Raw genomic sequence first — 101271 nt, forward strand, 5'->3', positions numbered from 1 at the left:
AATACACTTAAAAATGAAGGCTAGAACCTTTCAGGAATATTAATAAAAATAATCAGTGGGACAGTTAGCCGCCTCCCCCCCATTTAGAATGATAGCACAGCACAGACAATTTGCACCACGCGTTATAGCCCTCCCCCCCCCCCCTAAAATGCCCGCAGACTCAGTGTAGGTAGCCAGGTATAGGTGCCCCCAGTATAGGATCTCATGTGTAGTGCCCTCAATATAGGTTGCCAAGCATAGGTGCCCCCAGTATAGGAAGTCAGTTGAAGGTCTCTACCCCCCCCCCCCCCCCCACAGGTAGCCAGGCGTAGGCGCCTCCAGTATAGGTAGCCAGGTGTTGGTGCCCTGAGTAAAGGTAGCCAGCTATAGGTACCCAATGTATAGGAAATCAGGTGTAGGTGCCCTCAGTATAGGATCTCTTGTGAAGGTTCCCAACTTAGGTGCCCCCAGTATAGGAAGTCAGTTGAAGGTCTCCATCCCCCCACAGGTAGCCAGGCGTAGGCGCCTCCAGTATAGGTAGCCAGGTGTTGGTGCCTCCAGTATAGGTAGCCAGGTGTTGGAACCCTCAGTAAAGGTAGCCAGCTATAGGTGCCCTCAGTATAGGAAATCAGGTGTAGGTGCCCTCTGCATAGGCAACCAGCTACAGGCACCCCCTTGGAAGCTGGCGCCCTGAGCGACTGCTCCGGTCACTCATATCAAAGGCCGGCTATGGCGGCGACCAGGTATCAGCATGTGTCTAACCCATAATCTATGTAAATACAGCCTATAAATTCCGCACGTCTGATTACACGCAGCAGTATGCAGGGTTAATCTTTCAGCTATGGTTTCACTCAGTTGTCATGGAAACGTTTCTCCATCTGTCAGACCAGCACCATCTCCTGACTAGGCCTCATCTACACACAGGGCTGTATTCTCGCTATTCGGATTCTGCTGAGAGAGAGATTTTCCCATTTCTTTGAATATCTGTTCAGTAAAGGTGCCCATAAACGACACAATTTGAACGATCAAATCTATTTGGAAGGCAATTATCAATTGCTACCATTAACAGCACGATTAACTACCTAGCGACCACCCCACGCAGATGGGCGTGGCTGCGGCGGCAGCCCCAGTACTGCCTAACGCCAATTGGCATCAGGTCCTGGGGCCGGCTACTGCCGGAGATCGGGCGCAGGCTGCGCGCGCATCTCTTGCGTGAGGGGCGGAGCTCCGCCCCGCCTTCAGTCTCCGAGCGGTGGTTTCGCCGCTCGGTAGACTATTAGATAGAGAATCCGCCGTCTTCAGTTCGTACAGCGCTGCTGCTAATCGCAGCCTAATCCTGGGACATTAGAGAGCAATCGGCTCTCATAGGCAGAAGGCTATGACAGCCTATCGCCAGGATTGGCCGGCTGAAGGGAGGGAGGGGTTTTAGAAAAAACAAAAACAGCAACATTTATTAATAAAAATATAATGTAAATATTTTTTTTTAAATATAAACACTGTGGGGGGGATCAGACCCCACCAACACAAAGCTCTGTTGGTGGGGAGAAAAGGGGGTGGGGGATCACTTGTGTGCTGAGTTGTTGTGCGACCCTGCAGCTAGGCCTTAAAGCTGCAGCGGTCAATTATGTAAAAATTGGCCTGGTCTTTAGGGGGGGTTTAACACTGCGGTCTTCAAGTGGTTAAGAAGGTTTTACATTCCGATTAAATAGAAAATCTAACTTTTGGATCAATATTTTTTCCTTTTCCAATCGACCAAAGAATAATTTCTCATCGATTTGCAACACACATTGCAAAGTTTTGTATACAATTCGTTCATTAAAATTGCGTCAAAAAATCGAATACAATTTTTCCTGCAGATTTGATCTTTCGTCACGTTATAACGATCAAAACTAATTGCAAGGCAATTATTGATTGATCCCATTAACGGAGCGATTTAAGAAGATTTTACATTCTGATTCAATCATAAAATCTACCTTTCAGATCTATATTTTATCCTTCTCCGATCGTCCAAAGAATCATTTCACATCGATTTGCGCCATACGTGGCACAGTTTCGATACAATTGATAAAAACTGCGCCAAAAGCTCGAATCTGAAGGAAAAAATTGTACCGTTAAGGGACACCTTTAGGAAGAGCGCCATCACTGGTCAAAATATCGTGACATTTTCAGCCTGTGGTAATGACGGCGATTGTACAATCTTACCATTACTAATATCAGGGACAACGGAAAGTCTCCATTCAAAGTGTATTCACTCAGTTTACCCTTCTGCCACACTGAGTTGGTAAGATTGTACAATCAAGATTGTATCATTAGTGGGCAGCTTTACAACTGATGGACGCTGTCAGTAATTGATCGTGTGTACATAGCTTTATCTATAATGCACTGAAGCGAGACAATAATTTTGTTATAGCCTGCAGTCGTGTTTCTCTTTTCTCGTATCTTGCTTCCAAAGCAAACATTTACCTTGCCCGTGACCTCTTTGCAGTCATATTGTTTATACGTATCTTTTGATTGGTGTTATAAAAATCAACAGCTCAAAATGACGAGCTGCAGCTTGTAAATAATACGCTTTCACGCCTGCGCGCCGCACCGCTGCCCTGCAGTAACGGTGAAAACGTCACTTCCGTCCAATCGTGCCGTATCGCGGTAGCATGAAAGTCCCCACAGATTTCATTGCCCTGCGCTGCTATAAAATTACTGCACTGCCCCAGTGTGAAACCACCCTGAAGGTTTTTCACTTATTTTAAGTCGGATTTAGAAGTCAAGATAAGTGTACAGACCTCAGACTGACAACCAAATCAATCACAAACCACAAAAGCAGTCTGGACCTGTTCTGTACTTGGAGAGTGATGATATCATTCTAATAAAACGTATTTTACAGGACTGCAAGTCTGTTTACATGTCATATTTTACAGGAGTGACATCACAGCTCTCTAGATATGTTATAATTTACAGGAGTGATATCACTGCTCTCTAGATATGTTATAATTTACAGGAGTGACATCACTGCTCTCCAGATATGTTCTATTTTACAGGTGGGACATCACTGCTCTTCAAATATGTTATATTTTACAGGAGTGACATCACAGCTCCCCAGATATGTTATATTTTACAGGAGTGACATCACTGCTCTCCGTATATGTTATATTTTACAAGAGTGACATCACTGCTCTCCGTATATGTTATATGTTACAGGAGTGACATCACTGCTCTCCGTATATGTTATATGTTACAGGAGTGACATCACTGCTCTCCGTATATGTTATATTTTACAGGAGTGACATCACTGCTCGCCAAATATGTTATATTTTACAGGAATTACATCACTGCTCTCCAGATATGTTATATTTTACAGGAGTGACATCACTGCTCTCCAGATATGTTATATTTTAAAGGAGGGACATCATTGCTCCCCAGATATGTTATATTTTACAGGAGTGACATCACTGCTCCCCAGATATGTTATAATTTACAGGAGTGACATCGCCGCCACTCTCCAGATATGTTATATTTTACAGGAGTGACATCACTGCTTGCCAAATATGTTATATTTTACAGGAGTGACATCACTGATCTCCAGATATAATATATTTTACAGGAGTGACAGCACTGATCTCGAGATATGTTATATATTACAGGAGTGACATCACCACTCTCCAGATATAATATATTTTACAGCAGTGACATCACTGATCTCCAGTTTTATTTTACAGAAATGCAGGGTAAGTTCATTTGTTATCATACCTATGTTTGTGCGATTATTATTTATTATTTTTTATTTATATAGCGCCAACATATTCCAAAGGCTTTAAAATACCACAGCGGTTAAAATACCTTAAAATGAGGCTTTGAATAAACTTGCATTAGGCTTCCTTCACAGTGTTGCGTTACAGTGCGGCATACTGGCCTCTTTCTAACCAACTTGCCGCGCAGCAATGCACCACCTATGCGATGTTTACAGTGCGACGGGTGCGTTGCGGTATGACGGAGTGCGTTACTGCAAAACAAGTGTGTTAACAGTGACAGTGAAGCTCACTTTTCATTGGCTGTATGCTTCACTGCGTGCGATGCAACGGATAAGATGCGGCGCCACTTTCCCTATCCATTGCGTTCCTGCTGTCACACGGAACGCAACGCAACTCTCACTGTGAACTCGGCCGCACCAATGTCACCTTCAGTGTCTGCAGTAAATACTGACTCCTGGTGTGTGACGATATCGACTGTCACATTGGATCAGATCTTTAAAATCCCCGACGACTCCCACGCAAAGTGCTGTGAGCGTTTGAACTCTCGTTTTGCGCCCCCGCCGTGTTTTTCCGAGCTCAGGAAGATGGTTTGGGGAACGCTTGTTGTAGGGGGACGTCACTGTGATCTATCTTCCTGCGTCTTCAGGCGATTATTTAGCTTTCCACTATCATAGGCAGAACGACGAGTCCGCATCATCTGTCTCGTGGTGCTGATGCTCATTACTGCTTAAATGGCTTGCTTGTCTTATGCTAGCTTGTGAACCCGTCTCTATATAATTGGCTTCACACAAGGCATCCAGCGTATCTTTTCTCTGTGCATTGTCTTCATCCGTAAAGCTTTCTTTGGTTGTTCGCTGCACATGTGACAGAGGTCAGCCTCGTATACACATAGGCTTATCACCGGGTCTGATAAGTGGCCTATCGATTCTCGAGGAAACATTTCAGGCACAGATGTGCTTTTATCGCCGCTGACGGATCTCTGGTTTAACTACAAACACAGAACCTGACAAGTCAAACAGAATAACCAGAAATTCAGGTTAAGAGTGTCACTTACATGGGGCTTCTGCCAGCCCCCTGCAGCCAACCTGTGCCCACGCCGTCCTAGACCGATCCTCCGTTCCCCCCGCTGTGGCTTACTTTTTTTCACATAATGGAGGTCGACTTGTAAGTTGACCTCCATTGCTCTCTGGCCACGTGTATCCTAGTACGCACTCCTGTAGCCAGAAGCGCCCTGCGCAGGCGCAGTACGATAAGATCTCTACTCTGCCTGCGCAGTACGCCGCTGGCTACGGGAGCATGAACGAGAGGGCGCGCGGCCAGGGCCACGCAGGCGCAGTGCACTAGAACTGCGCAAAGTGAAGGTGAGCCGCGACATGGGACCAGAGCATTGGTGAGTTACTAATTTTAAAATGTTAATATGAAGGAAAATGAACCAGGATAGAAAGGACCAGTGTGGTTTGAATGATAAAACAACATATTTTGAATGATAAAACAACATATTTTTCTTATGAATCTTTATGGTATGCGTGACCAGGGGTGTGATGGGGCGTGATCAGGGGTGTGGCAGGGGCGTGGCTTAGGTGTCCCTCTTTCTCATCTCAAAAAGTTGGGAGGCATGGCAATAGGGGTTGCAGAGGTTGCGACCGCATCGGGGCTCGGTAGGGCCCTCCCTCAACCACAGTATTAGCACTTTATTAGTCCTGTGCTCATGATAATCGCTTCTACAGATACTTTGAATAGTGGTAATCATTAACAAACTGTTCCCCATCCCCTTCTTGCTCCTCTGACACTGTAGTTGCCATTGGAAGGTCTTGGTGCGCTGTATCAATTGTTATGTATAGAGTGCTTGGGGGGGCCCCATGTAAAACTTGCATCAGGGTCCACAGCTCCTTAGCTATGCCAATGATCATTGGGTGACAAGTGACAAGACAATATACTCTGTACAGTGCTGCGTAATATGTAATATGTCAGCACTATGTAAATGACAGGCCCGGATTCCAAAAGGCTGCTGCTGCGTGCTCCCATGCCGCTGCCCGTTAGCCCAGAGATCATTGAATGGGGACATAGTTCCCATTCATTGATCTAAGTCCCCGGTAGAAAGACCGACAGCTTTTTTGAGAAGTCGCGATCTTTCTGAAGAAAAAAAGTTTCCCGTCCTCCATGTACTTCCTGGAAGCGGGATTCCAGGACTAAAAAAAAATAAATTTGACTGTGGCCATCTTGTCGCCAAATAGTAAAACTATATCCCAAATAACATTTTTAATTTAAAAAAAAAAAATTACAACTAAAAAAAACATCAAAAAAATAGTTACCTAAGGGTCTGAACATTTTTAATATGCATATGAAGAGGGTATATTACTAATATTTTTTAAATTATAAGTTTGTAAATAGTGATGGATGCAAAAATTAAAACATGCACCTTTATTTCCAAATAAAATATTGTCACCATACATTGTGATAGGGACATAATTTAAATGGTGTAATAACCGGGACAAATGGGCAAATAAAATACATAGGTTTTAATTATGGTAGCATGTATTATTTTAAAGCTATAATGGCTGAAAACTGAGAAATAATGAATTTTTTAAAATTTCTTCTTAACATTCCAGTTTAAAATGCATTTAGAAAATAATAATTCTTAGCAAAATGTACCACCCAAAGAAAGCCTAATTGGTGGTGGAAAAAAACAAGATATAGATCAATTCATTGTGATAAGTAGTGATAAAGTTATTAGCGAATGAATGGGAGGTGAAAATTAATTGCTTGGATGCAGAAGGTGAAAAATGGCTGAAGTGGTTAATACATTGACAATCTAACACACACCACGCAATATTTAGAAAAACTGAAGAAAAATTTCCAGCATTCCGGATCGATAAAAATCGAAAAAAAAAAACGTATTTTTCAGTCAAATGAAAAAAAAAAGCTGTGGAGTGTCAGACACACAAAAAAAACCACAGGAGACCGATGTGCTAGCTAGAAATTCAGTTCCAGGTCAAAGAGTTCACTTCCTGATTGTCTGCAGAAAAAACAAGCAAATCGCCAAACAAAAGTGCTTATAAAAATTGCAAATTACTCAAACGCCTGGAGAATCACTTTAAAAAGCGCTCACAAAAGCGATCAGCGCTTGCGCTTTATTATGTGAACAAAGCCTTTAAGTGTACCAGAGATCAAAATAACTAAAGAATCGATACTTACCCAGCCCCGGTAACTGGCTCAGTCGGGTCCACTCTGGGTCTACTGCGCATGTGTGGACCTCCTGTGCATGCGCAGTAGACCCGGACTGACGCGACTGAGCCAGTTACCGAGGCTGATCGCGGCTGAACGGCAGTCCGCGGGAGGACGGTGAGACACTCACACATCCATGGGGCTGGAGGAAGCCCACTGTAAGTATCGATTCTTTAGTTCTTTTGATCTCTGGTACACTTTAAAGTGAATGCTGAGGCCGCAATAGCAGCATAGGGGGCGATATACAGGCTGGGAACGCGAACAATCACTCGCGTTCCCATGCCTGTCGGCCGGTGACGGCCAAACCGGAAGTGCTCGCCGGCGGGTCCTGGGACATCGGAGCGGAGCTGCGAGGGCACCGATCGACTGCTGGGGGCTGAGGGAAGCCCCAGGTGAGTAAATCGCATTTTTTACATTTGACTTAAGGTTCACTTTAAAGTGTACCAGAGATCAAAAGAACTAAAGAAACTAAAGGTGAGTAAATCGCATTTTTTACATTTGACTTAAGGATCACTTTAAGGTAAAAATCCAGGAGTGTGGAGTGGTTATAAGCAACACCAGTGGATATACTCGCAATTTCATCTTCCTGGCGTTTGGTTTTCACCCGAACGAGGTAAAGAGGCAGAGATCTCTGACTGTCTGCTTGCATAATATTATTGTAATCCATCCCTGATCGATCGGCTTGTCATATATTCCTGCCGTCCATTAGCAAGAGACGGTCAGACTGTGACATATGAAGATAGATCACTAGTGGAGATTTATCGAGCTGCACCTCAGTCTCACGCTCAGCCCACACAGATGAATTTGCGGCCTATTCAGACGATTCTTATGGTCTTCGGTGCTTTTGCACCACGTTTGCATTTATCACCACTTCTAGGGCCGGTTCTCTCATGAAGCAAGGTGAAACATTTGCATCAGGCGCAGATTACAGGGACAGGGGCAGCATTTTTGTACTGTGTGTACCTTCCTGAGGAGGAATGGAGTGGCTGAGGGTGAGCAGCTTGTTTGTCACAGACTCACAGCCAGCCAGTGTGCTGTTGTGTTGAGCTGCAGCATGTCATGTGAGAACATTAAATCAAGTAAATTGTCTGCTGCTGTGTGATCATTTCAAACAGGGGGGGGGGGGGTGTAAGGGGGGGCGCATCCTCACACGTTTCCCTCGGACAGTAAAAAGTCTGGAACCGACCGTGACCTCATCAGTCTCAAAGAGGAACCCACACAAATCTAATGCCTGGTACGCACCATACAATTTCCAAATCAGATCGCCATGTTGAATCGATATAATATCTGACCGGTGTAACCTGATTTCTGATCGTCTTCCAGATCGATCTTTCCTATCACTTCAGTTCAAAATCGATCATATAAACGATCAGAAATCAGATTGGGCCTGTCGGAAATGATCAATTCAACCCATCGATCTCATGGGAAATTGCATGGTGCCCGGTGCACACAATGCAATTTTCCATCAGATTGACGGGCGAATCGATTATTTCCGACAGGTCCGATCGGATTTCCGCTGGTTTTTCTGATCGATTTTGTGATCACGTCTATACAAATTCAATCAGAAAAACAAATGGAAATCACATCAAACCCTTCAGAAATAATGGATTCGACTGTCAATCTGACAGAAAAAAATTGCATCATGTGTACTAGTAATAAAATGCGGAGAGTGGCAAATGTACCTGCAGGCAACGGCGTGTGACTCTCACCGCCTCTGTCCCTCGCAGCATCGCAAAATTATGAAACGCTGCTTAACTCGCTGAACCGGTTTCCTGCCACCCCCCAAATAATCAGCTGTGGAAACTCGGAAATGCTTTAGGCTAGTTTCACAATGTCAAACCAGGATTGCAGCAGAAGATAGAAGAAAAGTTGAATTGTATGTATACATGTGGGATGCCACTGTGAAGCATATGGTACGTAAAAATGTAAAAAAAAGTATGCTTCACTACAACCATACCGCCCAACTTTTTTAAATGTTGTTTTTTAATTCAAACCACACTGGTTCTCTTTATCCTGGTTAATTTTTTCTATAAACATTTTAAAATTAGTAATATATCAATTTAAAGGGTGGGAATAAAGTTTAGAGTCAAACACATTTTTTAGTAGAGAAATATATATATACTAGCCAACCCGCGTCGTAGCATACGCCGCATCTATCTAAGGCCTAGTGCACACCGAGTGGTTTTTGGAGCGATCCGCCGGCCGCATCCGCCTGTAAAAACGCTTGGCTAATGTATTGCAATGGGATGGTGCACACCGGCGGTTTGAGGTTTTTGCCCAGCCGCAAACGTGCCTCCTGCTGCACGCTTGCGGTTTCTGAAGCGTTTCGTCCTCAATGTAAAGTATAGGAAAAAGGCAAACCGCTCTGAAAAACGCTACTTCAGAGCGGTTTGCCAGGCGTTTTTGTTACAGAAGCTGTTCAGTAACAGCTTTTACTGTAACAATATGTGTAATCTGCTACACAAAAACGCACCCAAAACCGCTAGGTATGTTTAGAAAACCTCTCTAAACATGCTTAGAATCGCTCTGAAATCAGCTCCCAAAACCGCTAGCATATTGCGGATCTGCTAGCGGTTTTGGTGTGCACTGGGCCTAATAGAGTACGTGCCTCAACCTTGAAGCAAGAAGAAGTAGGCTTTCCATGAGAAAATATATGCGTGCTCAAACACCAAGTTTAACCCTAGCAAGTCTGGCTTTGCAAATCCGGCCTAATTGGCTATTCATGAGGCAATGCTCATGCAAATATGCATTTGCTTTCGTATGCCAAACTAAGCAGGGCCCAAAAACCAATACCGCAAAGCGATCGCCCTGCGGGAATTAGTTCATGCTACATTAGCACTATCCAGGAGCGCCACGGGGAGGATTCCCAATGCCCCCATACAACCGGGGGGACCGCGGGGTCCCAGGCTCTCTCACAGGTCACGCAGCCGACCCCCCCCCCCAAAGTGTGGTCAGCACCGGGAAGAGCCGTCCGTACCCACCTCCCAATATTAAAAACAGGCACTTACCTTAACGTCCATTGCGCTCTGCTACATGCACACTAACTTGGGGACACCACATTAGAAAGGAGTGAAACATGGGTCACCCCAAGCTTTAGAGCTCAGGGCTGGCTCAAATACATACAACACTCCAGAGTGGGGGGGGGGGGGGGAGGACAAGCGCAGACAACTCACTCCAGGGCTCACACCACCAGAGCAAGCCATCCACCACCTGCCTCCAAAGGATACAACTGCAAAAAATTATGCGTGCTCAAACACCAAGTTTAACCCTAGCAAGTCTGGCTTTCCAAATCTGGCCTAATTGGCTATTCATGAGGCAATGCTCATGCAAATATGCATTTGCTTTCGCATGCCAAACTATGCAGGGTCAAAAAACCATTACCGCAAAGCGGTCGCCCTGCGCGAATTAGTTCACGCTACATTAGCACTATCCAGGAGCGCCACGGGGAGGATTCCCAATGCCCCCTTTTTATACAACCGGGGGGACCGCAGGGTCCCAGGCTCCCTCGCTGCCTGGGAACCACAGCGGCACCCCGGAGGGGGAGGCTGGGTGGCGCAGCCGCCCCCCCCCCCCCCTCAAGCGTGGCCAGCGCCGGGGAGAGCCGTCCGCACCCACCTCCTAATATTAAAAACTGCGCATTAATTTTCTCATGGAAAGCATTTTGTGCAGTTTGTATCCTTTGGAGGCAGGTGGTGGATGGCTTGCTCCGGCGGTGTGAGCCCTGGAGTTGGTTGTCTGTGCTTGGCCTCCCCCCCCCCTCCCCCGGGAGTGTTGTATGTGAGCCAGCCCTGAGCTCTAAAGCTCGGGGTAACCCATGCTTCTCTCCTTTCTCATGTGGTGCCCCCAAGTTAATGCGAATGTAGCAGAACGCAATGGACGTTAAGGTAAGTGCCTGTTTTTAATATTGGGAGGTGGGTGTGGACGGCTCTCCCCGGCGCTGGCCACACTTGGGGGGGTCGTCTGCGCCACCCAGCCTCCTCCTCCGGGGTGCCGCTGTGGTTCCCAGGCAGTGAGAGAGCCCAGGACCCTGCGGTCCCCTCGGTTGTATAAAAAGGGGGCATTGGGAATCCTCCCCGTGGCGCTCCTGGTCTGGATAGTGCTCATGTAGCATGTAGCAGGGTGACCGCTTTGCGGTATTGGTTTGTGCATGCATTTGCATGAGCATTGCCTCATGAATAGCCAATTAGGCCAGATTTGCAAAGCCAGACTTGCTAGGGTAAGGCCTCTTTTCCATGGACAGTTGATAGGCAGTGAAATGCCTCTTAAACTCTCACAACTGCTCACTGCTGCCTGGTAACTGCTTGTTGCTGCCTGGTATCTGCTCACTGCTGCCTGGTAACTGCTTGCTGAGCACACAGCTCAACAGTCCGTGGAAAAGAGGCCTTATACTTGGTGTTTGAGCACGCATAAATTTTCTCATGCAAAGTACTTCTTCTTCTTGCTTGAAGGTTGAGGCACTTACTCTATTATATATATAGATTTACATAGAAAGTGGGACAAATGAAGAGGAAAGAGGGGCAGGGCTCCCAAAGAGGGACTGCACACCTCCCCAACATTTTGAGATGAGAAAGAGGGACACTTAAGCCATGCCCCTGATCACACCCCTGATCACGCCCCTAGTCACGCATACCATAAAGATTTCATAAGAAAAATATGTTGTTTTATAATTCAAACCACACTGGTCCTTTCTATCCTGGTTCATTTTCCTTCATATTAACATTTTAAAATGAGTAATATATCAATTTAAAGGATGAGAATAAAGTTTAAAGTTAAACACATTTTTTTAGTAGAGAAATACATATATTTACATAGAAAGAGAGACAAAGTCCTGAAAGAGGGACAAATGAGGAGGAAAGAGGGACAGGGCTCCCAAAGAGGGACTGTCCCTCCAAAAGAGGGACAGTTGGAAGCTATGCTACAAATGTTAGCATGCACATTGTCTGGCACCGCACAGCACGCTGGGGCTTTTCTTAGACCTGGACAAGGGGGCGGATGCAAACAGGCGTCTTCGGACTATAGAGTAAGGCCTTACATTACAAATCGCCAGGGCTATCGCAAGTGCTGGCGATTTGGTGAGTGCTTTACAGAGTGCTTTTCCCTGCTCTTTTATCTTAGAAAATCGCTTTTCTAGCGCTTTTGACCAGTGATTTATTTTTTCACTACCTGACGCAAGTCAGGAAGTGAACTCTTTGACCCGGAAATGAATAAATACAATGTATTTATTCATTAAAGCACTCGGGAAATCAGTCACTATACAAATTGCTTTTTCCAGCAAGTTGCGATTTCCCTATACTTTCTATTGAACACAAACACTCAGAAAATAGTGCAGGAGCTGCGTTTTCGATTGGATAGAAAGCTCATCGCTTATGTGAGAACACTCACATAAGCAACCATTTCACTAGCGCTTTGAGGGTCCATTCACACTAGAATCGCTTTTCTGAACGTTTTGCGATTGATTAGCGTTTTTTAAAATCCCTCCCATTCACTTACATTAAAATCACGGTAAAAATCATAGAAAAATTGCCACGATTTCGTACACGAAAATCGTGGCAATTTTTCTGCGATTTTTAAAAACGCGAATCAATCGCAAAACGACCAGAAAAGCGCTTCTAATGTGAATGGGCCCAAAATCACCAGCGCTTAAAAAAAGAGCGAAATCGTTTTTAGGCCAGAAACCCTGTAGGAGCGCTTTTCTGAGCGCTTTGCAATTTGAAAAGCTCTTGCTAATGTATTGCTATGGGTGTGATCCCACTGGAGAGATGTGATTTTATAAAAATCCCCCATAGCATTGCATTAGCAAGAGCTTTTTCAGATCACTAGCGCTTAGAAAAGGCTGCTAGTGGGTTTCTGGCCTCAGTGTGAAGAAGCCCCACCCCTCACTGATAAGGAATTACAGCCATAAAACACTTTCCTGTCAGTAAATGGCTGCTAAGAGCAGGTAAGAGATAAATAATCCATGGATTTGAGCTCTGGCATATTTAAATGAAGGGGTTATTGAGCAGAGACAATGAAACAGTACAAACATAAAAACTAGTTTCAAATATAAATGAAAACTGTGGGATATGTAAAAAAAATTTTTTTAGGAGGAGGACAGATACAATTGTTTAGCTCATCAGTTTGTTTTCACCTCGGACGTCCTTTAAACATCAGCCCTGGGTAAGTAGAAAATAAATGTAAAATTGCACACATTGCAAATCCAATCCATGTCCTTTCCTCCGCTGTAACAGACGTGGGGGAGCGCCGCGCCCGGTGTCGCCATGGAAGGGGTGATTTCTGGGCAGAAGTGAATGAGGCAACCGCTGGCGGGGCCGATTTGGGTTGAGCAGCACGGTGGCGTAGTGGATAGAACTCATTCCCTGCAGCAGTGGTTTGAATCCCAGCCACTATCTGCATGGAGTTTGTATGTTCTTCCTGTGTCTTCCTCCGGGCACTCCAGTTTCCTCCCTTATACCAAAAACATACAGATAAGTTACCGTAATTGGCCCTACACTCAGACTGATACATACACTACACCATACATACATAGACACATGACTATGGTAGGGATTAGATTGTGAGCCCCTCTGAGTTCCTCTTGGCTCACATTAATCACAGGGCCAGGAGCCAATGAAATCTGCTCCTTACCGGCTCACAGAGCTCTGCTGTCATAGCGACGGCAGAGTGAGTGGGCTTCAGCAACAGGAGAACGGCACAAACGTCAAGAGTGACGAGGTCTGTGCAGCCCCGTTGGAGAGCCCCGTTTTTGTACCAGAAAAATATCTGGTCCTTAAAATCAGGTCCGGTCCGCCCCTTGATGCCAAGTGAGGGCGACTTCCTCAGGGGGTAGAAGTCTGAGGGTGGCACCAGGCAGAAACAGGAAGTGAAGAGAGTGCCTAGCCAATGCAACTGTACCTGACTAACCTATACTGGGGCAACTGTACCTGACTAACCAATACTGGGGCAACTGTACCCAGCTACCAACACTGGGGGCACCTATAACTGGTTACCTACCTATGCTGAGGGTGTTTGTGGGGGGCTCACCGCAGCTATAACTGACGGTGCAAATTGTCGGGTGCTGTGCCATCATTCCAATTCGGGGGGCCTTATCCTCACAAGTTTGCTTCAGGCGGCAAAAAGTCTAGAACCGGCCCTGCTTAAAGTGTACCAGAGCCAAGTAAAATACAGAGCCGAGTACATACTTACCCGGGGCTTCCTCCCGCCCCATAAGCACGTCTGAGTCCCTCGCTGTCCTCCCGCGGTCTGCCGTTCAACAGCGATCTGCCTCAGTTATCCTGCTCAGTGGCGTCAGTCGTGGTCTTCTGCGCATGTGCGGAGCTCCCGTGCAAATGCAGAAGAGCACGACTGATGTGACTGAGCAGGATTACCGGGGCTGATCGTGGCTGAATGGCCGACCACAGGAGGACGGCGAAGGATTCACACGTGTTTATGGGGCGGGAGGAAGCCGCGGGTAAGTATCGATTCTTGCATTTTACTCAGCTCTGGTACACTTTAAGTGGGTAAAGACATTTTTTTATTGTAATAAACCAGGTAAACATCAACTTGTAGCTCACCAATCAGGAGATCCCTACAGATTGTATTAAAGTGGTTTATCTGTTGATAAGATCGGTATGTGTATGATGAAGATAGAAGTTGCGTTGCCAGGTATAAATAGCGCCAATCTTTCCTGTGAATCTTTATGCTAGGTATACACCATACCAATTTCTGTTGGATTTTCTGTTATGCTGGGATTTCGTTTTTACGGCAGAATCGTTCCGATAGATAAAATTCTGTCATGTCCAATTCTCCGCTCGATCCTTTCGTCGCTTGATTTCTCATAGAAATGAAAGGAAACAAGATAAGAAAAACGAGTGGAAGAAAAGAGACTCGAGCAGAGAATCAAATGGTTAATAGATCGAGTGGAGAATCGACCGCAAAACAAATATCGTGTGTTCTCAGCATTAAATTTACCTGCCAACATGTTGGAAATTATCTATCTAAACTTCTATCTGCCCAGCAATTAAAGGATACCTGAGGTGACATGTGACATGATGAGATAGACATGTGGATGTACAGTGCCTAGCACACAAATAACTATGCTGTGTTCCTTTTTTTCTTTCTCTGCCTGAAAGAGTTAAATATCAGGTATGTAAGCGGCTGACTCAGTCCTGACAGGAAGTGACTACAGTGTGACCCTCACTGATAAGAAATTCCAAGTATAAAAACACTTTCCTAGCAGAAAATGGCTTCTGAGTGCAGGAAAGAGATACAAAGGGAAAATTTCTTATCAGTGAGGGTCACACTGTAGTCACTTCCTGTCTGAGTCAGGACTGAGTCAGCCACTTACATACCTGATATTTACCTCTTTCAGGCAGAGAAAGAAAAAAAGGAACACAGCCTAGTTATTTGTGTGCTAGGCACTGTACATACACATGTCTATCTCATCATGTCACGTCACTTCGGGTATCCTTTAAAGAGACGAGCAATTTTTTTTTGCTACATTTACCTTTCCATTCGCTTCAGAAGTCTCACCAGCACTAAACCGCCACATCCCCGCCAAAAAAGTGCACTGTAGACCCCCCAAATGCCCGGGCAAACATCCACAACCAATTTGGTCATGGATTGTGCTGCCCTGAGAGGCTGAGCTATTCACTGTAGCTCCGCCTCTCCTGCTGTCGATCGCTGCGTGGATCGCCGCCTCTCCCCGCCCCTCTTTGTGAAGAAAGGGTGAGAGGGGCAGGGAGAGGCGGCGATGCGCGGCGATTGACGGCAGGAAAGGCAGAGAGCTCTGCCCCTTCCAGGAAGCGCCGTCCTTAATGTCCCATCTCCCCCCCCCCCCCCCCCCCGGGATTTGGGGGGTCATCAGCCCTCGTTTTTCGCCGGGTATGCGGCGGTTCAGCGCTGGAGAGAGTACTGAAGCAAATGGAAAGGTAAATTTAGCAATATATTTTCTACTCAGCAGGAGATAACCAGAAGACAATGCACCAGAGATAATGACCAGTCTCTACCAGCACTTTATGCTGGGAATACACAATGAGATTTTTACAGTCGATTTACTGTCCGATCTTATTTCCGATCAATTTTCCGATCGTTTTTCTGATCGATTTTCTTATCTTTTCTTATCAATTTTAATTCACTTCTATGAGAAATCGATCAAAAATAAGATCGGACTTGTCGGAAATTATCTATCGAACCATCTATCTGCTGAAAAAACTTATGGTGTATTCCCACAGAAAATAATCTAACAGAAAATCTTAACAGAAAAATCTAACAGATAATTGTATGGTGTGTACTGGGCCTAATGCTGGGAATACACAATTCGTTTTTGAGCCATTTAGATGTCTCGATAGATAATTTTCGTCATGTCCAATCACCGTTCTATCGTTTTCGAGCGGCAAAAACGATTAGGCGCAGAGTCGAGCACCAGAAACGACCCACGTATTCCCAGCATTAGAAAACAAACATGACATTCAATTAGGAAAAAAAAAAAAACGAATCAAACATGGACAAATTGTTTTGGAAAAAGTAATCTTTGGGCTACCACTACATACACACTGAAAGAACGATTGTGTGAATTGGTCGATGAAAGATCATTCCGTGATCTATCTTTCAAGACATTCACATGATCTGATGTGAACAATTACAGACGATACGCTACACAATCGAGTGGTTAAACAATATGGAACGCGCGACAAGCGCAATAGACTTCACAGAAACATAGTATAATAATCGTTCATAGCTCTGTACACACTGCTGACTATGAACGATTATCTGCCATTTGAAACCGTTCCGTTGATTCTCTTTCGACTGCCCGATATCTGAACGATGCGTCATTCATTCATTTTGGGTGATTTTTGACCAATCGTGTGTACAAACCTGAAAAGGTGCCCATTAACGGTACAATTTTATCACATGTGATCTTTTGACGCACTTTTTACTATCAAAACTAATCGGAAGGCAATACTCGATTGTGCCCATAAGCAAGTCGATTAGGGCATTTTGTCTCTTCAGATACGATCCTAAATTCTACCTTTCGGATCATAACATAAGAATCTTCAGTTCCAATCGGACAAATAATCGTTTCACACTGATTTTCACCAAACACTGCGCTGCTTTCTGTACAATGCAATCGTAAATATTGCGTCAAAAGATCAAATCTGATGAAAATTTTGTACTGTTAATGGGAGCCTTAAAGGGCAACCGAAGTGGGAGGTATTTGGAGGCTGCCATGCTTGTTTTCCTGTTAAACAATACCAGTTACCTGGCAGCCCTGCTGATCTATTTGGCTGCAGTAGTGTCTGAATCAAACCAGAAACAAGCATGCAGCAAGTCTTGTCAGATCTGACAATGTCAGAAACACCTGATCTGCTGCATGCTTGTTCAGGGTCTATGGCTAATAGTATTAGAGGCAGAGGATCAGCAGAGCAGCCAGGCAACTGGTATTGCTTAAAAGCAAATTCACTACCGAAAAAGAGTACTGGTAATGTAATACTGCCACACGTTGCCCAATGGGCCTCACCAAAATGTACAATAACGGTTCGAATAAAACCTCTCCTTTACTTGTCAGAGGGAATGTCAATACATTTATTACACTAGGACATTTAGGAAATAAAACCATAGGCTGGACTGATCTAAAATCAGGTGAAGGGTCAACGAACGAGTTCTCTGGGTGACCAAGCGGCAGGTGCCAGACCGGGGGTCTTTGCTTATCCCCCTCGTATCACTGTATATAAGAGGTGTAGCTATCCCGTCTGACAACTAGCCTGTAGTCAGTGCTGGTCACCCAGGGTTTTCCCATAAACCAGCACTGATAAATATCACACATATAAAAGGTATATTAATATACACCTAAACACACCTCTACACAAATAGATAGCGAGGTTACTGATTATCCACCAACCGAGTCAGTCGTTTGAACAGGTGTGTGTAACCATTCGCCTTATATCTGACGCCATAGGGGTCAATGATGGGTGTGTGTGTCATCACAGAAGGCAGCTGAGGTATAGAAACAACAGAGGGTGTACAAGTGCAAAATAGGAATAGGGTGCCACTCAACAAATGTTTCATACCTTATTGGGGCATCGTCAGGAGCTATATAGTGCACATAACAATATTTACAAAGTACCACAATCCCCCCACCAAGTATCAAAGTTTCCCTTGCTGGGGGAAACCCCGCTGTCTATTTGTGTAGAGGTGTGTTTAGGTGTATATTAATATACAGTAGGATGCGAAAGTTTGGGCAACCTTGTTGATTGTCATGATTTTCCTGTATAAATCGTTGCTTGTTACGATAAAAAATGTCAGTTAAATATATCATATAGGAGACACACACAGTGATATTTGAGAAGTGAAATTAAGTTTATTGGATTTTAATGTTCTCTGAAGAGTAGCAACATGAGGGTCACAAAAACAACTCTCAAATGACCTGAAGACAAAGATTGTTCCCCATCATAGTTTAGGGGAAGGATACAGAAAGCTGTCTCAGAGATTTCAGCTGTCTGTTTCCACAGTCAGGAACATGTTGAGGAAATAGAGGACCACAGGCTCAGTTCAATTTAAGGCTCGAAGTGGCAGACCAAGAAAAATCTCGGAAAAACAGAAGCGACAAATGGTGAGAACAGTCAGAGTCAACCCACAGACCAGCACCAAAGACCTACAACATCATTTTGCTGCAGATGGAGTCACTGTTCATTGTTCAACCATTCAGCGCACTTTACACAACGAGATGTTGTATGTGAGAGTGATGCAGAGGAAGCCTTTTCTCCGCCCACAGCACAAACAGAGCCACTTGAGGTATGCTAAAGTACATTTGGACAAGTCAACTTCATTTTGGAATAAGGTGCTGTGGGCTGATGAAACTAAAATTGAGTTATTTGGGCATAACAAGGGGCGTTATGCATGGAGGAAAAAGAACACAGCATTCCAAGAAAAACACCTGCTACCTACAGTAAAATATGGTGGTGGTTCCATCATGCTGTGGGGCTGTGTGGCCAGTGCAGGGACTGGGGATCTTCTCAAAGTTGAGGGATGCGTGGATTCCACTCAGTATCAGCAGATTCTGGAGACCAATGTCCATGAATCAGTGGCAAAGCTGAAGCTGCGCCGGGGCTGGATCTTTCAACAAGACAACGACCCTAAACACTGCTCAAAATCCACTAAGGCATTCATGCAGAGGAACAAGTAGAACGTTCTGGAATGGCCATCTCAGTCCCCAGCCCTGAATATAATAGAAAATCTGTGGTGAGCCGCACAGTGAGCGGGCCCCAGAGCGGCCCGGGCCCCCCTGCGGCTGATGGGGTCGCATCCCCGGTAGGTACGCCGGTGGGTGAGAGGTGTCCATGATCGGAAGCCATCAAACCTGAATGAACTAGAGATGTTTTGTAAAGAGGAATGGTCCAAAATACCTTCAACCAGAAACCAGACTCTCATTGGAACCTACAGGAAGCGTTTAGAGGCTGTTATTTCTGCAAAAGGAGGATCTACTAAATACTGATTTCATTTTTTTTTGTGGTGCCCAAATTTATGCACCTGCTTAATTTTATTTAAACAATTATTGTGCACTTTCTGGTAATCCAATAAACTTTATTTCACTTCTCAAATATCACTGTGTGGGTCTCCTATATGATATATTTCACTGACATTTTTTATTGTAACAACCAACGATTTATGCAGGGTAATCATGACGATTAACAAGGTTGCCCAAACTTTCGCATCCCACTGTACCTTTTATACGTGTGATATTTATCAGTGCTGGTTTATGGGGAAAACCCTGCGTGACCAACACTGACTACAGGCTAGTTGTCAGACGGGATAGCTACACCTCGTATATGTTACGGCCAGAACCCGAAGTTTGGCCACTTCTCGTTCTGGCCGGCCAATGTGCGAAGTGGCCGCTGCGCAGCGTCCAATGTGAGAACTGTAACATTAATGTATCTTCTGGGCGTCTCGCTGCGGCCAAATTTATCAAAACTCAGTTAATTTAATGAAATTAAGCCGGCGGCAATGTCACAGATGAAGCCGCTGGCTTTTGCTCCGCCTCTCTCCCCCCCCCCCCCCCCCCCGCCTCTCTCTCCTTCTCTTATGGGCAGCCAGAGTCGTTCGTGGCGCCAGGAGAGCAGAGCGGGGAGGCTGCAGACATTGTTTCTGCCAGCACCCGCTCTGCAAGAACGGCAGGATTACCTGCTGCGACAAACGACTCTGGAGGGCACACGCGTGTCCCCACCGGCTGCCCATAGGAGAGAGAGAGAGAGAGAGGCCGGGGGTGGGGGGGGGGGGGGGGGGTGGAGGAGAGAAAAAGCCGGCGGCTTCATCTGTTACATTGCCGCCGGCTTCATTTGGTTAAATTAACTAAGTTTTGATCAATTTGGCCGCAGCGAGACGGCCAGAAGATACATTAATGTTACAGAAATCATTACATTTCTCACATTGGCCGCAGCGCAGAACCCTAAGTGGCCAGCCAGAACGCGAAGTGGCCAAAATTCGGGTTCTGGCCGTAACATATATGGGGCTTGATTCACAAAGCGGTGCTAACTGTTAGCACGCCTGTGAAAAGCCCACTAGCACGTCTAAATGAGCTTTTCGCACGCAAAACTTTACGATCTGATTGAGAAAACCGGTGCTAACCTACTAGCACCCTGGTTAGCGCGCCTAAAGACTTTAGACGTGCTAAGTAGGTTAGCAACGCATAGTGAATCAAGCCCCTACAGTGATATGAGGGGGATAAGCAAAGACCCCCAGTCTGGCACCTGCCGCTTGGTCACCCAGAGAACTCGTTCGTTGACCCTTCACCTGATTTTAGATCAGTCCAGCCTATGGTTTTATTTCCTAAATGTCCTAGTGTAATAAATGTATAAATTCCCTCTGACAAGTAAAGGAGAGGTTTTATTCGAACAGTTATTGTACATTTTGGCCCATAGGGCAACGTATGGCAGTATTAAAAGGCAATAAATATGGCAGCCTCCATATCCCTCTCCTTACAGTTGTTCTTTAAGGTGCTCATCAATGGTACAATTTTTTCATCAGATGCGATCTTTCAACACACTTTTTAGGATCATAAGTGATTGGAGGGTAATTAGCGATTGTTCCCATAAACGGGTCAATTACGGCATTTTCTCTCTTCACATAGGATCGTAAATTCCTACTTTTGGATCAATTACATTTTCTCTTCCAATCGACCATAGAATCGGTTTACATTGATACATTTTCACCACACACTGCGCAGTTTTCTGTACAATTCGACTGTACGTGGAAAGATCACATCTGATGAAAGAAATTGTACCGTTAAGTGGTGAACCAATGCCGGGCGATTCTGATTTCCACCTGTTTAAAAACAGACCTCTGCGGGTTTTCAAATTTGGACAGGTGGCCGCTGAAAGACGACTAGTTCACCTTTCACATACCTCACAACTTTTTGAGGTGAGAAAGAGGGACACTTAATGAGAACCAGAGATGAAGCACCCTCATGTATTTTACTTTATAAATCAGTGGGAACATGACAGTAAACACCTAATCTGCTCTTTGTTTCATTGTTCTCTGTTTAATCTGACTGTTATCACCTCTGATAAGAATCCCTGACTGAGCACTCAGTCTAGCTTTGAAAGATTATAGCTGAGTCTGTCTTCTCTGGTGTCTTTTCAAGCCCAAGCCTGCCCACTTGTGGCTCTGCTATAATGAATCAGGTATAATTATTCCCTGCAAAGCCAGACTGAATTCTCAGTCCGGGATTCTTATCACAGCTGATAACTTTTAGCAGTGAGGATGAAACAGAGAGCAGGGTAGGTGATTTCTCTAATGTTCTTACTGATATACAGTATATGGTAAAATACACAAGGGTTCTTCGTCTCTGGTTCCCTTTAACCACACCCCTAATCACTTCCCCGTGTCACCCCTACTCAGGCATACCGTTAAGATTTCATAAGAAAAATATGTTGTTTTCAGGGGCGTAGCAATAGGGGGTGCAGAGGTTGCAACCGCATCAGGGCCCTTGGGCCAGAGGGGACCCAAAGGGCCCTCACTCAACTACAGTATTCCCTCCTTATTGGTCCTGTGCTGATAATATTCACTTCTATAGATGCTTTGAATAGTAGTGATCATAAATACACTGTTTCCCATGCCCCTTTTGCACTTCTGACACTGTGGTTGTCCTTGATTGGTTTTGGTGCGCCAGGGGGGGGGGGGGGGGGCAGGGGAGCCTCTAGCCATTTTGTCACTCCAGGCGAGAAAACCCGTGGTGCACCCACCCCAGGGGCGTCGCTAGACCTATTTTGGGGGGGCACGTGCCCCCAATCTGTCCTGGGGTGCCACGGATCTCTTCGCGCCGCCACCCCCTCTGTCAGCGGCTCCCTCCAGCCGCCGCCGCCGCGTCACTCAGACCTCAGGATCAGGCGGCGAGCCGGCGACCAATCGTGCGGGCACTAGGACCCTGCGCCCGCACTGATATGCGGAAGTGACATCACTTCCGCATATAGAGCGGGTGCGTCCGGCGCCCGCTCGTACTACTGGTCGGGTCGCCGCTGATCCTGAGGTCTGACTACACTGCCAGGTGAGGGGGGAGCGGCGGCGGCTAGAGGTGGGCCTCCCTGTCACTCACTCACTACCTAAAGGGGCTCCCTGTCACTCACTCACTACCTAAAGGGGCTCCCTGTCACTCACTCACTACCTAAAGGGGCTCCCTGTCACTCACTCACTACCTAAAGGGCCTCCCTGTCACTCACTCACTACCTAAAGGGCCTCCCTGTCACTCACTCACTACCTAAAGGGCCTCCCTGTCACTCACTCACTACCTAAAGGGGCTCCCTGTCACTCACTCACTCCCTAATGGGGCTCCCTGTCACTCACTCACTACCTAAAGGGCCTCCCTGTCACTCACTCACTACCTAAAGGGGCTCCCTGTCACTCACTCACTACCTAAAGGGGCTCCCTGTCACTCACTCACTACCTAAAGGGGCTCCCTGTCACTCACTCACTACCTAAAGGGGCTCCCTGTCACTCACTCACTACCTAAAGGGCCTCCCTGTCACTCACTCACCACCTAAAGGGGCTCCCTGTCACTTACTCACTACCTAAAGGGGCTCCCTGTCACTCACTCACTACCTAAAGGGCCTCCCTGTCACTCACTCACCACCTAAAGGGGCTCCCTGTCACTTACTCACTACCTAAAGGGGCTCCCTGTCACTCACTCACTGCCTGAAGGGGTTCCCTGTCACTCACTCACTACCTAATGGGACTCCCTGTCACTCACTCACTGCCTAAAGGGGCTCCCTGTCACTCACTCACTACCTAAAGGGGCTCACTGGCACTCACTCACTACCTAAAGGGGCTCACTGGCACTCACTCACTACCTAAAGGGGCTCCCTGGCACTCACTCACTACCTAAAGGGCCTCCCTGTCACTCACTCACTGCCTAAAGGAGCTCCCTGGCACTCACTCACTGCCTGAATGGGCTCCATGGCACTCACTCACTGCCTGAAGGGGCTCCCTGGCACTCACTCACTGCCTGAAGGGGCTCCCTGGCACTCACTCACTGCCTGAAGGGGCTCCCTGGCACTCACTCACTGCCTGAAGGGGCTCCCTGGCACTCACTCACTACCTAAAGGGGCTCCCTGGCACTCACTCACTACCTAAAGTAGCTCCCTGGCACTCACTCACTACCTAAAGGGGCTCCCTGTAACTCACTATCGGGGTCCCTGTCACTCACTACCTAACTTGAGGCGCCTGTCACTCACTAGCTAACCTGGGGGTCCCTGTCACTCACTACCTAACTTGGGGGGCTACCATATTAAGGGGGCATTGTGCCTATTTATGTGAAATGCTGTCTATTTATGTACCTCATGACTGCTGAATTTGTCTTGTTGGGAGCCTTATGATTTGTTGGGGGCCTCAAGATTGCTGACTTTGTCTTGTTGGGGGCCTCATGATTTGTTGGGAACCTCATGATTGCTGAATTTGTCTTGTTGGGGGCCTCATGATTTGTTGGAGGCCTCATGATTGCTGAATTTGTCTTGTTGGGGGCCTCATGATTTGTTGGGGGCCTCATGATTGCTGAATTTGTCTTGTTGGGGGTCACATGATTGCTAGCTGCGAGACTATGGGAAAAGCTGAATCCTTATCATATGAGACAATAGCATTAAACTTACTTTTTTAGCTTTTTAAAACAGAAAATAAAACTGGGAGGTTCTAAAAAATTGAATACATTTTTCAGGAGTAGGATGGATGATATTGTTTATCTTCACAGTTTATTTTCAACTTGGATTTTCAACTTGGATTTTCCATAATGTTAATGTATGAGTTAAAACGTTTGTACAGTATTTAGTTTTTGCTGTTGCCACTTTGCGATAGATAAGTGACTTTTGGGTTGCAGTTTGGGCACTCGGCCTCCAAAAGGTTCGCCACCACTGTCATAATATAATGTCCCACCATTGCTAGGTTCATGTAAATTTGTCTCCACCCGTTACCACACCTATATTCTGGTCCATGGCCTACCCATTTTTCGGTGCGGCGCGATAAGCACGCTGCACAACGTGATCGTCATATTTTTGGCACGCTAGCTGCAGTGTGCTGAATTCTGCTGCCTACAGTATGTACAGTATACGCTGTTCTCTAGTGTCTGCACTGTGTGCTGATTTACCTCCAGTGTGTACAGTGTAAGGTGTTACTCTGTGTCTTTACTGATTGTAAACCAGCTATATTGTATGCTGATCCCTGCTACTTTCAGTATGTACAGTATTAGCTTTAAAGCCTGGTACACACATACAATTTTGATTAGCCAATTTTAGCTCTGTTCATAAAATTCATTGTCTGTTGGCCCACTTACTGCACGGGGGTGGTAAAATTGGGGGTCAGTGATTGACCAATCAAAATTGTATGTGCGTATACATCTTTGATCTATGCCTATACTGATTGTAAATTATCTAAATAAAAGACAGGGGGCTCCATCCAATATTTCGATGGTCAGGCCCGTTATCTGTAGCTTACACCGCTGCTAAGTTCATGTACATTTGGCCCCACCCATGGCCACGCCCACTCACCTCATGACCACGCCCATTTTTTGCCGCGACACGCTGTACCTCCCCACCTGGTGCCCACAGGTGCCCCCGATCTCCAAGGACCCTAGAAACGCCGCTGACCCACCCCATGGCACCCCCCCATGAAAATAATCCTGGCAGCGTTTTACTAGAAAATAATTGTAATATAGCAGCGTTCCACCAGAATATAATGCGGCTATATTTCACCAGAAAATAATCGTAATGGAGCAGTGTTTCACCAGAAAGTACACTTATTGCGGCAGCGTTTTTCACCAGAAAATACATGCAAATGCAGCAGTGTTTCACCAGAAAATATGCAATGAGGGCAGCGGTTCACCAAAAAATCCACATAGGCAGGGCTCCTCTCTCCCCCCCCCCCCCCTCTTCCCATTAGTTTCCCTAATAGCCTTGATACACAAGAAGACAGAAGACAGAAGAAGGCACAAAGAGGGAAAGAAGGATGCACAAGGCACAGAGGTGGCAGCTGCCTGCAACTTACGCTAAGTAGATGCAGCAAAAGCAAGTAATAGAACACCCATAGGGTGGGGCTTAGTCTGGGTGGGGCTTAATTTGGGGGCATGGCTTAATCCAACAACATGGCACCCCCCAGGACCAATAGCACTCCAGGCAATGGCCTGTACTGCCTATCCCTAGAGGCTCCCCTGGGGGGGGGGGGGCAATCTAAACCTTGCACTGGGGCCCACAGCTTCATAGCTATTATGCCACTGGTTTATTTTCCTTCATATTAACATTTTAAAATTAGTAATATATCAATTTAAAGGAGAGGAATAAAGTTTAGAGTCAATCAAACACATTTTTAAGTAGGGAAATATATACCGTATATTTACATAGAAAGAGGGACAAATGAGAACGAAAGAGGGACAGGGCTCCCAAAGAGGGACTGTCCCTCCAAAAGAGGGACAGCTGGGAGCTATGCTTTCATTGAGAAGTGGCCGCAGGAGCAGGCGGGGGAAAAAAAAAACAAAGAGAGAGAGAGGAGGTTAAAAATAGCTGTAGAAAAGGCAGCATAATGCATGTGTGCTCTGACTGTGACAACACAGAGGAGGGAAGAGGAGGAACAATATGGAGGAGGAGGTGGGCCTGAGATCAGCCTGCACAGAGGAAGGGAGGGGAGATCTGGAGCCATGACACAGAAGGCTTGATCTCACACAGCACTGATCAGGAATCACCCCAGCACCACTCCATCCAATACTAAGGTGAGCTGGGCTATCCTGGGGCCTGGGGGGTCTTATGTTTGCTGAACCTTTCTCTGTATAGACACCCCTCTGTGGGCCAACCTGCCCTCCCTACCTCTCCCTCCATCCATCCCTGCCTGCAGAATTGTATAATCACCCATTGCTACAGGCATGCATCTGCAGCAGCGGTGAGAAGATTGCTAGCTCTGCAGCTCACGGTCGTGAGCGTTTCCAGATTGTGGCCAGAGGCAGGCACCTCTGCTTTACTGAGACTATCCATCATCCCTGGGATGCCTACCTAGTACCTATGCTAATGAAGGGGTAGATTGCTAGCTCTGCTGCTCATTTTTGTGGTTGTAGCCAGATGGAACACCTCTGCTTTACTGAGACTATCCATCATCCCTGGGATGCCTACCTGGGCTGCTGGAGGGGTAGATTGCTAGCTCTGCAGCTCATTGTTGTGGTTGTAGCCAGATTGAACACCTCTGCTTTACTGAGACTATCCATCATCCCTGGGATGCCTACCTGGGCTGCTGGAGGGGTAGATTGCTAGCTCTGCAGCTCATTGTCGTGACTGTTGCCATATTGTGGCCAGAGGCAGACACCTCTGCTTTGCTGAGAATATCCGTCATCCCTGGGCTGACGAAGGGATGGATTGCTAGTTCTGCTGCTCAGGAGCGATCGGGCCAATCGTAGGCAGAGTAGCAAAGGATTAATAGCCTTAAAATTTGAGGTTGAAGTTGCTACACTCTTAGGCCTGCAACCCACTACAAATCGCAAATCGCTAGTACAATCGCTAGCATTTTTAATAAGCGATTTCATGAGCGTTTTCTGGCGCTTTTGGGATCAATTTTAAAAAGTGTAAGCTTTTTGCCAGCGATTGTGTAGTGATTTTAATTCTGATTGGTCCTTTCAATGTATGATCATTTTATTTACAGTTTGCAATCGCACTCAAATCGCTATGTGTAGCGATTCATGAACGATTTGCCAGCGCTTCAGTACATTACATTGAAGCGCAAACGCTTTGAAAATGCTGCATGTCCTGCGATTGCGATTTTACTAATCGCAATCGCTACTGTGTAATTTGTTACATTTATTTACATTGGCAGAGCGTTTAGGGAAAGCGCTAGCGATTCAAAGCGCTCCCCAAACGCTCAAAAAAATCGCTCTAGTGGGTTCCAGCCCTCATAGTTGTCTTACCTGGGAAAATATTCAGTTGTGCTGGTCTCAGGCCATCCTGTGACTTTCACGGGGATTAGACTGCGAGCTCTTCAGCTTAGAGGCGGCGTATCCGTCGTAACCATCAGATTTGCCTTTGGGATGGCAGCTTATTAGATGTTGTGAACATTTTTCAGTTTTTCTGGTTTTATTCCATAACTGGCGGGTCAAATGAGGCTTCTCAGTGACCGGAATGAGCAGAGGCTGAACCGGAACTCTGCACGGGGAGCTAATCAGATTCGGAAAGAATCTTTGCCCCGCGAAATTGGATTATCCCCACGCAAAATTCGAATTTAGCCGCTAGCGAGTTCCAGTTCCTGAAGATAAAAAGTGCAGGGAAGTCATGATTAATGTGCTCATCTGTTGATCTACAGTGTGGCTGTATGCAGAAGAGATTAGATTGCCAGCTCTGTGGCTCAAAGCCCGGCCATAGGTCGTAAGCAGCATTGTTTGGAAGTTATCAGGCAGGATGGGGTTAAAGGGAAGTGAGAGGGATATGGAGGCTGCCATATTTATTTCCTTTTAAGCAATACCAGTTGCCTGGCTGGCCTGCTGATCCTCTGCCTCTGATACTATTAGCCATAGCCCCTGAACAACAGGACTGTGGAGTCAGAGTCGAGGAGTCGGAGAAATTTTGGATACCTGGAGTCAGAGTCGGAGGTTTCATAAACTGAGGAGCCGGATGAGTTTTGTACCGACTGCACAGCCCTGCTGAACAAGCATGCAGAGCAGATATTGGCGCTAGTCTAGTTTAGGGGACCCAGGGAAATTCAGCTAACGTGATTGGCTGAACGGCACCTTCTCCAACTGCTAGGTTTCCAATCGGTTGTAGTAATCTGGGCAGCATGGTGGCTTAGTGGATAGCACTCTTGCTTTGCTGGGTCCCCGGTTCGAATCCCAGGCAGGACACTATCTGCATGGAGTTTGTATGGTCTCCCTGTGTCTGTGTGGGTTTCCTCTGGGCACTCCAGTTTCCTCCCACATCCCGAAAACATACAGATAAGTTAATTGGCTTCCCCCTTAAATTGGCCCTAGACTACGATACATAACCTGCATTATACATCCATAGACACAGGACTATGGTAGGGATTAGATTGTGAGCTCCTCTGGGGATAGTTAAGTGACAAGACAATATACTCTGTACAGCGCTGCGGAAGATGTCGGCGCTATATAAATACTAAATAATAATCTAAACCTACACTGTTTGGCCAATCAGGGTGCAGTGACTGGACAACTGTTCCCTATGAGGTTTCCTGCTGGGTCCCCTAATGTAGACTTTCATTTTGCAAGCAAATGTAAAGGCCCATAAAGTTGGTCCCCTCAGTTTTAGTTTGACCATTGAGATGCGTTGCTTTGTACAACATTGAGCGATAAAGAATTGCGCAGAATGTTGTGCAGCAGATCGATTAAATGACACCTGAGGTGAGAGACATATGGAGGTTGCCATGTTTATTTCCTATTAAAGTGGACCTGAACTCTTGCAGAGGACAAAGGGATAACCAAGAGAAATGCACCCTGTATGTATTTAGAGAGTTTAGTCCGTTTAATTCAATTTATTTATTAATGACCTAGTAGATGCAGTAGTGAGCAATGTTGCTATTTTTGCAGATGATACAAAATTGTGCAGAATCATCAACTCTCAGGAAGATAGTGTCATATTGCAACAGGATCTGGATAGGATGGCTATATGGGCACATACATGGCAGATGACATTCAATGTTGACAAATGTAAAGTCATGCATTTTGGTCGTACCAATGGTCTAGCACCATACAAAATAAATGGGATACAGTTGGGGACATCAAACTTGGAGAAGGGCTTAGGAGTACTCATCGACAACAAGTTAAATAATCGTACTCAATGCCAAGCCGCTGCAGCTAAAGCTTATAACATTTTGGGATGCATTAAAAGGGAAATAAAAACTCGAGATGCAAGCATAATATTGCCCCTGTTTAACTCTCTAGTAAGGCCACATCTGGAATATGGAATTCAGTTCTGGGCACCACATTACAAAAAAGATATTGCAGTTTTAGAGCAGGTGCAGAGACGAGCAACAAAACTGATACGAGGGATGGAAGGTCTCGCTTACCAAGAAAGGTTAGATAAACTGGGTTTATTTAGTCTAGAGTCTAGGTTCTCAACGTGTGGTACGCATACCCCAGGGGGTACTTCTGATGGTTCCAGGGGGTACTCGGACTGAATATACTTAACCAAGAATAACACATTTTATAGTTTTAGAAAATGATAAATCTTATTTAAACAATACTAAATTAGTATTTTAGCTAATGAAAAGCAATAGCAAATGCTTGGAAATTGTTTAGAAGCAATTATCATCTATCTACTACTATTAAATATATATTTGTCAAGGGGTACTTGTGATAATGTTTACTATGCTAGGGGGTACTTGGAGAGTACAGGGTTTTTAAAAGGGGTACATACCAATAAAATGTTGAGAAACACTGGTCTAGAGAACAGACACCTTAGAGGGGATCTAATTAACATGTATAAATACATCAGAGGGCAATATAATAGCTTGGCGGATGAGCTTTTTGTCCCTAGGCCTTCTCTAAGGACTAGAGGACATGATCTGCGCTTGGAGGAAAAACGTTTTAACCATTTATTTAGGAAAGGGTTCTTTACAGTAAGAGTGATTAAGCTGTGGAATGCATTGCCACAGGAAGTCGTTATGGCAAATTCTATACCTGCATTTAAAGGGAGCTTAGATGCTTTCCTTGCGTTGAAAGACATCCATGGCTACAATTACTAGGTAATGCCTAATGATGATCCAGGGATTTTATCTGATTGCCATCTGGAGTCGGGAAGGAATTTTTCCCTTTAGGGGCTAATTGGACCATGCCTTGTAAGGGTTTTTTCGCCTTCCTCTGGATCAATAGGGGTATGTGAGGGAGCAGGCTGGTGTTGTACTTTATACTGGTTGAACTCGATGGACGTATGTCTTTTTTCAACCAAAATAACTATGTAACTATGTAACTGTTTCAAGCAGAGAAAGAAAAAAAGGAACACAGCATAGGTATTTGTGTGCTTGGCACTGTACATACCCATATCTATCTCATCATGTTACATGTCACTTTGGGTATCCTTTAGGCCTGGAACCCACTGAAAACAGCAAACGCAAAACGCAACCGCTAGCGTTTTTGTCTGAGCGGTTTGCAAGCGGATTTATGCGCGTTTTTGGTCGTGTTTTGCAACATTGTGTTTTTTTGCCCAGCGGGTGCCTAGCGTTTTGCGTTTTGTGCTTTTTATCATGATTGGTCCTGTGAATTATTTTTCATTTTGTTACAGTGTGCTGAACCGCAAAACGCTAGCAAAACCGCTCAGTTTAGGTTTTGCTGAGCGTTTCCGCTAGCGGTTCAATACTTTACATTGAAGCGCTAACGCTCCCAAAATGCTGCACGTCCTGCGTTTGCGTTTCTAAGAAACGCAAACGCTCCTGTGGAAGTTGCCCCATCCATTAACATTAGCACAGCGTTTTGGCAAAGTGCTAGCGTATCGCAGCGCTGCCAAAACGCTGCCAAAAGCGCTCCTGTGGGTTCCAGCCCTCAAAGTATACCTGATCTGCGAGTCATATGGAGGCCTGGCAGTCCTGCTGAGCCTCTGTTTCTAATACTCCTTGCAATAGACCCTGATCAGATGTTTTTGACTGGATTAGCTGCATGCTGGTTTCAGGTGTATGACTCATACACTACTGCAGCCAGAGAGATTAACAGGGCTGCCAGGTAACTGAAGCAACTGGTATTGTTTAAACTTTAAAGGAATACTGTAGGGGGGTCAGGGGAAAATTAGTTGAATTTACCAGGGGCTTCTAATGGTCCCCCGCAGATATCCTGTGTCCGCGCAGCCGCTCACCGATGCTCCGGCCCCGCCTCCCGGGTCACTTCTGGAATTTCAGACTTTAAAGTCTGAAATTCCAGCTGTGCCTGCGTTGCCGTGTCCTAGCTCCCGCTGATGTCACCAGGAGCGTACTGCACAGGCCCAGTATGGTCTGGACCTGCGCAGTACGCTCCTGGTGACATCAGCGGGAGCGAGGACACGGCAACGCAGGCACAGCTGGAATTTCAGACTTTAAAGTCTGAAATTCCAGAAGTGAGGCGGAGCCGGAGCATCGGTGGGAGGCTGCGCAGGCACAGGATGTCTGCGGGGGACCATTAAAAGCCCCGGGTAAGTTCAACTCATTTTCCCCTGCCCCCCCCCCCCCTTTACAGTATCCCTTTAAAAGGAAATAAATATGCCAGTCTCCATATCTCTCTCACTTCAGGTGTCCTTTAAAGGGAACTAAAGGTAGTCATACACTGGTCGATTTTCCATCAGATCGACCAACAGATAGATCCCTCTCTGATGGAATCTGATCAGAGAGGGATGGTATGGCCACCTTTACTGCAAACAGATTGTGAATCGATTTCAGCATGAAACCGATCACAATCTGTGGATCTGCCGCTGCAGGTGTTCCCCCCCCCCCCCCCCTTCCCCCCCGCATACATTACCCGATCCGGCCGGCGCGACTCCCCCGGTCTCCGCTGTCTTCTTCTCCGCGCTGGCCTCCGGTTCGGCTGGCTTCACTGAACTTCCTGTCCGGGGGAAGTTTAAACAGTAGAGGGCGCTCTACAGTTTAAACTTCCTGGTGGGACAGGAAGTTCAGTGAAGCCAGCCGGACCGGAGCCCAGCGCAGAGACGGAGCAGCGGTGACCAGGGGACACGCGCCGGCGGATCAGGTAATGTATTGCAGCTAGCGTCGGTCGTCGGGCATTTGAACGCCGCTATCGACGCACTCCGACCCACCGGCAATCGAGCAAAATCTTCCGCACGGACGAATCGACGGGAACAATTGATTTCGGATGGAAATCGATCATTCTGTCAGCGTTTGCGCAACGATTTTTACAGCAGAGATTCGATCACTGTGCTGTATATCGGCGGGAAAATCGTTAGGTGTATGGGCCCCTTAAGACCCTTTCTTTCACTGGGATTTCTCCTGGCATAGAAGCTTCCATATTCCCCCTCCCCTTTTCACAGTCCTTATTTACAGAAGTCAGAGATGCCATCTTGACACATTCACTCTAGATAATGGCCTCAATTCACTAAGCTTAACTCCTGTCTTTAATAACTCTTCTGAGCTGTTTTACAGTTATCACAATTATATCACCATGGTGATAACTGTAAAACAGCTCAGAAGAGTTATTAAAGACAGGAGTTAAGCTTAGTGAATTGAGGCCAGTCTTTGAAGAAACTGTCCTAATTACCCCCCCCCCCCCCCCCCCCTCTGTTGATGAAAAGGCATTGTTTACTTTCTTGGTAATGACTACAATAAAACAATTAGCTTCTGCAGTGGAGGGACAGATGGGCAGGCCTGTTGAAGTAGGCTAATAAAACTTTATTGCTAAACTTTGAATGTAAAGTGGAAGTTTATTTCAATAATGAGACATATTGTTGTCATGTACATATCATGTGCTATTGAGATGCCTTAGGTGCTAAAAATAGGGCTTGGTTCACTTTAATGGACAAAAAAATGTAGATACTTGGTGCTTTGGACACTTACTTTATGACATTGATGGAACTATCCCCAGACTTTCTCACATTAGAAGATGAGAGAAAAGCATATATCTTACTGGGAGAAGAGGAATCCACAGTGACAATCGCTGCACGCTATGTCACAGCATGCCACAGACTGAGAGGAGGAATCCACAGTGACAATCGCTGCACGCTATGTCACAGCATGCCACAGACTGAGAGGAGGAATCCACAGTGACAATCGCTGCACGCTATGTCACAGCATGCCACAGACTGGGAGGAGGAATCCACAGTGACAATCGCTTCGCTGCACACTATGTCACAGGATGCCACAGACTGAAAGGAGGAATCCACAGTGACAATCGCTTCGCTGCACACTATGTCACAGCATGCCTCAGACTGAGAGGAGGAATCCACAGTGACAATCGCTGCACACTGTCACAGGATGCCTCAGACTGAGATGAGCATAATGGAGCTGCAAACCAAAAAATGCCCACAGACTCCTTAGCCATTGTCCCTCTACCCCACCCTCTTCCATGTCCCCCTTTTCACCCTGCTTTGGCAATACCGGTATGAATCTTGGTCATGCCAATAAAGCTATCTTTGATTTGATTTACTTGCCATGGTAGAGGGAAGTTTTTGGAAGCTTTAGAGCAGTGCTGTGCAACTTCATGGGCAGGAGGTGTGTCTAGCACCATATTTTTCAGCAGGAGGGGGCAGAGGATCAATGTCCTGGCTTGGTGGGTGGAGCCAAGACCAAACAAAAGGTATGCCTGCCAGAGGACACACACCACACACACACCTGTAAAGTCACAGAGAAGAATTTTTAGCCCCAGGGTCTCAATAGCACATAAAAAATGCTAACTATGTGGCTCATTACTAAACATTTGATCACTATGATAGATTCTCCCAAAATGTCTGTTCGCATTGTGATAGAGTTTGAGAACTCAATGGAAAGTATCAATTTGACTGTTAAAAAAAAAATAGGTTGATTGGGGTGGGACTGGGAGTGGAGGTGAGTGTATGACTGCATTTGTTCTGAATTGATTCGGATCAGAGAGGAACCGATCATTTTTCCACATTGGGTGGCAATCTATAAAGCCTCGTTCCCATTGCGTTCCGATAGTGTGTCCGTTTGCATTGGCAGTTTTTTGAGGCATTTTTTTTCCTTTCCCGGGTCTTGGGTGGACGATGCTTTTTTGTTAAAACCACTTTTCTAAGCGCTTTTCCAGAGTGTTTTTTTAATTCACTCTTTTGATCCAGAAAATAATAAATACAATGTATTTATTTTCAAAAAGCGCGAACGCAATCACTACACAAATCGATTTTGTGAGCGTTTTGCGGTTTTCCAATACCTTTTATTGAGGCAGAATCGCTTAAAAAATGGTCCATGCAGCGCTTGGCTTCACTGAACTTCCTGCCGGGGAAGTTTAAACAGTAGAGGGTGCTCTACTGTTTAAACTTCCTGCCGGGACAGGAAGTTCAGTGAAGCCAAGTCAGCCGGACCAGGAAGGCAGCGGAGACCGGGGGAGTCGCACCGGCCGGAGCAGGTAATGTATTGCAGCTAGCGTCAGTCATTGGGCATTCGAACGCCGCTATCGACGCACTCCCGACCCGCCGGCGATTGAGCAAAATCTTCCGCACGGACGGATCGACGGGAATTGACGGGAACGATTGATTTCAGACGGAAATCGATCGTTCTGTCAGTGTTTGTGCAACGATTTCACAGCAGATTCGATCACAGTGATCGAATCTGCTGTATATCGGCAGGAAAATCGTTAGGTGTATGGGCCCCTCTACAGTACCCCCTATTATAATGTGCTCTGTTAAACTACCACAAACGATGGGGGAAATGACAGGGAACCCCTGCAGAGTCCTCCAGGAACCCTGGTTGAGAAAGTCTGATCTACCTGGTATTGATCAGTTCCCGGCTTGTCACCTTTACCGCTTGATATCAGATCAGATCTCAGTGGGAATCGGTTATTGATATCACTGCTGCCAACGCTAATTTTGCGCTGCTCAGTGTAATAAGGTAACGCAGTTGTCGTTTGTCTAGCACTCTGCTCGAGACGCCATCAGATAAAGAACGGTCTTTGTCCCGATCAATGTCCAATAACGTAAACAACAGAGCATCGATCTGGAGGGACGCCACTTTCATAGATTTTTAGATTTATGTATTTATTTATTTTTTATATATTTTACATCTAATGTCTAATCCAGTACAAATATCAAGCAGATGTGCAGATCATGCAGATATAAGCTAGTGTTGCAAATGTTGGGAACCAACAGCCTCTGGTACTTTTAGCCATAGACCCTGAAAGGGAACCTAAACTGAGGGATATGGATTTCTCCTTTTAAAATAATACCAGTTGCCTGACTCTCCTGCTGTTCCTGTGTCTTTTAATACTTTTAGCCAGAGCCCCTGAACAAGCATGCAGATCAGGTGCTCTAACTGAAGTCAGACTGGATTAGCTGCATGCTTGTTTCAGGAGTGTGATTCAGCCACTACTGCAGCGAAAGAGATCCGCAGGACTGCCAAGCAACTGGTATTGTTTAACTACTCTAAGACCGCCCCACGCCGATGGGTGTGGCAGCCCCAGGACCGATTAACGCCAATTGGCGTTAGGTCCTGGAGCCGGCTACTGAAGGAGATCGCACGCAGGGTGCGAGCGCATCTCCTTCTCGGGGGGCGGAGCTCTGTCCCGTCTTCAGTCTTCTGCTAGACGGCGTGATCGCCGTCTATTTACACAGTGCAGCGCTGCGATCAGCAGCAGCGCTGCACTGGGGACTGCTGTGTTACACGGCTGTCCCACTGGGGGACAAGAGTGATCGGCTCTCATAGGCAGAAGCCTATGACAGCCGATCGCCTGATTGGCCGGCTGGGGGGAGGGAGGGGTTTTCTAAAAAAAATAAAAAATCAAGAAATAGTAAAAAATATTTAAAAAACCCGAACATAAATATTGATTAAAAAAACAAACAAACAACTGGGGGCGATCAGACCCCACCAACAGAGAGCTCTGTTGGTGGGGGGAAAAGGGGGGGAATCACTCGTGTGTTGTGCGGCCCTGCAGCTTGGCCTTAAAGCTGCAGTGACCATTTTCGTAATAATTAGCCTGGTCTTTAGGGGGGTTTACCACTGTGGTCATCAAGTGGTTAAAAGGAAACCTCTATATCCCTCTGGACCTGAACTCAGACCTCCTCTCCTCTAAAAGATACACAACAGCATAATAAATAACCTTTAGGTCGCATTCACAGTGGGACATTATGGTCGCACGTTATTAAGTCTTATAACGCAGCTTACCGCACTGCAATGCTAATCCTATGGGCCGTTCACAGTGCGACCTTAGTCGCGTTAAGTGTTGCGTTGTGGTAACTCACTGCTTGCAGTGCATTACCTCTTGATGCAGACACGTTGCAACTTTGACGTCGCATTAAAACGCAACTTCCCACTGTGAATACAGCCTTAAACAAAAAACATTTCTTTGTTACAGCTGATCTGATGCAAATCCTTAACTAAAGCTGCACAGTTTCTACTTCCTGATTCATGGAAGCAGACATATTGTTTACAGCCAGTGCTTTCAAATGGGCTTATCTGCCATTGGCAGTCATGTGACACAGAGGTGGGATCAAATTACAATTTGAGATTAGACACAAAGGAGGGGGAATTAGACAGACTAAACTCTCTAAATACACACAGGGTGCATTTCTCTTTGTTTTTCTTCTGTCCTGTGCAAGAGTTTGGGTCCACTTCTCGTTACAGTTGTCCTTTCACTGAGAAGCACTGGGCTGAATTCAGCACTAGCTCTCTGCTTGGCTACCTCAGTGTAACAGCTGAGAAGATAGGGAAGCCAGCTATCATGGGTGGAGTTGGATTCCTGGGGAAGAAGGCTGACAGTGCCACGAATATTTGTAGGCGTTTATTGGCTGTGCGCGTTCATAGTGCTTGGCCTCCGTGCGACTTTATCCAACAGGGTATCTGGGGCTGTCAAGGAAACCGCACATAAGGGGAAAGGTGGCGGTTGGCCAGCAACCTCGAACGCCGACAATACCATCAGTGTCGGACTGGGAGATGGAAAGACTGAGGAAATCCAGCTGCTGGCCAAGCAGCAGTAACCCTGTGTCATCACTCCCAATAGAAACCTGCAGCAAGTCTGCGGGCGAGTCTTTGAGCGGTCACACCTGATTACTGCTGCTTGGCCAGCAAGTGGATTTCCTCAGCTTTTCCAGCTCTTGAGGTGCGTACACACATGCGACTATAGTCGTTTGTAACGATCGTTCCCCGATCTTTACTAACGACGATCGTTACAAAAAACGAACCACCGACTATTAAGGCAAACGACGAACGAGCCAAATCGCTACAAAAGAAAGTTCTGTCTCGGCGGATTTTAACCAACGACGATCGTTTGCAAAAGTAGTACATCGTTGGAAACGATCGTTCGTACTAGGCTTGACATGCGCATTTCACTATTTCTCCCTGAAACTTCTCATTTTTATGCGCAGGCGCAATAGTTGCTTTACGTGATGTAACGTTCGTTCTAACGATCAGATCGTTACACACATTTAAAAACTAACTTTACTCAGGTCGTTCTTTCATCAATTAAAAGCTTGTTCGTCGTTCTCAACGAACGATCGTTGTCGCATGTGTGTACGTAGCATTAGTCAGACACTGAATACAATTCAATACCATTTGTAAAGTGCTTTTCTTCCATAGGAATCAAAGTGCATTGACAGGTCTCAGATCAGTACATGGCTGCAGGCTAGACTTACAGAGGAAATAGTCAGGTGTTCATAAATGCCAGACTAAACAGTCGGCCTTTCAGTTTGGACTTAAAAGATACCCGAAGTGACGTGTGACATGATGATAGACGTGTATGTACAGTGCCTAGCACACAAATAACTAGGCTGTGTTCCTTTTTTTCTTTCTCTGCCTGAAAGAGTTAAATATCAGGTATGTAAGTGGCTGACTCAGTCCTGATTCAGACAGGAAGTTGACTACAGTGTGACCCTCACTGATAAGAAATTCCCCCTTTTATCTCTTTCCCGCTCTCAGAAGCCATTTTCTGCTAGGAAAGTGTTTTATAGTTGTAATTTCTTATCAGTGAGGGTCACACTGTAGTCACTTCCTGTCTGAGTCAGGACTGAGTCAGCCACTTGCTTGCCTGATATTTAACTCTTTCAGACAGAGAGAGAAAAAAAGAAACACAGCCTAGTTATTTGTGTGCTTGGCACTGTACATACCCATGTCTATCTCATCATGTCACATGTCAGTTTGGGTATCCTTTAATTGCTTCCAAGAATGGAGATATCCTTATTGGGTGGGGCAGGGACTTCCAGAGTGCAGGGGCAGCATGACAGGAGGCTCTGGATCCAAAGGGTTTGAGGTGGACTCTGGGGGTGACCAATAGATCCTTTTGCATACCTCCCAACTTTTTGAGTTAACGAGGGACACTTTTGCCACATCTCTGACACACTCCTAACACTCCTAATCACACATACCATAAAGATTTTATGAGAAAAATGTTTTTTTATAATTTTAAAGTGAATGTTTACCAGTAAAAAAAAGAAAAAGTCAGATACTCACCTAAGGAGAGGAAAGGCTCGGTCCTAATGAGCCTTCCCTCTCCTCTCCCGGTGCCCGGTCCCGCGCGGTCAAATACAGCCACTTCCGCATGCCGAAGCACTCGGGCTCCCGAAGACAGGTCGCTCTATACTACGCATGCGCGAGCGCCCTCTATGACGCGCTCGCGCGTACGTAGTATGGAGCGGCCTGTCTTCGGAAGCCCGACTGCTCCCGAAAACCTCCGAAGTCCCTGCGGCGGCGGACGGGAACAGGGAGAGCCAGCGCAGCACCGAGGGCACTGGGAGAGGAGAGGGAAGGCTCATTTGGACCGAGCCTTCCCTCTCCTTAGGTGAGTATCTGACTTTTTTTCTTTTTTTTTACCGGTACCCATTGGCTTTAAACCACACTGGTCCTTTCTATCCTGGTTCATTTTTCCCTATATTAACATTTGATAATAAGAAATCTATTAATTTAAAGGATGGGAATAAAGTTTAGAGTCAATTAAACAATTTTTATTTGTTTTTTGTGTGGATAAAATACAAATATTTACACAGACAAATGAGGCAGAAAGAGGGACAGTTGGGAGCTCTGCTTTTGATCTAAGGGCTCTTTCACACCAGAGCCCGTTTTGTACGGTTTAAGTCGAAACTTTGCATTAACCAAGGTAAAATGAAGGTCCATAGCCTTTCATTTTACCTTTCACATCCGATGCTGCGTTTTTGTGCGTTGCGGTATGACGCACCCGGGAACTTTTAATCGTCGGGAGCTGGCGTTTTCCCGTCGGGTGAATTAATTACTACCGGTGCTAATTGCGTCGCACCGCTACATCTTTATAACATGCCGCAGGGCATATAACGCGTGAAGGAGAACGGCTCCTGCACACTTTCTAGATCTGAAAGAGCCCTCAGATTGTGAGTGCAGTTGCAACAAGTCCTTCATGTATCCAGGGCCCCGATTGTGCAAGGATTTAAATGGCAATAAGCCAATCTTAAACAGAATTCTCTATTTTCTTGGTAGTCAGTGAAGTGAGCACAGGGTTGGTGTTATGTGGCAATGTTGGAATGACTTGTTAAAGCGGAACTGTAAGTTCTGCAAAAACAAACTGTGGGACTGAGGAGGACGGGGGAAGCCTCAGTCGGATCCAGAACCTTCCCCCATTCATAGATGAGGACTTTTGTGCCATTCATTAACTGTCGCCCAAAACAATCACAAAAGGTAGTTGTAGTCAGAGGAACTCTAGGCGGTGTGTATGTGAAGCGTGGCTGGCTGCTTTTGTACAGTAGCTATGAAGCGTGGCTGCTTTTGTGCAATAGCTATGAAGCGTGGCTGCATTTGTACAGTAGCTATGAAGCGTGGCTGCATTTGTACAGTAGCTATGAAGCGTGGCTGCTTTTGTACAGTAACTATGAAGCATGGCTGCTTTTGTGCAGTAACTATGAAGTGTGGCTGCTTTTGTGCAGTAACTATGCTCCTATAAGGCCTGGCTGTGGCTTTTGTCAGGTATAGGACACAGCAGATTCCAGAGAATGTGGTGAATGGTGTCAGCAGGGTGTTCTGGGTGAGAGGCTATCTGTTAATCAGTAGCCGGGTTTACTGACCCGTAGCATTGTTCCTCTGGCCTATGGCAGGAAGGTGCTGACTATAGGAAGTTTATCATGCTTTTCATAGCAGAGGGCCTCTCTGAGGCATGTTGTGCACACCTGACCTATTTCTGAGGGACAGTCCCTCTTTCTCCCTTGTATGTCCCTCTTTCAGCGCTGATGTACAGATTTATGTAAATATGTTGTTTTTTTTTACTACCAAAAAAAGTGTGTAATTGGCTTTTGACACCTTGCGTACCAGCACTCTCTGGCCCTGTAAAGAGAAACTGTGACCAAGAATTGTACTTCATCCCAATCAGTAGCTGATACCCCCTTTCCCATGAAAAATATTTTCCTTTTCACAAACAGATCATCAGGGGGTCTGTATGGCTGATATTGTGGTGAAACCCCTCCCACAGTGTGATGTCAGGACCATGGTGCTGACTGTTTTCTGTCTGTGAACCTCATTGCATTGTGGGAAATAACAGCTGTTTACAGCCAGGGACGGATCTAGACCAATTTGCGCCTGGGGCAAGGTCATGTTTTGGCGCCTAAAGGTCAGGTTTTGGCACCTAAACTGCCATTCCCCGTCCCCATCCAAATTTTGCTGCCTTTTTAACAATTCAACAAACTGCGCCTGGGGCAAGAGACCCATCTACCACCCCCCCCCCCCCCTAGATCCGTCCCTGTTTACAGCCGGGTTCAACTGCCAAAAAAGCAAGCAGCATCTACTTCCACTGACATCACCTGCAAATGTCACCATGTGATAAATGTCAGACTGTAAATCAGGGAGAGGAAAGATATTACAATGGACAAACACTGACTTAATCATCTATACATAATTATTTTATTACATTATTTTCACTGGGGTTCCGCTTTAAAGGGAACCCTAGCTGAATAGGATATGGATGTTTCCATTTAAACACTTGCCAGTTGCTTGACAGACCTGCTGATCTCTTTGGCTGCAGTAGTGTCTGAATCACACACCTAAAACAAAAATGCAGCTAATCTTGTCAGATTTTTTTTTTTTCCAAAAACATCTGATCTGCTGCATGCTTGTTCAGGGTCTGTGTTTTTTAAGTATTAGAAGTAGGAGATCAGCGATACTGCCAGACAACTAGTATTGTTTAAAATTAAATATCAGCCACCATATCCCTCTCACTTCAGGTTCCCTTTAAATTGATTCCTTATTTTTAATGCTAATTTGAAGACAAGCTAATGATGTCTGAGGCTGGGTGCACAGTGGGACGTTGCGTTGTGATTCGATGTTTGTCACAACGCAGCATTACAACGCAACGCCACAAAAAAGTGGTAGCGCAGATTAACGCTGCATTACCGGTGCACCAGAAACAATATAAAATACATTTTATGCATATCGGGGGCTTCCTCCAGCCCCATCTGCACGGATCGTTCCCACACCGCCGTCTTCAGCCTTCTGTATTGCCGGTACCGGGTCCTGTAACTCCGGCCAGTCTGTGCAAGAGAAGTGCGCTCTCTACGTATCTTTCTGGCAGCCGCATATCGTCTCTAAATAGGTACAGTAAAGCATACAGGCAATGAAAACTATGCTTTCCTGTACCTAGCTGTGTAAAGTATTCTTTCCTGTGTGCACACACACACCACGTATGCCACATTTCTTTCCTTATTCACATCCCCCCCCCCCCAGTATATTACTGTCCACTTGCCCCCTCCCCCCGTATACTACATTCATTACTGCCCCCCTCCCCCTATGTCTCACATTCATTAGTACACCCCCTGTATGACATATTTATTACGGTCCCCAAGGTATGGTGCACAATAATTTGAGCGTTTACAGTACAAGTGTTGTCAGTTCTGAACCCAGGGGGACTGGGATGTGAGTTTGGGACCAGGGAGAGGAAGTGTTAGAGTTTTTGGATTGAGCTAAAGTTATAATTTTACTGCTATGAGAATAAGTTAGCATGAGACTGGAAGATGGGTTTGTATTGAGCAGGGCTGTGGAGTCTGAGTCGGAGCAATTTTGGGTACCTGGAGTTGGAGTCGGTGGTTTCATATACTGAGGAGTCAGGAGTCTGGTGACCAAATCCACAGCCCTGGTAAGTATTAGACTAAGGAGTCAGAGTCGAGGAGTCTGAGCCATTTCAGGTACCTGGAGTCGTAGTCGGTGGTTTCATAAACTGAGGAGTCGGAGTTGGATGATTTTTGTTCTGACTCCACAACCCTGGTGTTGCGTATGGCTTAAAAGGTTAAGGTTCAGGCTGAGGTGAAAGGTCAGGGTCCGTGTTAGATACTTTGAAGCAATAAGGCACAAGGTTAAACTAAGGCGCATACCTCCAATTACTGGGAATCAATCCCTTGGATCACAGGTCAGAGCCCTGTACAGAGGTGTCTTTAGCCTGCAGGCTAGCAACATATTCTGTTACTATGGTGGTGGGTGGAGGGACGATGTGTGGCACACAACAAAGCAACTTCCTTTGGGTGGGGTGAGTACAGTGAATTGGGGGCTGCTAGGCCATCAGGGGTGGTTAACTTTAGGTGACGTCATGTGGTCGCTATACTCTCAGCCGAGGGAGGCTTTATTGAGATTACACTAGTGTGTACGTAGCTTTAGGGCATCTTGTCCACACCATCATACTTACCAATCCCACTGTCCTGGTAGCAAGGCTAAAATGGAAGGGGGGGATGCTGCCAACTGAGCCAGCTGTTTGTCACAGAGGCGCTCTGGCACATCAATTGACCCTTGCTTGTGTTCTCCACACTCGATTGCCTGATGAAGTGGGATGTTGGTCCGTGAAACGCGTTGCACATTTGGAGAATTGTTTTAATAAATGTTAAGGTTATATTTATAACGGCTTACTCTGCCTGGTCATTTTATATACCTGAGGGAGGCGAGTCTAACCACTTCCTTCCTTTTTTAAAACAGTTTTTAGCTATTTTATTCTTTGTTGGCGCCTCTGTTATTCTCGTTTTATTACTGAGCCAGCTGTCTGTTAGACACCAGACTACGTTTCCCATGATCCTTAGCAGTGTCCGTTGACTGTCAGTACCCAGCTGACACTTGCCAAAAGTTGATGGCTGATGTCGGCCCATGTGAGAAGGGTACAGAGGAAGGAGAGGTCAAGGTTGGACATGTGAGAGTTATACATGAAAAAATGAGGGGGATAAGGTATGCATGAGATAGAGGGAAAAGTAGTTGGTTACAGGAGAGGAGGAGGAGGTCGGGCTCAGGCAGAGAAGAGGCGGAGATTAGGCACAGGAGAGAATTTAGGGTTAGCCTTTAGAGAGGGGGAGGTTAGTGTTGGGTATTAGAGGAGAAGGTTAATGTTGGTGACTTGAGATGGAGACGTTAGGGTTAAAGGGAACCTTAAAGTGAACCTCCGGACTAAAAATTTACTCAGCAGGAGGAGGGCAAGTTGGGGTTAGGCACAGGAGGAGGGCAGGTTAGGCACAGGAGGAGGGCAGGTTAAGCACAGGAGGAGGGCAGGTTAGGCACAGGAGGAGGGCAGGTTTGGGTTAGGCACAGGAGGTGGGAAATATTAGGGTAAGCCGCAGAAGGGCAGGTTAGGGTTAGGCACAGGAGGTGGGAAGGTTTGGGTTAGGCGCAGGAGGAGGGCGGGTTAGGCGCAGGAGGAGGGCGGGTTAGAGGGCGGGTTAGGCGCAGGAGGAGGGCAGGTTAGGCGCAAGAGGAGGGCAGGTTAGGCGCAGGAGGAGGGCAGGTTTGGGTTAGGCACAGGAGGATGCGGATTTTATGATTAGGCACAGCAAGATTGCAGATTAGGGTTAGACACAGGAGGAGGGAAATATTATGGTTAGGCACAGGAGAAGGGCAGGTTAGGCTTAGGCACAAGAGGTGGGAAATATTAGGGTGAGCCGCAGGCAGTGGCGGCGCCAGGGGGGTGCTTTGGGGTGCTGAAGCACCCCCCTAAAATTCTCCAAGCACCCCTAAAGCACCCCCCAGCGTGAACTGACTTTCGGCGTCTCAGTTCACCGGCAGCAGCAAACCGCAGCTGCGGCAGAGCAGGGCTATGGTAAAATGACGTCCCAAGTCCTGCTCTGGAGAATTTGAGTCTGCAGTGCAGGGCTTCGGGCGGTATTTTCCTGTAGCCCTGCTCTCAGCGCGGGAGTTTCAGGTCAGGAACGTTGCTGGCTGGCTGCAGAGAATCGTGGGAGCTGCGCTCCGGACGGAGGCCGGGACAGGAGGTCTGCTGCAGGTGAGTAAATGTGTTTTTTTTTTTTTTTTTATTATTATTATTTATATTAACAGGTGTATGTTCTGGCCAGGTCTGCCACATGATTGCACGTATTTTCTAGTCAAATCTGCCACATGATTGAACGTATTTTCTGGTCAAATCTGCCACATGATTGAACGTATTCTCTGGGCAAATCTGCCAACATGATTGCATGTATTTTCTGGTCAAATCTGCCGACATGATTGCATGTATTTTCTGGTCAAATCTGCCGACATGATTGCATGTATTTTCTGGGCAAATCTCTCGACATGATTGCATGTATTTTCTGGGCAAATCTGCCGACATGATTGCATGTATTTTCTGGTCAAATCTGCTATATGATTGCATGTATTTTCTGGTCAAATCTGCTATATGATTGCATGTATTTTCTGGGCAAATCTCTCGACATGATTGCATGTATTTTCTGGGCAAATCTGCCGACATGATTCCATGTATTTACTGGTCAAATCTGCCACATGTTTGACCGTGTTTTTTTGTCAAATCTGCCGACATGATTGAACATATTTTCTGGGCAAATCTGCTCACATTTGTGTATTTTCTGGGGAAAGGGTCACCAAAACTTGGGCCCTCTGTCTTTGCGTTGCACTTTTAAAGGGAACCCAAGGTGAGAATAAGATTGAGGCTGCCTTATTTATCTCCTTTTAAGCAATACCAGTTGCCTGGCTGCCGTGTTGGTCCTCTGCCTCTAATTCTTTCAACCATAGACCCTGAACAAGCATGCAGCAGGTCAGTGGTTTCTGACAATATTGTCAGAACTGACAAGATTAGCTGCATGTTTGTTTCTGGTGTAATCCAGTTCACTACTGCAGCCAAATGGATCAGGGCTGTCAGGCAACTAGTATTGTTTAAAAGGAAATAAATATGGCAGCCTCCATATCACTCTTACCCCGGGTTCAATTTAAATTACAGTTAGCTCCGCCCTCATCCGGTCATGGCCATGCCCATTTATTGCCGCGTCGCGCTTTGCGCGCTGCAGGTTATAGCCACGCCCATTTTTGCGGGTCATCAGCTACCCCAGAAATTGATCCAGCACCTGCATAAGCACCCCCCCCCCAAAAAAAATAAATAAATCCTGGAGCCGCCCACTGGCCGCAGGAGGAGGGCATATTAGGGTTAGGCACAGGAGGTGGGTAGTAGTAGGGTTAGGCGCACGAGAAAGCAGGTTAGGCTAAAGGCCCATACACACGTCGGATTTTTGCGAACGACACGTCGTTTGAACGTTCCGTCGTTCGCACGTCAAATCCGGCGTGTGTACAGACTATCGTTCGGGTGATAAGACTGGTTTTCAGCGATCCGCCTGGCGGATCGCTGAAAACCAGTGTTATCACCCGAACGATAGTCTGTACACACGACGGATTTGACGTCGGAACGACGGAACGTTCAAACGACGGGTCGTTCGCAAAAATCTGACATGTGTATGGGCCTTTAGGCACAGGAGGTGGGAAATGTTACGGTTAGGCACAGGAGGAGGGCAGGTTTGGGTTAGGCACAGGAGGAGGCAGATTTTATGATTAGGCACAGCAAGATTGCAGATTAGGGTTAGACACAGGAGGTGGGAAATATTAGGGTAAGCCACAGGAGAAGGGTGTTCCCTAAATAGCTCTATGATATGTGTCCTATTTATTGCCTGAAATGTATATTCAGGATATAGCACTGCCTTCATATACTTGGATCCACTACAGGGTTCTCTAATCATTTGCTGTCTCTAGTCTGCTGTTACTTCGTCACATGTTGCTGTCAAATAAACTAAACAAATGCCTCATTGGCGTTACAGGTTTATTCCTGGAAATCCTGCTCCGTTACTGAGCAGCTGTAGACGAATACACAATCTGTTGATTGAAAATCAACCTAACAAAATAGGATCCACCGTACTAATAAATGCTGCCTCTTCTTATAAATGGGCCGATTGTGTTGGGTTGTCCCTTGCCTTGTCCCTTGGTACAGCGCTGTACCCGCCGGGCCACCAGCTGGGCACCAGAGGCCTCCTGGAAGCAGCGTTGAGTTTCTCTGGCCCTGTTTTGTATGTAAACCACAAACTTTCTTTCACAATCCTCTTCCCTGCTGGTGCTCCTCTATGGGAAGAGCTCACAGATGCTCTGGGCAGGACTGCGGCTTCAGAACAAGTAATGGCTCTGGCTGACAAGGCCTGTTTGTATTTCCATGGAAGAGGCTTTGTCACAGCAAGTTGTCTGTAGCTGAGCAGGAATGAGTTTATATACTCTAACTTTCCAGCAAAGCAAGACCACAAAATCTTCCTTCCATATTCCAGTGCATGTATACAGCACTGACCTCTTCTGCAGCACTTTACAGAGTACATAGTCATGTCACTGACTGTCCTCAGAGAAGCTCACAGTCTAATCCCACCTTAGTCATAGTCTAATATCCCACCATATTATTATTATGTATTTATATAGCACTGACATCTTCTGCAGCACTTAACAGAGTACATAGTCATGTCACTGACTGTCCTCAGAGGAGCTCACAATCTAATCCTACCATAGTCATAGTCTAATGTCCTACCATGTTGTTGTTATTACTATTATTATTATTATTATTATTATTATTATTATGATGTATTTATATAGCACTGACATCTTCTGCAGCACATTACAGAGTACATAGTCATGTCACTGACTGTCCTCATAGGAGCTCAGAATCTAATCCCTACTATAGTCGTAGTCTAATGTCCTACCATATTATTATGTATTTATATAGCACTGACATCTTCTGCAGCACTTGGCAGCGCACATAGTCATGTCACTGACTGTCCTCAGTGGAGCTCACAATCTAATCCTACCATAGTCATAGTGTAATGTCCTACCATATTATTATTATTATGTATTTATATAGCACTGACATCTTCTACAGCACTTGACAGAGTACATAGTCATGTCATTGACACTAATCCTACCATAGTCATAGTCTGTATTGTAAACAAAGCTCTATCTTAGAGGTATACATTGTTCCCCTCTTTACCCTTCCTGCCAGAATTCGCTCCATTGTGTTGTGTGCTGCCCCCCCCCCTAACCAACAGTATGCAGTGTTCTCACCAGAATTTTTTACTGGCGGGTGGCATCAAAAAGTAGCTGGATGGGGCACGGCGGTGGAATGCAGGGCTGGCGCAACTCTGCTTACAGCATAAGAGGGTGAGGAGGAGAGCTGAAGACAGCCAGGTGCTCCCTAAAATTAGCCGGGTGGAGCATCCGGCTAAAAGAGCCTGGGGAGAACACTGGTATGATGTGTCTGTATGCAGTCCTGTCCGGTACTGTTTCCCTAGCTGGTCCTGATAGTTCTGGGTGACTGTATTTCTGTGTGTGTGTTTCTGCATGGCACTTGTTCCTAGAATGTTCTGATCACACAGACATAAGTGGCCCTTTTCTGCAAAGTGCAGAGAACCAAGGCGCTGAGAGCATCCAACTGGCGTGAAACACCGCTGAGATCATTTGTGGTATTAACCAGCACTGTGAGAACATTCCACCTCTGTCAAAGCTGAAGGTTACATATTTACTTATCCAACAGCCACCTCATACCTTTGTCACCTGCACAGTCACACGGCCCCTCTCTGCTCTCTCCCTCCTGTCTCAAATTCTGACAGAAATATAAAAAGTTTCCAGACGGAGGAGGAGGGGGAGGGGTACAATGGGTAAGCAGTCTGCGGACATTATCAGATTAGAGTACATTTATGCTCCTCTCAGTCTGTGGCATGCTGTGACATAGTGTGCAGCGATTGTCACTGCGGATTCCTCCTCTATTTGTGGCATGCTGTGACATAGTGTGCAGCAGTTGGAATTGTGGATTCCTCTTCTCAGTTTGTGGCATGCTGTGACGTGGCGTGCAGCGATTGTCACTGTTGTCTTCCTCCTCTCCCAGTAGAATATAGAGTTTTCTCTAAACCTCTAAAAGTAAGAAGTTTTGAATCAGGATGATACCATTTATTAACTAACTTAGAGATGGATAAACAGTGAGCTTTCGACCTCAAGAAAAAGATGTCGCTGTCCAGCTGTGCAAGTTTCTTTAGGTCTTTTTTCAGTAAAAGTAGAGAGAGTGTGGGATAAAGTCCAGCAATTTCTCAGTAGGTTTTCCTGTTTGCAGTCAGGGGCATAACTACAAATCATGAGGCCCCCCTGCTAAACTTTGATGGAGCCACTTTAATATTCACAAACCTTCCCCTTGCCTTCTCTTGATGACCCTCAAGGCCTTGGGGCCCATCTTATAAGGATCATAAAACAAGTATGGCCATCAGGATATTCACAACTATAACAAGTGTAGCCACAAAAGCACCTGATCTGGGGTATCATAGGGAATGTTAGTAGTTCCCGCCCCCCGCAGGCGCTGATCCCCTAAGGTTACCCCCTCTGGTTGCAATATATGTGGGGCAGTGCAGCAGGAAGTGCCTTCTGCTCACAGTGTTGCCACACTCCCTGGGTGTGTCTGTCTGTTTCTCTCAGCCTCAATTTCCAAGTTGTAATAGTAAAAAGCTGCAATTAGCCGCCATGCACAGTAATTAAGGTGTCCGATAAATGGCGAGGGGAGTAGTTAAGGTTAAAGAGAGTCTGAAGCCATTTTAAAAACTAGTTTTTACCTGTTGTTTAGCTTAAAGATGATGATCAGTGCTAAAACGCCGCATTCCTGGTGGCAGAATGAGGGTTTTATAACCCCCAAATCCCCGGGGGAGAAAAAGCGGGGAGCGCTTCCTGATTGAGGCAGAGCTTAGGGCTGTAGCCCTGCCTCTACTCGCGACATTCCGCCGCTGATCGCCGCCTCTCCCCGCACCTCTCAGTCTTTTCACTGAGGGGGGCGGGGATGGGCGTCGATCAGCGGTGGATTGACGCGAATGGAGGAAGAGCTACAGCCCTAAGCTCTGCCTCCCTGGGCAGCAAAATCCACGACTTGGATTTTTGCCCTAGGATTTGGGGGTTATAAAACTCTTGTTCTGCCGTGGGAATGCAGCGTTTTAGCACTGACCATCAATTAAGCTAAATAATGGCTAAAAACTATTTTTTTAAATGGCTTTAGGGTCTCTTTAAGCAGCACCAGGCGGAGCCTTAGGGTTAGACAGAGGGAGGGGGGTTCAGTGTGAGAGTAGGCAGGAGCGTAGTTATACATTACCTGCTGCCAGTGTTGTCTGATTGCACTGCCCGCATGCGCAGTAGGTAGGAGCCTGTGCTGCCACATTTCCTATTCAATGATGCTGTTGGCGCTATACGCCCCAAATATCTATGCTGCCGCACCTCCTACACTCCCCACATTTTCATGGTAGGGAAGGGACCCCCAGAACTACTGATGTGCCTAATTGCAGCCCCTGAGCCCCGCTGGTTCCAGAGATAGGTTTCTGTAATCTATCTCTGGAACCAGCGGGGCTCCAATTTGGCACATAGGTAGTTCAGGGGGTCCCCTCCTTACCCTGAAAATTTGGGAAGTGTAAGAGGTGTGGAAGCGGAGAAGTGGGAGCGAGGGACCCCACTGAGCATGCGTGGAAGGCAGCTTCCGGGCAGCAAGATCAGACATTTATGCTGGCGAACACGTCTCCTCCACTTCCTGATTAGTTTGCAAGTGCCCTGTGTGTGTGTGTGTGTGTGTGTCTCTTCAATTCAATTCAAAAAAGCTTTATTGACAGGAACAAGTCCATGTTGCCAAACCAAAACAGTGTAATGCATGGGGGAGTAATGGAGGGGGTGCTGGTGGGATGGGTGGGGAGGGTATAGGGGACCGTATAGGGCAGGCTTTCTCAACCAGGGTTCCTTGGCATTTTCCATGGCCTCAATTCACTAAGCTTTATCAAACACTTTATCAAACGTTTGATCATTTACCTCATGGGTAAAATCTAATTTGGAATTCACTAAGGTGTTATAGATTTATTGAACGTTTTTATCGATAAAACATTCGATAAATATATATAACACCTTAGTGAATTCAAAATTAGATTTTACCCATAAGGTAAATTATTAAACGTTTGATAAAGCTTAGTGATTTGAGGCAATTAATGTGGGGAAAGTATGATAAAGAATATTAAAATAGGGGATACTGTTAAAAAACACTAAATTGGGTGTCAAAAGAATAATGAGCACATCAATAAAAAGTACCAGAATAAGGAGACCGTATAATGGGGGACACTGTAATAGCTGGTAATGAAATAAACAGCCTCACCTACTTTTAAAGTTAACCTTTTGCCGCCCGCGTCACGCCAGGACCGCCTAACACCAATTGGCGTAAAGTCCTGGGGCTCTGTTTTGCATGAGATCGCGCGCATGGTGCGCGCGCATCTCATGCTCGGAGGGCAGAGCTCCGCCCCGCCTTCAGTCTCCGAGCGGCTATATCCGCTCGGGAGACTTAGACGGCGATCACGCTGTCTATTTACTAGGTGCAGCGCTGCGATGAGCAGCAGCGCTGCACTGGGGACAGCCGTGTGACACGGCTGTCCCCATGGGGGACAAGCGAGCGATCGGCTCTCATAGGCACAAGCCTATGACAGCCGATCGCCATAATTGGCCGGCTGGGGGGAGGGAGGGAGGGAAGAAATTTTAAAGAAACAGGGGTTTTTAAAGAAAAAAAAAACAAACAATAATATTTATTTAAAAAAAATAAACATGGGGGGAGCGATCAGACCCCACCAACAGAGAGCTCTGTTGGTGGGGAGAAAAGGGGGGGGGGATCACTTCTGTGCTGAGCTGTGCGGCCCTGCAGCTTGGCCTTAAAGCTGCAGTGGCCAATTTTGCTAAAAATGGCCTGGTCACTAGGGGGGTTTAGCCCTGCAGTCCTCAAGTGGTTAATTCCTCTTGCAAAATAAATGCAGGGGTTACTTGAGATACAAAAATTATGTGCAGGATTCCTCCAGGCTAAAAAGGTTGAGAACGGCTGGTATAAGGGGTATACAATCCATAGCGGTGGTAGAAGGGCTATAAAGGACAGTGTAAGATGTCTGCACACACACTCTCATACATAGTACCGTATGTCTCCCTCCTCAGTCCTGTAGCAGTTTTGTGCATCTAGTGTGACTGAAATGAGAGGCTGCCATATTTTTAAGTATTCCTAGTTGCCTGGCAGCCCTGCTGATCCTCTGCCTCTAATATCTTTAGCCATAGACCCTGAACAAGCATGCGGCAGATCAGGTGTTTCTGACATTGTCAGATCTGACAAGATTAGCTGCATGCTTGTTTCTAGTGTTGTTCAGACACTACTGTGGCCAAATACCGTATATTCCGGCGTATATGACGACTGGGCGTATAAGACGACCCCCCAACTTTTCCAGGTAAAATATAGAGTTTGGGATATACTCGCCGTACTAGACTACCCCCCCTCTTCCAACGCACACCAAATAATTTTTTTCTTTAAAATCATATACTGGTGCAATATATGAACAGATACCGGTGCTGTACTGTATGTGGTACCCAGTATATAACAGTATATAGGCGATTGACTGGTTGGACTGGTCAACTCGCCCTAATGCTGGCTACAAGCGATGCGATTTCCCGCTCCATCCTGCTCGATCGACTGGTCGATCGATTATTTCTGACATGTTCGATCGGGTCTCGATCGATACAGCCGTCGATTTACTCATGTTAAGTATGCAAAATCGACGGTTGTATCGATCAAAACCCGATCGAACATGTCAGGAATAATCGATCTTGCCGATCGAGCGGGAAATCGCATTGTGTGTAGCCAGCATTAGTGGATTAGTCAGCTCTCCTTGTCTCCTTGTTTATCAGAGCGTATAGAATAGATTGCGCTGTGCCCATAAAACACGCCTCTTTCACCCTTCTGGCCCACCCTTGTATACTATTTACCTGCTTGTCTGCCTTCATATTCCTCTCACTTCAGTTGTCCTTTAATAATACCTTTGCCATCTTTAGCTGCAGAAAGATGTGTTTTGCGACACTTGATGGCTGTGGGGAGACGACCGCTTCCCTTTAGTCTGTGGAAATGTGAAGAGACAGAAGGGGAAGCAGGCAGGGAGATGCAGGGAGAGCGGCGTGTAACGGTTGCTATGCAGGTTCTGTTGCTATGTAATTTCCTGCCTTACATTCTGTGTGTCTGTTTACCGAGGCTGCAGAACTCCTCACTTCTGGGGTCCCTCTGGGGGTGGGAGACGGCGGTTTGTGTAAGGAATATCATCATTGCCATATCTGGTTCACATAAAGCACTAACCTATCCTATGTACATGCAATAAGACATGCAGAGATATTTACAAGACCATAGCACAGGAGGGAGAAATGTCCTACCCATAGGAGCTTACAATCTATGAGAAGGGGGGGGGGGGGGGGGGGGTCATGGACAGATTAGGTAAGGCAGAAGTCAGAGTGGATGAGAGTTAGTTGCTAGGCAATAAATGGTTACAGTCAGCGCTATAGAGGGAACAGAGTTCATATGTGGAGTATAGAACTGCTTGTTATATGGGGGGCATGTGTGTGGTTTTTATTATCATTAATAACATGTATTTATATAGTACCGACATCTTCTGCATCACTTTAAACAGTACATTGTCATGTCACTGACTGTCCTCAGAGGAGCTCACACTCTAATCCTACCATAGTCATAGTCTCATGCCCTACCATATTATTATTATGTATTTATATAGCGCTGGAATCTTCTGCAGCACTTTACAGAGTACGTAGTCATGTCACTGACTGTCCTCAGAGGAGCTCACAATCTAATCCTACCATCGTCATAGTGTAATCTCCTACCATATTATTATTATGTATTTATATAGCGCTGGAATCTTCTGCAGCACTTTACAGAGTACGTAGTCATGTCACTGACTGTCCTCAGAGGAGCTCACAATCTAATCCTTCCATAGTCATAGTCTACTGTCCTACCATATTATTATTATTCTGTGTTTATATAGCACTGACATCTTCTGCAGCACTTTACAGAGGACATAGTCATGTCACTGACTGTCCTCAGAGGAGCTTACAATCCAATCCCAAGAGGGAACCCCGGGTGTAAGTAGCCAGCTGTGACACCCTGTTTAGGTAGCCAGAGAGGGCCCCCAGTATTAGGTAGCAAGTTGCAGCCAGCCACCCTCCCTCCTGTATAGGCAACTAGAGGAGACACAGTGTTAACTAGACACAGCCCACCACCGCATGCGTAGACACAGGAACCCCCCCCCCCATGTATGTAGCCAGAGACCCCCCCCACCACCACCACCACCACCACACACTGTAGGTGGCAAGAGAGTGCAGTAGGAACTCTCCTTTTTGGGATCCACATCTCCTTTTTCCTAGTCCTAGGTGCCCCATGTCACTTGTAACAGCACCCCCTGTGATCACAGGGGGGCGCTGTTACCAGTGAGACAGGACGCCTAGGAGGAATAAGATGTGCAGTGGGTGGATCCCGGAGAGGTGAATCCCGCTGCGAACTGTACATGTGCTACTGCTCCCCCTCTCCGCCGATGCCCCGCCCACACCCAAGAGACGGGCCTGATGTAGTGTCACTGGAGATGTGAGGGAGATGTGACTGGAGGGAGAGGAATGATCAGTAAGATGGGTGAACATTTTATTGCAGTTTGTATGCAGTTGGAATTTGGACCAATCTAAAATAGCAGCAGTGATTCCAAACAGCACTCAAATGGCAGCTAAATTTGTATCGTGTCAGAATCTTGGCATCTCCAGATCACCTGTGCTGAGGAGGAGGTCAACTGATCGGAGGCGGGGGGGGGGGGGGGCGGAGTAATGAGTGTGCCGGCCCGCTGCCCGCCCCTTGCTTCCTGGTGCCCTAGGCCATGGCCTTTGCGGCCTCGCCTTAAATCCTGCCATGTTTGTATCATGTCAGTGACATAGCATCTCCTGATCATCTGTGCTGAGGAGGAGGTCAGCTGATTGGGGGGGGGGGGGGAAATCTACTGTCACTGACCTGAAAGTGGAGCTTAGACTAAGCAGGTTTGGCTTGTTTCCTAGAAAATCAGTGCTGGAACTAGTTACACTGTATGTATAACAATATTTAGATAAATACAGTGCCGTCATATACAACAGCTTACACACGGTCAGTGTGTGCATTATACGTTTATATAGCTCTGACATATTCCACAGCACTGTACAGAGATCACTAATCCATTCTTATTAGTCTCTGCACCAGAGGAGCTTACACTCTAATGTCCTCACCACAGTCACACACTATTATTATTATACATTTATATAGCTCTGACATATTCCCCAGTGCTGTACAGAGATCACTGCTCCATTCCCATCAGTGTCTGCACCAGAGGAGCTCACACTCTAATGTCCTCACCACAGTCACACACTATTATTATACATTTATATAGCTCTGGCATATTCCACAGCACTGTACAGAGATCACTGACCCATTCCCATCAGTCTCTGGACCAGAGGAGCTTACACTCTAATGTCCTCACCACAGTCACACACTATTATTATACATTTATATAGCTCTGACATATTCCACAGCACTGTACAGAGATCACTGACCCATTCCCATCAGTCTCTGGACCAGAGGAGCTTACACTCTAATGTCCTCACCACAGTCACACACTATTATTATTATGCATTTATATAGCTCTGACATATTCCACAGCACTGTACAGTGATCACTGATCCATTCCCATCAGTCTCTGCACCAGAGGAGCTTACACTCTAATGTCCTCACCCCAGTCACACACTATTATTGTTATACATTTATATAGCTCTGACATATTCCACAGCGCTGTACAGAGATCACTGACCCATTCCCACCAGTCTCTGCACCAGAGGAGCTTACACTCTGAGTCACCACAGTCACACACAACCGTCACAAGCAGCTGATACGATATGTACTGTTGGCCTGGATTGCACTCTACGGATGACTCTGGAAGTGACTTGCGATGGTATTTTTAGCAATATCTCAGGAAACCATTTTGCAATCTTAGTGACTGAATTATACATGGCTGTCCTGATCAGCGCTGGATATAAACTATTTCCATTATTATCCTTTGTCTGAAAGCCAACAGAGTACTCAGCAGTGTGTCCGACATTAAAGCACTTCTCCCATCAAATCTATTTTTCATGTATAGACCTGAAGGCTTAAAGGGAACCTGAAGTGAGAATATGGAGGCTGCCATATTTATTTCCTTTTAAGCAATACCAGTTGCCTGGCTGTCCTGCTGATCCTCTGCCTCTAATACTTTTAGCCACAGACCCTGAACAAGCATGCAGCAGTTCAGCAATCGTAGTATAGAGGCGCCAACAGGGTAAAAACGGTCCGGTACGTAGCCTGGCGCCTCTTGTGTGTGACTATGTACCGGACAGCATTGGTGATATGCTCCTATTTATTGCCTGAGGAAGTAGGATATACCAGCGAAACACGTTGCACCTTGTTTGGAGTATGTAAATAAACTGGTTTTTGCTTAAAACGGCATTTTTTTGTGTCTGTTTTGGAGGGGGTACTTCATTTTTAACCATTTTAAAGAGACTCTGAAGCGAGAATAAATCTCGCTTCAGAGCTCATAGTTAGCAGGGGCACGTGTGCCCCTGCTAAAACGCCGCTATCCCGCGGCTAAACGGGGGTCCCTTCACCCCCAAACCCCCCCCCCCCCCCCTGCAAAATCAACGACCAACTTGGTCGTAAATTTTGCTCTTCCTGGAGGCAGGGCTAACGGCTGCAGCCCTGCCTCTCAGCGCGTCTATCAGACGCGCATCGCCGCCTCTCCCCCGCCCCTCTCAGTGAAGGAAGACTGAGAGGGGCGGGGGAGAGGCGGAGATACGCGCTGACAGACGTGCGTGGGGCAGGGCTGCGGCGGTCAGCCCTGCCCCAATGCGGAAGCGCTCCCCCGCTGCGCGGAGGGGATTTGGAGGTGAAGGGACCCCTGTTAAGCTGCGGGATAGCGGCGTTTTAGCAGGGGCACACATGCCCCTGCTATCTATGAGGTCTGAAGCGAGATTTATTCTCGCTTCAGACTCACTTTAAAGAAACATTGTTTTTACCCTGTTGGCACCTCTGTACTACTATTGTAGTTGTTTCCACCCCTGGTGGAGGGGAATTCTTCCTTTTTCCCGATCTACAGAGAGCAACTTTTTAATCCTGAGTGGGGACAGGTCTAATCTCCTCACCTGCCTTCATAGTGGTTACCTGGACGGTAACCCTTGTTTGTGAGTATAACCTACCTATACTTACCTTCCATACCCAATTTACAGTACATACTACACTATACTGGGCTCTCGGCGGCTTCCCTTATATTTTAATGCAGCAGATCAGGAGTTTCTGGCATTATTGTCAGATCTGACAAGATTTACTGAATGCTTGTTTCTGGTGTTAAAGGGGAACTGAAGAGAGAGGTATATGGAGGCTGTCATGTGTATTTCCTTTTAGACAATACCAGTTGCCTGGCAGCCCTGCTGATCCTCTGCCTCTAATACTATTAGCCATAGCCCCTGAACAAGCATGCAGCAGATCAGGTGTTTTAGTGGTTCTGACTTATAAGTCTGATCTGACAAGACTAGCTGCATGCTTGTTTCTGGTTTTAATCAGATACTACTGCAGAGAGATAGACCAGCAGGGCTGCCAGGCAACTGGTATTGATTAAAAGGAAATAAACCTGACAGCCTCCATATACCTCTCTCTTCAGTTCCCCTTTAAAGTGGCCTTACGTCAGGCTACCTCACCACCATCCGTTTCGATTATTATAATCGGAGTCTGATGAAAATCGGAGCCGGCAGGGGAAGCCCGACCGACAATGCGACCAATTTCAGGCTGAATTTGTTAGCATATATTGGTCGGACATGGTGCAAGATGTCGAGCTGTCGTGGTCAATCAGATGCGTGTCGGTAACGGTAAGCGATATTGGGACGGCCCCCGGCGCTGTTGACGTAATCCATATAATGTGTGTGTTTATACATCACCTGTCCTGTGTTGGGGAGTCCATCCGTCTTCCGAATCCGCCACTCTTCTCTTAGCCCCATACACACTGCTGGCGCATAGCACGCCGACATGTGACATCACACACTCCACGCCAGCAGGGTGTACGCAGCTATGGAAGAGCTGTGGGTTCAGAAGACTATGTATAAATGCACATACACATGCACACGCATTTATACATTGGGGGACAGCAGCGGGTGCGACATTTTATGCTGAAATCGATCGGGAATTGGTCTGTGGTGTATGGGCAGCCGACAGATCTCTCTTCAATCAGATTCGATCAGAGAGAGATCTGCCTCTCGGTCAATCAATCATTGTTAGATGTATGGCTACCTTTATTCAGACAACTAGTATTGTTTAAAGGATACCCGAAGTGACATGTGACATGAGATAGACATGGGTATGTACAGTGCCAAGCACACTAATAACTATGCTGTGTTCCTTGTGTTCTTTCTCTGCCTGAAAGAGTTAAATATCAGGTATGTAAATGGCTGACTCAGTCCTGACTCAGACAGGAAGTGACTACAGTGTGACCCTCACAGCCGGTGTTTGTAGCGGTGCTTATCTATCTAGGTTGTGGCATATCTGAAGCTAAGTACTCACCTCGCGATGCAGAGCGGATGGATCCAGCGACCGTCTCCCTGACGACAAGCCCTCCCCTGATCCATCTTCCTTCATCTTCTGGCCGCCGAGTATGCGCGATGCTAAACGACGGGCGCAACGAGACTTCAAGCGATCGCGGTACTTTGTGTGGGAGTCGTCGGATCTTATTGATGGCCATTATCGCCGCACGACGCTCGTGTGATCGTGCGCCTGTGCCAACATCAAGAGATTGCGTAAACAGCCGCTCGTCACTCAAAAAATTGGCGGTCGTCAGGAAAATCGTCAGAGATATTGTGAGGTAGGTACGGGCTTTTAGGAATGAGCATTTCGATTAGAGCGCAGGACAATTGGGCGCAGCCAGTGCCACCATGTAATAGGAATTTCGGCTATAGCGACGCATAGTGAGTAACTTCGGCGCCGTCAGAACTCAGAAGATGGAGCTGAAGTTACTTTTAAATCGCTGTAATTCGGCCGCCAGCAATAGCTGGAAGCCAAATTACGTCATTCCCCACCATCCACGTGGACCTGGAGGGGGAATAGTATTTAACACCGCCGGAACTTGTGCAGGAGCAGGGTAAGCTATATATCAGCTGTATCCTGCGTCCAAGTCTCCCGGCGGTGATTTCTCTCATACGCCTTTAGAAAGGAATAAGATTAATGGGCAACTTTTTTGTGCTCTTGGAGGCGTTTCACAACCGTATTACAGGATGAGGCTATTTCTGAAACATGCTGTTTGTTGACCAATTACCCCCTGTTGAGCGTTACATCATACCTAGGCCCTAGAAGATATTAGTGGCTATTGCAGAGGAACTGTAGGAAATGACCAGACAGTTAAGGGGCCTATACATCTAGCGAAGCCTTTCTCAACCTTTTTTTAAAAAAAGATCCAGATACTTCAAGAGGAACTCCAGTGAAAATAATGTAATAAAAAAAGTGCCTTCATTTTTACAATAATTATGTATAAATGATTTAGTCAGTGTTTGCCCGTTGTAAAATATTTTTAATCCCTGATTTACATTCTGACATTTATTACATGGTGACATTTTTACTGCTGGCTGGTGATGTAGCTGCTGCATGCTTTTTTGGCAGTTGGCCCTTGGAAACAGCTGTAAACAGCTATTTCCCACAATGCAACAAGGTTCACAGACAGGAAACTGCCAGGAGTACCACGGCCCTCAGAGTTTCTTGTGGGAGGGGTCTCACCACAATATCAGTCATACAGCGCCCCCTGATGGTCTGTTTGTGAAAAGGTAAAGATTTCTCATGTAAAAGAGGATATCCGCTACTGATTGGGATAAAGTTTAATTCTTGGTCGGAGTTTCTCTTTAACTAAGGAGAGGGAAGGCTCTGGGTCCTAATGAGCCTTCCCTTTCCTCTCCCGGTGCCCGTGGTACAGCACTGGGTCCCATGTGTAAAGATGCCACCTCGGAGGACTTTGGAAATTTTCGAGAGCCGAGTCCTCTCGAAGACAGGCAGCTCCATACTACGCATGTGAGGGCTCTCAGGTGTGCGCACTATGGAGCTGCCCATCTTCAGGAGAACTCAGGCTCCTGAGGAGTTTCCAAAGTCACCTTTGCCAGTGGAGGGGGCAGTATTTGACCAAATTAGTCAAATACTGCTCCTGGGGACAGCGCGGCACCGAGGGCACCGGGAGCGGAGCCTTACCTCTCCTTAGACAAGTATCTGGTTTTTTTTGTTTGTTTTTTTTTGCATCACAGTTTCCATCTACTTTAACTGTTGCAGCAGTGAGGCCATAAGGTGATATGAAAGAGCAGGTTTTTTTCCTTTTTATTAACGTCCTTTGTCTGTCTGTCCTGTAGAGGTGAAGAAGATGATCCGGCGGGTCCTGGAGAGGCCGTGCACTCTGGCCATGCTGATCGGCTTCCAGTTTGCCTTCATGGTCTATTTCTCGTTCGGAGGTCTTCGCAGCTTGGCGTCCATCTTTGGCCGCTCGTCGGAGCCCAGTTTCGACTACTCGCGGACTCATGACGTTTACACCAACCTGACTCGGATTCAAGGCACGCTGCATCCTGGGACGCAAGATGGAGGACTGCCGCCGTGGTGTCCCGAGAAATCCCCATATCTAGGTGAGTGCGTAGCTCCCTACTGTCCATCTTTTGGAGTGACAGTCCCTCTTTGGGAACTCTTTCAGGACTGATGTAGAGCTCTATGTAAATATGTGTATTTTTCTACTGAAAAATTAGTTGACTTTAAACTTTATTCCCATCCTCTTAAATGAATACATTTCTTATTTTTATGTGTTAATATGAAGGAAAATGACTCAGGATAGAAAGCAGGGCTGTGGAGTCTGAGTCGGAGTAATTTTGGGTACCTTGAGTCGGAGTCGGTGGTTTCAATAAACTCCGGAGTCGGATGATTTTTAGAACTAAATCCATAGCCTTTGTTAACATTAGACTAAGGAGTCTGAGTCGGAGCAATTTTGGGTACTCTGAGTCGGTGGTTTCCTAAACTGAGGAGTTGGAGTCTGATGATTTTTGTACCAACTCCACAGCCCTGATAGAAAGGACCAGTGTGATTTGAATTATAAAACCACATATTTTACTTATGAAATCTTTTTGGTATGCATGAGTAGGGGGTGTGCCAGGGGCATGGTTAGAGGTGTGGCAGGGGGTTGGCTTAATGGAAACATCCAAGCAAAAAATTAAATCAAAATCCACTTACCTGGGGCTTCCTCCAGGCCCTGACAGACGTCCTGCGCCCTCGCCGCAGCTTCAGTGGCCCCCAGTGTCCTTTGCTGCAGATGCCGACCTCGACAGGTCGGCTTCTTGTGCGCTCCACGGCGCGGGTCACGCGGGGAGGGCAAAGTCTTAATGATCTCAAGTAACAAAGCAGTGTAGACTGATCTACTGATTGTTAGATAAAATATTGCATTCGGTAGTGTATAATTTGAATTCACTACCGAGTTTAGACTGATCTACTGAATGTTAGGTGAAATATTGCATTCAGTAGATCAGTGGTCCTCAAACTAAGTCCCGCGGGCCGAATGCGGCCCCCTGAGGCTTTTTTACACACACACACACACACACACACACACACACACACACACACTCACACACTCACACACTCACACACTCACACACTCACACACTCACACACTCACACACTCACACACTCACACACTCACACACTCACACACTCACACACTCACACACTCACACACTCACACACTCTCTCTCTCTCTCTCTCTCTCTCTCTCTCTCTCTCTCTCTCTCTCTCTCTCTCTCTCTCTCTCTCTCTCTCTCTCTCTCTCTCTCTCTAAAAATTGGAAGCCCACGTATAGAATAGCAGTGCTGACACCACCCATCCACATGGAAGCCAGAAAGAAGTCACTCACTGGCTTCCAATCATTCACTGTTGTCCAATTGGATGGCAGGTTGTCACCTGGGTATGCTTCTTAAGGTGGCCACTAACGGTCCAACTTCTAGTGAAAAATCGTTCGAGCGATCAGAAATTCTGATCGGACGAAAAATCGTTCACTACACCATCAACTAACCAATCTTTGCTTCCTATCTATCACGACCAACAAGAAAATCCAAATTTTGGTTTGACGAAAATTTAATCGGACTATTGTTTTTATAATCGTTCATTATCGATTGTGCCCATCAACTGAGATTATTTACAACCAATCCGATCAGAATTTCTGATGGCTCGAACGATTTTTCGCTAGAAATTGGACCGTTAGTGGCCAGCTTTAGTCTGTTCCGCAAAGACTTCTCCGGATTGTGCTGCAGGCTTTTGCAGGCCATTTGGGGACATTATGGCTCACATATGACTTGCTATGTTATGCTGGGCGTACACGGCGCGTTTATGCGCCGCAATCGAGCCGCTGGCTCGATGCGGGCGAGTGGATCGATTCCCGGTCATCCCCGCGGGCAGTTCCTTATCAGCCGCTCGTTTCTTCCGTTGTCCGCCCGCAGGGATCGATCCGCCGCGGTGATCGGACAGGTTGAATATTATCAATCGAGCCATCAGCGGCTTGATTGATAACTATCGCGCCGTGTATGCCCAGCATTAGGGTCACAATATCTGCACTTGCTATGTTGGTGACACAATAACTGCACTTGCTGTGCTGGGGGGCATACTATCTGCACATGTTAAAATGGTCTGGTTAAATGAGAGACATGAGGTCTGCCCATGTTAATAGAAGCTGTCTACAATGCCTAGATACAATGTAATGTTTTTCTACATCATTTCATGTATACTCCGGCCCTCCAGCAGTCTGAAGTATGTTGACCCGGCCCTTGACCAAAAAAGTTTGGGGACCCTTGCAGTAGAGTATACATTGAATCCACATACAATTGCAGTAGAGTATACATTGAATCCACATACAATTGCAGAACGTTTCACCAAATGTTTTACACCCAAGCCCACATGCAATTCGCTTTTTCTCCCGGGCGATATTTTCATACCTGGTCATAAAATGCCTTTTAAACCACCAGCCAGCAAGAAAGTACACAGAATCATTTTGATGGTACTTTTTCTCCAACTTTTGGGTACTTTTTCAGTTGTAAAATGCAGAACAGTTTATTTTAAAGAGAATGTGAACATTATCACCTAGGAGATGACTCAGGAGATAGTTAATGTACATTCGGGGAAAAATACTGCATGAATCTCTATTTACTGAATACTTAAAGAGAAACTCCGACCAAGAATTGAACTTTATCCCAATCAGTAGCTGATACCCCCTTTTACATGAGAAATCTATTCCTTCTCACAAACAGACCATCAGGGGGCGCTGTATGACTGATGTTGTGGTGAAACCCCTCCCACAAGAAACTCTGAGGACCGTGGTACTCCTGGCAGTTTCCTGTCTGTGAACCTTGCTGCATTGTGGGAAATAGCTGTTTACAGCTGTTTCCAACTGCCAAAACAGCAAGCAGCAGCTACATCACCTTCCAGCAGTAAAAATGTCACCATGTAATAAATGACAGCATGTAAATCAGGGATTTAAAAGATTTTACAATGGGCAAACACTGACTAAATCATTTATACATAATTATTGTAAAAATGAAGCACTTTTTTATTACATTATTTTCACTGGAGTTCCTATTTAAAGAGGAACTCCAGTGAAAATAATGTAATAAAAAAACTACTTCATTTTTTACAACAATTATGTATAAATGATTCAGTCAGTGTTTGCCCAATTGTAAAATCTTTTAAATCCCTGATTTACATTCTGACATCACATGGTGACATTTTTACTGTTGGCAGGTGATGTAGCTGCTGCATGCTTTTTTGGCAGTTGGAAACAGCTGTAAACAGCTATTTCCCACAATGCAACTAGGTTCTCAGACAGGAAACTGCCAGGAGTACTACTCAGTTTCTTGTGGGAGGGGTTTCACCACAATATCAGTCATACAGCGCCCCCTGATGGTCTGTTTGTGAAAAGGAATAGATTTCTCATGTAAAAGGGGGTATCGGCTACTGATTGGGATAAAGTTCAATTCTTGGTCGTAGTTTCTCTTTAAGGGCTGGTTCACACGGACGTCTGTCGTCTTTTTTTTTTTCTGTCGTTCAAGCGCCGCGTTTCAACTGTTCCCAATGTCTATGGGAGCATTTTTGCGATCTCGTTTGTCAGCGTTAGCGATCGTTTTTGTAAGCGTCACGGTTGATAGCGGTCTTTGAGACGTCGCAAGCGGCTTCTGGTGGCGGCTGTGTTCAGAAAACGTCAGTAGCAACCGATCGAAATCGCCGCCGACAGTGCGCAAACGCTTTGGTTGTCTGTAGTAGGCGTCCTGGAGGTATGTGGTTGGCAGGGGGACCATATAGTACTGCCTCTTTTTATGACTACTTCCTCTTTAAGAGTCGTCTAAGCGATCAAACGCTTTGAAACGCGAACGCTTTCCCGAACACTAACAGCCGCTAACAAACGATTTGACCACACGACATATCGATGTCTGTCGCTCAGTGATTAGCGGTTGAACGCTCATAAACGCAGAGGACACACAGACGCCCGTCCCTTAGACAACCTTACCGAATGGTTTTAGATCTTTTACTGAACCATTGCCCACATTCGTAAAATGGTTTGTGGTTGTTCAGTCACTATTCAGTCGTATCTCTCTAATTTGGGTCTAGAGAGGTTACAGGGCAATAATAATTAATCCACCGTCCCTTTTTTATGTCTACAGTGGGCCCAATAACAGTGACGTTCAGTCGGGTGCCAACGTTTCAGCGGATAAAGGAGAAGAACCGACTGGTGACGCGGGGCGGTATGTACCGACCACCCAACTGCGAATCCCGACATCGCACTGCCATCATTATCCCTCACCGGAACCGAGAGACTCATCTACGGCACCTCCTGTATTACCTGCACCCCTTCCTGCAAAGACAGCAGCTGCGCTATGGCATATACATCATCCACCAGGTGGGGGCGCTACATGAGCATTCTTGTTCTAGTCAATATTCCCTACCTGCAGCCCAACACTAACTAGCCTCTCATTGTGAACAGTTAACCACAAGCTGCAAATGACATAATGCTGTGTGCTTTGCTATTATCACTAGATGTATGGCTACCTTTTAGGGCTGGCTTAAAGGGACACTTAAGTCATCCCCAAAAAAATGAGTTTTACTCACCTGGGGATTCCCATAGCCCCCTGCAGCTGTACGGTGCCCACGCCGTCTCCCTCCGATCCTCCTGGTCCCGCCAGCAGCCACTTCCTGTTTCGGCGACAGGAGCTGAAAGGCTGGGAACGCGAGTGATTCTTCGAGTTTCCGGCCACAATAGCGCCCTCTATGCTGCTATAGCATAGAGGATATATCATATAGCTGCATAGAGGGCACTATTGTGGCCAGGAATGCTAGGAATCACTCGCGTTCCAGCCTGTCAGCTCCTGTCACAGAAACCGGAAGTGGCTGCCGGCAGGGCCAGGAGCATCAGAGGGAGACGGCATGGGCACCGTACAGCTGCAGGGGGCTATTGGAAGTCCCAGGTGAGTAAAACTCATTTTTTTGGGATGACTTAAGTGTCCCTTTAAGGCTTCCAGATTGGCTTATTTCCAAACCAAGGTAGCTATATTTGGCAGTTCTTCTGATTTCCCAGTCATGGAGTGTAAAGGATGGGAGACCCTCTGTGAGACATGGTGGTGGGAGAGAGATAGAATGGAGACAAACAACACTCTAATCTTTTTCTCAGGCTGGGAATGCCACTTTCAACCGGGCCAAGCTGCTGAACGTCGGGGTGAAGGAAGCCATGCGGGACGAGGACTGGGACTGTCTCTTCCTCCATGACGTGGACCTCATTCCCGAAAATGATCACAACCTGTACGTGTGTGACCCCTGGAGCCCCAAGCATGCCTCGGTGGCCATGAACAAGTTCAGCTACAGGTTTGAAGACGTTCGTGTTTCTCTCCTGAGCGTCTCCTCCGCTGGCTCTCGGCGTCTCCTTCTGTCATCTTTCCTCCATCTGTCCCGTTTCTTCTGTCTTCCTTCTTATCGTCTTCAGGCCATCTGCCGCTTCCTCCGCACCCCCGCCTGCCTCTCTCCGCTCACTTTCCCTGTTTTTCTCCTCAGCCTTCCGTACCCGCAGTATTTCGGGGGGGTTTCTGCCGTCACCCCAGAACAATACATGAAGATGAATGGCTTTCCGAATGAATATTGGGGCTGGGGAGGAGAGGATGACGATATTGCCACCAGGTAAGGATTCCACCCCTCTTCAGTCAGCCTCACTCCTTCCTCAGTCTTTTCATCAAAAATATACTGTAATCGCTCTTAGCAAAGAAAAAGACAACAAACCTAATGGTGTCCCAGTGGATCTGACTGCTAGCCACGTGTGTGGGAGTTTATACTGTGGGAGCTGAGCTTAGCCACGCCTCTTCCTCTGCATATCCTATCCAAGCAGACCTGCTCTAGAGCAGCGATGTCCAGCTTAAATACTAAGTGGACCAAAAATGAACACTGGGACCAAGTCGCAGCGCAACCTCAATGTCTAATGGCAATCTCTTTCCCTTATAAATTTCCCTCCCTGGAGTCTAGTGCCTTCCCCCCCTCCCTTTACAGTTTCCTGTTGTCTAGTGGCCCTTCTCCCTCCCTTATACAGTTTTAACGGTGTCTAGTGGCCTCACTCCCACCCCCTATACAGTTTCCTGGTGCCTAGGCTAGTGGTGCATTTCTGACCCCTCAACAGCTCCCAGGTATCTAGTCACACACGCACACCCCTAAACAGTTCCCTGGTGTCTAGTGGCCTCCTCCCTTCCTTATATAGTTCCCTGGTGCCTAGTGGTTCCCTCCCCTATACAGTTCCCTGGTGTCTAGTAACTATCCACTCCCTACCCATTTACAGTTTCCTGGTGTCTAGTAACCTCTTCCATTTCTTATACAGTTCCCTGGTGTCTAGTGGCTGCCTCACTCCCCTATACAGTTCCCTGGTGTCTAGTTGCCTCCTCCCTCCCCTATACAGTTACGTGGTGTCTAGCAACTTCCTCCCTCCCCTATACAGTTCCCTGGTGTCTAGTGGCTGCCTCACTCCCTTATACAGTTCCCTGGTGTCTAGTTGCCTCCTCCCTTCCCTATACAGTTACGTGGTGTCTAGCAACTTCCTCCCTCCCCTATACAGTTACGTGGTGTCTAGCAACTTCCTCCCTCCCCTATACAGTTCCCTGGTGTCTAGCAACTTCCTCCCTCCCCTATACAGTTCCCTGGTGTCTAGTGCCTAATGCTGCAGCAGAAGATGTAAAAAAGTGCACACCCTCTGCTGCTCAACACCCCGCATGGGCAGGGGGGGAAGATAAGAATTGCGCTGGGACAAAGGGAGGGTGGGCTGCGTGGAACATGGGAGAGTGGGCAGAGCACGAGCGTAGCCATGCGGTCCAAACATAATGTAAAGTGGGGAAACTACTTGCGAGCCGATTTTGATGGCTCTGCGGGTCAGAGTTTGACATCTCTGCTCTAGAGCAGCGGTGTCCAGCTCAAATACAAATTGGGCCGACATTAAACGATGGGACCAAGTCGCAGGCCAACCTCAATGTCTAGTGGCTATTGGACACTAGGGCACCTTGCAAAGTTCCCCGGTGTCTAATAATTCCCTTCCATCCCTTATAGAGATCCCTGGTGTCTAATGCCCCCTCTACCCCCTGTACAGGTTCCTGGTGCCTAGTGACCCCTCCCCCATACAGTTCCTGGAGTTTATTGGTCCACTCTCCCCAATACAGTTCTCTGGTGTCTAGTGACCCCCTTCTTCCCCTATACAGCTCCCTGGGGTCTAGTACTCCCCCCCCCCCCCCTCTCACTCCTATGGTTTCCCTGGTGGCCTAGGGCGTCACCTGGTGGGCCAAACATAATGCAAAGTAGGGAAACCACCTGAGGACCAAATCTGATTGCTCTGAGGGACAGATTTGGCCCGCGGGCTGGAGTTTGATATCTATGCTCTGTCTAGAGTGAAGAATCTCACTTCTTAGTTATAATCCTGCATGAGCTGTAATATGATCCGGTGTGGGGTAGCAGAGAGGATGAGCTTGGACAATAATGGCCTCAATTCACTAAGCTTATCTCCTGTCTTTAATAACATTTCTAGAGTTATCACCATGGTGATGAGGCATGTCATATTCAGGAAACATTTTACCTCAGGCAAACCTAAAGTTAACTCTTCGATCCTTAAAATAACTCCAGAATTCTAAAGTTAAAGACAGGCTGTTAATTTGTGTGAAAATAACTACAGAGGAGGTAACTTAAGGAATGAAGAGATAAGATAACTCTCTCACTGTGTGGAAGTAAGTTTTCTCTTGCCTTATTATCTCCAGCATGATCTTAGTGAATTGAGGCCAAAGTTTGGGATGGTGTCAGGCACTGGTTGCAGTTAGGTTTTTCCTGCCTGGCAGGTGGGACGAAGGTTTTATTTGAATTTATGTGGTGATTTCTTGCAGTCTTCATTTTAAGAGGAATATAAAGTAATTATTTTATAATTATGTTTACTTTATGTCTGAGACTTAAAGGATGACTATTGTGAAAAAAATTTAAAATGTAAAATACATGTGTATTCTTACACATAAGATGTAAATTTCTCCCAGAGTAAAATGCACTAAACATTACTTTTTTCTTATGTCACTTTCAGCAGGTAGTTCAAATCTGACTAGTTTTGAAATAGTCCATCTCCTCATGGGGGATTCTCAGTATTACGTTTAATCTTTACAAAAGCACTCCCTGAAAAGCATCTATGCAGAGATGCCGGCAAGCATCTCTCCTCATGCGCCACTATTTCGGCAGTTGGACTCCACCACTGCCATTCAAGGGGTGCTTTTGAAAATAAAGGAATTCCTGAGAATCCCCAAGGAGGAAATGGACTAGTCCAAAACCTGTCAGATCTGTCAGGTTTTTACTACCTGCTGTAAGTGGCAGCAAAATAGGAATAATACACTTTCCGAAAAGTACCCGGGAAATTGATACCATACACTCTTATCAGATACACTGACAGGCCCTTAACGGTACAGAAATAGTGCTAATAAAAAGGATACTTTTATTAAATAAATAAAAATATTGTTTGTACAGGACTCTACTCTATAGAGTTGTCACTGTACTGCATGATAAACAAACAGATCACTTTCAGTCCGCTGAGTCAAGTGAACTCATTCAGGGTTGCAAGGGAGGTCTTTGCCTATCCCCCAATGCTCACATATGTATGCGAGCGTGGTGTGGCTATTCCCTTGTAAGTCCCAGGTCGGACTACGTATTAAACCGCTTGGGCCCTCAAAAGGTCAATGTAACCTCCCAGCCTGCTGTTGCATTAATATAGGCCGGAAAGATCCACATCAAGCGGTATCAGTGATATAGAGGGGGTCCTCTGGCAGAACAGTGAAGCTTATAAAGTGCTCATAATATATACAGTGCAGCCTAACCCTCGACCGGTTTCACCCTTATGGTTTCATCAGGAGGTGACAATAGTGCAAACACACATATTTACAATATATACAAGTACTCCCCCCACCGCTGTACACAAATAGAGTAACCCCCAAGCAAAGCCCAAGTCAGAGCTGAATGGCCATGTTACCATGGGGTTTAAATATGGTGGACTGTTTGCTAGATCCCCACCCTCACTCTCATGATTGGTTGACATGCATCATAAGCCCATCCATCATGCAGGGTTGCTTGTACTCTCACCTGCTGATTGATATGAATATGTAGGAGGACGCTCCCTGTCCCGCACGCTGTATACAGTAGATGAATCAGACACTCACTGTGCGTCCAGTTACCATAGCGATGCACCTCCATAGCGCCACCCGGAAGTGAGGTGGGCGGATGTGACGTCACCCGCCGCCTCCAGCACACGCAGACACAGTGAGTGTCTGATTCATCTACTGTATACAGCGTGCGGGACAGGGAGCGTCCTCCTACATATTCATATCAATCAGCAGGTGAGAGTACAAGCAACCCTGCATGATGGATGGGCTTATGATGCATGTCAACCAATCATGAGAGTGAGGGTGGGGATCTAGCAAACAGTCCACCATATTTAAACCCCATGGTAACATGGCCATTCAGCTCTGACTTGGGCTTTGCTTGGGGGTTACTCTATTTGTGTACAGCGGTGGGGGGAGTACTTGTATATATTGTAAATATGTGTGTTTGCACTATTGTCACCTCCTGATGAAACCATAAGGGTGAAACCGGTCGAGGGTTAGGCTGCACTGTATATATTATGAGCACTTTATAAGCTTCACTGTTCTGCCAGAGGACCCCCTCTATATCACTGATACCGCTTGATGTGGATCTTTCCGGCCTATATTAATGCAACAGCAGGCTGGGAGGTTACATTGACCTTTTGAGGGCCCAAGCGGTTTAATACGTAGTCCGACCTGGGACTTACAAGGGAATAGCCACACCACGCTCGCATACATATGTGAGCATTGGGGGATAGGCAAAGACCTCCCTTGCAACCCTGAATGAGTTCACTTGACTCAGCGGACTGAAAGTGATCTGTTTGTTTATCATGCAGTACAGTGACAACTCTATAGAGTAGAGTCCTGTACAAACAATATTTTTATTTATTTAATAAAAGTATCCTTTTTATTAGCACTATTTCTGTACCGTTAAGGGCCTGTCAGTGTATCTGATAAGAGTGTATGGTATCAATTTCCCGGGTACTTTTCGGAAAGTGTATTATATCTATTCTGTTTACGGTGATCCGAACACCATATTCAAAGGGTATGGCATATCTATCAGAAAGCCTACCCACTATAGAGTCGCTTACTATTGAAGCGAGAGAAAGTTTCCAACAGGGAGAGACAGAGACGGATTTTGAATGTGATACCAACTGCACGGATATTGAGCCTGTATTTAGGGATATTTTTAAGACCTATAAGGATTTTACACGTTCAACATGGGAGGTGGCAAGCTTTAGCGTATATTTAAAGGAAAAAATTACTGTGAGGGGCTTGCGCAATCTTGTGAAACCACACTCACATACAGACGATTCAGACTTCATGAATGGATGGGAGGAGTTAAAAACTAAGCAAACCTTGGAGTTGATGAAATATTTACATGATTATGAATTCAGATTTTCCCAAAAATTACGGGAAAAACTGACTGCAGAACAGAAGGTTTTACTGGAGCTGTCAGGACATCCTGACTTTGAAAAATACGAGAATAAATTACAGTATAAAGTCAATAACTATCGGGACGAAATTAAAAATAAGAAACAAAAGAAATTTACCCGAGACGATAACGACTTTAAAACTGGACGAGTTTATAACTGGTCCGAGAAAAAAACTCCAGTTAACGGTCAAGATAACATACCCTCTGACATTGACTATACCTCAGTATCTGACAGTGACTGTCAATCCGGGAGTGAGGCAGGTACCTCGGGGAGGGAACCTTTAACCAAACAAAGAAACAAATATCCACACAAACCGAGAAACAATAGATATAACAGGCCTAAAAACCCTCAAAAAAACTATCCCAAAAATCCCCCGAAGACTCCCCACAATAAACAGTATACAAATAGGGGAGCAGTTGGTGGTTTTTTAGAGGAACCTGTGAGCAACCCCACACCTCAAAATATAAAACCCACAGACAGCCAACCAGCCTTGAGGGATCGAAAACAATGGGGATATACGGGTCAAAAAAGAGGGAAAAACTACCACCAGTGGTAAACGAATCTAGCAGTTTTGAGGCCTCCCTGGAGGAGTCTGATCTCACAAGTGCTGACACACAACCTAAGGTAGTCAATCTCTCCTCTACCATCCTGACCGAAACACAAATTTCTGTTCTTTCCAAGGGGCTCTCATTTGTCCCCGCAAGCAGGTTCAGTGCATTCGAGTGGATGAAGGATGTGAACCTGTTTGCGAGGAAGTTAGCCCTCCTGAAATTATTTGAATCCAAGGAGGCTAAGGACAAACACTCTGCAAAAAATGAGAAAGAGGCCTTGGAAGCCCTCAATGAGCTCCTCTTGGAGCAAAATGAGGGGATTGCCCCATTGGCACCACCGAGTGGTACCAAACCAAAAAGTTTGTTTTGCCCCGCCATATCACAGTACCCACATATCAACACATTTGTTGAAATGGTAACACGCGATTTAAGAACTCTGGAGAAAAAAAGCTTCAGCCACCCCATTAATGACAATCTTTCTGGCCCTGAACGACAGGCACTTGATAGTTTGAAAAAGAATGACACACTTATTATTAAACCAGCCGACAAGGGGGGGAATGTAGTGGTTATGGATAAAGAGATGTACAAGCTGATGTGTATTAAGATCCTAAGTGATAAAAAACAATATGCGATCTTGAAATCCAACCCTTTGGAAGAACATCAAAAACAATTACAAATTCTTCTTAAAGGGGCATTGCAAAAAGGGACTATCGACAATGATGACTACACACGACTGTACAGATCGACTGAACACCCAATTCTCTCAGTGTTTTATGCACTTCCCAAGATCCATAAAATGACCTCACCTCCCCCTGGGAGACCGATCGTTTCAGGACGAGGGAATCTTACAGACATGATCAGTCAATATGTGGACAGCTTTCTCAGGCCATTTGTGGAAGCTCTTCCATCTTATTTGAGGGACACGAAAGATGTCCTTACACGGCTACAGGACGTGACAGTAACTTCTTCGACTTTACTTGCAAGTTTGGACGTAGAGTCCCTTTACAGTAATATTGATCATAAACTGGGAATAGATGCAGTGAAGTTCTTTCTTAAGACCAGAGGTACACATCTGGAAGCACATAGTGCCCTGCTGACTGACATGCTCCTATTCATACTTACCCACAACATCTTTATGTTTGGGGGGAAGGTGTACCACCAGCTCAGGGGCAGTGCGATGGGGACAGCTTGTGCCCCCTCGTATGCTAACCTGTTCCTGGGTTGGTGGGAAGATACCATCGTTTTTGGCGAAGATTTGTCATTTTTTACATCTCATATTACCTATTGGGGGCGGTTCATTGATGATGTGGTCATCCTGTGGGATGGCCCTGAGAATCTATTCAAAGATTTTGTACAACTCCTGAATGATAATCAGATCGGGATGAGATTCACCTATGAGATACACCAACAGTCGATCAATTTTCTTGATTTGACAATTTCAATTGGTGACGGTGGGATTCTAACTACGGAAATCTTCCGTAAGCCCACAGCAACAAACTCCCTCTTGAGATGGGAGAGTGCTCATCCAGGGGCCCTCAAGAGGGGGATCCCTGTGGGCCAATTCCTCCGAGCTCGGAGGAATTGCTCGAATGAGAAAACCTTTGAAAAAGAAAGTAGGCTACTTACAGGCCCGGCCCTAGACTTTTTGCCGCCTGAGGCAATCTTGAAAGAAATCGCCGCCCCCCCCCCCCCCCCAAGCTGTGGGTGTGGGGGGGCCGCCCGAGCTGGAGGGGATAGCGGGCAGGAAGGGGGTATTGGGCCTAGTGGCGGGGAGGGGGGTCGGACCCCCCCTCCCTCGCCTGGGTCCCCCGTCCTCCGCTCCCCTCCTGCTTTAAAGAGTTACGTCGCTGGCTGCATTGTAAGAGGCAACGGGCGGGATCACTCACCTCTTCCTCGTTAAGCGTGCGCTCCACTGACGATACTTCCTGCGGCGTAGCAGGAAGGGACGTCAGTGGAGCGCACGCTGGAACGAGTAAGAGGTGAGTGATCCCGCCCGTTGCCTCTTACAATGCAGCCAGCGACGTAACTCTTTAAAGCAGGAGGGGAGCGGAGGACGGGGGACCCAGGCGAGGGAGGGGGGGTCCAACCCCCCTCCCCGCCACTAGGCCCAATACCCCCTTCCTGCCCGCTATCCCCTCCAGCTCGGGCGGCCCCCCACACCCATGGGGCGGGTGCCGCCCCCCCAGAAGTGCCGCCTGAGGCAAAAGTTTCACCCCGCCTCATGAGCGGGCCGGCTCTGGCTACTTAAACACAGATTCACACAAAGGGGATTCCCAAGTGATGTGATAAATAAAGCTTACCACAGGGCAAAAGATACCCCACGCATCGACACCCTACAGGATAAACCTAAACCGCAAGCCTGCACACGTACAGCGCCACAGCTAATAGGTACTTTCAACAGCCAGTCACATGCAATTTTTCAGATTATTCAACATTACTGGCCAGTCTTGCAACAGGACAAGGAGTTAGCAAAAATCTTACCTGCAACACCATCCATCACGTATAAAAAAGCGGCCAATTTACGTGATATACTTGTACACAGTACTTTTACAGACAGCCCCCCTCAGATCGCCACATGGTTGCCACAGAGACCGAACGGTTCCTTTAAGTGTGGCAAATGCAAATCCTGCAAATATATGCCCACCGTGAAAACATGCACAGCACCTACAAATGGCCGGAGATTTGATATCCGGTCATTTATTAACTGTGAGACCCCAAATGTTGTGTATATAGCACGATGCAGATGTGATCTATGGTATGTGGGTAAAACCACCCGACCACTTAAACGCAGAATTCGTGAACACATTGGAGACATCAAGCACAGGAGGGAAACCTCAATAGCAAAACACATGAACTCTGTACATGTGGGACATCGGTTTGACATCCAATTCTGGGGGATTCAACAATGGCGAAAGGGTTTTAGGGGCGGAGATGTTGACAGAAAATTGACACAGATTGAGTCTGAGTGGATATTCAGACTAGACATTGGCGCCTAAGGGCCTCAATGAGGATTTCAACCTAGCATGTTTTCTGTAACCTCTGTATATTATAGTGCTGGAATAAATCGATTACAGGGCATGTGGCTGGCGAGCACTGCATCCGGCTTTGGCACCATTCCTTCTCCCTCTCTCCCCTTATTTCCCCCCCCCCCCTCCCAAATTCTATCTCGGTCCCCCCCCCCACCCTATATATGGGTGCATGGACTCTGGATCTCCAGTGCACCCCTCGCCTTGGGTGGCGTCCCTTCCCTCCCACGGCTATGCGCATTTTACCTGTCACCTACTGCCCACCACTACATGGGATCCCCCTCCCCCCCCAATCATGGATACTGATCTAGTGGTCCCCGCCCAATGGGAGATATGAATGATGCACACGATGCTAGTGGCATCTAGGTATCTCCCCCTCTGTCTGGGCTTACTCCGTAGATATGGGGGAGTGAGGATTGACTATATGGTTGAGGGGTGGGCTGGGGGGTGACAGACTATGGTGACAATGGGTTAAGAGCACGCTCTTCACAGTATATGTAACCGTTGGGAGAGCAAGGAGAGGGTTGGGTAGGTAGAGGGGGATTGAGAGATTGTGATTTTAATGTACACACATTAACGATATTGGTACATGTACGTGTAGCCCATGCGATTAACCTATTCAGGTTGGGATAGATATATGATGGAGATGCCCACATAGAGGTGTATGGAACCTCATAGCAGTGTGACTAACATGTTCAACACTCTGTATATACGCCGCTTCCTTTCTCTGATAGCAGGGTATCCACCCTGGTTACTATGGCAACAGTGAGACAGGATAGCGTAGCGGCACGGAGTGATTGTTTACAATGGGTTTGAGGGCGTACGCCTTCGGTTACGCAGCCGCCCACTAAGAGGCGGCGCCTCCCACTCAGACGACGAGTGGGTGAGCGTCCAGTTACCATAGCGATGCACCTCCATAGCGCCACCCGGAAGTGAGGTGGGCGGATGTGACGTCACCCGCCGCCTCCAGCACACGCAGACACAGTGAGTGTCTGATTCATCTACTGTATACAGCGTGCGGGACAGGGAGCGTCCTCCTACATATTCATATCAATCAGCAGGTGAGAGTACAAGCAACCCTGCATGATGGATGGGCTTATGATGCATGTCAACCAATCATGAGAGTGAGGGTGGGGATCTAGCAAACAGTCCACCATATTTAAACCCCATGGTAACATGGCCATTCAGCTCTGACTTGGGCTTTGCTTGGGGGTTACTCTATTTGTGTACAGCGGTGGGGGGAGTACTTGTATATATTGTAAATATGTGTGTTTGCACTATTGTCACCTCCTGATGAAACCATAAGGGTGAAACCGGTCGAGGGTTAGGCTGCACTGTATATATTATGAGCACTTTATAAGCTTCACTGTTCTGCCAGAGGACCCCCTCTATATCACTGATACCGCTTGATGTGGATCTTTCCGGCCTATATTAATGCAACAGCAGGCTGGGAGGTTACATTGACCTTTTGAGGGCCCAAGCGGTTTAATACGTAGTCCGACCTGGGACTTACAAGGGAATAGCCACACCACGCTCGCATACATATGTGAGCATTGGGGGATAGGCAAAGACCTCCCTTGCAACCCTGAATGAGTTCACTTGACTCAGCGGACTGAAAGTGATCTGTTTGTTTATCATGCAGTACAGTGACAACTCTATAGAGTAGAGTCCTGTACAAACAATATTTTTATTTATTTAATAAAAGTATCCTTTTTATTAGCACTATTAAGGGCCTGTCAGTGTATCCAGCAAAATAGGAAAAAAGTAATTTATAGTGCATTTTACTCGAGGACAAAGGCACATTTTATATTTATGCGTAGACTTGATTTAAAATGCTACAATTTTTGTGATAGTTGCAGTTTCGGTAAAATACTAGAAATGCTGGAAAACTGGTTTGCTATAAGAAACCATGGACCCGAACTCTCTGCTCTGATAAGCAACAGCATGATAACCTTTAAAGAAAACATTTGTTACAGCTGCAATAAATCTGCAGTTTCTCCTGCTTTCATGGAAGCAGACATCTTGTTAGCATCCCGTGTTTACAAATTAGCTGCTCTGCCGAGGCAGCCAGCTGACACAGCTGAGGAATCAAATTACACTGATTATTAGTGACAGATGAGAGGGAATTAGACAGGCTAAACTCTCTAAATATACACAGGGTACATTTCTCTGTTTTCCTTCCATCCTGTACAAGAGTTCAGGTCCACCTTAAAATGGGGTTATGAGCAGGGCCTTGGATTCCAGTCACACGGTTACGCTCGGCAGCTCTGGTCACGAGGACACCGCAAACAGGGAGGATTAATTTACACAATGAACTCGTTGTGTGGGATGATCAGGAGATAAGGATACATTTCACTCGCCGCGGCTGCTAAGCAAAGTCATTATCTGTCACTGCCTCTGTCTGTTGTTTTGCACCGCCTGTAATTCTGTTACTTTCTTTCACTGTGCAGCAATATCATTACTTTTGTTACTTTTACTTTGTTTTGGGTAGCGTTATACCTGTCATACTGAGCCTTGCATACCTGCGTCTGCAATAAAAACTGCCTGTACCGCTCCACATCCTCCAGTAACAATCCATGGTCCACAAGGCAGCTTGCACTTTGACAAGACAAGACAACATTCATATCGCGCTTTTCTCCTGGCGGACTCAAAGCACCAGAGCTTCAGCCACTAGGACGTGCTCTATAGGCAGTAGCAGTGTTAGGGAGTCTTGCCCAAGTTCTCCTACTAAATAGGTGCTGGCTTACTGGACTTACTTAAGACTTATTGGCTTACTGAATTGATCTGAGATTCGAATCCTGGCCTCCTGTGTCAGAGGCAGTGCCCTTAGGGCCCATTCACACTTAGAAATCGCCAACCGCTAGCGATTATCGCTAGCGTTTTGCGCGGGTGATTTTTCCGCGATTTAATGCAGAAAAATCACTGGACACTTCCGTGATTGCGGTCAGCGCTTTAGTAGCACTGTACCGCGATCACTCTAGAATCGCCTCAAAACTGCTGCAGGTAACACTTGCAATTGGCGCTAATCACAAAACGCCCGCGATCGGCGACAATCGCGGCAGTGAGGACACTGCCATTGGGTAGAATAGCACTAGCGTTTTTTTTTTTAAAAAACTAGCGCTTCGGCGATTAGCAGGAATCTGCCCCCTAATCGCTTTATTGTGAATGGGCCTTTAACCAGTACATCATCCATCCACTTTAGCGGGTCTGTGGCTGGCTTGGATGCAAATTTTAAAGAAAACCTGTACTGAAATAAAGTTCCCCTGGGGGGTACTCACCTCAGTAGGGAGAAGCCTCTGGACCCTATCGAGGCTTCCCCGTCCTCCTGTGTCCCACGGCGGTCTCGCTGCAGCACCCGAACGCACAGGCGACAAACCTGACAGCCTGTGCAATATTTACCTTTTCTGGCTCCAGCAGGTGGCGATGTTGCGGGTCTCAGCACGGAGATAGGCGGAAATAGCCGATCTCCGTCGGGTCCGCTCTACTGCACAGGAGACTTGAGCCTGCGCGTTAGAGCGGCCTGACGGAGATCGGCTATTTCTGCCTATCTCCGTGGGAAGGAGCGGATACTGTGCCTGTGCAGGAGCCAAGAGGTAAATATTTACATCGCCGCCGCACCGGGAGGATTTTCGCCGCCGGTGTGGAACAGAGGACGGGGGAAGCCTCAATAGGATCCGGAGGCTTCCCCCACTTGAGGTGAGTACCCCCCAGGGGAGGTTTTTTCATTACAGATTTTCTTTAATGCAAATTGCAGTGGCTAAGCTAAGGAGCTAGGGGCCCCAGTGCAACTTTTTCAAGCACTGCGTTGATATGGAGCCCCAAAACCTACCAAGGACAGCTGCAGTGTCAGAGAGGTGTAATCCGAGTAAGGAAACAGGATCACCACTATGCAGTGCACATATGGGGGTGATCATTACCGGCATGGCACCAATGAAAAGCTAATAAGATGGATGATGGATGGCCCCTAGTGGGCCTCTCTGGTCCAGGGGCCCTGGTGCGGTCGCAACCTCTGCGACCCCTATTGCTCCGCCACTGGCAAATTGTACGCATCTTGGAATTGGGCCAATCACTTCCTGGCCTGATATTGGCGGTTAAAGGACGCTATAGCGGGTATTAACACGTATCTTTGTACGCATTGACACCCACTATAGCATCCTGTTACCACGGTAATGCGTGCAATGATAGGCGTTGCGGCCCGACAACTCCGAGACGGCAAAAACGAAACTAGCTGGCAGCGGGGGACCAGAGGATCCGGGAGTGACTACGAGGGCGCAGGATGGCTGCAGGGGGCTGGTAGAAGCACCAGGTAAGTGAAACTCATTTTTATTTCAATTGGGTTTAGGTTTCATTTAATGGTACAATTTTATAGGAACAATTTTTTTCATTACGATCGATTTAGTAAATTGGAAATTATCTTATTTATCCATCAAGGCTCCAGTTTTATAGATCAGACACGGTGATTCAAATCCACCGGATGGATCAGTAAACTGGCTATTTTCGATCGACTTGATGATCGTTTTTCTATCTATCGCAAGAAACTACTGAATTAATTTCACTGACATTTCGCTCAGATTTTTCTTATTTTAAATAAAGAATTCTATTCCTATAAATGGTTCTATTAATGCACACCTTAAAGGGGAACTGAAGTAAGAGGTATACGGAGGCTGCCATATTTATTTCCTTTTAATCAATACCAGTTGCCTGGCAGCCCTGCTGGTCTATTTCTCTGCAGTAGTATCTGAATAACACCAGAAACAAGCATGCAGCTAGTGTTGTCAGATCTGACTTTAAAGTCTGAAACACCTGATCTGCTGCATGCTTGTTCAGGGGCTATGGCTAATGGTATTAGAGGCAGAGGATCAGCAGGGCTGCCAGGCAACTGGTATTCCTTAAAAGGAAACAAACATGGCAGCCTCCATATACCTTTAATGGTGGCTGTACATGATTCACTAAAAAGATCGCTAGCGACGTGCTCCCAATCTGCCGCTGAGCAAGCGATATCAGATGTGATCGATTGAATCAATCGAGATTTCAGCTGAAAATCGATTGATCGTAATTGGTTTGCCGCATCGATTTCTAACAGACTTCATCAAATGACGTTGATGGAAAACACCAATGTATGGCGCCCTTTACAATTTTTGAAACTCGTAGCTGCTTTCGAACTGAAAAACAAACCTATTGGTAGAATGTTTATACAGCCCAGATACATGTTTACAGTGCAGCAACTTTTTATGTATAGAATTTCTAATGACCTACTGGGGAGGGGGGAGGGGCTGTGCGGACAGAATCGCAGACAGGAACGGTTTTTATTGCAGATGCTCTGATAAGTCATGTCGCCATTGCCTGTATGTTCTCACCTGTCTGTCTTTCTCTCTTCACGCTGTCACGTCAGGACCCGCATGCTCATCTCACCTCTCTGGCCTCCGTTTTGTTTTCAGCCCTGTCTGCTTATCTCATTTTCACCCTGTCTTCTTTCCATCCAGGTCATGTGAACAGGTAGGTAACTGCCGAGGGTTGCTTAGAGAATCTGTCCGTAATGTCACGCCTCCCATGAATCGGTGGGGTATTAGGTCATGTGACCGTATGTTTCTTAGCTGAAAGATTTAACAGCAGTAAATTATTCAGGAGACCAACTTTTACCTCCATTATCCTGGTTTCAACATAAGAAAAACCGTCCTATAGCCATATATTGCTGTATATTGGTATGTAGCCCTGCCACTGAGGCTTAGCCTAGGCCAGGGGTCTCAAACTCACGGCCCGTGGGCCATTTGCGGCCCTCGATACAATATTTTGTGGCCCTCGCCGGCAAAAGCTTCCTTATAGTTCGTTTCAGTGCTCCCAAGTAAACCGCCGCATCCCCGCTGCTAAACGAGGGCTGCAGAGCCCCCAAATCGCCCGGGGGGGGGGGGGGGGGGGGCAATCCGCCGGCATTTCCTGGAAGGGGCAGAGCTTTCCACTTCAGCTCTGCCCCTCCTGATGTCAATCGCCACATGGATCGCCGCCTCTCCCCGCCCCTCTCTGTGAAGGAAGAGTGAGAGGGGCGGGCAGAGGCGGCGATACGCCGCGATTGGGAAATTCCTTATGCGGCCCAGCCTCATCCTGACTTTGCCTCCTGCGGCCCCCCAGGTAAATTGAGTTTGGGACCCCTGGCCTAGGCTGTTTATTATGCTGAATTTTTCCCCCCAGAGCATCCTGGAGACCAGAGATCTTTGCTACTGGCTCTAGAACTCGCAGTAAACAAACATTCCACAGAGATCACCGGCCAGAACTTAACATGTAGCCTCCTGTGATACATTTTATAAAATTAAATCAGTGTTAAGAAAGATTTTTCAATATTTAGAAATGGATATTTAATTTATTTTTTTTTTTTTAATATTCATTATGTTAATTTCACTACAGTTACTCTTTAAAAGTAATTTATAGGACATTGGTTTAAAAAATGAACTCTTAAAAAAAAATGTATCATTTGTGCATGTATTTTGACACCGTTTTTCAGGCGACTTGGTGGCCGATCGATCGAAAATCGGTGCCGCCAAGTGCATGCCCGACCGACAATGCGACCCAATTTCGAGACGAAAATTGGTCGTGTTCTCGATCGCGCATGCTGCAAGATGTTGCGCGGTGGTAACTACATGCAATTTCCCGATGAAGGCGACGAAACCCCCGACGCTGTCCCCAGTAATGTCCATTTCCCCCCCGGTGCCCCGTGTAAAGGATACATTACTTGTCCCTCCGCTGCTCCAGGAGAATTCCCTTCTTCATACACACGGGCCCGATGTGGTTTCCTAGTAAGGGCGTGCAGATGACGTCACGCACATGCGCTCTTACTAGGAAACCACGTGGGACCTACGTGTATGCAGAGCAGATGTCCTGGAGGCAGCGGAGGGAAAGCGCAGGCCGCGGACAGGTAATGCATACTTTACACGGGGCACATTTACATTAGGGGGGCACAGCGGTGCATGTGGCGCACAAGGCCGATTCCAGATCAATCTCAGCATGAAATTGATTGGGAATTGGCCTGTGGTGTATGGGCAGCAGACAGATCTCTCTCTTTTATTCGATTAGCGAGAGATTCTGTCTCTTGGTCGAATCTGCCCATCATCGCCTTTAGGCAGTGGTTGGCTCACAAGTCCCTAAGGACTCAAATTTTGTGATTTAAATGAGGCTTAATTGCCTCAGCTAAGCGGCTGGGAGAGAGGGGGTTACTTACCCATAAGTCCGTCGTCTTCGTTGCGTTTCAAACGTCTTGCGCGTTGCAAGACTCACTATTGCTCACGTCCTCCTTCCGGCTTGAAGGGGGAAGTACACGGTAGTGAAGCTTGCAACGCGTCCAATAGGACGCGTGCAAGACGTTTGAAACGCATAGAGGACCGCGGACCTATGGGTAAGTAACCCCCTCTCTCCCAGCCGCTTAGCTGAGGCAATTAAGCTTCATTTAAATCACAAATTTGAGTCCTTATGGACTTGTGAGCCCACCACTGCCTTTAGGTTTATACTTTCAGTTCGTAGTACATTTTGGGGTTTTGTGGTAAAGCACAATGTTCCGGCCTGCCTCCTGTAGCAGGGTAAACAGAGCAAGGTCCTTATGGTTTACTTTGTAGGAAAGGGGGATTATATCCCTTCTGCGTCAGTCACTCTGCAGTGCAAATAGTTTGATTTCAGGACTACAGTTTGTTTAAAACTCCCTGAACTCCACTGACTGCAGCAGGAAGAAAGAGTCCTAGCTCACATGTAAAAATGACTTGATTAAAGGAAACCTAAGGTGGAAATGAGCTGTTAAGATAAGCAATTGTATCTATCCTCCTCCTCTTCCTCCTTTTGTTTTTTTTTCTTTTTTTTTGTAGAGTCCCATAATTTTCCTTTCTTTTTAAAATCTTAAAGTGATTTTTCGTTTAAAAATTTAAGGTGAACCTTAAAGCGGATCCGAGATGAAAAACGAACTATATAACAAATAACTTGTTTATATATCTTCTCTAAAGTTTAGACGGTTTACTCAGCAAATCTAGGTGCAAACAGCGCAACAGTAGATGATTATTTATTCCTGTGATACAATGAGGGCAGCCATGTTCTGTTTGTCATCATTACACAGGTAATCTGCAACTGCATCTCCACCCCTCAGCTCACTCCTTCCTCCTCCTCCCTCCTCCCCTCTGCCTCTAAAATCTCTGGCTAGTAACCTCCTCCTGCCCAGACTGAGCTCCCATAAGCCCTTGCTACATGGGTCTGAGTGCCAAGGCGTTTTGGAGAAGCTGTGGGCGAGGCTTGTTTAGTTTATAGGGAATTAGAGTATTAAAACTAAACAAAAAAGTATTTGGCTTGAGGAATGCCCTATAAACAATAGGAAAGTAACAATGAGTAAAAGTTCATCTCGGATCCACTTGAAGTGAAAATAAACAAATGAGATAAACAATTGTAATCAATTGAGATGCGCAAATGTAATAAAATGTATATATCAGGCAGTGCGCTCATATATTGGTATTAAAGTAACAGTCTAATTGTATGCAGTGGGACACGGTCCTGCTAGATGGGGGAGGCGATGTCCCTCTCACCAGTAGGACAAAGTTTATAAATAGGTTCTTCTATGGAGATCTTATAACTTGATTCACACCTCCACCACACCAAATATTAGAAAGGGACTCACCCTTTAATAAGACTACCAATTGAAAAGGGGATATTAAAGAGAAACTCCGACCAATTGAACTTTATCCCAATCAGTAGCTGAGACCCCCTTTTACATGAGAAATCTATTCCTTTTCACAAACAGACCATCAGGGGGTGCTATATAACTGACATTGTGGTGAAACTCCTCCCACAAGAAACCCCTCCCACAAAGAAATTCTGAACACTCACACACACACACACACACACACACACTCACTAACACACCACACACACACACCACACACACACACACACACACCCACCCACACACACACACCCACCCACACACACACACACACACTAACACACCACACACACTAACACACCACACACACTAACACACCACACACACTAACACACCACACACACCACACACACACACTCACACACTAACACACACACACACACACACACACACACACACACACACACACACACACACACACACACACACACACACACACACACACACACACACACACTAACACACACACTAACACACCAACACACCACACACACACTAACACACCAACACACCACACACACTAACACACCACACACACTAACACACCACACACACACACACACTAACACACACACGCGCACACATGTCCACACACACACCACACCACACCAAATATTAGAAAGGGACTCACCCTTTAATAAGACTACCAATTGAAAAGGGGATATTCAAGAGAAACTCCGACCAAGAATTGAACTTTGCAAATTTCAAAAATGGAGACTGCACACAAAAGGCTTCAGCAACAAGCTGTATTCAAAGCATGTAGAGGCACAAACACAACATGTTTCGGGCGGAGCCCTTCCTCAGGTGTCACCTTCCTCAGACACCTGAGGAAGGGCTCCGCCCGAAACATGTTGTGTTTGTGCTTCTACATGCTTTGAATACAGCTTGTTGCTGAAGCCTTTTGTGTGCAGTCTCCATTTTTGAAATTTGCAATACAGTATAGCAGGAGTGGTGTACCTGCAGGAGGTTTGCACCGGCACGAGGGTCTATTCTAGGCCCACAGGTGGGTGACGTGTGAAACTTGGAAGCCAAGAATTGAACTTTATCCCAATCAGTAGCTGAGACCCACTTTTACATTAGAAATCTATTCCTTTTCACAAACAGACCATCAGGGGGGGGTCTGTATGGCTGATATTGTGGTGAAACCCCTCCCACAAGAAACCCCTCCCACAAAGAAATTCTGAGCACACACACTAACACACTAACACACACACACACACACACACACACACACACACACACACACACACTAACACACTAACACACACACACACACTAACACACACACACTAACACACACACACACACACACACACACACACACACACTAACACACACACTAACACACACACACACACACACACACACACTAACACACACACTAACACACACACACACACTAACACACACTAACACACACACACACACACACACATACACACACCCACCCACACACACGCTAACACACACACACACACGCTAACACACACACACACACATACACACCACACACACCTACCTGCAGGTTAGTATCAGATCTTCTTTTTATGACGGCTCTGGTTCCCTTTTTAAGGTTATATTGTCACATGTGAATAACAGTCTTTCAGTGTCCCAGGAGTTAAACTCTATCAAATAATGGACTTTTTCAGATCTCACAAACTGTTCCCTGCCAGGAAATAGTTTTAGGGACCATTCACACTTTAAATCGGTGAGACATGCGCGGGTGATTTTACCGCGATCGGCGCGGTAAAATCACTATAGACTCCCACGATTCCCGATTATTCCTTTTAAACGCACTATCGCTCCAGAAATGCTGCAGGCAACATGTTTTGCGATTGCTATTTATTGCCAAATGCCCGCGATCGGCGGCAATCGCGGTAGTGAGATCACTGCCATTAGGTTTCTAATAGCACTGAATCGTCCGCTAATCACCCTAGTGAGAACGGGCCCTTATGGTTGTAATTTCTTATCAGTGAGGGTCACATATACTGCAGTGCCACTAGGTTCCAAGGGATAGAAACTGTCACTTGCATACCTGAATGTTTTTAACTCTTTCAGGCAGAAAAAGAAGAAAAGGAACACAGCCTAGTTATATGTATGTTTGCCACTGTACATACCCATGTCTATCTCACCATATCATTTCTCACCTCTGCTACACTTTAAAGAGACTCTGTAACATTAAAAAGATCCCCTGGGGGTACTCACCTCAGGTGGGGGAAGCCTCCGGATCCTAATGAGGCTTCCCACGCCGTCCTCTGTCCCACGGGGGTCTCGCCGCAGCCCTCCGAACAGCCGGCGACTGTGCCGACTGTCAGTTCAATATTTACCTTTGCTGGCTCCAGCGGGGGCGCTGTGGCGGCTTTCCGTTCCGAACTACACGGAAATACCCGATCTCAGTCGGGTCCGCTCTACTGCGCAGGCGCAGGAAACTTGCGCCTGCGCAGTAGAGCAGACCCGACGGCGATCGGGTATTTCCGTGTAGTTCGGAGCCGATAGCCGTCAGAGCGCCTGCGCAGGAGCCAGGAAGGTAAATATTGACGTCACCACTGCACGGACTCCACGGAGGGCTGCAGCGAGACCACTGACGGATGGAGGACGGCGTGGGAAGCCTCATTAGGATCCGGAGGCTTCCCCCACCCGAGGTGAGTACCCCCCAAGGGATCTTTTCATGTTATGATCCTCTTTAAAGAAAAAACGTTTTGATTGCTGAGTGGACTAGATGCGTAATGTTTGTAGCAGTTCTGTGCTGAATGCGAGTGATAGCGATCTCTAATGCCAAGACTTTACCCCGCGGGTAATGCTAGTGAGGTCATGGAGAGAGTGTCGTGACATGACTTTCACTAGGAGAACTGGTATGTTTTGGGCACGTACCTTCTCATTAGAGTTAATTATTTATTTCCAGGTGTGTCAGCGTGTTCTTCTCATAACCGACAATCGAGATGTTGCGTAAGAATACAGCAATCTCGGGTGAGGCTAAAGATTACAAAACCAAAATAGAGAAGGAGGAGCGCTCCATAGTGTAACAACGCTTTATTAGGATGAATTGCGCAAATAAAAATTCACTTACTAGATATAAGTTGAATACAGGCATGTAAAAAGTATAGGGCGAGGTTCGCTCCAAAGGGATTCTGATTCCAGATCTGTTGTTCCTCCCAGTATGCCATGTATAGATTAGCAAAACTTGGAGCAAACACCGCCCCCATTGCGGTACCACAGATCTGTAGATCATGTTCCCCAGCGAATGTGAAATAATTGTGCGAAAGTGAGAAGTCAAGCAGGTTGAGAATGAACTGTGCTTGCTCTGGGTGGAAGGTGCCCTCTGTGACCAGAAAATGTTGGACTGCCTCTAGGCCCCTGGAGTGGGGGATACACGTAGATAATGAGCAGACGTCCAGGGATGCCCATAAATAGCCATCTTTCCACTTAACCTTTTCGGGACCACGTGCATTAGATTCTACGCCGCATTTGTGGCTGTTCTAGCCTGATGCGGCGTAGAATCTACGCCGGCCCGCAATTTCCGCTCCCGACGCGATCGTGCGCACCCGGAGGGGGAGTTTAAGCTGTCATATGACAGCCGACATCTCCCCCGAGTGATCAGCAGCCATCGCGTATGGCTGCTGATCACGTGATCACTATGATCGCCGTCGGATCGTAGTGATCTGTTTGACAGCTGCGGCGGCAGGGGGGAAAAGAAGAGGATCCACTTACCTCCCTGCCGTTCCCGCGACGATCGGCACCCCCCTCCGCTCCGGCCGGCATCTCCGCTCCGTCTGACGTCAGCGCCGGGTCCCGGCTTGATGACGTCATCAAGCCACGACCCGGAACTGATCGTCAGACAGAACGGAGATGCCGGCCGGAGCGGAGGGTCCCGTGCGGCTCATCGCTGGAGCCTGGAAGGTAAGTGAAGGCTGCTGGCAGAAGGGGGAGGCACCTACCACCATGGGGGGGGACACAAATCTAGCCAGCCACACACGGGATCCGGCCGCCTGACCCCCCCCCCCCCCCAACATGCGCACCCCCTTCCCGCGCAAAATGCCTGGGCGGCCGGTCCCGAAAAGGTTAAAGTTCTTGAGAATGTCCAGCACATAACTGGAATCTCTGGTGTATGACTTGGTGTTAAGTACAATCGGTTGCAGAAATTCATCGATGTATTTTGACAGAGGGGCTAGGATTTATGATAAGCACCATTACCCTGCAGGTAAGATTGCCACCTTAAAGGGAAGGTTCAAGCAAAAAAAAAAATGAGTTTTACTTACCTGGGGCTTCTACCAGCCCCATGCAGCCATCCTGTGCCCTCGTAGTCACTCACTGCTGCTCCAGTCCCCCGCTGGCAGCTTTCTGACCTCGGAGGTCAGGGCCACATTGCATACATTTTTACGCATTCCAGCTAGTGCAGGAACAAAAATTTACGCGTTGCACCACTAACACGTAAAAATGTATGCGTTAATGTTCCTGCACTAGCGGGAATGTGTAAAAATGTACGCAATTCGGCCCTGACCTCCGAGGTCAGAAAGCTCCCAGCGGGGGACTGGAGCAGCAGTGAGTGACTACGAGGGCACAGGATGGCTGCATGGGGCTGGTAGAAGCCGCAGGTAAGTGAAACTCATTTTTTTGTTTTTGCTTGGACCTTCCCTTTAAAGCACAATGTTTACTTCTAACACACTGCTGATAGACAGGGCTTCAACCAATCCCTTCCCTTCAGATCAAAACGCCCATTTCAGGGCTATCACATGTAGGTGAATGACAGGTATTTTCACCTACTGATAAGTCTTTTCTCATACCACCCCCAAAAAAGGGGATGGACAAGCCAATTCTGGCTCCCACCCCTCATTACAGATTTCCCTCCAAATGAGAGTATATAAGCATCTCTTGTGCGAGCTGGTAGTGTTATCTGACGAAGGCGTGGAACGCCGAAACGCGTAGTAACGCAACCAGCACACGTCTTTTTTCCCTTGGGGGAGCATCCAGGGTCACACTCCATCTGATCCTCTCGACTCCGATGGCCACGGTAGTTTGAGGTGCACCTACCAAGGAAGGATTTTAAAGATTTTACATGCCTGTATTCAACTTATATCTAGTAAGTGAATTTGTATTTGCGCAATTCATCCTAATAAAGCGTTGTTACACTATGGAGCGCTCCTCCTTCTCTATTTTTGTTTTGTTTTCTTGACCAAGCCTCTCTGACAGCCGGGCTTCAAAGGAGCAGCTAAAAGTGTGACCCCCTATCCGGCCATCCCTGACTACCGCCCTAGCAGCGCAAGATTGCACATCTTTTTTGAGGCTAAAGATTACCCTGTCATTTGTATGGAAGCCCAAACAGTGTCCACCATTTATTATTAACATTTTTATTTGAGTCAGAAGATCACTGATCGGAGTAGCAGAGTCCTCCAGCAGCACAGAGTATATCAGGAGAGGAGAGTTAGAAAATGGGAGGAGCAGAGTCCACCAGCAGCACAGAGTATATCAGAAGAAGTGAGTTAGATAGAGGGAGGAGCAGAGTCCTCCAGCAGCACAGAGTATATCAGGAGAGGAGGGTTAGATAGAGGAAGGAGCAGAGTCCTCCAGTAGCACAGAGTATATCAGGAGAGGAGAGTTAGAGGGAGGAGCAGAGTCCTCCAGCAGCACAGAGTATATCAGGAGAGGAGGGTTAGAGGGAGAAGCAGAGTCTTCCAGCAGCACAGAGTATATCAGGAGAGGAGAGTTAGATAGTGGGAGGAGCAGAGTCCTCCAGCAGCACAGAGTATATCAGGAGAGGAGAGTTAGATAGAGGAAGGAGCAGAGTCCTCCAGCAGCACAGAGTATATCAGGAGAGGAGCGTTAGATAGAGGAAGGGGCAGGGTCCTCCAGCAGCACAGCGTATATCAGGAGAGGAGAGTTAAATAGAGGAAGGAGCAGAGTCCTCCAGCAGCACAGAGTATATCAGGAGAGGAGGGTTAGAGGGAGAAGCAGAGTCTTCCAGCAGCACAGAGTATATCAGGAGAGGAGTTAGATAGAGGGAGGAGCATAGTCCTCCAGCAGCACAAAGTATATCAGGAGAGGAGGGTTAGATAGAGGGAGGAGCAGAGTCCTCCAGCAGCACAGAGTATATCAGGAGAGGAGGGTTAGATAGAGGGAGGAGCAGAGTCCTCCAGCAGCACAGAGTATATCAGGAGAGGAGAGTTAGATAGAGGAAGGGGCAGAGTCCTCCAGCAGCACATAGTATATCAGGAGAGGAGAGTTAGTGGGAGGGGCAGAGTCCGCCAGCAGCACAGTGTATATCAGGAGAGGAGGGTTAGATAGAGGGAGGAGCAGAGTCTTCCAGCAGCAGCACAGAGTATATCAGGAGGGGAGGGTTAGTGGGTGGAGCAGAGTCCTCCAGCAGCACAGAGTATATCAGGAGAGGAGAGTTAGGAGGAGGAGCAGAGTCCTCCAGCAGCACAGAGTATATCAGGAGAGGAGAGTTAGAGGGAGGAGCAGAGTCCTCCAGCAGCACAGAGTACATCAGGAGAGGAGAGTTAGAGGAAGGATCAGTCACCCAGCAGCACAGAGTATATCAGGAGAGGAGAGTTAGAGGGAGGAGCAGAGTCCTCCAGCAGCACAGAGTATATCAGGAGAGGAGAGTTAGAGGAAGGAGCAGAGTCCTCCAGCAGCACAGAATATGTCAGGAGAGGAGAGTTAGAGGAAGGGGCAGAGTCCTCCAGCAGCACAGAGTATATCAGGGGAGGAGAGTTAATGGGAGGAGCAGAGTCCTCCAGCAGCACAGAGTATATCAGGGGAGGAGAGATAGTGGGTGGAGCAGAGTCATCCAGCAGCACAGAGTATATCAGGAGAGGAGAGTTAGTGGGAGGGGCAGAGTCCTCCAGCAGCACAGAATATGTCAGGAGAGGAGAGTTAGAGGAAGGGGCAGAGTCCTCCAGCAGCACAGAGTATATCAGGGGAGGAGAGATAGTGGGTGGAGCAGAGTCCTCCAGCAGCACAGAGTATATCAGGAGAGGAGAGTTAGAGGAAGGAGCAGAGTCCTCCAGCAGCACAGAGTATATCAGGAGAGGAGAGTTAGAGGAAGGAGCAGAGTCCTCCAGCAGCACAGAGTATATCAGGAGAGGAGAGTTAGAGGAAGGAGCAGAGTCCTCCAGCAGCACAGAGCATGGTTTAGTGACCTGTCACAACTATCTAGGCTTGGCCATTGTAACTATGTCACATGTCACTCTTCTCAGGGTCCGATTGGCTGGAATGAAGATCTCACGGCCGCCCGTCTCTGTCGGACATTACAAGATGGTGAAGCACAAGGGGGACCGGGGCAATGAAGAGAACCCACACAGGTGATTTTTCTATTTGATTTCAATACATTTTTATAGAGGCTATAAAGATGGCCAGCGACATGCTAATCATTTCAAGCGGAGTCAAACTTTACGTTAATTGTATGCAAATATATGCAGCTTGGAAATGCAGTGTAATGCACCGGCATAGCGCGCACTGTGCACATACTGCAACTCGGTCGCTAGGGTAACGTGTGTTGTGGCTGGGTAGTGTACTGTATAGTGTACTGCACTGGCTGGATAGAGTACTGGTTAAAGGGGACCTTCAGCCTAAGCAAACATACTGTCATTAAAGAGAAACTCCGACCAAGAATCAAACTTTATCCCAATCAGTAGCTGATACCCCCTTTTACATGAGAAATCTATTCCTTTTCACAAACAGACTATCAGGGGGCGCTGTATGACTGATATTGTGGTGAAACCCGTCCCACAAGAAACCCCGAGGACCATGGTCCTGGCAGTTTCCTGTCTGTGAACCTTGCTGCATTGTGGGAAATAGCTGTTTCCAACTGCCAAAAAAGCATGCAGCAGCTACATCATCTGCCAGTAGTAAAAATGTCACCATGTAATAAATGTCAGAATGTAAATCAGAGATTTAAAAGATTTTACAATTGGGCAAACACTGACTAAATCATTTATACATGATTGTAAAAATTAAGCACTTTTTTATTACATTATTTTCACTGGAGTTCCTCGTTAAGTTACATTAATTATGTTAATTAAAATAGATAGGTAATATAATCTCTTACCCACACTGTTTTAAAAGAACAGGCAAATGTTTGTGATTTCATGGGGGCAGCCATCTTTTTGGTTGAAAGGAGGTGACAGGGAGCATGAGACACAGTTCCAACTGTCCTGTGTCCTGATCACCCCTCCTAGCTGCACGCGCTAGGCTCCAAATCTCAAATTCAAAATGTAAAAAAAAAAACAAATTTGCGCCAAACAGCAGAAGGAGAACAACATCAGAAATCCCATCATGCTTTGCACTGCATCAGGGGGGAAAATGCCGGGCAGATTTCTTTGATAGGGCGGAGCTTAGCTTCTGTGCAGCTAAAATAAGGCTTGGGTAAGAAAAACAAAGTTCTGATGCTGTGAAACTGTTAAAGAAACACCAGGCCTTTTCAGTTCTGCTAAGTTGATTTTTTTTTTAGTCTGGAGGTTCACTTTAAGGGCTCTGCCTCTGAAACAGGAAACCAGGGTTCGAATCTAGGCTCTTCCTGTTCAGTAAACCAGCACCTATTCAATAAAGAGTTCTTGGGCAAGAATCCCTGGCACTGCCACTGCCTATAGAGCGCGTTTTAGTGGCTGCAGCTCTGGTGCTTTGAGTCCACCAGGGGAAAAACTCAATATAAATGTTATTTGTGTGTTTCTGTCTAGCCTGGCTCAGTTGAAATCTCCTCCTGCCTTGTCAGATCCCGTCACCCACACCCCTCACTTTTGTGTTTGTGTAATATCATGAAGAATGTAGCAAGAGGAGTATACTGTATACTGCAAACACAGGCGAGGCCTGTAAAACTCCAAGTTACAGGACAACTCACGTGAAAGGATATATTTATGTATTTTTAAAGAGACACTGAAGCGAAAAAAAATATGATATAATGAATTGGTTGTGTACTATGAATAATTACTAGAAGATTAGCAGCAAAGAAAATATTCTCATACTTTTATTTTCAGGTATATAGTGTTTTTTCTAACATTGCATTATTCTATAATATGTGCAGATTACACAACACTCAGCATTCAAAATGAGTCTTTCAGAGCAGTCTGTGAAGTAATGACCTCTCCTCTGGCAGAGAAAAAGTAAACAGTTCACTTACAGTTGAGATAATAAAAGTCAGATAACAGCCCTATCCACGACTAACTTAAGGTGGCCATACACTGGCCCGATTCGCGGCCGTTTCGACAGCAGATTCGATCCTGGGATCGAATCTGTTGCCAATCGTTTGCGCTAAACGCACCCGCCGATCGCGCCGTGCGGGAAATTACCCTCGATCGCCCACGGGTAGGGAGTGCGTCACTAGCGGCGACCGATCAGGTATACATTACCTGACGCTGGCTCCCGGGCATCTTCTCCGCGCTGCACCCGCTCCATCCCGGCGCTTCCTGTGTCACTGCAGTGACCAGGAAGTTCAAATAGACGGCGCTCTATTTGAACTTTCTGGTCACGGAGTGACACAGGAAGCGCCGGGATGGAGCGGGTGCAGCGCGGAGAAGATGCGGAGAAGATGCCCGGGAGCCAGCGTCAGGTAATGTATACGGGGGGACTGGGACAGGCGGCAGCGGCGGCTCCACAGATTGTGATCGGTTTCAGGCTGAAATCTATTCACAATCTGTTTGCAGTAAAGGCAGCCATACGATCCCTCTCTGATCAGATTCGATCAGATAGGGATCTGTCAGCTGGTCGATCTAATGGCAAATCGACCAGTCTATGGCCACGTTTAGTCGGAGAGATTAATGGCTTGTTTGCATAGAGATAACAACTGGAGTTTCTCAACTCTTCCTGTACTGGAAACAATTACACTGATGTATATGATCTTAATGTTTTATTTCTTAGCTGTGCTACACATACAAATCATATCATCATTTTTTTTTCGCTTCAGTGTCTTTAAGTAATGCCAGTTACCTGGCTATCCTGCTAGGTAAATATTGCATGCGCTACTGCGCCACAGCTGACATGCTTTGTTGGCTGTGGTTTTGGGGAGCCAGCGCTGTATTCCTGAGGTTTAGGAAGATGGGGGATCCAGAGGCTGCCCCCTCCCGAGGTAAGTATCCACCACCGGGGGGTGTTATTTATTAGTCTCTTTTACCGCATGCTTGTTTCTGGTGTTATTCAGACTCTACTGCAGCCAAGTAGACCAGCAGGGCTGCCAGGCAACTGGTATTGCTTAACCCCTTCGGAGTTATGATTCTTTCTGGATTTTAGGGTCTAAAGCAATGCAATTTTTTTTGCATGTTAGATCCTAAAACCTGGAAAACAATCATGCAGCAGCCCAACACTCACTCACCTCCCTGGGTTCCAGTGCTGCAGTTTTCCCTCCATCCTCCAGGTGGTGCTGTAACCCTATTGTGAGATTGCCAGCTGTCGTCATGACAACAGAGGCAATCTCACCAGGGGGAAGCAGAGCCTCGGAGGAGAGGAAGAAGATTGGCAGCCGACGTCCGGATCCCCCGGGAGGTGAGTTAAAACTCTCGCTGCGCGCATTGCTCTGCAGTAACCTCCTGGTGGCTGCCACAAGTTCAGCCCGGGGTTACCAGTCCTGGCTTGTTTTTTTTACCACCCCGAACTGAATTTGTGATTACCTCTAAGGAGATTTAAATATGGCAGCCTCCATATCCCTCTCACTTCAGTAGTCCTTTAAGAAGGAACAGAGCCAGCAAAACTGTTAGGCCTACCACCCACTACAGATTGCTGATTGAAGTCGCGATCGCTCAGCGTTTTTACTAGCGCTTTATAAAGAGATTTCAGCAGTGATTTCCGGCAATTTTCGTAGCAATTTTATGTTGGTGCTAGCTATTGCAAAAGTGACTGCAGTTAGCGATTTGCAGTTTTGGAAGTCCTGCAAGGGATTCTGGGTAAGCTGCAGGCGGAGCGATTAGGATTTGGCCAAACCGCAGTCGCTCCAGTGAGGTCTCCTCCAGCCGCTTTCATTGGCATAGCAATTTATGTAATCGTCCGCGATCTCAAAATGCTGAAAGTTCTCTGGTGGGCCTTATTGTGAAAGACTGATGTTGCCAGAGAGATAAAAGCCGTCAGGTGACTCCACCAAACGATCACTGTAATATTTCATTCAGATGTGGAAGCAGTAACCCTTTACCTCCTGAGCGTTACGCCGCTCAGGAGGTTTTGCTGGCTATAGTCCCCCGCTATAAAACTATTAGTTTATATGGATGGATATGATGTTAGCTAGCACTAGGCTAGCTAGTTTAAGTGTGCACAACCCCTTGATTGCCCAGGACCAGGCATGGGCGCAAATTCGGATTCGGGTTAGTCCTATCCGGATCTCACCCTTTAATGCTTGGGGGGGGGTCAAGCTTACCTGTGTGACGCCTTCTTCGTCCGTCCCTCGCGCGCCACGTGATTACACACACTTCCTCCTTCAACCCGGAAGGAGGAAGTGTTTGTAGTCACGTGAGCGCCGAGTGGAACGCATCATGGGAGGCGCCGAGGGATGGACGAAGAAGACGTCACAGAGGTAAGCTTGACCCCCCCCACCCCGCACAGGTTTACTGGGTGAGATCCGGATAGCATTATCCGGACTCGCCCAAATCCGAATTTACGCCCATGCCTGCCCAGGACCCCCCGATCAGTCCGTTTTATACATTACCCTGCCTGGATCCAGCGATCGGCGCAGCCTCCCCGGACAGCTCCGGTCTTCATTATGGGGAGGATCGCACATGACGTCATGCGCAAACCCGATCCTCCCCATAGAGAGACCGGAGCTGTGCGGGAGGCTGCGCCGCTCACTGGATCCAGGCAGGGTAATGTATAAGTGGGGGGGGGGGGGTCCTGAGCAATCAAGGGGTTGTGCACACTTATACTAGCTAGCCTAGTGCTAGCAAACATCTTATTCATCCATATAAATGAATAGTTTTATAGCGGGGGACTCCTGAGGCCAGTAAAACCTCTTGAGCGGCGTGCCCGACACAGTGTCAGCATACCGCTCAAGAGGTCAAAGGAACACAATCACAAAAATTAAATGTAATATGCACTATAAATGACTTTTCTCCTATGTTGCCGTCACTTACAGTAGGTAGAAACAATCTGACAGGTTTTGGACTAGTCCATCTCCTCATGGGGAATTCTCAGCATCTCCCTTTTTTCTCTACAAAACTACTCCTTAGAAAGGATTTATACAAAGATGCCAGGCAGCCGCCCTTACTAGAAGCACAATAGTTTGGCAGTTGGACTCCAGTAAACCTGAGATAAAACCAAAGGATTTATACTTGCTAGAGGCTTCCTCCAGCCCCCTGTAGTGTGTGGCCTCCCTCGCTGTCCAGCCGGTCCCGTCCATTCTCCTGCTGTCAGCCTTGGTAGTAGTCGCTGACTAATGTGGATGCGTGGTGACAGTAGCGCCCCCTTGGTCACGCACCCACCGCCGGGAGCGTTCTGCATCTGTGGAAGACGCTCCCAGCGACGTGAGCAGGTGTGAGGAAGTGCGTGGCCAGGCGCATGTCCCGCGACATTAAAGTTGCGAAAACCCAGAAGTGAGCCATGGCGCGGGACCGGAGGATTGTTTTGTCCTGGCGGGGGGGGGGGGCTAGGGAAGGACATCTGCGGGGGGCCGTTAAAAGCCCCAGGTAAGTTAAACTTTTTTTTTTTTTCCTTATGCTTACAGTACTTCTTTAAAGAGGAACTCCAGTGAAAATAATGAACAAAAAAAGTGCTTCATTTTTACAATAATTATGTATAAATTACTTAGTCAGTGTTTGCCCGTTTTCTTAATCTTTCCTCTCCCTGATTTACAGTCTGACATTTATCATATGGTGACATTTTTACTGCTGGCTGGTGATGTCAGGGGTAGGAGATGCTGCTTTTTTTTTTTTTTTTTTTTTTTGTAAACAGCTGTAAATAGCTGTTATTTCCCACAATGCAACAAGGTCCACAGACCGGAAACTGCCAGGACCTTGGTCCTCACAGTTTCCTGTGGGAGGGGTTTCACCACATTATCAGCCACACAGAGCCCCGATGATCCGTTTGAGAAAAGGAATAGATTTCTCATGGGAAAGGGGGTATCAGCTACTGACTGGGATGAAGTTCAATTCTTGGTCACGGTTTCTGTAACTGCAAAGGCACAGAATGCTCCTGGCCATGAGAGTGCGACCAAGGAGGTGCATGGCCAGGGCCGAGCATGCGCAGTGTTCTCTGACTGGCTCAGTCAGGGACTTTACTGAGCCATATTGCAGTGGAACGGATGGGAGCAGATGGACACCCATCCGTTCCTCTGACAACAAAGGGAGCCCCACGAACTACAGGGGCTGAAAAAAGGTTTTGTAGTATTTATCTCAAGTACATGTTTAAAGGGACACTTAAACCAGAAAACGACCGCATAGATATGCGGCAATGCGTATTTTTGTACGCGTTGCAGCCCGCAATAGCGCTAATTACAGTCGGGAATGCGGAAAAAGCTACGCGTGGCCAGTCCTGGCGGGCCTGTTGGCAAAAACGAAACTAGCTGGCAGTGAGGGACCAGAGGATTAGTGAGTGGCTGCGAGGGCACAGGACAGCTGCAGGGGGCTGGTAGAAGCAGAACTAGCTGGCAGCGGGGGAATAGAGGATTAGTGAGTGGCTGCGAGGGCACAGGACTGCTGCAGGGGGCTGGTAGAAGCCCCAGGTGAGTAAAACTCATTTTTTTTTCTGACTAAAGGTTCACTTTAAGCAACTGCCATTCAGTTAGTTCTTTTGAAAATATAAAAAGAACCCCAATACACTTAAAAATCCACTGCGCGCTTCCAGATATTCAACCTGTAAAAAAAACAACTTTCAAACAGCCCCTGATGAGTCTTGATGACGAAACGCGTAGGGCGGAGTCAGTACGCCTGACGCAGATCGGAAAGCGGTAGAGCGAGGAGGGACCTGGATAGCGCAGGAAACAGGGAGAGCGGGACGCTGCCCATGGTTACCATTAACAAGAGAACCAGGCGCTAAGAGACATACCGCTGTGACACACTAACTGCTTTTTGGGATCTTGTAAGTTGCTGGTGTGCGCAGGAAGCGCTGTTGTGATTTTAATAAGAGTAGACCTATTGCGCAATGAGGTTTTATTTGTTTTATTAAGGATTAAATGGCCATTTTACAACCTATTGTTGGGTATGGATCACTGATGTCCGAGTGAAACCTACAATACAAACGAGACCCCCACCTGATAAAGCATTTGGTGTGGTGGGAACACAATTTTGCACAGAGTGGCACCTGCACTGTACGGTGAAGCCAAGCAGGTTCACACTATGTAAAGTTGTTTTTTACAGGTTGAATATCTGGAAGTGCGCAGTGGATTTTTAAGTGTATTGTGTTACAAGGACTGGACTAAACACAGGAGTTTTGCCAAGTGATTGTTTTATACAATTTGTACTGCATATGTATGAAGATTTATGCAATTTAGGAGTATTATTGATACTTAGTTTGTTTGTGGGTGGCGCAGCATATGGTAATTTAATTGATAAAATAAATCCAGAAACTCCCCATGAGGAAATGGATTAGTCCAAAACCTGTCAGAGTTGCATAAACGATTTATATGTGACAGTGATGTAGGAAAAGTAAAATGAATGGTGCATTCTACTCTGGATTAAAATGTACATTTTTTTTACGTAGGCATACACCTGCCTTTTACATTTTATAATTTTTCGTGATAGCGGTCCTTTAAATTCAGAACGTGCGATCCTATATCCTGCTTCCTCTCCGCAGACGGCTATTATTAGTGTGTTCAGCCCCCCTCCCATCTGTTCCGCGGCCAGAGATACCCGCAGCCCGTGGGTGGCCCAGAGGATTATGGGATTGCGCTGTGAAAGTGAAGATTGCAGACTTAGTGCAGCTAGAAACTCATTGATGGGATTAGAGAATTACTGGTAATCTATCCTGAAAGAGTCGCACGCAAGCTTCTAAGGGAGTCGTTTCCTTTCCCGCTTCCGCAGAATTTGCCGCGGCACCGTGCTGGGACGCCGGCTCGATTCTAAATAAGTCTTAGATGATAGAAATGGCAGAGGCTTCCGAAATCCTCCTGCAGGCTGCGCGCTGCAACAGTGACCCCTGCAGATCGCTGGTGGGAATGACAGCTACAGTCACCCAGGAGCGTTGCTAGCCCCAAAGATCAGTGGCACGTGCCATGGATCTAGTCTGGGGTGCCCCGGATGTCCCCCAGGCAGAGTCAGCTGTGGAACTTCTAAAAGGGCATGCTGGGAGCTGTGGTGCCTCAATGGTGGGCATGCTGGGCACTGTGGTGCCTTTTTCGAGGCATGTTGGTGCAGTGATGCCATGCTGGGTGCTGTGGTGCCTTTATGGGGGCATGCAGGAAGCTGTGGTTATTCTATGGGTGCATGCTGGGAGTTGTAGTGCCTCAATGGCAGGCATGCTGGGAGCTGTGGTGCATCAGTGGGGTTATGCTGGACACTGTGGTGCCTTGTTCGAGGCATGTTGTTGCTGTGGTTATGCTATGGGTGCATGCTGGGAGTTGTGGTGCCTCAGTGGGAGGCCTGTGGGAGAATGGGAGGGGGTCCACTAGAAGATCAGGGAACAATATTGGGGTCTGGCAGCAGGACATGTGTATGTACAGTGCCTAGCACACAAATATCCAGGCTGTGTTCCTTTTTTTCTTTCTCTGCCTGAAAGAGTTAAATATCAGGTATGTAAGTGGCTGACTCAGTCCTGACTCAGACAGGAAGTGACTACAGCGTGACCCTCACTGATAAGAAATTCCAACTTTAAAACACTTTGCTAGCAGAAAATGGCTTCTGAGAGCAAGAAAGAGATAAAAAGGGGAATTTCTTATCAGTGAGGGTCACACTGTAGTCACTTCCTGTCTGAGTCAGGACTGATATTTAACTCTTTCAGGCAGAGAAAGAAAAAAAGGAACACAGCATAGTTATTTGTGTGCTAGGCACTGTACATACACGTCTATCTCATCATGTCACATGTCACTTCGGGTATCCTTTAAACTTGTATAAAGAGGTACAAAGGGCAGAGGAGACACAGAGGGGGGCACAGAGAAGGTACAGGAGACAGAGATAGCACAATGTTCCAACTTAAGAACAGATTCAGGTTAAGAACAAACCTACAGTCCCTATCTCGTTCGTTAACCCGGGACTACCTGTACAGCAAATCGCTAGATGTATGGGCGCCTTTACAGATGGGGTAGTTGTGTAATTTGAGGCAAAATAACTGATTAAGCGGATGTTATTTTAGACTCCAGTATAAAGTGAAAACCTCCTGTACGACTTCATCTGTAAACATCTAACTCTCCTATTTCTCTTCCAGGTTTGACTTGCTTATCCGGACTCAAAGGATGTGGACTCAGGATGGTATGAACTCCCTCTCGTACACCCTACTGTCCAAAGAGCTGGAACCTCTGTACACCAACATCACCGTGGACATCGGCATGGACCCCAGATCACAAAAACCGCTACGAACACGGGGACCCACTCCTCCACCAGACCAATCTAAGAGCAACAACGTGACAGCCAATGCCTCCACCAGAGGAAAGCTGACCGTGGTCGTCCAGTCATCCATTAATGCCACAGCCATGGAGAGCAAGAAAAGGGAGACACCCATAAATGCCGTGGACCGGGCAGCTAAATCAAATGATCCAAAAAAGCTTAAGCGGGAAAAGAAAGGGGCCAAAGCCACTCCAGGACCTAATAAGATTGAGGAAGAGGTCCAAGCTGCTGATAGTCCTGCCATCTCAGGTCTATCACAACACTCCCCAAAAAAGAGGAGGCCCAGGAGTGCGCATCTGGAACCAAGGGAGGATTCGGAACGGGCCATCAAGAAGACCGATGATGAAATTCAGAGACATCGAGCAGAATCTGGTGGTTTCAGAGATGACGTACAGAATAGGCCGCTGAACCAAACTTCACACAGCAGGCCTCCCACGCTAGAATCTGAGAAACAGGTCAGAATGAAGACGAAGAACATTTGAGAACTGCTCCAAAAAGGTTGCTGGCAACTTGAACGAGGATTGTTTGAATTGAGAGACTATGACGGGTAGACCGGACACTGCTTCTCCTTGGCACTGGTTAAGCTAAGCCAAGGGAGTCCACACCATTTTGCCAGTGTCTTCAAGGACAGCCCAAAATTGTCCTTTAAAAAGGTCAGAACTTGGTTCGAGGTCTGGTTTTTCCAGGACAACAAAAGACCTTTTCATAACCCCCTTGTGGTTTGGAGCCATGGGGGAGGAGACGTACCAGTATGGAAGCTGCCTGTTGTCCTTCTCCAGGCCAAACCTATTCCCTGTATGCTGTGCACGAAAATTCAGGTATCACTGTGAAAATGGCCAACGACTGAACCCGCTGCCTTGGAAAAAAAAAAACGCCACCCTGCCAAGACCGGGCAGCCTGAAATAAGCAGCAGGGGGCGCTGTACATACACGTAGGCTGTGTATATATTTGTAGACATAACTATATATTTTAAACAAAGTGTAATTTAATTGCTCCGTGCTGCGCGCTGAGTTTGTCCTTCTCAGGCTGCTACGTCTTTTAAACGGTGGAAAAAAAAAATAGCCAATTTTTTGTTGGTGCAGATTTAAGTATAAAAAAAAAGTTTGGAAAGTTGTGTGAGTGAGACAGTATTTCAAATTCCGACAACTCCGAAAAGTGTTTTCTGGTGTATCCACAGCGACTTTTGTGACTGGATAACTGCCTTGTTGCGCTAGATGTAGCTTTTTTTAGATTTTTTTATTTTTTAATTTATTTGCTTGTTTTTGGTGTAGCACAGTTACACAACCACTGGAACAGACATCGTTTTAATATTTATTTTATGGAACACTGTAAAAACTTTTTTTTCTTTTCTCTTTTTTTTTTTTCTTTTCTCTTTTTCTTTTCTCTTTTTTTTTTTCCTTTTCTCTTTTTCTTTTCTCTTTTTTTTTTTCTTCTTTTTTTTCTGACGAGAAACAAGCAAGACCCCTTAGAAAAGGGTCTAAGATGGTGCGATCTATTCAATGCCCAACCTCAGGGTATCCACACTGATTTTTCTTGTTGATGTGAGTTCAATAAACAATAAACTAAATCCTGTTTGCGTTTTACTAGCATTCCTTGATTAAAATGCAAAATAGGAGTTTCAGCCTGCTGTAATAACTTCACCGGTTCCAGGTATGGGAAAAAATAGAAGGTAAAAAAAATTAAAGCTGTAGGGGGATGGGAAACTGAGGTGTTCTGCACACTAAAAAAAAAAAAATACAACGTACAGTTTCCTGTTACCACCGTTGCAATGCAATTTGTACCTCTAGATTGCTGCAAAGTTAAAGGGGCACTATGGTGAAAAATTCTAAAATTTAGCCATAAATTACTTTTCTCCTATGTTGCTGTCACTTACAGTAAGTAGTAGAAATCTGACAGAAGTGACAGGTTTTGAACTAGTCCATCTCAGCAAGGCTTTTATTCTTTAAATCCTTTTTACGGAATATCTTCATAAACCATGATGCTGGCCAGCTTCCCTGCTTGCTACACAGTTTTTTGGCTGTTGGACGGGGCAACTGCCATTCACTAAGTGCTTTTGAAAATAAATAAATCCCTGAGAATCCCCCATGAAGAGATGGACTAGTCCAAAACCTGAAGGAGAGGGATAAGGAAGGGGCAGGATGTGAGTCTTTGAGGTCTGATACACTAAGGGGAAGCCAGGAAACACTTAAGACAACCAAAGCAAGAGTAATATGAAGGCTGCCATATTTATTTCCTTTTAATCAATACCAGTTACCCAACTATTCTGCTCATCCTCTGCCTCTAATATGTTTAGCCATAGACCCTGAACAAGCATGCAGCAGAT

The 101271-nt window shown here is 46.6% G+C and overlaps 1 protein-coding gene and 1 long non-coding RNA gene across 4 annotated transcripts; one reads left to right on the forward strand and one right to left on the reverse strand.

The window, feature by feature from the left end:
• Window positions 1-26037: 26037 nt before the first annotated feature.
• Window positions 26038-100520, forward strand: B4GALT3 (beta-1,4-galactosyltransferase 3). 3 transcript variants are annotated; one of them, XM_068252261.1, is made up of 7 exons: window positions 26038-26166; window positions 59520-59786; window positions 63849-64084; window positions 64853-65043; window positions 65230-65352; window positions 89700-89804; window positions 98770-100520. In XM_068252261.1, the coding sequence occupies exons 2-7, from the start codon at window positions 59531-59533 to the stop codon at window positions 99428-99430; spliced, it is 1572 nt and encodes a 523-aa protein (XP_068108362.1). In that variant the 5' UTR covers window positions 26038-26166; window positions 59520-59530; the 3' UTR covers window positions 99431-100520. The 3 variants fall into 3 exon arrangements, with proteins under 3 accessions (XP_068108362.1, XP_068108363.1, XP_068108364.1); XM_068252262.1 differs by lacking the exon at window positions 26038-26166 and adding an exon at window positions 43719-44214; XM_068252263.1 differs by lacking the exon at window positions 26038-26166 and adding an exon at window positions 52273-52351.
• On the reverse strand, window positions 47915-52208 carry LOC137532108 (uncharacterized). Its single transcript, XR_011023859.1, has 2 exons — window positions 52038-52208; window positions 47915-48149 (listed from the first exon to the last, which is right to left on the reverse strand). It is a non-coding gene; the product is annotated as an uncharacterized lncRNA (long non-coding RNA).
• Window positions 100521-101271: the final 751 nt, after the last annotated feature.

This window comes from Hyperolius riggenbachi, chromosome 9, assembly GCF_040937935.1.
Source record: "Hyperolius riggenbachi isolate aHypRig1 chromosome 9, aHypRig1.pri, whole genome shotgun sequence".
NCBI classification, from domain to species: domain Eukaryota; kingdom Metazoa; phylum Chordata; class Amphibia; order Anura; family Hyperoliidae; genus Hyperolius; species Hyperolius riggenbachi.

Bases quoted from the DNA above. Each gene is read 5' to 3' on its own strand.
- B4GALT3 (XM_068252261.1), top strand. From the start codon at position 59,531: ATGATCCGGCGGGTCCTGGAGAGGCCGTGCACTCTGGCCATGCTGATC. The intron at 59,787-63,848 runs GTGAGTGCGTAG...TTATGTCTACAG, and splicing joins CGAGAAATCCCCATATCTAG to TGGGCCCAATAACAGTGACG. The intron at 65,353-89,699 runs GTAAGGATTCCA...CACTCTTCTCAG, and splicing joins GATGACGATATTGCCACCAG to GGTCCGATTGGCTGGAATGA.